General features: G+C 45.3%; 3 protein-coding genes across 4 annotated transcripts; 1 reads left to right on the top strand and 2 right to left on the bottom strand.

Annotated features, from left to right (window-relative positions):
* Positions 1-17526: 17526 nt before the first annotated feature.
* Positions 17527-51157, bottom strand: LOC126048030 (tyrosine 3-monooxygenase-like). The gene is made up of 12 exons (XM_049822424.1): positions 49685-51157; positions 48597-48771; positions 45033-45121; positions 41708-41775; positions 40469-40519; positions 36624-36769; positions 30657-30792; positions 29945-30014; positions 28192-28248; positions 25114-25209; positions 19384-19517; positions 17527-17795 (listed from the first exon to the last, which is right to left on the bottom strand). Exons 1-12 carry the CDS (start codon positions 49880-49882, stop codon positions 17636-17638), a joined length of 1380 nt encoding a protein of 459 aa, XP_049678381.1. The 5' UTR covers positions 49883-51157; the 3' UTR covers positions 17527-17635.
* A 1216-nt stretch (positions 51158-52373) lies between these two features.
* On the bottom strand, positions 52374-93389 carry PAH (phenylalanine hydroxylase). Its single transcript, XM_049822423.1, has 13 exons — positions 93260-93389; positions 89000-89107; positions 78076-78259; positions 69545-69633; positions 67330-67397; positions 64565-64761; positions 64060-64195; positions 62681-62750; positions 61066-61122; positions 59967-60062; positions 59512-59645; positions 56393-56508; positions 52374-55781 (listed from the first exon to the last, which is right to left on the bottom strand). The coding sequence occupies exons 1-13, from the start codon at positions 93299-93301 to the stop codon at positions 55738-55740; spliced, it is 1341 nt and encodes a 446-aa protein (XP_049678380.1). The 5' UTR covers positions 93302-93389; the 3' UTR covers positions 52374-55737.
* Positions 93390-102449: 9060 nt separating this feature from the next.
* ASCL1 (achaete-scute family bHLH transcription factor 1) lies at positions 102450-103594 on the top strand. 2 transcript variants are annotated; one of them, XM_049822429.1, is made up of 2 exons: positions 102450-103239; positions 103423-103594. In XM_049822429.1, exon 1 carries the CDS (start codon positions 102499-102501, stop codon positions 103189-103191), a length of 693 nt encoding a protein of 230 aa, XP_049678386.1. In that variant the 5' UTR covers positions 102450-102498; the 3' UTR covers positions 103192-103239; positions 103423-103594. The 2 variants fall into 2 exon arrangements, with proteins under 2 accessions (XP_049678386.1, XP_049678385.1); XM_049822428.1 differs by having other exon boundaries at positions 102450-103235.
* The last annotated feature ends 40585 nt before the right edge of the window (positions 103595-144179 follow it).

A 144179-nucleotide genomic window follows, 5' to 3' on the forward strand; every position in this document is an offset into this window, starting at 1 on the left:
GTATAGCTATGACGGGCTAAGTGTACAGGCAAAATCAGTTTTGTGGGAAGAGGTGATACGTTTGTTACACCAGCTTATATTGTTGGAAAATCAGACAACCTTCAGGGCACATAAAGCCCTTTTTCCATTTCATACCTAAAGGTTGGCCAGTATTTCTGAAGGCATGCTTAGGGGGGTTTTAAATGGTATTAGTTGGACAGATGAGAGGTACTGTCTTTCTCTCCAAACTTAGATATGGATATTTCTTCAAGATACAACTGTCTGTTGCAGCTCTTTCTCAGGTATCTGTCTAGCACAAGGCAGCCTCTTTTTTTTTCACTCACTCTTCACTGCTGTTAATTTCTGTCCTTTTTCTTCTCTTCTTCCCACTTCTGCCCATTCCCATCCATTATGGTTCCCTTCTTGTAATTATCATATTGAACTCCTATTTAACTTTTTCCCATATTTGGTGGTATGGATGGGCTTGCTCCACAAAAGACAAAGCACTCCACAGTATCTTTATTATTGTGTTTTGACATTTTTTGATTCTCATGTAATTATAGGCTGAATTACTTTGATATGGACCTGATCCAACATCTGAGTATTTTATTGGTTTGCCTAGTGACAGTGTGAAAAATTACTTTTTTCTTTTAAAGTGAGAAACTTCCCTGATTTTTCCCATCTTGTTTTCACTAGCTTTTCTTGACAGTAGGTCAGGTTAGGTGCTTTGCCATCTCTGCTGCTTCTGTCGTCTCCTAATGTCGAAACTGACTTTTACAGAGGCTGTTGTTCTTATCTTTGAGCTTTTAGAGCAATGTTTGTATGTGGGGTAGATTTTTTTTTTCCCTCTCTCTCTGTCTTCTTTGCTGTCTCTGCTTCTTGTCTTTTTGGTTTGTCTTTGGCTTTTGTCTTTCTGTTTTTTTGGCTCGGCTATTCAGTAGCAGAGGCAAAGTTATTGTTAGCTCTGGCTGAGAGAAAATACAAGATGGAGAGATGCTTCTTTCTTCCACAGTTTAATTTGATGCAAGATCTTCCATTATGAGCCTGATTTTGAATCCCACCCTGATTTTCAAGCTGAAATTAATCCACCTGAAATTGCACAGGCAAACTTCTATGTCAGACTACAATTTGTCAGGAAAACTTGACTGATGTTAGGCAAAACATTTGGGAGATAGGAAGATAGTTTTAAAAGTGGGGTGATCTCACTTTTTGGATAATTTCCTAATGTTTACTTTCAAGAAATGTCATGACTCAAAACTATCTTGACCGAGAAACTCCAAACTTGGGTTACTTTGTTGTCCCTGGCAAGGATAGGTGCTTTGGACTCAGTTTGGAAGGTTTGGGGGGGTAGTTATAATTCAGATATTAGTAACAACAATGTCTACATACATTAGAAACACATCAGTTTTCTGAATACCACAGTCTGGCTTGTGCATTGTTTATAAACCACATACCAACAGCCTTTGTGCTTTTTAAGCAGTATGCAGTACTATACAGTCTTTAGGAAGCACATAGCCAAAGGCTACCAGATGCCTGAACAGTTGCTATTATATCCATCAAGCAGGATGTAAGAAGCACTCAGTTTGAAGCATCTTCTGATCTCCACAGGCGTTTCTGCAGAGTCTGTCAACTTCATGGGCATTCTTAGGATTGTGCTGGCTGAGAAGACTCCTCAGTGCCTCTCTGGGCATGCATATCCCAAAAGTGAGGTCTCAATGCACGCTGCTCCTAGCCTACCGCTTGGTTGTGAGTAGTTCCCTCCATTAACTGTGGCTTTCAGGGAAGCACTTACACGTTTCTCTTAAGTCCCAGAATGCTGAAATGTGGAAGTTCCCTAATCTAGAATTAAGGCCAAGGAAAAAGCAGTAGTTATAAAGGGCAGGTGGGGACGTGGAAGTGTTTGTGGATAAAAGGGTAATCCTGAAATAATGTCATTACCTGAACTCCTCGGTTACTGGCAAATAAACATAAGTACAGAATTAGGTTAAACTGCCCCTAAACATCTTGATAGAGAAAAAGACTTTGTTATGCCTAAATCTTAGTACATTCAAAGGCAACTTGGTGTGCCATGTAAGCTCTGCACAGCCTCTAAACATTCTGATCCATTATTCCTGAGTCCCACGTCTGGGTTTTGGGGTGTTCTGCTATTAATCAAAACTGATATAGGTCATACAAGTACTTTATTAACTGCTATTATTATGGCACGTACTAGGACATCTTAAGATTGAGTTTTGAGTGAGCTTTGATTCCACTGAAATGTCAAAGCAGCAGACTTGGCCTCCGGCTGCAGATGAGTGCCAGCAGGGAGAGTCTGGTCATGGGAGCAGGGAATTCAGCAGAGGCTGCAAAACTCTCCCAAGATGGGCAAAGTAGCCCTTACTAAGCTCCTTGCTGGCACAGTGAGACAGCTACCAGTGCTCAAGCAAGGCGGCTTAGGTTAGGTAAGTTTACATTACAAAACCATTCTGTCTGCCATGCGGAGAAGTGCTGAAATGTTTTGGAATTCCTGTAATAGCAGTACCTTTATTCATAATGAGTCTGGGATATTGTACCACCTAGTAAAACCATAGTCCAGACTTCTTCAGAGTTTAAAAACCCACAGTAATTAAATCAAACTAGTGAAACCAAATTCACTTCCAAAAAAGGACATCAACACACCTCCAAGATACCACTTTGAACGCTTCTCTTTTGAACATCCCAGTTGTCCCAGGGAAAGTAGTGAAAATGGATACGAAACGCTGTTTCTGAAATCCCCTCAGAGCAGTGAAATGATGGGGAAGATAAGTCTCCTTATTGTGAAATGCATGTATTTTGCTGTTTTGGACCCAAGACCTCTGTTCCACTCTGGAGGAATGAGAAACAAATTTATTAGAGTAGTGAAATGGGCAATGGGTACCTCTTCAGGAGAGACCTTGTGTACTCCAGTGACTAGATTTGGGATAAATTGTCCAGGCAAAAGGTAAATTAAGCTAATAAATCTGGTCCATCCTTTGAGAAGCACTAACTACCTTTTACCTTTGGGGGGTGTGAATTTTTGGACAGGTTATGATTTTCTAGAACAGAGAATATATCCTTCCTCCAAAATCAGTCTCAACTGTGTTTGCCGACTCTTTCAAGGAACGTCAGAAACACTTTGGGGATAAGGGATCGTTTTATAGAGAATACTTTTTTAAGTCGAGGGGTCTCTAGCCAAACATGACAATAGTCAACATAGTTCCTTGTGTACTTCACAGTTAAGAAATCTTATTGAAAGTTCAAAGAATTGGATTAAATTCCTCTTGGATTTCCTGTGACAATCTCGGTTGGATCATCTGCTCTTACATGTTAGAGCTCAACAATGTCTGACTCTGTTAAGGAAAAATGACATTTATTAGACAAAACTTTCCTTTACAAACCTTCCTTATTTGGCTGGGACAACGTGTGCTATTTAAAGGGCTGTCTTGGAGTAAATGAGAATTTTGTATAGAAAACCAAAAAATAATATCAGACGGGAAGAAGGAACTGCATTAGCCCTTTACCTTAAAAACCCATGGTGATTTTGGACTTGGCTTCTCTCTCTCCATATGTTAGAGTCCATTTAATGTATACTGCAATTTCATTTTTTGTTAGCAAAGATTAAATTCATCCTTCTTTGCATTGCTGCAGGACCTGGTTTGAAAGACTCATACATTATCCAAATTCTTTACCAGCATCATCAATAGTAGTCGCACAGAATGATCATTTTCAGCACCTGCATGCCAGTCTGAAGGTCCAAAAGGAGGTTCATGACAAGTAATTTGGTGAACATTAAGGGTCAGAGTCATTGGACATAGACTTGTATTTCAGGAGAGGCAGTTTGTGGGTATTGAAGGATAGAACATCAATCAAATGGGCTGATACTTCTTTTGGCAGAAGAGTTATTCTTTGCATATGCTCTTCATATCTTTATTAGCATCCCCCATTAGCTATTTTTTAAGGTCATGTATACTTTGGGAAGGATGCTTATACGTTTGTTGTGTTAAAATCTAAGTAGGTAAGTACTAAATGTTCAGCTAATAGAGATCATCCTAGCCCCATTGATACTAAATTTACTCAGCTAAGCATCTGTTCTATGTGAAGTCATTGGAAGTTTTGCTGTTGACATTAGAAGACCAGATTTCATTCACTCTCTTAAATATTTAAACAACTATATTTAGGAATTGTGACCTTGGTGAGTGCTTTGAATACACCTGATAAAGGAAATAAGTTTGTGATGTGTTGTACCATGTGGTGAGAACACATACATTGTTATTTTGTGTGGATTAGTCTATTTTTATAGAGTACTTGAGGAGAAATCATAAGTTTGAGTAGTTTAGTCTACTAGTTAAACAAGAGTAGTGATCTCTTTGGGGCCAGAGCTTCTTGTTTCCTCTATTTCTAATGCAGAAGTTCTCTTGTAAGGATTTACCTATATGACAGAGGCAAGGTTGCTAATTCTGTCTATTAGCAGATGTAGATTTTGCTTGAGCAAGGTTAAGTGACTGATAGTGATCTATGACATGACTCAAACACAAGTACGGAAGAAAGTTTGTGCTGGCTTCCCTGAAAGAATGCCTTTGCTGATTTTTATAGGCTTCATCCAAAACCCAATAAGAGAACTCTTCAGTGCCATTAGAGAGGCAGAAGCATTTCCAAGAAAAAGGAAAATTTGAAAATCTGCATTTTCAGCAGTGACTAGTATTGGTTATTCCTCAGTTTCAAAGTTCACAAGCAGAGAATTCAAAGAAACATTTGGAAGGAAATCCAAATGAAAAGGGGCCCCAGTTTCAGGTTGTTGGTACTTTTTGCTTTTCAGACTCCTCTTTTGAAGCGTCTCCAGTCAGGCAGCTGAATTGCTAGTCATTTCAGAACTCTCAGGCTCATTCTTTTCTTTTTTCCTCATCTTTTTCTCTTTTCCTCTTCTCTTTTCTATTAAGGTCAAATCCTGCTTCTCCTGATGCCAATAACAAAACTCCCATTGATTTCAACATGAGCAGGAAATATGCAGTTTGCTATTTACCACAACCACCACAATGAATCTCTGGGATGAATTCATTTATATTCATTCCAACGATGCCATGAAAAATGGGCTCTTGCTATTTTATCACATCCAAACTGTTGCTCTAACTCTAACATCCTAGCTGTTGCTAACAAGTCAGTGATGATTTGTAAACCAACAATTTATGGTAACCACATTCCATCCCCATTATGATGTGTGGTTTGGAAATGGAAAAGTAATCAAGACCTCCTGTTAAGAGACTTTATTTCAGTTGAATGTTTCTGTAAATAAAAGCATTTTGAAAGGATCATTGCTATACGTTTCTAACTCCAAATTGTTCATTTGATCTAGGCCCCATCTACGCACCAAATTCCTGCCAGGCTCCGTCTGTCAGGAGTGTGAGATCCCCAACGGTGGCATGAGCATACTGGCAAAACTGTTTCCATCAATATAAGTATTTTCACTCAACTGGATAGTTTCACTAGACTGGAACAGCAGTTCCATTTCTTGGAGACAGCTATGTCCATTCCTTGGAATACTTCATAATACTTTATCAGCACACTATAAGGGTACTCTGACATAAATAAAGGCCTCCTGCTACAGTTACAGTAACAGATGAAGAATTATAGTCAGACCCATGGTATGTAGTAATGCCCTTGGGAACTAAGAGCCTGCGTGGTTTGTGCAACACTTTGTCTTGGTTGTAAGGATTGTGGGCAGTCACTATGACACTAAGGAGGACTTTCCAGCACTTTGGTGGGAGACCACCTAGAATTACTGGTAAACAGACTCAAACAAGGGAATTTTGTTCCAGTACTAAGTTCTGGTACCAACTGGGTTGACAATCTTCTTTTGATCTCTTTGACACTAATACACTCTGTCCTTTCAACCCTGTGTAAGAAGCCTAGCAGCCTGGGTTTGAGGTTAGAGCCACTTTGGTAACCTGCTAAAGGACATCTCAAATTAGGCAGTCTAGAGAGTGCCCTGGTTAATCAGCACTAACCATGATGTGATAAGAAGATAGAGACCACACTAATTAGGAGATAAAGCTCTCTTCCTACCCCTTCCTCTCCAGCAAAAATCACTGTTTGATTAATGTACATATCCCAGGATTGAGCACAATTCACTGGGGGTAGGATGTCAGCTCAAAGGGTTTATACGAATACTCCGATTTTCTGTTGAACAAAAGACTGAATACTAAAAATCACTCTCTAACTGACTTTTATTTGGTGATCTAAGAGTATGAAGAGGTTTTGAGCATGTATGAATCCTCATGAGGTGTTCATTAACTTGGCTATATTGTAACAATGGTATAAAAAACAACAAATATTTTGTTGTTATGTAACTTTCTAAGTAGTGATCTCCATAACTTTAATGTGAAATACATATTTTAAAGGACATTTTCCCTCATTTGGTACAACAGACTGAAAACTAAGACACAAATCCTGGCAAGAGGGCTCATTCACCATAGGGAACTACAGCCACAGGTCCATGATAAAAAGAGTTCATGGACTTAAGTCCAGTTTAACATGTTCCTTCCCACTCCTGACCCTCGGCTTCAAGCACAATGCCCTCTCGTTAGTGGCAGCGCAACTGTTCATGAGCCTGTGTTGTGAACTAGACCTCTGACATTTGGTTGAAAAAAAGCAGTATGTCTAGGGGAGAAAATAATAATAATGTTGAAGTATTTTCCTGATCTGTCATAGTCATGCTGCTAGGTGTGGCGGGTGTCAATGAGCAGTGGAAATTGGAAGGAGCTTATAGATGGGACTGTCTGAAGCCAGTAGCAGTGTTGCCAAAGGCTGAACTATAGCCTAAACTAGCTTTAGAAAAGAGCCTAAATATTTCACCGAAGAGATGACCAACATATGGTTCTATGAGCTGCTAGATTTGGGTTCTGGTGGGCCTTGAAAGGACAAGTTCTACCCCAGCGCGCCCTGCAGCCAGAGAGCCACTCAAGTGTGATGTTAGGGGCCGCTGCAGCCCAGCCGCTCTCATCCCCCTGGAGCAGCTTTTGATAATATCTGGCCTCACCAGTTCTGAAAACAAGTCAAAATCTCAAAGCCAGGTTACATGATTTTATCCCTACCACTCATCCTTTCCAAATAGCCCTTTGGGGCATGGAATAGATTTCTGTATCTCGTCTTTATTTTCACAAATATTTACTATGCCGGTGTATACGTCTTTGGCCTAATATATCACGCTGTTCTTTAATTAGAAAGTTAACAAAAGGAAGAAGATTGTCAACATTTGTCCAGTAGTAGGAGACTGGCAGGTAACGGGGCAAAAATAAAGCCAGCCACTATGTTTACATTAATGCTAATGCTGCGCTACCACCTGGTGGACAAAAGGTAAATAGCACCGAGCTCTTCGACACGCAGGTACACGGTCCATGTGAAATAAATAGAGCACTGGTTGGGAAGGTGACTGTGGGCAGTCTAGCTGACAAGGACAGTATAGTCTGAATCCTCCAGACTGAGCCAGTTCAGGATCTGGGCAGCCAACAGAAGCCAAACAGATGGTGAAAATCTGCTGGAGCTCTGAAGCGCGATAGCAGGTGAAGGGTACCCCTCAAAGGGATGTGACACTCTGATTCTCCTCTAGGATGCAGAGAGAAGCAAGTAAGAATGAAATCATGTTCCTGTGATACTAGAGTACCAATGCCTTTATATAGGCACCGCCTCTGATCTGCTTGTTCTCAGCTGCGATCCTCAGAGCCACTTGCAGCTTCCTTCTCCGTCTTCTATCTGCTAGCTCAACTGACAAGTCCCTTGGCAGTGTATTACCTTGGAGTCCCAACTCCTCCGTGGTCGTCTCTCCACATGCTGGGATTACAGCAGCTCTCTTGCATTTCAATACTGTGCTTCAGTAAAGAATAGACTTCAGAATGTTACCTAAAAGTTCGGTTACTGAACACGTTGTTAATAAGAATATTATTGGTAGCTTCTTCATCCCATCAGGATGAAGTGCTCGGTGGCACTTAACAGATTGCAGGAGAAGGCAGCGTACTCCAAACCTTATCTTCCTTTTCCCTAAAACTGAAGGAATCCTCCTGCAGGTCTGAAACTCCGCACAATCAGGAGATGTACTGTCTGATGTGCCTCCTCACACATAAACTACAGAGTGTGTCACTCAGACATCTCAACTACATGCTGAAGATGATTGGCATGGTCTGATTTGGGTCTTATGTGGCTGAAGGCAAAAGCTTTTGGGGGTGTGAGCCCCCTGTTAGTCAATAGGTTAGAGATCCAGATTTATACTGGTGCCAAATTCTCTCCATGGTCTCCGTGACACAAAATCAAACTGAGGCTTTCCACATCCAGAGGACATGTCCAAAAAAACTCAGTTTATTTGATATTACAGAACAAGCCTTCCTTGATTGATTGCTCTTTGCTTAGAGGAGTTCTCTTCATGTGGTAAATTAGGTGTCCACTGGAGCAAGCACATGAATTTAGGTCTCTAACATGACTACAGATTGCCTTAATGGTAGGCAGTAGAATTCTTTCTGCTTTCCTTCCATCACACCTCCCCATCCTCTACATTTTTATAAGGCATTTTGAGCATTTTCTCCAGGATCACGTCTTCCAAGCCAAAGGATGGTCCATCCTAACACACAGGAAGCCAAGGAAAGACGGCAGGAGGATGAAGCAAGAAATTCCAGACAAACATCAAACATAAAAAAGAAACATGCGAGAGGTGGAATTAGTTTCAGATCTCCCATAAGGAATATAGAAACATTATATCATGCAGGGATGAGGTGAGGTTAGGAAACACAAAACCCAGCTGGAGTTGAATCTGGTGAGGGACGTAAAAAGCAACAGGAAGGGCTTCTACAGATATGTCTGCAGCAGAAAACTGGAGGAAATGTAGGAATGCTGCTGAATGGGGTCATGGAAAAGGCTGAGGAATTCACTGACTTCTTGGATGGAGAAATGGAACAACAGGAATCTCGTAAATTCAGCAAAGTGCAAAATCCTGCACCTGAAGACGATTAGCCCCATGCACCGGTGCAGGCTGGGGGGATCCAGCAGCTGAAAAGCAGCTTGGCAGGAGAGGCCTGCTGGCCTGGGGGTACTGGTACTGGTGGACAACAAGTTGGCTATAAGCCAGTAATCTGCCCTTGAGGCAAAGATGGCCAACAGCATCCTGGGCTGCATTAGGAAGACGATTGCAGGCAGATGGAGGAAGGTGATCCTTCCTTTCTGCTCATCACCGGTGCAACCACATCTGGAGTGCTACAGCCAGCGCTGGGCTCCCCAGTACAAGGACATGGACATACTGGGGCAAGTCTAATGAAGGACCATGAAGATGATTTAGGGATTGGAGCACATGACATACGGGGAGATGCTGAGAGAGCTGGGACTGCTCAGCCTGAAAAAGAGAAGGCTCAGAGGGATTTTATCAATGTGTATAAATACCTGATGGGGACAAAAGAGAAGGTAGAGACAGACTCTTCTCAGCAGTATCCTGTGAAAGGACAAGAGGCAGTGGGCACAAATTCAAATACAGGAAATTCCATTGAAATGTAAAAATCTTTTTTTTTTTTACTGTAGGAGTGGTCAAACACTAGAACAGGCTGCCCAGAGAGGCTGTGGAATCTCTGTCCTTGGGGATATTCAAAGCCTGAGTGGACACAATACTGAGCAACCTGCTCTAGTTGATCCTGCTCTGAGTAGGGTGTTGGACTATACAATCTCCAGAGGTCCCTTCCAACCTCAGTGATTCTGTTCAATAACATGTTCATTATTCCAGACACAGTTCTGATAGGAGCAAAGCTCCTGTGTACAACTTCTCGTTCCCTTTTTGGCAGAGAGAGGAAAAACATTTTTTTTCTATCTTTTGATTCTGCTTTCAGGATAACATTCAGCCCACAGGTATTGTGGGACATAAGCAAGTACTTGTGCTCTCTTCAGCATATTTCCCTGCCCTACTTCTGTTGCCCAAAGAAACTTACTGAAGCATCACAGCTCCCTTCCGGCCCCAGCTCCTGTCTTACAAGGAGATGGGAAAGACCAACTTATATATATTATTTTTTGCTGTGGCAGAAGCACAGGATAAGCTTAGGGCATGAGGGGCAGTAAATGCACTTGCAGGTGCTCTTCCACTCCAGCTCTATGGACGAGAAGCCCTTTAATTCAGGATAAGATCCCTCACCCCTTGCTCTGCCTCAAGACAGCAGAATTGCTACGCAGGACTACCACGAATCTAGGACCCTCTCCCATTTATGCTCACTTGCTGGCCATTTGCTCCTCTCTTCCACTGACCAATACTGAGAGACGGCAGAGATGCCATGGAGAAATGGGCTGCGTACCAAAGACCTTAATCTTAAAGATGTGTTAATTTCATCTACCAAGATCTTGCTAGTGAAAGATTTTCATGTCATGCCGAAAATAACAACTACTTTACTGAGGGTGGAAGTCTGGTAATGTGACAAATGCTGAATCTGTTTCTCTGGAGAGAAATTGCTAGCAGAAGACTCTGTGATGGTGTTGTAGGAGGAATTCAGAGGAAAACAGTTCTTGCTGGGTTTTGTTGGTGCCCTCAGCTACAGGACTATGTTCCTCCTCATTTCTGTGAGTTGGGTTCCTTATGTAAAAAAATATGTTTCTTTGCTCCATGTTTCGTAAATGCTATAATTTATCTTACTCTGTCCTCCACACAAATATAAACAAGATTCCATAATCTCAAAATTGATATATTAGAAAGCATAAAACCTGAAATTCCTTTCCTGAATTCTCAGGCAGCATAATGGTCCGTGTATCATAGCCTAAGAGAGCTCTTCTGAAACTGGTGGTGTAATACAATTTTATATCGGCTTAGAATACGGAACTAAGCCATTAGTGGGTGGGAATCATGCTGGGCTCAACAGTTCTCTGTAATAACTTTAGTTTCTTCAGCTGTTAGCACCTAAAGGCTTTAGTAAACTGCTGGAATGTAAAGAGCAATTTGCAGAAATTAATCAGGAAAGTCTTTGTACAGCCCATCTTTGCCATTTAAGTAGTAAAGAGTGATGTGTTCTCTGTTTTCTGCATAATGACATCATTGCTTCTTTGCTTCGTGTTTTCAGTCTGGTTCCTGGACAAATATGTCAAGGCAATACGAAATTCAATTTTCTCCACCCAAATTTGTTTTTTTTTATCTATCTTTAACTCCATTTAATCAAGATAGCAATGCAGAAACTAATGATGTATCACAAATTACTGAGAAAATGTGCTTGAATGGTTTGCCCACAACCCAAACAGGCAGTAGCATCATAAAGCCAATATTGCATTAGTGATGGGGTGGAATTATTATCAAACTGTGTATGCACTTGATAGCACTATTGGATGATACATTTGTAAGAGAAAGCCCATTCTGGTAACCTTTGACTTGTTTCCTGCCCAGGGATAAATACTGGTAATTGGAAGAAAGTTACAACAAGCAACAGCAAGTTTCTTTTATGACATTCCTTCTTTCTCAAGCTCCTTGCAGCTAACACAGTGTTTCATAAAAGGGGCTAAAATTCAGATTTGGTTACAAAGCCTGCCTTTGTAGGACACTAGAGACACAAGAATCAAGTGAAATAATTTTGTTTACTTAGATTTAAACCAAGAAATATGAACTAATGTGAGAGTCAGAACCAAATTGAAAAGTCTGAAGTACAAGACTTAAACACTGTATGAAATTCATGTCATCATCCAACACACATTCCATTTCTAACCCATCAGTTTTGGGATTCATTCAGGAAATACTTAAAAACAGGCTTCTTTTTTTTTTTTTTTTTTTTTTTTTTTTTTTTTTTTTATGGGTTCTGTTGAGAACGTTTCTAATACTCTCGTACAAAACATAATGACGATAATCTGTGTCATCTTGTGAGATGTTCTTGAAAGACAGCACTTGTTAATTAACAAATTAATAGATATTTTCCTTCTATGAGTTCATTTTAATTGTCTATTTATGTCAGAGTATTTAGTGTGTGCCAGTCTACCACTTCAAGGAATATTTCTTTAATACTGATAGTTGGGTTTTTTTTCTCTGTTAGTAAATGTAAGAGGAAAGTACTAAATGCTGCACAGTGATATGACTGTAAATGGATCCTTTCTTTTTACTTCCACATTTTAGCTATAGCCTGCTCAATAGAAATTTTGCTGTTGATTCCGAGTCTGTAAGTGGGATCAAACTGGCTCCACTAAAGTCAACAGCATACCCTGCTTTATTGCACGCCATGCCCAAACGCCACGCTCAAACGCCACAACTTCAGCAACAGCTGAAATAGTCCACATAATTGTAAATGGTATCCAAAATTGTTACAAAGCAGCCAGTTCAGATACTGAACTTCCAAACTGGAGGATTTTTCTAGTCACTGTACTTGACAGGTGTTAAGTGCTATGTTTTATATTTAGTCATTTATGTTTAAAGCTGTCATGGATAGTTTTGTGAAAGACATACTTTGAAGACTTAACACTAGTGGTTGTGGATGGGAGTAGAGAATTGGTTCAGATACATCAAGTGGTAGATGTCACCTCTTTTACCTAAATGTAACCATTTTGCCAGGACTTAATTGCCTTCAGCAAGGGCCAGGTTTAAGTTTAAGAGGGTCCGTTTGTTGTTCAAGTTCCAGCCAAAGCCCTGGGAAAATAATATTGAATTTTCTCATGTTCAGTGAGCTGATTTTCCCCATTTGCAAACACAAGTCAAAAGGATCAATAAATGACATTTTAAATAAAGGGAAAAAAGAAAGCTCTTGACAAAATAGTGAAGCAGGGTAAAAGACAGCACCTAGCATACAGCTACAGCAATAACAATTTCACAGTCTGCTGCTGGAGAGGCAGTGCTCACTTTCCCCTCCGAAGATAGCCCTCGCTCAAAATTTAGGACTCTTGTGTCTGGCAGGGCAGCAAGGCCTGGTCAGCTTCAGCTTTCCCACACACCAGGTAAAAAACTGTTTCCCAGAGACCCCTGTTCCTCTTTCCAACCTTTGTACCCCATGCTGACAGTAAATGCCTTAGATACGGCTAACACTCCTCAGGCACACTTCAAAAGTCTTGACTGAACTCAACTCCTCTACACTCTTACAGGTCCAAACGTTCCTTTTGTATGCTAAAAAGCTCCCTTTCAAACAGAAATGTCTCTCAAATACGATGAAACAGCATATGCAAAACAAACATGGTTTAGGCCTATCTACCAGTCCTTTCCTTCCTCGTCCCTTTGCTCTGCCGGTTGTCAGCCAGACTCCTTTTCTAGTCTGACTTTCTTTCCCCTGAGGAATTCTTGTGGTGGGGGAGAGTGCCAGAGATTTGCTTTCACTTTGGGCCTCAGCCACCAGCATTACCCAAAGTTAATGTATATTTAATACGATACAGCCAGTAACCCTTTCTGCCAACCTCTGATCATGCGCCAGCTGAAGAATGCTGCTAAGTAATGTCGTCTAACTAAATCTCAAAGCCCACGTATAAACTCCTGATTAGTGGTGGGTGAGATTACTAGGGATGTATGTATATACCCATCTGTTTCTTTGCCAGCTGGAATTTCTCCATGCTGTAAGTTATCTACGGAAGCAGGCTCCAGAGAACCTTCTGTTTTTGCAGTACGTACGTAAGGCAATGCTACCGAAGGGTTTTTCCTGGTAGCTTCATTTCCTACCTCAAGCAGTCATGTAACACTTCTGTGCGTGGTTAATTGATGGTCGTGATTTACTGGGTAAGTTACAGCATTTCAGTGATGGGAGTAAGGCGATCTTTGTGTGTATGGCTGTACGTGGAAACATTTCATGGTTTAGGTTTCTTCAGGAATACACTACCATTTCCATGGAAGTTTGTTTTTTTTTTTTTAATTTACTTTTTCCTTCATGGATCAGCAGAGACAAGGAAGACTGAGTGTAATGAAGTTTCCTTTCTTGGAAGGTCCTTTTTTTTCTCCCTACCCGCCCCCACCCCCACCCCCCACCTCCGCGCCTCTGGCATTTCTTTAATTGGTTAAGTAAGGTTTACATTCACCAGGTAGTATAAAGGTTGAAATGTTAAGGGAACCAGACGGAAGAGATCAAGAAGGTCTTTCTGAGGATGACAGCTCTGCCTTGTAATACAATACTATTTCTCATGGGAGTGGGTGGGAGGCCTGCCTGAATTTCCTCTTCCTGTACTGCCAAATTCCCCAAATTGCACAACTGTGTATTCTCCTTACACAGTGGTACCCTTGGCATCCCTAGTAAATCTGCAGGGAAGCAGCGAAGCAGCTGGAGGCTTGAAGGTGGACCAAAATTGGTAGAGGACAGACTTGGTTAGCCAAAAAACAAAACAAACCAAAAGCCACGAACTGAATTTACTAACTCTCCCATGTATAACAGAACAACACAATACAGATTTAATAACATACACTGTTTTGTTCTAAATGCACTCCATCTAGGAAAAATAAGTTTATCGGGATAAGCAAAGGACCCACGGGGAGTTCATCAGTTCAGTTTCAAGTCACAAGATGTGTTTTACTTGTCTTTGGAGCCTTCTTGTGCAAGATTAATGTGAAACTGCTGAAATGCAAACTAACAAAAAAGACATATTTTTACTGGTTGGTGCTTTTTCCTCTGTGCCATTATTTTCATCAGAAGGCCCCATCACTGCCTTCCCCATCACCCCTGCCTTAGGCTGACAGGAGTATGAGGTACTTCTTGGCTTCGGTGAGGAAATGAAAGACTGACTGTTGGAAGAGCAGCATGACCAGTGTACCTCATAAGGATGTAACCCTGAAGGCTTTTGCTTTGTCACTACACTGAATCAGAAAAGAATTTGGACCTCCTTAGAGGGGAGCGTCAAACATGGCCATCCTGGGGTAGGTTTTGCCTGAGTAGGGAGGGAAAGATTTGCCTCCTTTGGAAAAAGATTTCTGCTTCTTAAAAGTTCAAGTAGCCAAATTCATTACTTTCGAAGCTTTGCTAAGCTTCACTGGAGCCTACCCTAGCCGTGTATGCCGGCTGACTGTCCTTAAGACAATAAAAAAGCAAGTATACCCGCAGAGGTTCTGATAATCCTGCTTTTACTGTGTGTGTACAGCACCTTAAATAGGCTCAGTGCTGTCGCTGGGATTGCTCGAGAGATCGGGTACTACTCAGCGTGTGTAAGGGTGGGAGAATCTGGCTCCAAATGGTTTCTTTTTCTCTCCTTGCTACAGGAACTGGAAAAGACAAGGGTGTGTGGGCGGGCCTGGAGTCCCTCCAAGGAAAGTGTGAGGCCTTGGGCAAAACAAATCCATCAGGTCTCTCATTTCTTCCAAATATAGGTCTGTTCTGAGCAATAGCCAAACTCAAGTCTAAACTCCACATTCAACCGTTTCAGAGGGAATACATGAAAAAGACCCTATGGCCTACAGAGTCCACCTATAGAAAATACTGTGATAGCTCTTCCGCTCTGCCATTATCTTCCACTTAAAAAGAAAGAACAAGAAAAAGAAAAAGAAAACACACAAAACTGGAGCACATGGTTCAATTTTCACTGTAAAACAACTGATTGATGAAAATAATACTTCTGAAAACAATCTGTTGCGAGCTATCGAGCATTTTTGCCTATGCACCAATTGGCAGGAAGTGGACAGATAAATTATTACAATATGTAACAAAACAAATTGCTCTGAAGAGAAATGGTATTTGTGTGTGTGAGAGAGAGAGAGAGAGCAGGAGAAGTAGAATTAAATCCATAAAAGTATGCTGAGAGATCATCCTCCATCACGGCAGAAATGTACTGGAAGCAAAGGAACTCCCTTCAGCCCTGTCCCTATCTGAATCTCTAGCAAAACAGGGTTTATGATATGCAAGTGTTTTCCTGGAGTAGAGTAGAAGAATCCTGGACTTAAATGAAAAAAAGGAAGAACTTGGGATGTTCCTGCTGTTGAGAGGAAGGGGTCTCATAGCCATTTTTGTCAAGATACTTCCAAATTTTTCAGACATCACCACATTTTAATAAAACGCAGCAGTTGCAGCATCTCCCCAGATCTTGAATACTCTATTACTGCCCATAGGAAAATTTTCTGAAGTGCTTATAGACATGAAGATTTAAGAGACAAAATCCCATTAACTTTCAGTAAGACAGTTTCTTTAGAGCCTGGCACGTGGACAAATTACAGTGAGATAAGCTCTGTATGAAGTAACAGCATGTGAAGTGCTCTGTTGTGACTTTCGGTACATACTGCTATCCCACGGTGACCGGTTAAGGCAGAGACCGTGACTCCTTTTCCATCGAGAGCCAAACCACCTCACATTTACCTCAGAGTTCAGACCGTGTACACTGGCAGTCAGTGGACAGCAGTGGACAAGCTTGCTGTCTGCCACGTGCTAAATATACTTTTCAAAAAGTAAGTAGACCTTCTAAGCTGCGCAGGATAAATCGACCTTGACATTTGTGGATGTCACACAGCTTGAAGCCGTAAGATCCACGTTGCCTTGCTTATGCCATACCCGTCACCTGCATTGACCCCAGCTGTCTGCAGTGCTGCTAAGAGGAGAGGGAACCCTTCTAGGCATGAGCCTCATCTTCTTTTTCTGAACTAGTCTCTGCTTGTGGGTAGGAGAGGAAGGAACGGGACACGAAGAGCATCAAAGTCTGGAAAAGGCCGTTATGGGGTTGATTCTGGGAAACATGACCTGCAGAGTGCAGAGAAATCTCAGACATGTCTCAGAGAGGGACAAGATGAGGTGAGATGAGTTGGAGCACACATCTGATATTGTTTCCATAGCAAAGCTATAGGGCTGCAAGTGGGTGATCTCAGGCTTTACACTAGATGTTCTGTGGATTTGGCCCTTTGGTTATTACTACAATCATCACGACATCAATAGGAAACAAAGATTTTTAAAGGTCTCCAGGAGTATCTGAATCCCATGAAAAACCAATGGGACTCTATTTCTTACAGGCTTCTTTGAAAATCCTTTCTAACACCCAAATTTCCTTCCCAGAATCCAAATTTCCCTTTCAAATTAAGCATCCTTGTATGTGGCAGAGCCAGAGTATCATAGGCCAGAGTATCATTATTTTCTGCTCTTTTTTAGCCAAGGGAGAAATACTCTGTGATCTCAATATGACAGGAAATTATTTTGCCATATTTGAAGGCTACTGAATGAGATGAGTGTCTAAAAAATAAATAGTGAGCAGAAGTACAGGGTTCCTCTTACAAACTCTTGCATTTGCACATTGTAAGGGAACCATTCATAGTTTGTGAGCACAATAGCTGATAGTAATTGCTAGCAGAAATGAGCTAGCTGCAAGGGCTGCTGACAGTAGGCAGCTAGCCAACCTAAAAGACTGTGATCATGTCATTTAAGCAGCAAGTAAAAGACTGTGTGGCTGAAGAGTTACTGTGCTATTTTGTGACAGATAACTTGAAAAGGTGGCAGGTGAATAAAAAAACCTGTAAGAGTCCAATAATAACAGATAAACACACTCCAAACAGCTGTAGCTCATCTCACCTATCAAAAATTGGAGTAATTTGGTCTTGTTTGTCACTGAAACACACTCGATAGGAACTCATTAATGTGGCTAAGTCAGCAGCCTAAATTACAGTGAAAAGATCAGCTTGACAGACCTTTTTGTGGGTTAAAGATTTTCTCATGCAACTACAACTTCATCACTGAATCTTCTAGTGCTGTCTTGATACCGTCTACAAGTATCTCAGTGCCAGGTGAGATATACTGCTGTAGTTTTAAGAGAGGTTTTCAAGGGCCAAGCAGAGGTTTTTCAGTTCCTCTCTCATTTGACAGAGTGCCCTCTTGACTTTCTGAGGTGTGTTCATAACCTCTACGCTGCTGGTGAAGGGGTCGTAGCGGAGAGAAAAAGGCTTCTTCATCTTCATCACGTAGTTTCTGTGGGGAAGAAGACAGAGCTGCTAGTTCAGAAGCCATTTCCCGAAGTGTAAAAACTGCGGGACCTAATTTTCCAGCATGCAGGTGTGGATTTATCGGGGAGCAGAAGCTACCGTGACACCTCCTCACTGGTACTCTCTAACGTTGACTGGTGCAGTACATCTCCCCACGGCTGAACTACTTGCAGCCCAAAAGATCTGCCGTGCCTGCTTTACAGCGAGGCTGGCTCAGACCCGTCTGTGCTCTCACAGCTCTACGTTAACACAATTCAGAGTTATTACAACCACAAGCTGAGGAATGCAGGAACACAGTCTGCTGCCTTCACTTCCAAGAAATAACCTGGAGTAGCTCTTTCTGTGTAAAAATTCTAAAAACCTGTTGATGCTAGGCATCCTGGGCTATTTTGCTGTCTCTTTTAAAAGAAAAAACATGATTGCTTGCCATTTTTGACAATGTTTCCATTAAGTACATGCTGGTAGGAACCCCCTGTACTGATGTTGCCTTATGTTTTCCGTTCTAACAGATTCTTGTGCCTTCGGTTATTTTGAGCAGCTTTGGCTGTGCAATTATCTTGAAAAAATGTATGAAAAGGCTTCGAGTCTGAGAATGGTGTATTCCTTGTCCTTGTAAGTTCTTTTCGGGTCTGCCTGGGTCAAATGCTCTTGAAAGTCCTCTCTTTTCTGCCAGTGAATTCTCAGCCATGTTTTTACATACATTAATAATTTAAAGTGAACCTTCAGATTTAAGATGAGGGGCCTAATTTGCCATTGCTGTGACCCCAGCAGACTGCTGCTGGGGAAGAGGTGGGGGAGTAGGGAAGAAGTCTGGGCCAGGTTCTCTTCCTCTAATAAATTCCTCATTTCAGCTCCTACATGCTCCCCAGTAGCTCCACAACCAGCCTCCTGCCTCCAGCCAGAACTGGTCATGTTATTCTAACTGTTGGAGATGAAGGCCAGAATTTAAACCGTGCTTACTTTAAAAAAAAAAAAAAAAAAAATCCTTACTGCATAACATAACAAAGAAATGCATTTAGAAACACCTCAAGCTAATTTGAAATAATGTTATTTAGGTTGCAGTCAGCTACTTTGTAGAAATTAGATTGCCTCTGAATGCTGATTCTGCATTCTTGTGCAGATATAATCAGAGGAGAAAGGCAATCTTGTTTTTAAGACCCCTGCTGATCCATGTTAATTCCGCAGTCTGCTATAAAATTTCCCTGTGACCTTGGGTAAATCAGTTCTTCACAACCTCCTATTTGTATGGACTAGCACATAGGCACCCCAACTGTGGGATCGTGCTCTACTCTCACTATTCAGTTACAGAATTTACTTCGGAAGTTGCTAAAATGAGGCATTGCTAAAATGAGGCACGGGACAGGGGCATAACAATATGTAGTTATGATTTTCTGTGAAGCTTTTCTGAGATAAACAATCTCATGTTTACTTTGCTGTAAAAAAGCCGCTGTGCAGATGAAGTGCGCAGGGAGGTAGCCTGGCATGGTGATTGCAGCAGTGGTAGAGGAATTTGAGATTAGGATTCAAGCCGGTGTGCCCCCCTCAATGAAAATACCCACAAACACTTTACTTACTGAAGCTTGGCCTTGGCATCTTCCAAATTTTCTGCTATGAAATAGACAGGCTGGAAGGCTTGATCCTGATAGGGGTGAACTGCAGTCACTTCTGGATCAAAAGGCTTGTACTCTGGCTTGTTTGATAAAGCGTACTTTGTAACGGGAACAACACAGGTTAGCGCAGGTGAATGAACATAGCGAGAATTAGTGCCCACTGGGCTGTGAAATGCTCTTTGTGGAACAATTAAACATAATATCAAGTCCTGTTCTTTCACAGGTGAAAGCTGCTTTTCACAATTAGCAGTTAATAAACGAAATAATAAATAATTTTTAAACAGAAGAAAAAGGAGGGGGAAAAAAGGAAATATATATTTCCTGTATTAGAGTGATGTACAATTGGGTACCATAGCCATGTTCTCAGACAGGGAGGGGAAAGTCTATGCCACACCCCAAAATCTGAATATCTAAAAGAAAAAATAATATCATGCTGCTTTTTTCAGCTAATATCATAGATGATTCAGAGTCCTGTGCAGCACTGTTTCAAAGTCCCCAGCCCATGTCACAAATCTGACATTTCCTGCTGCACTGACGAACAGACAGAATGCTCCTGGTATTTTCTCCACAGCTCCCATGCCAGTTAAGCAGCCTAAAAGCTTCCCTGTGACCCAGGTTACAAATATTCACTATACTCTGTGTGTGCGTGTTCGTGTTTTGGGCCCGTAGAGGTTCTTCTGTATGTTCTTCTCAGGTTCTCCTACGTTGTCTCCTCAGGCAGACAGGAGGATTATGGAAGCCACTTGTGTCCACGCCGCAGTCCATAGGCACATCTATCATTTGTTTACACGTACTGGAGATACCTTTAAACCAGCCAGCAGCAGAACTGGTGACAGTGTGATTGCATGGGTATTGGTGTGGGTTGCTTAGGACTTGCACAGGGTGCTGGGAAGGAGGCGCAGCTCAGGCTTAAAGCGAGTTCCTGCACAGTTTGCCTGCCCCTGCAACCCAAGTGAGATAGTTTAAAGCTAAGTCAGCTCCGGTGACATTTGAACTGCACCGTAGATGTGCCTAAAAGCTGGTTTGGCCTCCGGTTGGCCAGGTTGGTGCGTGGCATAGCCTCTTTGGTGAAGCGTCCTGGGTAGAAACAACAAGGAAAAAGGCAACTCATCCCAGTCAACGTTGAGACCTTTCTTTCCACCTTCAGCCTGGACAGAGGGCCCCATCCACGGAGGGACAGTCTTTTAGTACCCACCTCTTCTTTGAGATCTGCCTGTTTGTCTTTCTCTCCTCTTCCCCAGTCTTCAGAAGGCTCCCTTTGCTATTTTGTGATCCAAATGCCAACTCCCATGGTATTTGTAAATAACGGATAAGAGTGGGTGACACCGCACAAGACTTTCAGCTCAATCTGCTAACTGGAAAAATTCAGACAGTAACCCTTAAGCACTTTTTTAGGTATTTCACTGAACTGAGCCTGAACTCTCCATCACTGGAGGCCTGCCTTAACCAGTAGGCCAATTTGCTGGAGAACTGGTGCAGAAATTAATACAGGGCTTTTTTAAAAAAAGAGAAGAACAAGAATATAAAATGCTAAAAGATGGTGTTTTTCCTGTTCTTCATTTGCAGTGTGTAATTGAAGAATAAACCTTGGAGAGCACTCATACAACCTAAGATGGATGGTATACACAAACATGAGGCTGCTCTTATAATCTTAGAAGCTCTGGGGACTAATGGGAAAAGATTTCAGAAACTCAAAACCTGACAGGGGTCCCGCTATGCTGTCAGTGTTGAAGCAGAACTGAAATCCCATTGATTTCAGTGGAAGTTCAGCTTGAAACCGGATGGCCTTAAAGGCCTCTACAAGTTAAGTACTTGTTGTGCTGCAAGAAAAGCATATGTAGCACTGAGTGCTGCCAGAAGTGTGGTATGAGCCATAAGATTTTACAGTATGTAGGACAGAGTCCAGCTGAGTGTTAACAGGAGAAGCATTTTGGATAATGTAGAACAGCTGACAGAATACAGTGAAATAAACAGTGCAATACCGAGAGCTGTTGGGGAGGAATTCTTACAGTTCAGAGGAGGCAAGGTTGGCCAGCAGTCAGACCCATTACAACTGCTCGGTTTAGACCTGGGTATGGTTATCCTATCCCTTCCGATACCTAGCTGCCGTCACTAAATCATTTGTTAGACAACATGGATTCAAGTGCAAGTCTCACGCAGAGGGTGTCTAGCTCTACCTCTCATCCCCTGCCTTTCGCCCAAGTTACGCCCTGAGTTTGGGCAGGATCAGCTCATCCACAGAAAAGAACTACCTGAAGCTGAGTTCAAACTGGTCAGAGTGGGTGCCGTGGAGAAGAGGAAAACATTTTGAAGATTTCTTAGTCAGGATGTGGTTCCCTGGATTACAGTCACACACTGACAGACAGGCTAGTCCAGGCTGCAGTTCAGGGATGTTCCCAGGCTCCTTGCTGAGGCTAAGTTCTCACATAACATTAGCTGGACGTACCGCTGCTCACCCTCTCCAGCTGGTTAGATGTTATCTTCTTGTAGCCAACCACCTAGCCTTAGTAACTTATGCCTTTATTGCCTCCTCAGTGACCAAATCATCCTGCTATTTCTGGTTCAGAAGCCTTCAGTGATGAGGAAACCTCTCCTCTGCGCAGGTTGCTGCAGCCTGTCTCCTCCACCACGTGAGCTGCAGAGGCTCTGCTTGTGCCAAATATGCCAATCAGCTAAATGATATGGAACTGAGTTTTGGGCCTCTGTGCGGAAGCCCATACTAAGACGACTGGCAGATAATTATCAGGATGGACAATGGCTTTCTCCCAAGCAACAGCAAAACTTACCTAGAGCTTTCCCAAGAGCCAGTCTAAGACTGCAAAGTAAGCTTTGCAAGAAACAGAAGGCTATCATGAGCCTCACTATCTTCTAATCTTCACCTTTAACAAAACTGCCTCGCCATTGCTGTATTTCTAAAAAAATACCCCTTCTACGAAATAAACGCTGCACTACACTTATTTCCTCTCTTCAGCTGTAAAAGAAACAGTCGGTATACGTTTTCAAGTTGCCAGCAGGTGCTTAGGCATAGGACCTCAGCACTTTACTCACACTGCCACTATCTGTACTGAAGTTAGAATCAGATGCTTATGCAGACTAGAATGATCAAATGGAAATATTTCTGTATTTCAGTTTTGTTCCAAATAAATATCTGTGAGATGAATCAGTCAGCCGTAAAAGAAAACTTCAGCACTTAAGGCCATGGATATAATTAATTTGTGTACAAGACGTTTCAGATGCTCAAGGTGAAGAGCACAGAACCCACTAAGCTGTTGTCCCAAAAGCTGCACAGGGATGAACTTGTAGAGCTCACATAGGGATTGTACAGGGCACATAGCAGCCTTGCTGGTGAACTCCTTGCCCGTCTTCAGACTGTCTTAGGTGTTACATGCAAGATGGACACAATTTTGGAAGGGAGGGTAGTCCTTCTTCAGTACCTATTGAATATAAATGCTGTCAGATCTGCATGTAAGTTCAGTAATATGATGGGTGAAGACCTAGGTGGGCCCAGCGGTATCAAAAGTTTATCCAGCAGCATTACCCAACAACTACTGATGATAAAAGTAATGACAAGAATCTGCCATTTATCAACTCCAGGACAGTTACTACTTCCATTGTCAACCTTAGAGGCAGGGAATTTGAGATGCAGTTATCCTTTTGTTACATATAGCATAGTTTTGTGAACAAGCCGTTCTTGCCTACTACTTTAATCAAAAGCAGAAGAGCTTGTTGGTGTCTGGTGAAGAAAAGGGTAGAAAGAAAGGAGAGAGAGCACAAGTCTGGTACACTCAACTCCAGCCACCAAAACGGAGCATTTCTGATAGGACTTTTACCTTCACATCTGTCAAAATTAAACAGAAAAAGGAGGTAACATCCTGCAGATAGATTCTGTGGGGCATATTACTATGAAAGCCGCGTGAGTATTGGAGACATGATTACCTCTGCCCTTTAGTACCCAGTTTAACATGTAAATGCATTTAACTTAAAACTATAAAGTATTCAGGCAGGCAGAGTAGAATAAATATTGCCTCGAACTGTGCTTTGATATTGGACCTTTTTGGTTTTATGAGGTAAATAAAAGCAAGCCTAGGTTTCCTGTTTGCTGGCTGTGCATATAGCAAGTACTGAAGGATTCTCAGAAAAACAGTAGCTTCAGCCTTATTCTAGAACAGATAGACATGTAAACAAAATGCATTGCACCGGAGCCTAATTAGTAGGGGAGCTCATTGATCCGTTGTTTGAAAACGATACGTCTCACTGTTCTACAGATGTGTGCTGTGATAGTGCTAGCCCACTTCTGCTCATGTTCATGAGCAGTCAGACACGGCATCAGGCTGCTATGTAAAAAGGAAGGCACGTTTATTTCTCTAGAGGGCTGATGAGCGTGCAGATCTCTCAGCTTATTAAGAGAGAAAGCTCTGCAAATCATATACCACAGAGTTTGCTCACAGAAGTCTCCAAATTGCAAGTGCTGGGAGAAAACCAGTGCTAAACTCAGCAGGTGGTAAAATGAAGGCTGATGTCTGGGAGGGTTCCCCTTTCTATATTTTAACTCTCACCTGCCCCTCTTTTGGGACGCCTATTATAAATGTCTTGAGTTATGTTATCATGTTGTTTCTTCCTTCTGTCAATTGAATGGGAAGCAGGCTGACCCATATACCACTAGGAGAGTTTTGTAATATGTTTATTGTCATAACAATCCAACTATCTCCAGTTACAGGAGTCCAAGCTGTGCTAGTCTAGCCACGGTTCCATGTGAACGTATCGTGTAGCTGGCTGTTAGGCTGCTGTGTCTATGTGTTAAGCTTAAAATATATCCTCCATGAAAAATTGATTTCTGGTTTATGAAAATGTTTGAAAAGAGTGCTTTTTGATTTCCTTTGGCCCTTACTAATTCCAAAAAAATCATCCAGTATCTGCACAACCTGATGCAGTTGAGACCTACTGATACCAGCTTAGGTCTTCTGCACTTAGAAACTGATCATCTGCTTTAGTGCTCTGCAAAACTGAGGAGAAATTAATATCTCCCCTATCCGCTGTTTCTCCAAAGGAGGGGAAGCCCATAAGCTTTCCATAAAGGTGTACAGTCCCTCTTTCCACAGTTAATCTGTCCAGGCAGTACACAGTATCAAACCTGTGTACGCAGATTTTCATCTACATAAAACTCGAGCTGGGATTAGTTTTGAAATCTACTTAGGAATGTAAAATACTAAAGCATTTTCTTTTTGTCAGTGCCCATGCTATTTACGGTTTCTTTGCACTTTAGTTGGTCCAGTCAGTCGGTGCCTTTCTGATTCATCTGTGCATGAATGGCAATGGCATTGTCAATGGAAGTAGCAGAGCTCATAATAGGCATAATATTGCCCTCTAGTGAGTAATTCAGAAAGGTACAGGAGTTTTATGTTAAAAGTCAACGGTATTACTACTGGCCAGGAGCAGTAAGAAGCAAATCTAGTACTTTATAGGACGGTCGCTTTCGATGCATTTCATCTCTTTAGGTGGAAGACAGGTACAATTCTACAGTAGGTCTTCCCCTACTCAGTAGCTTCTGGGGAGGGAGAATTAATTTCTTTGCAAAAGAAAAATCATTATTTTAAATCATATTCTTCTATGTGAAGAAACAGTATTTTGCGTTTACCAGACAGTTCAGGAAACTGGATTATAGAAATCTTTCAATACCATACATTTGACACATACCATAAGCTCCCCATAAGATGAAAGCAGTCCTGCCCCGTAAGCTTTGATTGATCCGTTTTGCTTGCAGAGACCAAACTCCACAGTGAACCAATAAAGCTGGTAATAAGAACAATTTGTGAAAAACAGTCTCAACAGGCAGCCAGTTTTTAAGCTTCTCATTTTTCCTTTAATTTTCTTTTCTCCTTATTCCTTGATGTCTTTGTACCTTCAAATTTTATAGTTGTGTATTTTAAGAAAATTCTTTTTTCTCTCAACTTATATAACACACATAAATTATAACATATTTTTTCAAAGCTGGCCATTCTTCCTATTCTTACTCACCCAAAAAAAAAAAAAAAAATGCTAATTATAATTACATGGATAAATAAAGTCATAAAGTCCTATCCCCTTCTTTCTTTGGAAGATGTTATAAATTACCCTGCAATCTCTTAGCCCTGAGCTTCATTACAGTCAGTGGAAGCTGACAGATTTCAACCCATGGTCCCCAGAAGGACAGGTAGACCCCCAGAGAGGGTTCAAGACCCTAGGAAAGGTACTTGAAAGGACAGTTTCCCTCCTCCTTTGTCTGTGTGATAGCATTCAGAATTGAAGAATGACTTATCCCTTAGCAGCAATGTACCCTTGCAGATTATGCCAGTTACATCTTTATCATGCTCCCATAGTAAATAAAGATACATCCCTCTGGGCTTTGCTTGCAATAAAGCATCCTTAGGACCATATCTCCTTTACCTGCTGGACAGCAGTGGCAGAAAAGCAACTCTTGTCTCTGCCAACCCGTTCACCCTTCCCTTAGTATAGCATCTAAAAATATGGACAGTGGAGGACCAATTCTGGACACAGCCTGACCCCTGAGCAGCCGGATGGGTGTTGTGCAAAAGAAAAACATGGAAAACACAAGGCATTTCAAGAATATGGCTTTGTGTCACAACTCTTCGAGGTTCCTTTAGGGACACATGGCTCTTTGCTGCCTCGTACACGGGGTTGGACCTTGGCTTCCATTTAGCCATAAGTATTGCATTCTCAGCACCCTTCTCAAAGAACTGCAGGCAGTTTGTAAAATAATGTGAAACTCTATGTTATTCTGTCTATTCTGCCTCTTCCTTTCTTTCTCCTACCCTCTTTCACATGTCTTATAATTTTGATGACTTGGGTTTAGCCTGAAAATTTACCACTAAAGAAACAGCATGCCAGGATCTTTCTTTCTGCAGAATTCTGAGCTGCTTTCTCTACAGTTCAGCTAATAATTCTGCATTCTTATTGTGTTAATAATCTTGATTCTTATTATTTCACAGTGAAAAGTCTTTCGAGTATCTCCTCATTTTGCAGAAGCTCTTTTTGACTGGAGAATGAGACATGGGAGGAGGAGGAGGAATTGTTTTTAGTGTTTTCCTGTATTTGGCTTTTAGTTAGTGAGGTTCTTTTGGCTCTCACTGTTTGAACAGGGTACAAGACACGGTACTAGTGGCACTCTGTGGACAACGTGAACACTGGCAACTTCCCATCCCTTGTGCGTGGATCCACCTGCTTAGAGAAGTCCAGGGACCGAATGAAATAATGGCATCTCAAAGTTTGTCTTACAAATGTTACAGACCATAGCAACAAGCAAAGTTGACGTTCTTTAAATAATCTTTTAGGTAGCTTAAATGTTGTCATATCATCTCAGCTGGTTACCTACATTCTCTTTGTAAAGAACAGAGAACGACAGGGACTTCCAGAGGGGAAGTCAGGATAACGAATACCTTACAGGTTCTTCTCTATCTTCACTTTGTAGTGAAGGAACCTAAACAATAAGCTTAGATTAGATGTCTAACTTTTAAATAATTAAAGTTTGAGATGTTAATCCAGAGTATGTTTGCTGGTCAGAATACATGAATGGCACTTACAAAATTGTATTCTCACAGATCCTGAACTGCAGGTAGCCCTTTCAAAAAGGTGCCCTTATTCTACCTCCCCAAACCCTAGATGATGCTATGACAATTTCAGGTATGAGACCCATCATTCTTCTAACCTTAACCCTATCTCTAATCTAGTCCTAGCCAAGGAGGGGTGCTAAGTCAGTCACTGGCCTTCACCCAGTCTCACCAAGACCAGGGTAACGATGCAAAATGGCTCTCCAGCACTCATAATTCTTTTAACCCTAGCAAAGGCATGGATCTTGATCTTACTCTAGCCTCTCTAGACCCAGAGAGGGGAAATTACAGAGGAAGTATGGACATGTCACTGCCTCTTCCTTCTGCTCTCCGAACTCTAGAAATACTGTTAGTCTTACCTAGTCCTGACCCACGGACTGATACGTGCAGATAGAATTTAGGTGAGCCAGAATCTCCTTTACACAGTGCCTCGTTCCACTTCACCACGAGCGGGGCTGTGGGCTGGGTGAGGAATTTCAGGAGTGACAGTGTCCTCCCATCCACCCCCTTTCCTGAATGAACCTTTCCCAGCTGGGTGAGGCTAAGGCTCCTCTGAAAAAAAATCATCGAGAGGGGATGTGGATGTCATTATCAGAAAAAAAAATTGTCTGGTCTCCAGCCCACTTTCAGAACAAGTTAAGATGGCAGCAAGGGGCTGCATGAGTTGTTTTGGCAGACGTATACAGCCTAGTGACTCAGAACTGAATGACAGTACCTGCTCTCAAATTGCTTTTAAGTGCTCACCTATTTTGTGACATTAATGAACACAGGGTGAATCAAATTCTGATGGTTCCCTGCACCTTGTGTAGAAGAAAATGCAGGAATCACATTGGGTATCCAGTCTATTAGGTGAATCTGGAAAGTGAGTTGGGACTCTCCTGTGGCTGAAACTGTAGAAGCTCAGCTTCAGCAATATATTGTTATAGAAGTAAAAAGTGTAAGCATTTCCTCAGGTGGAATCACATGCTTCTGGGCTCCCCCAGAGGGACTCCAGCCCCTGCTCCAGCACCTCCCTAACCCGTGGGTGAGGAGAAGAGACAATCCTGCTGATGCTCCCATTTTTGTAGCTAGTCTGAGACACTGGAGGAGAGCCTGCCCTGCACAGTAAGGGATATGCAGCGAATCGTTTGGGTTTTGCCTCCGATATTAAACTGCCATCTGTACTTACTGTGGCCAGTTTCTCAATCTCCGCTTCAGATGATCCAAGAGAAGCCAGTCCAATATCCTAAAGCAAGTAAGCAAGCAGGCAGTGTTACATTAGTGTGATTATTCAGCCCAAGGGAGAGAAAGAGGGGAAGGGGGAGGACCACATCATTTCTAGCATGAATAGCATGAACTATTCATTGTTTTTGTCACCCAAAATGACCTTCCATGGCTTCCAGGATGCCTACCTCTCCCTGGCCCCCAGCTACATACCACTGGGAGCCACATTAGATGAGTGTTTAATCCTCAGCATTCTCTGTATAAAGTTAACCATCTCTTGGCTTAATGCTGGACTATCCCTGGCAGAGATTTATAGAGAGGCATGAGAAGGAAGGAGAGAAAAGTGGGTTTTATCTTTGCCATTACCTTTCTGTCTCTCACACTCCTTCTGACAGCCCTTATGAGTGGGTCAGATCCGTGCAGGGAGGATTCTGTTTACTCTTGTCTGTGCTCCCTGTTAATTGTTATTCTCACAATAGGAATCTGTAGATGTCTCTTCTTAGCTATCCAGGGAGCCATATCATGCAGCAAACAAACAAAATTAGGGCATTTTCGCCATTCATCGTCTCATGTTGAATGGAACAAAAAAGAAATTTCGTGGGGTGAATTTCAGCTGCGAAAATACTTCTTGAAAAAAAAAAGGGAAATGTGAAAATTCATTTAATCTGATCCCATGTTGTATAGTCTGTGTTATAGATGGGAAAAGAAGAAAGCTGAAAGTCTTGAAATTGCTATAATCTCTTATGTCTAATGTGTCTTCAGTTCTAGTATTGAACTGAACTGAAGAGGTTTCTTCCAGAATAAATTATAGACCACTGGAATATTTTAAGTACTACTCATCTGAATCTGGTAATAACCAATATTTATGACCAAAATGGAAACTGGCATGTATCCAAGTCGATACAACTGGAAAACACACTATATGAGGTGAACTGGCTTTCTTTTTACAATATTCTGACAGGGACCTACATTATGTAACCCCTCTGCTCTTATTGCCAATTTCCACACTGGCCGCTGACTGATAAGCCTAGAATACGAGTTATCTTCTTCCCTCTGCTATGGTTTTGAGGCACATTCATAGTTCTGAAGTCTTTAATTATACGAGGTCATCGAGTTCACTTGGGTCTGACACTGACTGCTCGTACTAAATAGCCCCTTATTGTACAAAGAAGCCCTGTTTGCTTTTTGGAGTCTCCTCGCCAGTGTGAGCAACGCTGTGAGAATCTGGTGAGTCGTAAAAGGAAAAACAACTCTGATGAATGACATGGTGATGGACACAATTAAAGTATCATGTGAGATAAAAATGTACATCCAGAGACAGAACCAGCCTGGGGGCTTGATGGCTGCTGCTGGTTAGGTTCATGTGGTGCAGGACCCGAAGCCAGGGGAACGGCGTAGTCGGTACAACCCAAACACGCGGCACCGCAGAGGCTGCACTGGCATCCTTCTGCAGACCAACACGGCCCTCCCACGGAGCAGTCCCACAAGCGCTGCGGGCCCTTCCCTTTACACCACGTCCGCAGGGAGCAGTGCTACCGCTCCCTCGGAGGAGATGGCTCCCCGGGGCACTGCTAGCCCACCACCCCTGGAGGTTGTGACTCGGGCACAAGCGAGTCTTAAAATAGCATTTCAAGCAGGGTGAGCTGCGCGCCTCTGAGGCACGTCTGGCCTGCTACCCAGAGCAGTTGGTTAAAGAGCCAGCAGAACAAGCTTCTTACCTGGGAGAACTGGGCAAACTCCTTGTCAGCTAGCATGGGAACATGACCCAACAGCTCATGGCAGCAGTCTCTGGAAAACAAGTGACCTTCCTGTTTAATAAAGGTCTCTTTTCCTGTCCTACATGAGCTTCCCGTGAAGGACTTGAGCCGACAGACCCCCACAGGGAGCTAGTGTGAGGGCTGCTCCACGGTAGCTGTCTCCATACCTGGCCTGGCTCTGCAGGGAGCAGGACGGAGCATTCCCTTCTGCCATGGGGAGCCGGCTGCCCCCCACCACCTTGGCTATTGTCTCACTTGGGATGGCACGGGCACTAGTCTCCTATGTCACAACATCTTTGAAAGGCCCCTGTTTTGTCCCAGCCTACAACAAAAGCGTCTGTGCGAACTTGTAATTTCTCATGAAATGTAATTGTTGTTGTCTGGCCAGCGCTTACTGGGAGAGTTTCACGGCAGGGAATCAAACCCCAGCAGATGGTAACTGAAGGCAGGATGAAAAGATTAAACCAGATATTCTCCAGTCTTTTCCTTCCCCAGACAACTTTGCAAGAGAGACAGAGACCCACACCCTCTCATGCATGACTTCCCCTTCTAACTCTCCAGCTACCAGTTTCTCAAATTGTTTCATTCTGTGGACTACTGGATAGAGCTCCAGAGCCGTTCCCAAGAGAATCACATTCAGAAGGATGGGATTGTGCCAGGGCGTCAAACTTACGGTTCTGGGGAATGCATAGGAGACGAGAAATGCCGTATATACTGTGTGCTCTGGAAGACACGAAATGCCAGGCTGGCAAGGAAGTCACGAGCAGACAGCAGTCCTGCAGCTGGTCTCAGCTGGAAACCTGTTCTCTCTGCAAAGGGAAGTTAGACTGAATTTAGGCATATCTACGGTTAACTACGTGGCACACTTACTTCAGGTAAGCAGTTTCAGAGGAGCTTTGTGCTCTGTTGCAGCAGCTCCCTCTACCTAAGCACAGCAGGAACGTCTTGGCTTATCATTATCGATGTGCCCCTGTAGTGCCATGGGTCCAACTACTGCAACATCAAATCACCCAGCATCCATCCTACACGTACTCACACAGCAACGATATGAGGTATGGGAGTACTGCCTACTGCGGTTTACATTTTTAGCACATTTACATCACATCTCAGTGATGTGTCTGAGGTCACATACGATCCTTATGATGAAGCAGGGGACAGAAGCTGCATTTTTGGTCCTGGCTAGTCTAGTAATTCTTGGATTATCTCTGTCATTTCCTGTACAGCATATATAAAAAAACCAAACAGGAGTTAGATAAGGGACACGTCCCACCCCTACCCTTGTCTGAGAGCACCTGGCTCTCCCCTGATGCTAGGTTACTGTTTAGCCCCTCCTGCAGACTTTCTTATTCTGTGCACTGAAACCCCTGGTACCTTGCAGTGTTGAGTCACAAGTAGGGGGACCATGGGTCTGCTCCAGCCTGGGCAATTCCTCTGTTCCTCAATGGGCCTAGTTCAACATATCCCAGAGGCAGAATTGCAGCATGCCATTCAGCTTCATTTGCCTTTGTCAGTGCATGCTCCACATGTGTAAACTAGCTCAGCACTGGCAAAACTTGCTATCAATTTTATTTTTCTGCCTGGACTCCGTTAGAATAGGAACACATAGGAGAAAGAGCAAACAGGTCCAGAGATAAAGGTGCTGGAATTTGGCCCTTAACCATTTAACATCAGAGTTTCCATCAGTGCTCTCACCTATTTTTCCCCTCTGGTTTTTTTTCCACCATTATGTGTGTCCAGAACTAACTACACAGCCTCCCAGTGATGTGATCATATGTGTTTTGCTTTGCATGTGTCCGTAGGACAGGACAGAAGAATGCAATACTTTTGCACCGTGATTTCAGCTGGTGCTACCAGTGTTACCCCAGGACACCCTGCGTTACTACAGAAGGTCTGTGAGAGATGACTAACAAAATAACCAGTCCTACGGTCAGCAGAATACAAAATCTACATTTCCATGGGAAACATGTTGGTGGTCTGCAAAGCTAAGAAAATTGAAAATCGCTGCTTTAAAAGAGAGCCAATGATAATCTTTTTGAAGTCCTATATTCAAAATCTGTGTTGCATTCTCAGCTCCCATAAATGACATTTCATCTTCCTTAAAGCATAAAACTACATTTTACAAAAATTCAGAAATGGCTTTATTCTTCCTTCTCTATCCATATTCTATTGTGTCATGAAGCCTGGAACCTAATTTATTTTATGTAAACAAACAAAAAAAATCCCACCCAGAAACCAAGCCATTTACAAGATTTGTTTTGTTTTGGTTTTTAATGTTTCTTCCAACATTTCTTGTCTTGCTCTGTCTGGCTATTAGCACTTCTCTCATTAGAAGAAAAAAAAAAAAAAGAGAGAAAGAGAAGAAAAGGAAAAAAAAAAGGCTTCACTGGAAGAATTAGCAATGACAAAACATCTGAAGCTATACAGGACAAAAAAAGAGTGGACAGCAAGGCATGCTTCTACCTGACAATGTGAGGGACGAGGCAGTTAGCATCCGCCATGGTTATCTTCTATTGCTCCACTGAATTCAAAGGTAATGGGTACAGAACTGCCTCAAAGTTGAACAACAGCAAAAAAAACCTATGGAGATTGTGTCTTTATCTTTGTCTATAAGCTGAGCAAAGGCATCAGAGTTAACCAGGGAATCAGAAGTGGTTGTAAAGCAGCTTACTATTCTCCCCCTTCCCCCGTTAAGCAAGCAGGGTGTTTGGGGGAATAGAGAGACCATCAGCTCTGTCTCCTCAGGCACTGGCCAGGAGCTGGCACAAGAAGGGTACTCCCTTGCTGCTGATGCCATACTAAGCTAATCCAGAGGAATGTGAAAATCTCAGAATCTGGTCGTCTTTGGGCTAAATTCTGACTCTGAGTGAAGTGAAATCTGCACCAGCTGAAAAATCTATCAGACAAAAAACAAGCCCTAAGTAACTCAGTTTTGGAAGGACTGTGAAAGAGTCTAGGGAAATTTATATTGCTTTAGCATCCATGTTGGAGGAGCAGAAGGGAAAATGAAAATTACAGCTTATGTTCCTTGAGATGCCCTTTTAAATATAGGCCAGTGAATCAGACAGTCTGCTGATGGAACAGACTTGGCCAGTTGCCTTGAAAAGCCATAGGAAAAAGTTATCTGCCGAAGGTAATATCTGCAACATCTGAACTTCTATTTCATTACTGCACAATAAAACCAGCAATCAGTAGAGAATTGGGGGTGTGGCTGATTGGACCTGCTGCACAAAGCTCTCTGAAATCAAAATGAGTTGAAGAGAAGGTCTTGAGCCGTTGACCTAAAGTGATCTGTAAGGCTTAATTCTTGGCCTAAAACCCTCATGTATACAGGCCTGTGCATCGTAGTGTGAGCTTGCTTGAGTTCACTGGCTGTAATTTCTTCCAGCTGTGGAGGACAATGAATGCCTAAATCCAAACATCTTTCCTAGAAAGAAAGATGTGCCTAGGTTCAACTAGTTAACCCTTCAGAAAAACACTTGCTATGTTAAACGGTCACATGGTTAACTATTTGATTCCCTTGAAGAAATTATGAAATACTCACAATGTAGAGTTTATTTCTGCTCAAACCAGCCTCACTAGCAGGCCAGCTAACACTAGACAGATCTTGTAGTTCAACTTGTATCGTTAAAAGCAATTGCTTGCTTGAGTTCACAGATACTGCTGAGTAGAAGAGAAGATGGAAGTTTATCTGGCTGTGTGGGCTGGTTATCACATGACCACTTTGTCTCCAGGATATCCCTCTCTCTCTTTCTGCATCCCTGTAGTTTATTATATTCAAAGCTGTGTCAGGGAGTTTTTTCAAAGCTGTGCCACTGAACTTTCAGACTGGACATTAGGAAGCATTTCTGTACCGAGAGGGTGGTCAAACACTGGAACAGGCTTCCTAGAGAGGTGGTCGATGCCCTAAGCCTGTCAGTGTCTAGGAGGCATTTGGACAATGCCCTTAACAACAGGCTTTAACTTTTGGTCAGCCCTGAAGTGGTCAGGCAGTTGGACTAGATGATCACTGTAGGTCTCTTCCAACTGAAATAGTCTTCTTCTCTTCTCTTCTCTTCTCTTCTCTTCTCTTCTCTTCTCTTCTCTTCTCTTCTCTTCTCTTCTCTATAAAGTCTTATCATCACCTATGCTAAAGAATAGTCCAGTCCTTAGAGGCAATATTTAGCAATACTGCTAAATACATGCTGGGCTTTATGTCTTAAATGGGAGATTGGGACAGTTCAGGGCTCACCCAGAGCTAACCAGTGACAAGAAGAACTGCACTATGCATTTCCACGTAGGTTGTAGTTGAAATACATCCACTGTATGCCAAGGGATTTTGGGACACACGTCACAGTGCATAGGTGAGTTAAGGCTTGGTTGGTCGAGCTCTGCACAGCCGTAACACAGGAAAATGCCTAAGCACACAGTTGATTGATGAGTTGTAAGGAGCAAAAATTCTGCCTTTGCTGACACTGGTGGTAAAAGCCACCCAAATTAGTAATAAATCAGAAGAACTCCTTATAAATCATACCTCTCACCCAATGGCTGCTTGGCATGAGGCTGTCTTTAACACAGATTTTGCAGACCTTGCAGATGCTTCTGACTCAGACTGTTTGTTACAAAGGGACCTTGCAATAATGTCAATCTTCATACTCTTCTAGAAAGTATCCTGCATAGTGAAATCACCTTATTAGAGGGAATTATTGAAGATAAGTAGGATATCAGTTCAAAACCCCATATAATGGGACTAAAATATCTTACTCTTAATCGTATCTAGCTGTAAAGACAGTTCTTTTGAACAAACTTTGTACCACCTATGCATAATCTTTTACAAAGCCTGTAGGCTAAGCTAACTCAAGTTTTATCTACAGTTTAAGGAGGGTAGGACCAGCAATCCCAAGAGCCGTTCTTTCCATTTTCCTTAGACACCCATTCCAGGATGGAATAAAATGCCTCTGAAGTGCCTGATTCTCATTCCCAGTCAGCATAGTTCAGACAATTAGCTTACACTAGACACCCTGTGTTTATAGTAGAGGAGTTGAAACTCACCGTGAATATCTTTCCAACCGTTATTAGTAGAATTTTCAGAATTTTATTTTTACTGCATTTTTTTTTTTGCTTAGGACAATTTGTATGGCATAGAGAAAATTTAGAACCAGATCCTACAAAAGAAATGAGCAGGCCCAGACTCCAGGCAATCAAATCCTGTCAACCAACATAAGCAATACAAATAGTATCTGGCAGGATATTCTTACATTATCTAAATTCTCCCCTTTTGAAATCACCTGATTCACTTAAAGAATATGAATATCTGTGGTAATCAAACCAGCATCACATGATTTCTGGAGCTCCCTGCTGTCAGCTACTGTGTAACTGAGAAAAGATGATATCAATTACTTCATGAGAAAAAATATTTATCAGCCCAGTTACTATAGGATGGAAGTAAGATGGATAGTTGACTAGAAGGGAAAATAAGTGAGAAAATACATAACACATACACAGGAAAATTCCTACAGCTGGATGTGATGGTGCTCATGAGAGATGCTTTTGATATGCCAACCCTCCATTCCCTTACACTGAATGTGCAATAAAAACTTTGTCAGCCAACAGCTTAATCTTCCCTAAAAACGGCAATGTCTTAGAAAACTCTTCAGCAACACAAAACTTATACAAGCTTACTAGGATCACCTACTGATACATGGAGCAGGTCACTTAATTTCCCAAATACTGTATTTAAATTTAATTTATTTAAAGTTAGGCCATACTTTTTCTTATTTATTTCATCACAGTGATCAGCTGTCCTCCTCTCTCTCACACATCTAGTCACTGAGAAGGAGCAAGGAGACTTTAAAGACCACCTTTCTTTAGCCACTCTTGATAACGGAAGGAAATCAGCTGGTTGACACAAAACACCTGGCCTTGGGAATGCCTGCAGCCTCATAAAAAAAAATGCAGGCTTCTTTCCTCTCCTGCCCATTGCTAGTCAGCCCAGGCATTTTTATGTGGCCTTTCATCTAAGGGCACATCTTCATGCATTTATAGGCTGGCACCTGAGCCTTTGTGCTCTCCTGTCAGAGAGTTTAGTGTGGGGCCACAGAGAATTAAAAAAGGAGTGTTGTTCCAAGGTAGCTGCTGACTGACTAGCTCGACCTCCTGGAAGTCATTTCTCTAGCACACGTTGCCATCCCGTCTCGTGCATCAGAAAAACATGGATTGGAGAGGTATGTACCTGTACTTGTGTTTAGGTTTTACTAGCAACATAGCTACAGAAGCACAAAATACCGTCAAACCCATAGAAAAACTGCGTGTGGAGGTCATGCTGAGCAGCGTGCTGCTGCTAGCACTGGAATTAGCTGGTTAGTGCTACACTGAGACAAGGAGAGTCAAAAGAATCTCAGTAGACATAATAAAGGGGGGTGAAAGATGATGTCTCAACACCAACTGCAGCCGCTCGCGGAGCAAACACAAACTCGCTTACAGCTTGGTCCCTAGATATGCCTGGTATTAATGCGCTGTGCTACAGCTCGTTTTGCAGGAGGAAACTCTGCAGCTAATCAGCTCTGCTCAGCAGCTTGGGTCCTACGAGATGGTTTGTGTGTGTACGTGGTATACAAACATATCCAGGAAACCCTAGAATAAACCATGGTTCGTAATGACTGACCTTTTAAAAATCTGGAGACGTCCTGAAGTTGAGGTATGTTATCCTCTCGGTAGCCGCAGTATTTCTCCAGCTGCTGGAAAGCATCCAGGTACTGCGTACAGGCATGAGTAGGGTAAAGGCTGCTCAGCTTCCTGTAAACCTCTCTCCTGAAAAGCAAAAGCCATATACCGTCACCCGCCTCAATAAAGCAGTACTTATCTGCCCTATCTATAGATCCGCAGAGAAGTACAAACCCCCAGCGTGGTCTAAAAGTCTGAACTCGGGACAGCTGGTGCTCAGAAGCTGATGCCTGGGTGGACGTAGCAAAGCATAAGGGGGTTTTGTTTCACTTTTCCTTCAGGAGGTGGGTTTTGTTCAGCAAATCTGTTTTATCCCTTCCTATGCCCTCCTTTAATGTAACAGGATTCTAATCCTGATTCAGAAGTGTTTCTTGCTCTGGTATAAGGGTGTTGGAGGTCCCAGGGAAATCCCAGGGAGAAAGCTGAGGCTGTGGCCAGCTGTGTTGCGCAGTTTAGGGATGGAATGGGTCAGGCATTCCTTCCCTCTCCACATTGGGGAACAACTTGAAATGCCGGTCCCTCCATCTTCATGCTGAAGCCTAGCTGATACTTGACTCTTGCAAACCTCCTTCTAAAAAAGCAGCACATTTTCTGATACTGAAGAGTAACATCTGGAGAGGCAAAGTGGTTCATACTTTTGCAGTTCAAAATGCCTGGCATGGGCTATGTATTTGAAAGACATGCCAACTTCTTGAAGCGTGTTTACCCATTATACAAAAAGCGATCAGCTGAAGAAAAATATATATAACCAGATTTGGGCACAGGCTTCAAGCTTCTCCCAAACTTGATGGTGCTTGGATTTAGAGCTGTGGTTTGGAATATATTTAGCTGTTGCAAAGTAAACAAGTAGTAATAGGATGGCAAAGAACCTTATAGAAATGGTTATTTTTGTTCAGACATGGCCCTGGGGTGTTAACAATTTTATAAACATTGTTTTATGAAAATTGAGATCATTCTTGGAAATGCTGGCTACGGAAAATGACCTTTTGTTGTTTTTGTATTGTATTTTTTTTATGACGCTATTGTTGCTATGGAGGTGATAGCCAGTCCCTGGTAATGGCTCTCTTCATTTGTACGAATGTCTTACACAGTGTGGGAGTAACGAGCCAGCATGAAGGGGGGGGAGAAAAACCTTAGGAGGAAAAAAAAAAAATTAAAAGAACAGAGGGAAACAGTGGCTGCTGTCACTATTGCAAAAGCCGCAGGAGACTGGGCCATTTCCATAGAAGAATTAGGAAAAAATGAGGAGGACTAGAGTTCAAGTGTTGCCCTGGCTTATTTCCCCATAGAGTACTACTGACTTCAGTGGGATTGCACAGCATCTGAACCAGTACACAGTTCACCCCCAGACTGGAGTCTAGAGAGAGGAGGCTTATTTACACTTCTGCACATATGGCCTCTTTTATCAAAGTATCGTTCTGCTGTGTGTCTAAACACTGACTACCACAGGAACACAAGCACTTTCAGAGACTAGTGGTGAATTATCCAAACCCAAGTGTCCCTCCTCTCTAAGTACCTTGAAGGCTGTCATCTAAATTTCCTCCAAAGTCAATAGAGTAGCAGATATTTCCAAACAACAAGTTCGTTTGCCCTAACGTAGCGTCTCAAATAGGTGTAATGCCTCGCCGTATGGAGGTGCTATCACTCAAAGGAGCATTAAGCTGCTACCTCGTGGCGCTTCAGTCTGGACATGGAAAGAGAAACTGCTGAAAGCGTGGTCTATGAAATACTCCAGAAAAGAGCCTCATAACGAAGGATGGAGCCAGCCACTTGAAAGACTTTTGAGGGAATAACCTTATTTTACATAAATGTCCATATTCTTTTAGAAGAAAGTGTCAGTACTCAGCTTTATTATGAAGATGTGACAGGTGCATCCCCATAATTTTTTTCCTAGATTCTCCTTTTTTCTTGTAGAGCTTTTACCCAGAAGGTATCTTTCGTGACTATTTAGTTTCAGGGCCTTCCAAGAAGCCTGCCTGAAAACAGAAACTCAGATCATCTGTACCCTCTGTTTTCTGAATGTCATATTTCTTCACTTGATTAGTTTTCATTTTTATAACCATGTTGCTACAAACTGAAGGCATCCAACAACTCTTCAGAGTGAACACCAAGGGAATTTAATCTGTGCTAAAAATTTCCCGTTCAATTGCACAGTGCTCAATTAAGTTGTTCTGTAATGCAGCTGACCTCAGGGCACAACCCCAGGGGGCCGTGATAACCATTGGGAGGTCTAATTTTGGAAACAGCTTTACATAACAAGACAACCTGGGTTGCTGGGGCTGGCTGTTTGGGGAAATGGGCAGATACTTCTTTAAAGGTCTATTCTGTTACCACAGTGGGACTAATTCTAGGTGGAGAAGGGCTGGAATGACGGGGGTTGGCAACAAAAGAGAAAAACAGGAAAGAACACAAAATTAAATTTTCTTAAATATGACATTCCCACACACCATCCCATGCCAAGATTGTTGGCTGGTGGTAGCAATCATGAGCGTGACACCGACCATCAATCTTTGACAATTGAAAGATGCTGTAAAAACCTATTTGAGCTTAATAAAACTGTGACCGCCTGGATGAGTTGGATGCAAGGTTTCTATGTGATTATGGGTAACACCCTTCAAGCTTTCTGTGGCACAGCAGATTTTATTTAAAATAAAATAATCACTGAAAAAGATGGGATGGCCCTGTGGTTGAGGTTCTGGCATGAGACATCTAGTGTATGGATTTAATTCCTGGCATTGACATAAACTTTGTGTATAATTTTGGGCAAATCCCTTAAGCTCTAGCTTTTTCAGTTCCACAGTTATAAAATGTGGTCACCATTCTTCCTTTTTCCCACCTTTAGGCTCTTTCCATTTAAATTACAAACTTTTCTGGACAAAGACTCTCTCTTATTATGTGCACATGTGGCACCTTGCACAATCCTGAGGCTCTGCTCTTAGTTGGGACATTTGGGCATATTTATGTTTGTATTATCATACAAATGTGTACTTGTTGGTGCTTACTGAGATTTGTTAAAGTTAGTGGAAGAAAGCAGAAACAGAGGTATATGAAATAAGAATTCTGCTTTCTTTCACACCTGCCGTATACTTCACATAGAGTCTGCAAACATACTTTGAATTGAATTAATTTTGGTTGGTTAGTTGGGGTTTTTTTTGAGTGGCAAATCTTCAGGAGAAACAAAGCCCCAGTGAAGAAATGCTGCACCCGTGTAAAAGTAACTTGCTATCATTTCATATGACATCAAAGGCCTTTATGCAGTGTAAATAACGTATCACGGAAGGGCACTCCAAAATTTCCTTTACCCTCAGTTTCAGAGAAGGAAACCTATTCGTGTTAACAGCAATGAACACTTGGAGGAGGACAAGCGAGGCTGGTCTGTCCTATGAACGTTGAATTAGCCGCATCCTGCAAGTGGGCATCTTCTCCTGGTAACAGATCTGGAGAGGTAATATTTCTGTCACCACCATAGCTGTGGTTAACTAGAGGTCAGTTAGAAGAAGTTCTACTATAGGCTCCGGGTGTTTTCTGGCTTCTGCTATCTTGACGAGATTGGCAGGCAGGAAGGTGGTCAGGAAAATGCATTTTACTCTAGAAAGTGAATAGGTAAGACCAGCCCTGAGAATGGCTTTCTGCAAAACAAATGACCAAAAGGTGACTCTTAACCAAGGAGTAAAATTTGAGATGGATAAATGTGATTGTAAAAACTTGTAACTGTCTCACATTGCCAGTCTTTCCTGGGACTGCAGTGGAACGGCCCAGGAGTCAGAGTGGAAGTAACAAACTCACCAAGTCGCCGTCTCCTGCGCTGTGTACTCGACGCAAGGCAGAGGGTCTCCTCTGTAACGAAAAGAGGAAATAATGCATGCGTCTAAAGCGGGTTTCAGGTTCAGTTTCCAGGTATTATTTTGTTTGCCTGCACCGTCAATATTTGCTGTAATGAAGACAGAAACAGCAAAGCAGTGCATAATTAACAACTTCTTTGTCTTGGTAGGCTCTATAGTGTGCATTTTCTCCTCTGTGCCAGTATGGGGAGAAAAGAGAGGGATACGGTAAGAAAGGAAGCCGTGTTCTGCTTTACAGAAATAAAAATTAGCCTTGAGGCCTATCCTTATCTCAGCTGAAGGCAATCTAGCAAGGAAAACGCAGCGTGTGTGCAGGGTCCCTCCCTGGAGGCTGTGACGGGCACAGTACCGTCGCAGAGAAGTATTCACAAACCCATCAGCAGGGACCTGCCCTGGCACACACTGCGTGGTTCTTGCTAACTTCTCTGACGGGCGGTCATCTCCCCTCTTCCTCACTGTGGCTTCTTCAGTAGCTCCGAGTGAGTTCAGTGCGTGCTTTTGTGCTGTTTGGGGCTGCACTAGCTGTGATATATGGTGGCGGTGAGAGAACTGTACCCAAACAGATGTCTCTAAAGACGTGGGAGATTTCACCAGTTCTTGAACACCATAAGGCTGATAAGCCACAAGCAGTTCTACCTATACATCTGATTGACTCTGTCAGACAGCTGCGTGACTCTGTAAAGTTTTACACATAAAGGCAGAAACATTTTTCCATCACCCACACAAGAGCCGAGAGGTTTTTAGGTTTTTACGTAGCTAATGGACACGGCTAGAGAGATTTCGTCAAACAAATAACAAAACCAGTGTGTTCCTAAACATTATTCCTTATAGTTCCTTGTAAGAGATTAGCCTCAGCTCAGGAGCTAGTCCTAAAAAGAACTGCAAAATTGAAATGAAAGAGTCATATTGAGAAACCACCTCCGTTAAGACAAAATACAGCACTGAAGGAGATGTGAATGCAACTCGAAGATTTTTTTTTTTTTATCCTAAGGTATATTTGCTGTGTTGTGGGAAAAGTCTATTCCATCTGGAGTGAAAGTTTCTGTGGCTGAATTCTGTTTTCTAAAAGATAGCCCCTTTGATACAATGACAAAAGATTAAGTCTCTGGTATTTCTTGCACATGAAGATGTCTGAAAGCACATGTGGACCACTGAAGTCTCTCTTCAGCAGCCTTGTACTTACGCTCTGTAATTAAAGGCAAGGTCAGCAAAGAATGCCCTCCGTTTCTTATACTCCAGGTCGGTGTGTCCCTGAGTTAGAAAACAATTTGAAAAAAGTTTTACATTAAGAGATTTGTGGGCCTAAGTAAATTTGCTAACAGAAGCATCCAGAAAACCTTGGCCTCAAATATTTTCTTTTTTCTCTGAGGCAATGAATCTTAAGGCTTATGAACAGTGTAAGCCGAAGTCTGCAGTCAGTTACATCCCTGACGTTTTGATGGAAATTTGGGGCCTGTGACCAGAGAGGAAAGTAACATGGCTTGGTGGGAAGGTTTTGGAGTTGTTCGTAAACACTACAGCACAAACCGTTACACTTACAGGCAAATTTAAATGCAAATCGCATAAAAAATGGAATTCAAATAGGGGTGTCACTTCTGCTGGGGAAGAGCTGAATCTCTCAATCATTTCTTTCCTGCTCTAAACATGAAGGTTGCAATATAGGGCTGTGACGGACATGATGATACCAAGCCTAGCACCACCTCGCCAGAAAAAGTACACTGCGCCTGCACCATACCCTGCGAAAAAATTTGGGTCAAAAAAGGGTCCTTACTGGCTAGATATCATTAAAGCTGCTGCTGGATCTGTAGAAAGTGCAGGCTTTCAACTCACCCCCCCTCGCCCACTTATTACCATATTATGCTAAAGACACATTCAGTGGTATATGTTTAAAGGGGCAGTTTACTTATTAAATACCAGAGTTTTCTTTTTGCCCCCTTGGTGTTTACTAGAAGTTGAGCTTCAGGCAGGGTTCTCCAGCTATTTAGTATGAATAGAGATGTGGAATCAAATTCCTTTGAATTTTACATCATTCATAATAGGAATAAAATCTGAAGTCTGGCACTGTTACTAATACAACTCATAAAGCAGCGTTGATCAGCATCACTGTACAAATATTTATTATTCTAAAATATTCAGAATTTACTGGAACCACTTTGCCTACTACAAGCCAAATTTCTCCCTTAGGTTTATTCACATAATTTTCAAGTGTAGCAATAATACCAGTAATACTGCTGTTAATGAGCATTGTGTGCATGAATCTGAGGAAAGAACTGGATCCCGAGAGCATGTTTATTTTTGTCATGTGTTACGGATAATATGTTCATTCAGATGCCACCCTTGTTTGTCAGTAGCTATAACAAGTCCGTGCAAAACACATGGAAAAGCCATCAGGCCAGACCAGCGTTGACGTTGGGACCCCTCAGCTTTGTCCCTGCTGCTCCCAGGGCTCCGCACCCACCCCCTGCGCAGCAGGACCCTCCCTGGGGGAGCGCTACAGCCAGCGCCTGGGTGCCCCAGAGACGGGTGTCACACTGTCACCAGTTTGCTTTTCTGGCCATTAAAGAGACGGTAAGGAATAAAGCGAAGCTGTTGAGGTGGCCAGCCCAAATTGCCTACTTGGCAGTAAATGTATATGCAAAATCTCTGCTGGTACTTTCCTCCAAGTTGTCCGTTCTTGAGCCGTGCTTAGCGGCACAGTGAATGAGCCCACGTTGTGCTTCCTCCTGCCACAGACAAATGATTTTCAGTGCCTGAGCTGACTTGTTTCAAGCTACTTTAGGTATTTCTACGTCGCACTGCATTCTGCAGTGTAGGTTTTCCCCACTCAAAACTTCGGTAACTCTGCACCATTGGCTCTTTCTCTCATCCTCTTTTCGGTGCTCATATCTCCTATTTGGCAAAGTAGGAGGGGAACTTAGTCCAGTTCGAAGAATTCCCAACGTTCGTTCATTTATCTCACGAGAAACAGCCTCAGAGTGACGTGGTTTAGTCCATCAAGAAAATGATAAATAACTTGGATTGCTTCTATCAGAAAGATGTGAGGAAGATTGAAAGATGTCCTGGTTAAGGAGAATATGAAGCTCTCCTAGAGCACTATCGTTTAATAAGTGATTCTCAAAAATAGAAGAATGACTTGGAAAGTTTTTTTGTACCACAGAACTGTACATAGCTAACAACATTAACATCGTGTAGGTTAATAAAAGGGTCTAAATAGAATTCAGACATTTAGAAAAGGGAATGACAAAATCTTGTAGATTCTGTTGACATCCATCTAAACCTTCCTTGCATTTTTCAGTGCAGTCTGTAGGGTTTTTTTGTGCATCACTTCTCTGTGATGTTTGGCAGAACACCCCACACCAATCCTGCGACCTACCTTGCCAATCAGCAAGTGGCCCTTTGGAGTCCCTTATTTGTCTGTACCTAACTCGTATCTCATCTGTACTAAAGCTGGAAAACTTTGATGAGAAACGAGTGTTTGTTTGTTTGTTTGTTCCCAGTACTTTGCCTTACTATTATCATTACTAGAGCAGGACTCTACAGTGCATTTTTCCTCTTCCTTCTCTTAGAGTTTCTGCTTATGGCAAGGCTAAGAGTACACATACAAAACTCTTATGAGTAAAGCCCTTTTTGTGGCCCACTTGTAACCAAAACCTACTGCCTGAATCTAAGGGAAAGCCCGTCACAAACATTCTAACAATATTTTGCAGAGTAGTATCAATAAATACTGCCTAAATCCTGGCTCCAAAGACCTTGTGTGACGTTAGATGTAAATTAGGACTATAATCTTTCCAACACGCTTTCTATTTAAACTTTAAACAACTGAAATCACTAGACCTTTTGAGGTTCTCCAGTCACATTTAAATCTCAGTTCAGGTATTATATCCATTAATCAGTGCTGTCATGTGTTTATCTTATTTTCTGTCTAGACGATTTTTGCAAGTTTAAGCATAATACTCCCCTCTGTGGGATCTGAGGATCTGGTATTTATTAGTGACTAGCTCTTTGCCGCTTGTCCTCGTTACCAACCTCTCTACATCTGCACTTGAATGAGATTCCTGGCATATGCAAAATTAAAAATGCAGTATGGAGTATCTCAAAGGTCAAAACATAGAGAACACCAAAGGCTGGGGAGCCTGACTGTTATGTGGACTGGCTAGTACAAAATGGACATACTTCAAATATATCGGGGTGAAATAATGAACAGGAGGGTTTTTTAAACTAAACAATGAAATGTAAACTCATGCTAAAGAATATGTCGAATAGAAATTACTTCAGCATGTGTCTGATGTTAATCACATGTACCTTGATGAATCAGGACCCATAAGCTTTTCTCATTATGAAGTTATTCATTCTATAGTCCCTAATTCCACTGAAGATCAGCCTTTATCTGATCCTTCCTTTTTTCTGTCCTTTCACGAGTATTTCTTTACTCCTGAAATTTTCCTTCAAAAATTCCCGTACAGAAAGTTTCTTTTTTAAAAATGAAATAACAGTGATATCAAACTTACAGGGTGAGCATGGTCCAAACTGGGATCACTCTTAGTGATCAGATGGTGACACTTGTCCAGATCTTGGATTTTTCTGGGGAACCAGGGCACTGGAGAGAAAGCAGCAAGAGTTAACTGAGAAAGGATCAAATAATTTTTAAGAGACACAGAAAATATAAGTTGTGCTGAAGATTACAAGCTTTCCTTTCATCAATATTTAAGCATATTCATATCTACGTGTCACCATATGTCAGTAGCTGAATTTGTTTGCCAACCAAACTGGCAGACTGGATGAAAAATGATCTGAAACTAACTTGCAATGATAATATCTCAGTTTTAATTAGTAGAAACAATTTTTAAAGGTAAAATAATTTCCTTTTAGGGCAAAGGAGATGTTCTGTCTGACACAGCACAACAAAATTTTTTTGTACATTTTGGATTTAAGAAAGTATCTTGATCATGTCTAAAAAGTAGTCTTAAATTTTCACACCTGTAAAAGTGAAAACATTTTAAAAGGAAAACTTGTCATTTCTAGAAACAAAACAGGCCAAGAAGTATCTTGACTTCAAGTCCTTCCTTCTGGCTCTTTTTTTTTTTTTTTTTTTTTTTTTTTTTCAGCATAATTATTCTAGCATTAGCAGAATTTCCAAACAGTTTCCTTCCCCTGAAGAGGGGATCTTTTCTGGTAACTAAAATAAAAATAAAGTGTGCTCATTGTAATTTAAGTGCCAGCATTTATAACCAATGAATTAAAAAACTACTGAAAAAAGACAAAGTTGATGCTGCTTCCTGAGGTCAGACTGGTGCTGTGATCAGACTTACTGTGTTACAGGTCAGAAGAGGTCTGTTTGGGGTCACCTTAATCTCATGCTTGACAAGAGACGAGGCATCTCTGTACTGCGTGGCAAATTTAGATTTAGCCCAATTATATTATATCCAGGCACAGCCAGTTCACAAAGGTACAAGGCTTGTATTGTACAAATACACACTGATTTGGGGAAATTCCAGTTCTTTCATGCACTTATGGCCAATTCTGCTATAAGAAGGAAGAAATATTAGTCTGACAGATGTTTTACATCACCCCAGAATTTTTTTTGCTGAGCCTTTGTCTTTGGCTGTACCAATGATTCTGCATGCAAGATGCCCGTCCTGCCATCTGTGGCCGTACCACCTCAAAACCTGTACCTGACCATAAGTCCACCAATGTGTGTCCCCATACACGTCTTGCCTATCCCTTGGTGAGTCCTGGGAGAGGGTAGGCAGGCTAAAGGAGAGGGGAGGAAGGACCACGGCAGAACTCTTAGCCTCGTCACAGAAATGGATGCAGCCAATAAAACAGGATAGTGCTGACAGATGCTGGTTTAGCTGCATGAAGCAGAGATAACCACTGCTTTTCTCAACTGAGTTCCAAATTAATTTGGGTTAAAGCCACTATGGGCAGGGCATTGTGTCATCGCTGTCCTTCAGCAGACTGCCTGGCAAGGCTTGTCTGGCTCACCAAAAAACTCTGAAGAAAAGAATAAAAGTCCATGTGGGAAAAAAATAGATTAATCCAGGAGCTGGAGCCTCAGGTGATGGGGATAGCCAGAACGTACATATTTGCATCTTCCCGGTAAAATAATTGCTGACCAGTAAGTATGTTTATACAACTTAGATAACTCCTAGTTATCAATATGATTTCACAGGCATCTGCAAACCCCACGAGTGCGTGAAGCTCCAGCTAGCCTCTTTCAATAAGATGCACCACCACTTTCAATAAGATATACCAGTAAAATGGACCACTAGCCAATCTTAGACCTAGTGGCTAGCTGAGCTGAAAGTCCTCTGACACTTTAGCACTCCTGAATTCACCTCAACAGGACCAAAACATGAAGAGCTTTAAGGCCAAAACCTTCAAATCCCCAGTTCTTGCTGGTGCCCACACCTAGGGCATCTCTGTGGGCCACAAATGCCAACTCTCTGAGCCTTTCATCTTGCAATCAAATGAGCTTAGACCACTACTGAATTCTGGGGTCTGAAACACCCAGAAAAGACTCTTTACAAACTAAGGAGTGCTGTGTGTAAGTCTGAAGTAACTTAGAAGCAGAAAGACTCTGGTCATTTGCATGCCAAGTATATTAATTCTAGCTACATTACATGCAAAATAAGGCTGATGATTTTTATGATTGCTGTTCAAAACCATAAGGAAAAGGAAAACGTGGAGAAAATTATATTCCTAATATTCCTCTGGTTTAACCATAAACACACCCTCTTTTAACAGTCCCTTGTTTTTATTGTAGATCCCAGTCCCAGCACACATGAAGCTAACTGCTACTTCTGAGCACAAACCTCTCGACTCCCAAGGAAATCCTAAAGAAAATGAAGTTCCAAAATCCTCTTTGGCTCTCCAGTTTCCCTGATGACAACGATACCCTTTTGATATCCCCACAGTCCCTGAGAACAGCTTGGCATGGACTGGCTGTCATCACTAGCCTGAAGGTGAATTTCAAGCAACACTCAAAGGTGTCCAAACAGGACTGTATTAGCTAAAAGGGCCCTGGGGATTTCTGCCTGGCCTTGTCAAGGGTGGGAAACCTCATGGCAATTCTTTATTCGGAGAACTCAGCCTATGAGCTGGACCCTCAGCCTTCTCATTTACCAGGGGCACCTCTGGCATCCTCAGGATTGTATTAAAGGTCTCTAACAGCTTGTTGTATTCACTGATCCCCTACCTGCCTGTAAGCAGGAAAAAATACCGGTCTACCTCTGGCAAACTCACTTTCCATCCTGCTGACTGGTAGGGATGGTGACTCAAATACAGCACAGGCAGTGGAGCAGCCACTTGCAGCACTTTGCCAGGTGAAATACTGTTCCTAAAGTGCAACCTTTGAAGCTGCACAACCTCCAAACAAGCTTTTCAAGTGCCTGGGAAAATGCCTGATGCTCTGTTACTCCGGATTTGGCAGTGAGTCTGTTCTCTACAAAAAGCTTATGGCCTGGTTCTCCCTGCCTGCCTTGCAAGCTTTCTGCTGCCCCTCTCTCCCTCTTGCACTCTGGAAGCTTCTTCAAGGTGGTTGCATTTAGCTCTTTTCAGTGAAAGAGCAATCTTCCTACAGACAGTACTACTGGATCCAGATGGCAGTGGGCACCATAAACAGACAGCTACTGCTTCTTTTAACAAGACCTACACAACACACTCTAAGCAAATGAAACATTCAGACCCTCTGCCGTATCACGGTGTTCCCATCAAGTGCCTGTGTTTGCCTCGGAGTGGTGAGTTCTCTGCACAGCTCTCAGCCCACAGTCTTCCTGTTAGTGAGGAGTTTCCAGTTTCTCCTCAGCTTCTTGTTTTTCTGCTTTAGCCTTCTCATCTCCCTTTTTGCTGGAATGCTTTTCTCACCTCAGTTCCACTGGCTATGATGAAGTCCTTCCCTTTCCACACCAATGGGAATGGTCCCAAATCAGGGCAAACAGCCACGCAGTGAAGAAAAATGAATGCATGCTCACCTGCTTTCCGGATAATTAAATTACTATTATGAGGCTAATGCTAAAAAAGTTACTCCAAAAAGAAACAAAACAGCACTAACAGATGCATATGTTTCTTACCTTTGTCTTCTCTGCTAGTTTTCACATCCTCTGCTACTCTCTTTAAGGAGGTGACAAGAATACTAACATCAGCACTGTGAACTTCACATTCAACAAAAATGTCAAGATGATCAGCAGAGTTCTTGGGCTTTTTGGCTTGTCTGGTTTCAAAGTGATGGATCTGAGTTTCAAACACCTGCAAGAGCCAGATGTTCATATGATGAAGCTTCTCCAAAGACTGAAAATCCAGGTAAGTCTAGATACACTTCTATGATGTCTTTTAAAGGTTACTAAAAGAGGTCTTAACAAGAAATGCATATTAAGCAATGAAGTCTAATAATGCCCTGTTTAGAAGGAACTAAAATACAGGCAGAGCTAAAGATTAAACACTGTAGAATTAGGTAGAGATAGATGAAGATGAAAGACGAGATACTGTTGACTGTAGCATTTCATCTGTGCAAAAACAACAAATGAGTGGCTGGGTAACTCTTAAGACCCTGACAAAATGAAAGCAGATCTATTGATGTATAATAACACCATAATCATTAAATAATTGCAAATGATTAAAAATAAGTAACTAATATAATATTTTCTTTTGAGTTATTCATTTTCACAGATGAGAGTGAGCACCTGGTGGGGATACTTCAAGTGCCCAGAATATATAATGCCTGTATGGTTTACAGCTCTTATATTCTCTATATCTCCTGCCAAATATACAGAGAAAATTCATTAGCTTCTAACACCCCCACAATCTGAGTGCTTGAAATGCTGGCCTGTTGTTTAGTCGTGGCTGGCCACCACGATTGCTAGAAAGAAATAATAGATTGGTATCTGCTCTAAACAGCCCTTACATAAAATGATGATTCTTCTGTGTCCAGCTGCTCCCTCCCTCTAGAGCACTCTCCTTCTTCACCTGGAGAGGCCAGCCAACCTCTCTGAGCAGCTGGAGCAAAACAGGGATAATGAGAAAAGGGGAAGGCAGGTTGAGGCATAAGTCAGGCAGGGAACAGCAGAAAAGTGAGAGAGGGGGAGATGCAGAGTGGGAGAGGTGAAGGCAATAGGAACAGAAGAGAGGGCTCAATGGAGGAAGGGAATGGTGAGGTCTGTACCTCAAAGACTTTGGCTGCCTTAGAGAGCTCCATCTTCCTCACATTGAAGAGGGTGAGGGTCAGGATGACAGTGGCTCTGCCATCCTCCCTGTTGGAGTCCAGGCTGCCTCGCCTGTTCAGTGACTCTATGCCACACATCTCCTTCTCCTTGCTGGCCTCTTCCTTTTGGCCTGAGATCCCCACCAAGTCAGTCTTCATTGGGAGACAGGGGAGTCGACTGCAATTGCCAGATGTTGAGTGGAAACTGCCTGAGATGTGAGTACTTCTCCCAGAGCAATGGCCAGGGAATGTGGTGGGACTGGAGATGAAGTGCGTCTATGTGAGTGGTGAGATCGGAGCTGCCAGATATCAGTGAAGCAAGCTGGTTGCCACTGTCTTAGGTGTAGGGACATTTATATTGACCATGCCGGACACATCAAGGGAAACCGCCTGCGTAGGATATGCGCAAGAGCCCAAGGTAACCCTCCTCCTCTGGGTAACTTCAAAGCACGGCTCTCCTGCTCTGTTTGAAGGTGTCTGCAAGCCATTCAACCCTGGAGATGGGCTCCTTTGTGGAGAGGCAATTAGCCTGAGACCCACTTACATGTCCCAGTCTGGACTGCCCTGCACAATGTCTGAGACTTCCATTCCTCTTCAACTTCCCTCGCCTCACTGGGGCCCTCTCTGCATTGACCATGCCCCCAGGGAACCAAAGGGGCTCTTGCCCCAAACCCTAGCCCAATCCAGGTGGTGTCCCCTCTGCACAGACCCAATTGTGGTAGTGCCAGAGAGACCTGAGCCAGAGTCAACATATATTGCCTACTTCTGAGCTTTTCCTGCCTACAGGATCTGACCTGTTCTACCCTTGCCCTACAAGAGTTGAGTGCTGCCTCCAGGCGAAGTTCCTCTGTTGGAATTTGTTTCTGTCGTGATTTTATCTCCAGTGAAGTAGACTCTCAAAAAGCCCAGGGTCACATCTTTCTCACAGCTGGCAGGGCAAGCTCACGGGGGATTCAGCTCTGCTCCTGCCAGGGCACGGCGTCCCCTGACATCCACAAACGTGTTTCTGGGTATGACCACCCGTATCTTCATACCCCATGTTACAGTGTGCTGGATTCCCCATGAAAGTCATCTTGCAGGCTGACAGAGAAGACCACCTCTCTGTCCTCCCTTTGCAGACGGAGCCATTTCTGATATGCCCCTTAGCTGACCCTGGCTGGGTCACACACCCCAGTGCTACATTGCTCTTTCTTCCTCCCAGGCCACTGGAGATAAAGACAGTGCGACCAAATTTTGTTCTCCGGAGACCACGACAGCGCAGCGTTTCCCCTCGGCCCAAGACAGAGCACTGGGAAGGTCTCGATTCCCCCATCTATCGCCTGCCTGAGACACACAAACCCGAGGTGAACTTTGGCTCACCGTGCCCAGGAGGCAGGTCTCAGCACCCTGTGGAACACAGTCCTATCCAGACCTGGGACATCGCAGGCTTTGCAGGGGTTGGTGAGTGCCAGCCGGGAAAGGGCTGCCCCCCCCCGACGCCCCGGCCCTGCCCAGCCCGGGCCCGGCGCCGCCCGCGGGCAGGGCAGGGCAAGCCGCTGTCCGCGGTGCTGATCCCGGCCCGGCTCCGGGCTGCGGCACCCTCCGCTCCGCGGGGTGCCCCGGGTCCCCCCCTCACCCCCGGCCCGGCTCATGTCTTAGGGGTCTCCGGGAGGGCAAGGGGGCAATTGAGGGGTGGGTTAATTGCGGCAGCAAAGTGAACGGGAGAAGAAGTGGGTTTTAAGGGGGGAAAAGGCTCTTCGCGCTCCCACGCTTCCCCAGCGGTGTTGGCAAGGCTGGGTACAGGAGAACGAGCTGAGCTGAGTCTGACTATCTGAGTCCAAACTGGGCCTTTCCATGAAGGGTGGGTGCATGCATCCCCACTTCCAGGCCACAGGCATGGCACAAACAACGAATGGCACAAGGTCTCCTACTCCAGCTGCATGTGGACACGTAGGTGAAAACCCTGGGGCTCAAGATGCATGTTTAAGGCACTGGTTGCAAATACTGGCAGAGCAGGGACATCAGCCTCCTATGGCTGTCTTTATGCTCTAGTGTCAGAGTCCCATCTCTATATGTTTGTACAGCACTACTCAAGTTCTCTGTATGAATTGAGCTTTCTCTACAGAGCCAGACTGGACTTATCAGCCAGTGTAATAGTTGAAGCAGCATAGGCAGAGCTTACGGCACAGTTTTGCAGCCCTCTGCAGAAGCAGCATAGAGAGCCCTGGCCCTCCAGGTGGTGAAATGTCCTTGCCTAGCCAGTGGACACTCCAATACCACCTTGAATCCATGCTTGGGACAGGCCCAGGAAGGCCTCACACATGATGAAAGTCTAGCCTGCTGAGACATCCCAGTGTCCTGCTTTCAGCACTTTCAGGGACCTCTAGGAGTGCAGGAGGAGAGGTCTCAGGCTGGGTGCTGCAGTTTAAAGGGCTATGCAATGACTGGAGCACAGTGTGTCATCCTTTCCCATGGGGACAGGCAGATTCTCCCTGCAGAAGGTGGGGCTCTCGCACCCCAAAAGTAGGCTCACCCCCTCTCGTGCAGTCCCTGGAGTGGGTGCTTTAAAAGTCTATGGCTGATCACCACAAACAACCTGCCCATTTTTTATGTTACCGTTGTGGATATCTCCACTCTGTATGAGCACAGTGCTATTCATTTGAAATGGATATGGCATTAATATTTCTGTTTATTTAGGTTAATTTAAATGGTTACATTTGAACATCAAAAAAGTCTTCTCTGCCAACTGCCAGCATGGTTTGAAACAGCAAAGAGACAGGCTTTAAAAGAATGCACTCCTGTGGAGTGCTCCTGTGCTTAATCCCTTTTTCAATAATTTCTGCATCCTTTGGGGAATAAAGTGTCCCTTCTCCAAGGCAGCTGTCAGATCTAGGCATCTGAGGACACCCAGAGGAGACCACGTCCCGTGCAACCTGTACTGACAAGCCCTCCCTCCCTCCCCATCACTGACCTTGGCCAAGGTCACCGAAAAGGAAAAGGGCCTCATGAAAGGGCTTCTTTGATCACCTGAAACAGCTGGAGATGGGGACATCAAGAAATGTGATCATAGTGGGATAGAAGAGAGGAAGGTTACTTAAAAGATTAGCTTGGGATAGGTTGGTCAGAGTAGAATACAAAGATGTACAGAGTACACAAATGTAGAGCAAACAAGGTTTTGCTGTACATTTCTAGGTAATTACACGCATCGAGAGATTTTTTATTTTTTTTTTTAATATCGGGTTTCTGATCTTGTCTGGATGAGTGATAGCCAGTGCAAGAGAGCCTTTTCTGACTTGGAAACCACCTCGGATGCGCATTCCTCCCACCTGGTTATTTAATTCTGATCACCCTGTGTGGTTACCTTACAAAGAGGAGTTAGACTGGCCAGATAATGCAAAAAGCATTTTGCTACACAACTTCTATTTTCTTTAAGCATGGAAATAAGAAGTCACCCATTAAGAAGTCCTATTTAAACGCAACTTATGTGTACTATTTAAAGCACATATGCACAAGCTAATTTGTTCTGCAAGAAAATCTACTTTCAGTATATTTCCTCTGCTTTTAAAACTGAACCTTTAACTTTTTCTCATCCCTCAGTCTTGCTGAACAGCTATGTTAGGCTGCTTTGGCTGCAGTTATTGCTCATTTAAACCTGCATTAAGGGACACAGAATCAGACATGTGGCAACAATAATCTTTAACCACTCCACTTGCACATAAAAGACAACCATGAATCCTGGGTTCTCAGTATCACTATGGATTTACTGCTGCTGTCACTCATAACAGCCAGAAGCAGAGGAGCTTGGAAAGCTGTCTGAGGATTAGTTTGAAAGACTTCACCCTTGGGATGAAATTCTCTCTTTGTGGTACGCAGTTACCTTATGGGTCCTATTATATTAAGAGAGAAAAATATGGGCTACTTTCACACTGAAAATACATGCCAAGCAGGATTGAAAGATCTACACAGACATTGTCATGAGAAAAAAAAGGAAGAAAAAAGATACAGAGATAAAAAAGCTTACTTCAAAGCACCAAAATGATACCATTTTGCATAAGTATATGTCTATTGAAAAGGGTTCCAGCTGGTATCCTTAGATTAATGTTATTACCCACCATAAATATAATGGAAACAGCTGTACTTTCTATCGTCCTAAAGGATGATGCTTACATTAAAGTTCCATTGATTTTCAAACCATAAATACAAGAGTAGTACAATAGTAGGTATGAGACTCACGGACTTTCAAATCCCTCTCCATCTTTCGATCTTCTAACAGAAATGTGGCTTCTGAATCATGTTAGTATCATGATGCAGAACTGTTTCAAGCTGGAAATAGTGTTCTGCTTTGCTCCATTCTGTTCCAATGCACAAGTGTTGATCTCCCTCCTTCAACTAGGGAGCTACAGGGAGGCATTATACAATGTGGACCAGTCCAAGAGGGCAATTCTCTGCTTTGAGTGAAAGTTATTGGATAAACTACAGAAATAGCCTCCTGAGCAGCAAAGCTCTTCTCTCTCCATATCTTAGCCATTGGGTTAAGCTGGAATCACTCTTGCTTCCATTTGCTGCCTCAGTCGAGCTATACTCCAGGAAGAATAAAACTGCTTTCACCAAAAAAGGGAGATTAAAGCTCAAGTGGGAGAAGGAAGGAGACTCCGAAAAGTATCATGACTTAGAAACTGTCTTGAAAGATATCAAGTTTGGGTTTGAACGCGCTCAGACTGGGACACAGCTAACCCAGGTCTTCCATAGCTTTGGTGGGGACTCTAGCCACAGATGCAGTGAGTTAGGAGCTGGAAAGCTCTGATGTCTTCACTGCATTGTAAGAACCACTTCTCCTCCATTTGCAAGGTGTTGGTATCCACCTTCTGGGTTAGGAGACACCTCAGAGCAGTGCTGAACAAAGTGCTCTCAGAGAAGGACACACACAACACAAGGCAGCCTTCACACATCAGCTTTCCACAGTGAGTAGCTGAGTATGTCTATTAAGAGAGGTCTCCCCTTTCTGTAAGCTGACTGGTACTAAATCAGCTCTGAATCCGTGACATTACACAACATTACAGCCAGCACAGGTCTGAGACTGGACTAATAAGGCCTTGATGCCCTGTTAAAACATCTGCATGGTTTCTTGCTTGCACAAAGTATTGACAAATTGACCTCACATCCAACTGCAAAAAGCCACATAGTCTTGCCTTTAGGTAACTCTCATCTGAAGGGACTTTTCTGTGGGTACTGTATTAAGGCACAGACTCCACGCACTGGATAACCAGTCTCGGTGCCTTGCTTAGGCACTCTGCTCTGCAGATCAATGACACATCACAGCATACAGTGTTCTCGACTTACACAAACCTTTTGGGGATTGGTGTTTGTGCAAATACATGATATTTACACACGGTGATAAATCTTTGTTAATGAGGCTGCAGCATACTTGCTGCCTTTTCCACTAGCATCTGTGCTTTGGATCAATTACAACATCACCCTTTTAGGAAAAAATAAGTATTTCAGGACAGAGGTGCTTGGGTGTAAAAGTAGAGGTACAGAGGGCCAAGCAGTATATGTATCCCCCGGAAAGGTGTAGAGTTTGGAACTCCATGGGAACCTTGCACAAATGTGAGGGACTGAGGGGAGAATGACTGTGAGAGAAAGCAAGGTGGATTAGTCAGTCGCTGCTATCCTGGCTCTGGGCCCAGGGTGGCAAAGCAACCTCGCAGCTGCAGCAGACTATAGCTCTGCATGGTGGAGATCTCCTCCTTCTGCTAACCTTTGGCACAAGAGATATGGAGGCTTTCCCCAGATTCCCAGAACTAAGGTTATTTCTATGCATTAGTGAGAAAAAATGGATTAGTGTCTGAAGGCCAAAAGAGTCAAGGGTCACCTGCAGATGTCCATTTCTCTGCTAATCTATAGTAATTAAGGAATATTACATAAGCATTCATGCAGTATGCAGGAAGAGAATAGACTGAGGCTAGATGAAGACTGGCATTTGCACATGGCAGCTTCTAGTCAGTAGCCAGTGATTAACAAGTTACAGAAAATCTTCATTTTATCTTCTGGAGGGCATTGCAAAGGATCCCCATCTCACCTGCAAAGGAAATAATCAGAGCAGTTAATTCTACAGCTAGCCCATTTCTGACACTCCTGCATATATTTACCCTCTATATCCATTCCCTGAAAGAACAAGGTGAGCAAAGAAGTACTGGATTGGACACATTTATTAGGGTCTTACTGGAGTAAGGTCTGCAGAGCCAGCCCTTTGCCTCCGTGAGGCATACAAGAATGGCTCACAGGACCAGGGGTGCTGGCCCTCAGCAGGCTAGCCAATGTTAGGGGGAAAAGTATCAGGAAAAAGGTTAGAATGGCAAAAGAAAATGTGATTAAAGCCAAGCTTTTCCTTTTCTTCCTTACTGAGAACAGCTAGAGCCACACATCAGAATCTACCACAAGGCCTTCTGGCCTTTCCTAGCACCTCCACTAAAACTGGATATTTCGGATGTAACACACTACAGGCAAGTGGAAATGCTATTTTGAAGCTTGGCTAGAATTAGGAAGCAATTGTTGCACCAGAAAGAAGTGTGCTGCTTTATCCTGGTCAGGCTCAGAGCATTAAATGCAACCAGCTGAAATCTGCTTTGCTGTTGCTACTTCTGATCCAGATTTTGATGACTTCAAGGTAACAAATCTGTAGTTCCTTACTATTGATAGTGTCGGCTAAGTTCTTCAGCTGCTTTGCATTGTCCAAGACTTCAATCCTCTGGGTGTAGGGATTGTACCGAACAGAGAAAGGACGAGGGATCGTTTGAGCAAATTTCCTGAGGCGAGAATACAAAAACACATACAAACTTGAAAAAGCTCCTTTTTTCAGTAACTCACTCTTTTCTTGGTGTGTGTATTTGTTGATGAGGGGAATAAGAAAATCTGCGAGAGAAATAACTGAAATTCCTGCTGAGTGATCTGAGACCTACAGCATTCTGTAACACACTTGAATCTGCATTGTCCTTACCACCTTTGGTTTTTTTCCCCGAACAGGATTAATTATGCTATCGGCATGGCAACACTGCTCCTGCTATAGGCCAACTATGTAGCTGCTGGGATTTGCCAGATTTGAAAACCTCATTTTCCTTTCAGTAGTGCAAAATATAGGAATTCTGATCCACATCTGCAATTTCTGGGAGAACAAGGTCAAGTACCTATGCCATCCTGGCATACCAAGGAGCAAGCAGAGAGCTAACTTTTGACATGGTTGGTAGTGGCTTCCAGGTCATTGCAAAGATAGGAGATAGTCAATGGAGTGAAGCAGCACTCTTGCCACCCTTTACTTGCAGCCTTCCCTGCTGCAAAATAGTTAATTCCATGGCAGAAGCACTAAGATTTTGGTATCTTGGGAAAACATTAATCTGCATAACCACAGAACTGTGGAAAGCAGGACTCTGAATGGGATGAGATGGCCAGAGCTATTGTTCCAGGCTCCTTGTAGACCGCAGCAGGATACTGGCTTATATATCTGCTTCGGATTACTGAAGTTATTGCTGAAAGAGGAAGGAAAGCACGCAGGAGTTGCTTATGGAGCCCCACTATACAGACTGTGACTCAGCATGGTAAATCCCATATGCCCAGAACAGTGGAATATGCTGGATGCCACCTCCACATTGCTGCTTCAGTTTAGTCCTAATTATTATCAGCTAAGGCCATTGTCTCAAATAGAGTTCAGTGTGAGCAGGCCACAAGGTGTGACAGTGGGAAAAAAATACTGTTGGTTATGATGAAAGTGATTAGTGGCATCAGTCCAGTTTTCCTAAGGGGAGAGATCAAAGTTAGAAGACAGTCTTCCTAAGTGTCAGCTGAAGGTAGGATCCTAATTAGAAGATGAATGCCTTAAGCTGAAATATTTTAGGTCAGCCTCAGAATAATATTTCAGGGATGTTTCTACACAAAGACACGTGTCCAGGTGCAAGCCACGAACACAGGCACTGGACCAACCCCTAGACCTCTGTTTCAATTTAACCACTTTTCCAATTTGGTCATTGAAAAACTTAAAGAAGCTCCAAGATAGTTTGTATAGAATAAGGCAGCATCTTCCACTTTCTCAAGGAACCTGCTACTCAGAGAAGTACACAGAGAAGATAGAAACTGTGTGGGGGATATTAACGGCACAAACTAGAAGAGAAGGCAATCTTTCTCACGTATTACCCCAGAGAAAAGGGCAGAAGGAGATGCTGCAGGCTTATGATGACTGAGGAAGCAGCAGGGGAGGTAGCTAGGAAGACCTTGGAGCTGGGGAGCCTGGGGCAGCAGAACGTCTTGGGTCTCAGTATGTGTTTATCTGTGAATGGGGGAGAGAGAGAGAGAAGAGCCTGCAGGTCTGGGACAAGTCCCTGTATGGCATGTCCAAGCGAAAAATTTGTTGAGTGTGAACCAAGGCTAACCCCCAGTGGCTTGGCTAACATCCAGAAATACGGCAGTGGGTTTTTTAAACAGAAATAGAAGTATTGTTGTGAGGTGGAACCCAGGCTGAACCCCAAACACAGTCTGAGCCATTCCTGTCTGAAGAACCAGAACTGAACCTGGACCATTATTTCAAAGTCTTGTTGAACTGGAACTGAATCGGAATTTGAGTCACAGATGACTGAAAGATTTACTGTGTAGCCCTGTAGTCTTGTAAACACGCTGCTGGTAACAAGCTGGAGGCTCTGTATTAAGCTAACCACACAGGCCTCAGGACTGGGGTTATTAGCCTTGCTTGGAGTTTTGTTTAGCTGTAATAACAATTGTCTAATGACCATGTAGCTATTACCTAATTTGTTTTAGTTTTGCTTAATTCTGAATAATTGTGTGCTATAATGCCTACCATTAATAATTTGTATACAGGCAGGAACAGCAAGTAGTCACACTGTACACAGTGAACTAGGTCTGACCCTAAAGCAATGATGCAGCATGAAGGAGTACCAGCATGGGCTGGTAACAGAGGCCTTAAAGGCACGAGCATAGGATGATGCTGGTGGTTGCTGGGCTATCAACAACTTCCCACTGGTCAGTTATTCACGGTAAAGCAAACTTAGGAGCTGAGAAAAAAAACCAGTTTTAGAGAAAACAAAAGGGACAAAGAAAAAAATATTGAACATAAATAGTAAAGTCAGAAGCAACACAGATTGATGTAGAAAGAGCAAGATGTAAAGCATGTCAGAAAACATAAAAATGACCCTGAGGAAACTTTGGGCTGAGCTGGAAGAAAGGAAGCACCGACACCACCCACCTCCTCACAAACGAGAGGAAGAAACTCCGTTCATTAACATCACAGCCCTGCTCTGAAGACTTCAAGATGCTGATTACTTGACAACTTCACACCACCCCCCCACCAGACTGAAACTGTTGACTTAAGACACAAAAGAAAGTGCAAGGGTAAGCATAACTTCAGAGGAAAAGGAGTAGATACTAGGAGACTTTTTTGCACAAGAAATTTTAACTATAGTATTGTTAGAGACTTGGTTTTGCATTAGTTAGCTAGCTTTGACCCTAAGTGTTAGTATCACTGCAACTGGACTAATAATAATTTTTTGTTGCATTTTGGTTATACAGATGAAACTCTCAACCTAACCACTAACCACAAATTCCTGGCTTCATGCATAAGGTATGTTCCCCTTACTGCCCATAACAAGGTTTTGAGTGTAACAACTGCTTAGTCTCTCTAAACATTGCACAACTTTTTCTAATGCCTCTCAAAATATTACTGTCAACCCCAGACCTGTTATGGCAACGGGATCCACTGTATTGGCAACGGACAAGAAATTGGGTCTTCTGTGGACTGAGTGGATTACCTTAGCTTTTCTTTTGCATCTTTAAAACTTTCAGCAACATAGTAGACAGGCTGGAACTCAGTAACAGGGTACTTCTGCACAGCAGTCTTCTCCAAGACAAGAGGCTGAATCTCAGGCTCACTTGATAAACAATACTATAAGCAAAAAGGTAAGACATTTATTTCAGTTTAAAAGTGCTTGAATTTGCTGTGAAAGGAATACAGAGCTGCTGAATGCCACTCAGTTTCAGACATGAAGGAGTTGCTCCTGTGGAATACAATGACAATGTCAGGAGGAAAGAAGCAGGTATGAGTCCCCTGTGTATGTGCACACTGGCACGGTTATTAGAGCTCTTCAGTGAAGTATGGCACTTCATGCTACTTCTATGCACAAAGTATGAAGCATAATAAGGATCTGAAGACATGCAGAAATTTGAGCTATTATAAACATCTTTGAAATAGTTTTACAGAACATACCTGCAGCTCCCCGAACGAAGACAGCAGCCCTGCACCGTATGCCTTGAGTGAATCGCCTTCCTTACATAGTCCAAACTCCACCGTAAACCAATAAACCTAGCAAAGAAAATTCGACAGAAACGTATGATTCCTTGATCAAAAAGAGTAGGTGCACATCATTGATTTGAACACATTTGGAGTTTGCATTTCTATTGAAAATGTTTCCATGTGTCAAATACCAACTACATGAATACAATAAACGTCCCCACAGACCGGAATCCTTCTCCTGGAAGGCGCACTGTGCTACACTCAATGTGCCTGACAAACACAGTTGTGTTTCACTGTGCTTACATTTGTCAGCGGAGCAGAGACAAGGAAACTACAGCGATAAAATTTCATTTCGGGTGGCCAACCCGGGTGAAGTTTGAACCTTAGCTGATACAAGTTTGTGTCCCGTTTCACACAGAGGGCGTCCGGCTGCAGCAGCAAGAGAGGGAATGGGCTGTTAGTGCAATACTGAAGGAAGGTGGTGTGTGGCCCAGCTGGACTTCTTGGTCTTCAGTTTGAAGGGATACCTGCTCTGGCTCAGAATTACTACCTCATCTGTCAGAAGCAGCAAAGATGGTGCAAGGCTTTGCCCAGGAGAGTTGGTGCTGGGGACACTAATCTCATAGGCATATCCTTGTTTTGACTCCAAGTTTGCAACTCTGGGTCTCAGTAGTCTCAGCGTAGGATTCAGGTGAGCCACGCTGAGTGCACAGGACATTATCTGCGTGGCAGGGTGGAAGAGAAGAGACACTTGCAGGTAGAACAGCTACTGAAGCTGCCTCCTGAAATTCCCTGTGGGGATGTAGTAACATGTAATCTCTTCTTGCCCAATATGTTTGTGCTGCAGGAAATCTCGTCGGGGCTTCTGTGTTTAATCACAACTGTCACTTTGAATAAGAGGTGCCAAAGCTATTTTCCTTTAATGCAACCGTTTCAGGGTGGGGTTTTCCAATCATGGACTTCACTCTGTTCCCATTCAACTCTATGGGAGTTCTATCAGTGACTTCAGTGGCAGCAAAATCAAGACAACACAGGGTGCTTTGGAAAATTGAGCCCTCATTTATTAAATTACCGTAGCGAGTTTCTCGATGAAATCATCCGGAGCTCCCAGAGATGCCAGTCCAATTTCCTGTAACAATAAACCATTATTCTTCAAGCTGTTTATTGCAAACATTCTTCCTGTCTCGTCTTATGTAATTTCTCACATTTTAAATGTTACCATCGCTTACTACCACACACAAATGTTTACAGAACATGTTCCTATCGTGCAACATCAATTTTAAACCAGAAATCTTTCCAGAAATGAACAAAGGGTCTCGTCCAAATGTCATTTACAAGGCATGATCCTTTGTGCCTTGTACAAAGCCCATTGAGGTCAAATAAAATTTTCCTTTTGCTTTGACAGGCTTTTGATCAAGGCTACAATGTACGTCTGGAAGAATGATATGGTCAAAAGGAGGTAAATCAATCACACCCACACACCTTAAATATTTCTCTTTGTTTTGATGGGCCCTGATTACAGGAGTTTTCCTGGAGCTTTGAAGGAGTTATTTTTTCTGAATGACAGGGCACGATTTGAAAGAGCTTATTCATACCTTGGGAGCTAATGGAGACCTTTCTGGGAGGCATGCAATAGCTGGATTCAGAAGACAGCCACAAAAGACTGTATAAAAGCAGGTTCCTTTCTCGGTTTGCTCCAATGAGGACTGCACAGTGCAAAAATCAGAGCACCCCCCCACACACACCCCAAGAGGATGGGAGCAGCCATCACCATGTCAAATCTGAATAAGCCAAGGTGCAGTGGGGCTTATCTTGAAGGAAACCCCAGTTCTGGGAAAGGGCAGAGCCTGAGGGCAATACTGAGTGCTTACTAACTACAGCAAGTTGACTTTTATCTTTTGAGCAGGATGTTACATTAAGTCCATTTTGCCTTCCTTCCTTCCTTTGTCCTTCCATCCTTCCACCCTTCTGTCCTCCTTCCTTCTTTCTTTGTCTCTCTCTTTTTCTTTCTCTTAATGTCTCTAATTTTTCTTTTTTCCTTGTTCCTTTCTTTCTTTCCTTCCTTCCTTCCTTCCTTCCTTCCTTCTTTCCTTCCTTCCTTCCTTCTTTCTGTCTTTATGACTTTCTCTCTTTGTGTCTTTTCATTTTTTCTGGTAAGATGCAGCCAAAAGTTTACTCCTTCACCGAGGTTTGGCTTCTTTTCCAGAGACATTAACACTACCAGAGAGAAAGCTCCTCTCCAGCCTTCTCCCATGCTTGCAGCTGGGACAGTTCCTCACTTTACTCAGCCTCCTCTGTGGCTTCAATAGAAAAGAAAAAAAAAATCTCCACTTTCCCTAACATTTGGACTGCATGGTGGGGCAATAATTCATCTGACTCATGAGCCATTTAACTTTGCTCGGAAGGATCAACATCTACAAAAAGGTTTTTAGATGATGGCTTCGCAAAGGGTTTGCCTGTAAAAAAACAACTCATACAAGAGAGACGTTTGGAGTTTGAGCGTATGAGTTCACCTAAGTGATTTGTGTCAAGATTTCAAGCAATAAATAAATCAGCTTCAGCCACTCTTAAACAATATGCTTAAAGGTGAATCTACCCCACCCCTCAGAGCTCTTGGTTCATCCTCTGAATTACCTAGTCTCTGGTGTGTTCAATTATGTAAATAGTATAACCACTGAGTAACTTACCTGGGAAAACTGAGCAAAACTGGGATCAGCAAAAAGAGGCACATGTCCTAGCAGCTCATGGCAAATATCACTGCAGGAAAACATGACATCTGAATAACTTTAATTTAGGAAAAGTCCAGCAATGCTGGATGAATGCCCTAGAGTCAGCGCATAGCCAAGAGTGCAGTGCGTTTGCTCCTACCAGCAAATAATGCTCAAGACTCACGGGAAAACCTTTTGCTCTAAAATTATTCTTGTGATGGAAATGCTTGCACGGTCCAAGGTTTTCATTGCTTTTATGATCATACATTCCTCAGAGGAAGGATAATACATTATTTGTTTTTTCTTATGGAAGAAAACTATCCATTCAACTGCCTGCCCAGCTTGGGAAAGCCCAGAAAGAAATCACCCCACGAAAGAGAACATGGACTTTTCAGTCTCAAGGACAAGAAACCTCTTTAGATGAAGCTCAGGCTACTGAGACAATTCACCGTGGTGTCAACATGTACCTCAAGAGCTCAACTCTAGTCCCTTTTCAGGCCCACAGCCTCCCACGGAGAGGTGGAAGCTCGCCCTTCCTCTGGCAGGACTATTTTCATCACAAGTTGAAGTTGGCAGCTGGACAAGCCTGTCTGGGGAAGAACTCACCTAGGGACTGCTAGATTTTTCAAAGACAGAGAAGTGATTTGGTGAGATGGAAAGGGGAGCGGGATAAGATGCTCCCAGGAGGGCCAGGTCTGAGGAAGACATTTCAGCCTGGCTTTGTGCAGGATGAGAATGGGGTGAGCAGAAGCAGGGAGGAAAATCAGAAAAACGAGGGATAGAAAAATGGAGGGGGAAAGGAGGTCGCGGGAAGAAGTAGGAAGCAAAGAAACGGTAAGGGAGGGCCGGAAAAATTGCAACAATATGAAGCAGATGAAGAAAACTGTTTTGAAAACAACAAGTGGAAAAGGATGATGGACAGGGACAGTGAGAAACACTACAGCATAAAACTGAAAAAGAGAAGGGATCAATGATCTTGGCTTCCTCTGACTTGCTGTCAGAAGCTCGCTTGCAACATGTTGAGTCATTCCTGCACTGGATTTCACACCACTGTTCGGGTGCTAATAGCTAAGCTAAATGCCTTTGTACACTTTGTAGGCATCCCAGCCACCACACAAGCATGCCTTCAGTAGCAAAACTGTCTCATCGGTCCCATAAGAACTTGCAGAAGAGGATGCAGCTTGTTAAAAGACTCGAAATCTTCTGAAAATGTTTTCAGAAGAGAACAGTCGCCTGGCTGGTCTCCATCAGCTCTGTTCCCAGGGGTGCTCCAGAGTCCCCCATAGTTATTACCAGTTGGGCTGACTCTGCCATTCATCTGCTGCAACTTTACACACTTTCTGTGCCAAAGTACTTACGGCTCTGGTGTGTACATGGGTTTGGACGCATGGCGAATATACTGCGTAGAGTGGAATACTCGGAACGCCAGCCCAGCCAAGAAATCCCGAGAGGAGAGCAAGCCTGCAACAGGACGCAGGCGAAAGCCGGTGCAGGCTGAAGGGACAAAAAAATGGCATCTTAAAAACAGCTAATGTGTTTGATTTATCCTTATGCTGACTCCTCACAGTGGAAGAAGTTTGTTAATTGTTTTCTTTGCTCTCCTTAGGTTAAACAGAGTTTAACTGCGAAAGAGCAGGGAATTTTCTACCCATGTATACCACCACCACAGTATCTGAGCATCCGTACCATTGTAACCCCAGAAGTTTTAGAGAGGGACCTGGGACACACGCTAAGTGGTGTGCCCGAGCACCGTGGGGAGCTTGTGATAAAGCAGGGACTGCTTTTCCATCTCTGGAAGCACCACCTCCACTGACAGCTGAGGCCTTTTGTTTGATTTGGTTCTTTTATATGGTTCAAACTTACTCTGCAAGAATTTTGAAATATCTTCAAGCTGGGGAATGTTGTCCTCCCGGTAGCCACAATACTTCTCCAGCAGTGGGAACACGTGGTTGTGTTCATAACAAGCGTGAGTTGGATAGAGACTCTTCAGCTCCCTGAAGACAGTGCCCCATGTTTTCTTTTCTTCTTCCGTGTAGGTGACTCGAGGAATAGGTTGGCCACTGGAAAGAAAATGGATACCCACTGTAGGAATGACAGAGAAGATATCCTATGCCACCAGCATCATACTCAGGAGCTTTACGTGGGCTGGCCAGGAGCTGCTGGGGCAGGAGAGGAGATGTCTCTGGTTTGACACGCAGGTGAAAAAGGAGCCTCGCTTGTCCTTGGACACAGGCTGGGAAGGACTCTACTGACCTCAGCTGAAATACTGACCTTTAGACAACTCCTTGCATTATTGTGGTGAAAGTAAATGAGTGCTTATTTGTCTTATCAAGATGTTCTTCTAAAAATATTTGCTGGGTGTTGGCTTCAATTTATTTGCATTTCTAGATACGGAGCAGCTGTTATATTTCTTGCTCTAATACACATTGCATTAATTGTTTTGGTTACAACAGGGAAACCGTCAGCTCCAGAAAACTCTGTTTCTTGGAAGGGCAGAGAAATTCTGATCTGTGCTTTATGCTGTAACAGATGCAGACTGCAGCCAGTTTGACTTTTTATAATTGTAATGAGTAATTTTGAGTCAAATCCCACCCTCAGGCCTCCATGTGCTTAGCTCATGTTGAAGTTAGCAGGAATTAGATAATCACAAGCAATGTAGTTTGGCCTCCTGTGAATAGTCAATTCCTTAGCAATAATGATAGGGCCATAGGTGAATCCAGCAGCTTTGAAAAATCAAAGGGTTTTAAGTAACTTAATAGGGTTAACATCACTGCTGGAATAATGCTGGAGCTTTCCAAGCCCCAGAGACCCATTGTTAAACTCTTGATGACACCCCACCATCTCCCACTCCTTCATTTTTTCCTTGAGCCTCAGGGCAGCTCCTCTGGAGCGTCATCATTTTCTGTCTCTCTGTATCAGCCCTCCTTGATCTGTGGAGCTTTAAACATCATGTTGAATTATGAGGATTGCTGGGGGATTTTTGTTCCTATAGCACTCCTAAGTAATCCTCAGCCACCTTCCAGGGCTACAGGGGGAAGCTATGGCTTAAAAACCTTTCAAATTTCAATTTAAAAATTTCAGGGATGAACAGGGCCAGAAGCAAAGGAAGGCGGAGGGAAGAGGCAAGCTAAAAGCAAAAAAAAAACCAAAACAAAACAAAAGAGAACTCAGGGAAATTAAGCATTCAACAAAAACAATGGGTAAATGTATCGGGAGAGAAGGCAAAAGAGCAAAGGCAGAGTAGAGAAGCAAACAGCAGGAGGAAAGAGGACAAAATAAGTGCAAAAGAAAGGACACAGAAGAGGATGAAATTGATGGTGGGAAGAAGAGTACAAGACAAGCAACCACAGACCCACCCCACTTTGTAGCCCTGACGTGGGCTTGCACACCCTACTTGCTGCTCTGTTACTGAAAGACCTAACTGGAATGTCCAAGAACTTCACACAAAAGGTGCTTTTGGGACATAGGTCCAAATCTGTATAGGCTCTGTTTCCAATGCGACTGAGGATCGGGATAACAGACTAAATATTAATTAGTTACATCTTGGAATATGATGGTTTCATCTTCCTAAAATGGTTTCGGTTTGAATCTTGCAGGGAGGGGGTGGTTAACATGTTTTTTGGTTTATTTCTGGGTAGGATTGGGTGAAAGCCTGCAAACTAGAGAGCAAAATTTGTCATCCATTAAGCAGAAAAGGTAAATCTTCTGTGAGATACCTAAAAACGGGCATTAGATCCATCCACATCTGGCCACAAAGTCTTATCCAAATTTCCTAGCTATAAACTGGGCTTCTGACTTTTTTCACCCAACTTTTTTCACCTTCCATCAGTCAGTCCAATTTTGTCTCTCATTTTGTGATTAGATTACTAGCTCTTTGGCTCAGGGACTATCTTTTCATCGCAGTCCCATTCAAAGTGGAGCCGTAAATGTACAACATATGTTACTTTATCCTTTGCAATCACAATTTTTACCAGTCTCAGCAAGAATCAGGCCCAGTAGTACTGATATAAATGTGTGAGTGGCTCTGGGAACAGAATTTTATCTCCTCCAGATCTGATCACTGAAAGCAATCAAGCAAGCCTGTTCTAACTGAATTTATCATCTCTATTCATTTATTTTTCTTGGGAAATGAGAGCCCAAATTGCTGATTGCAGCTGGGTCAGACATGATAAAAGTAGAGTATCAGGCGCTGGATTAGCATCAGAACCATAAGTTATTCATTATTTTAATAGTGTATGCAGCTCCTGCTTTAATGTAAATGATAGGCACTCCTCCCCCAACCCTGGTTTAATGGGGAGAACACCAGAAGCGGCTTTATTCAATGCTCAGGTCTTTGTAGTAGCAACGGAGTCTGCTGCTCAATTAGACAACAAAGCCGGGGAAGAGGGGTGTTGTGGGGAAAGAAAGGAGGCAACGTTCTCTTCTGAACGTGTGCCTGGAACAATTTACTTTTGTTTTACAGCGATTTCGGGATAAATGCATGAACAGGAAGATTTAAACACATGGCAGAGAAAAGCCAAAAGCAGGAAGACACTTGTGGAAAAAAACAGGGATTGCCAGCAGGGTGAGAGCCCTAGGAGAGGGCAGGAGATGTGGGCTTGTTTTCCGTCCACGCGCTGAGCACTCACTGTCTGTAGTTGTAGGCGATATCCGCAAACTCCTTCCTCCGGGCCCGGTACACAGGATCTTTGAACCCCTAGAGAGAACCAGGGATGGTAAGTCCAAGTATAAATGCAGATGGCGAACAGCCTTCCTCTCACCGAGCGCCCTCCGGCACGGCTGGCACGGTCCGACAAGCCGACTTCGTCCTGCCCAGCTCCGCTCACACGGGGCACCCACCGCTCCTTCCCCGTCTGCCGCAGCCTCCCAGCACCTCTTGCCCCCCAGGTCTTTTCATTTTCTCATTTTCACTTGCTATAAAAAAGGGGAACGGGCTCCTTTACAACGCCGACTAGGTGCTCCTTCCTGGAAGAGCACCACACTGAATTAACGGCACTCGGACAACCATGTTCTTCTGGTTTCTCATGAACCTTGTTGAAGTTCCTGGCACCGCTGGGCTGATCTAGAGGAGCAGAGTTAAAACACTAGAAACACACTCATCAACTCAGTCAGACATTTTAGGTGGATTTTCAGCATCAACCATGCTTAAAGGTGGCATTTTCAGACTGTTAGAAGAACAGTAGGCACTTAGCAGGCCAAAGAGCCCTATTTGCGCTGCAAATTCAGCCATTTGAAGGGATTTAATTACTACAGAGAATGTCTAATAGACCTTGTGGTTGGGAGCTTGACCTTTGCAGCTAATTACCAATAAAACCAGGGATAAGAAATCTAATCTCTAAATCTTCGTCTAGGATAACCATTCTCCTAACCCAGTGTGTCTGCTATTTAGACTGAAAGTTCCTCGGGGCTAGGAGTGTCTTCACCACCTAAAGTGAAGAAACGTCCTTCCAAGCTAGGACACACTTCTGCAGGGCAAATAGTACCAACTCACTGGGCACTGCAGCAGTTCGCGAATGCATCTCTTTTAGTGGTGCACAACACAACCGGACTGAGGGGCCACAAAACGCAACCAAGTACAGGAGACGGCTGAAGACGTGAAGATCTAAGAGTGTGAGTCAAAAAGAGGCAGCTAATGGCCTAAAAAATGCTCTGCCCAAGATTAACCTGGCCTGGAGGTATTTGTGATTAAATATCATGTAACTTAACTACTAAAACCACAGGCTCCTTTAATTTCTTTTTCTGCACTCTATGTACTGTCACACCTACTTACGCCAGCAGCTGGGTTTCCTTTTTAAAGCATAAACTGCTCACTAACTAATTCTAGGAACTGGAGCAGAGATGCTTCATTCCTTTTAATTTTTTTTGGTTTTGTTTTTTGGGGTTTTTTTTTTGGTTTTTTTTTGTTTCTTTTTTCAAATACAATCTTGGTCTATTCCCGCCTGACACACAAGGGGGCCATTGACTCAGTGTATCTCCTTTCATTCTGCCTTTCATATGACCACGTTGAACATCATGAATCATTGTACATGATACATAACACATCTCGAATTAAGCAATAGGTAGTGAATGACTAATCACCCCATCTCAATTAAACTAATGGCAGCAATTTTTGTTGCGCTGCATGTAATTTATTTATAATCACCCTATCTCAATTAAACTAATAGCAGCAATTTCTGTTGCACTGCGTGGAACTCAGTGTGTTTTGACAAATGAAAATAAGTTGTTGTTTGCTTGGAGAGGGAATAGAGGCAGAAAGTATTCTTGTATCTGGAAGAGCAGAAAAACCGCTGAATAAATTTTTTTATTAGCTAAGCCAATGAAAAAACCTTTCTGACCCTACCATTTAAACCACAAACTTTTTGAAACAAGGACCTTTTCTTTTGTTGTGTCTTGCCATACAAGAATCATGTCAGATTTAACAACCACGTAACGAGACACTAAGCTCAATCGTGTGTATGTAATCAAGGATGAAAAAACCAGTCTTCCTATCTCTGGGCTATGATATGTTGCTTCTGAAGTCTTTGTTGCTAGTGATTCAAAAAATGAGTTTGAAGCCACCTGGGAAAACTAGAGGTGGCCTTGTGGTGGCCTTGTGCTCTGATGACCGCTGTGACTTTTAAGGTCTCCTGGTATTTGCTCAAATTAAAGCAACCTTTGGTCTGATTTACTTCACAAGCAGGGATTGGGCTGATTCTAACCCTAGAAATGGGGTAGCCTTCTTGTCCTATCCCACGTGAAACTTAGTCTGCTAGATCTGTCTTAAAGCAGAGCAAATGTAAACGAGAGAACCATCCGTCCCCATAACAAGAAACATGTTAAAAAAAATAAAGCTTTCTTTCTTACAGGATGATCAGCATCCAGTTCTGCTCCATAGCTTAGGATCTGATTGGCAAACCTGTCCAGCTCCTGGATACTTCTTGGGAACCACGGCACTGCAAAACAGAAAAGAAATAGAGACTGGTGTGTTTCTTCATGACTTGGTTTGGGGCCTTCTTCTGGTCTTTCCATCTTTTCATCATAAATACAAAGAAACATATGCAAGGGGCTAAATTCTTTGGGCAGCAATGGCCTTTCCCTGTAACAGGAGGCAAGAGCAAACCCTGCCTGTTGGCGTGAATTGTGGCTGGTTTGCACCGTTGGAAGAATACAGAGCATCAGGAATGTCTAGCCCTTGGTGCAGAGCTGGCTTGCAATGTTTATGATTTTCTCTTTATTATTTTGGTCTCTTGGCTTACCAAAACACAGGAATTTTTCCAGAGTATCCTTCCTTTCACAGTGGCTAGAATCAGCCATTTCAAAGGAACAGCAAGAAACCCCACAACAAGAAGGATACAGGATTATTTGACGTTCTCAAAATCTCTTTCTAAGACCTACTTGGTGGCCTTACTTAGGCTAGGATGCAGAAATAAAATGATAAATGGCTGCCTAATACCTCAGACTAGCACTGCATTACTGCAGTCATTATACAATAATGCATTCATTTAATTAACATCCTGGGCCTGGTTCTCACATCCTGGGCCTTGTAGCTCGCATACTATACAACTGGTTATGGCACAGCCAGGACATGAAATGGGACCACACTGATTACACAGCATGTAATGCCCACACGGCCCTCCGTTTCCAGAAGGACGTGAGGTGGAGGGCAAGGAAGAACCACAGGGCTTTCCAGATGCGACGTGTTCGGATCGGGGAAAGCAGAAGGCAAGTGTCTTCATGGCAATTGTGCTATGAGGAGAGGCTCTTTGCGGCTCGTGAGGTACATGGAGGAGTCATCCCAGGTCAGACCTCCTTCCTTGAGCCACAAGTATATTCACCGTGTGATCCAAGCAGTCCCCTGGCACGTGTCCCCTCGACAGCAAGAGTCCTGGTACACACATGCAGTGGCTGTACCAGGCTGCAGCCCCCTTTTCCATCTGCTCCAGTAGGATCCAGTTGCATAGCAAGCCAGAGACCCCCTCGTCAGTCACCACCGGGCCTGGCCACCCCAGCCCTCTGCAATGAGACAGGGAATCTCGATGGAGGGACCCTGGGCTCTTTCCCCATCATCGCTTCGGGAAGCGCATCAGTAGGTAACACCACCGGGTACCACTGGCAGCTGGGCACGTCTTGGGAGCCGCCAGTGCTGCTGGGTTCAGCTTGCTTGGGTTTCCCTTCTGCTGTCCCATTCTTACATTTTTGGCCCTTTGACCATAGCTGCCCGCCTCTTTTCTTTTTTCCCTTCCCTTCTGCCTGAGTCAGAGGCTACAGCCGTGCCTGAATTTAATAGCCTGTGATGAACTTCTCAGAAATAAAACTAACTGCTCTTTGAGCCCATGTACACATCTGTCTGCAGGAAACTACGCAGCACTGAGCTCTATCATTTCTTTACATGTGACATGAAAAATTACTCCCTTTTCCTTTAAATTGGATTATTTCATTTGGCGTTAATTGGTTCCTGCATACAAACATCACTTGTTGTTATCCACCTTCTCCAGGCTACCTAGGATTTTATAGCTCCCTGTCAGATCCTCCACCTACCATCCATCTTCCTCGCTGAGACTTTGCCTGGGTATTTCAGGTACAGAAACCGTGGGCTATCTTTGAGCGCTCTTACCGCTTCTCTCTGCACCGGTTCCAGTTCTACTATACTTTTTCTAAGGAAAAAGCACAAGACCTCCACCTAAGGACGTACCCCATGCTCAGGCCACGCAGTCACGTCCCATATGCTCCGCACGCTGAGTACAAGTCAGCAACACGGACTTCGAGGCTAATATCACCCAAAGGTCTGCTGGTCCAAGCCCAGGCGCTCTCAGCAGACTCCCCATCAATAAATATCTCTCTATCAATAAAATGTTTGCGGTTCATTTAGTGACTTTCTTGCACAAACGGGTGCCACTTGCTCAGTCGGTGCTTGGAAAACAGCTCATTGCCCCGTGTGGTTCCCTGCTCAGCCAGGAGCACTGCCACCCAGCCGTACCTCCCCGGCCGATTTTGGGGTTTGTGCCAAATGAACCTGACCCCGCAGCTGCTGCCTGAGCTCCCCGCAGCGCCTTGCTGATGGGCTTCACCCCAGACCTGACGGACCACCTATGGGATAAGAGGAGCCCTCTGTCTCCAGGACTATTCAGCCTTGCTGAGCCTAACACCCCAGAGGGCACTGGCAGAGGGTGGCTGCCAGCTGGGGTGGGGGTGGGGGGGGGGGTCCGGGCTGCTACAATGGCTTTTGGTGTGTGTCCCCCTCCCTTTCCGAGCTGCACAGCCTTCTGCTTTGACCTGAACAAGTCACTAGATGGCAGAAGCAGTCCCGGGAAGATCTTCCCCAAATGACTTTTCTTTGCTGGGTGTACTGCTAGTTCTCTAGGTTCTCCAGAAATACTCTCAGTTTGCTGTTAGTAACCTGCCTGCACCTCCAGCCCCTTGAGTTAAACTGGTCAGAGGGGGTGAGTAGAAAAAAAGTGTGTTTGAGTCCTAAAGAGGAGTCACTATTCACTCACACCACCTGAAGGGTGAGCACACCCAGCACTCCCATCCCTATTTTCTAGACGGGCAACCGGGTACCATCTTCGTGTGATGGGGGGGAATCGCTTCACTCTTTTGTGCTCCAGACTCCCCACTCTCAGCTTGGGGTGAGGCCCACTGATAAATGGTTTTTGGATTAAGCACTGGGGAAAAAAAGCTCTCTGGCAGCTCCACAACCCAGGATTTGTCAGTGTTAGAGTGAATAACCGCTATTCTCATGGACACGCTGTGATCTGAAGGGTCCGAGCTGTGCAGCCAAATTGGTGGGGGCTAAAGTCTGCGGTGGATTTCAGCGGTGTTGTCTGTGGGGTTTTCCTGCCCTGAATAAGAGAGGTCTAGGTGAGCAGGGTTTGAATTGTTGCAACTTCAAGAAGGGGTAAAATGGATATATAATAGTGACTTCCTTCCATTAAATACATTTTATTCTCAAGAACCCCAAAGTATTTGGCACAGAGCTCGTGAAAAACTCTGGGACAGACTGATCCCCAGGCTGATGCGGTGTCAGTCCTGGCTGTGGAAATGGGTGGCTCGGTTTTGCCCTACACAAGAGCAGCACCTTATCTTCCAGGCCTGCAGCCCCTCTAGGTGCCTGACCTATTTTCAGCAGATCTCTGCCCTCCTCCCAGGTCCCCCCCGCAACCGGCGGTGCCTAAGAGAGAGCGGCTCTGAGCTCGCAGAGCTGGATGGAAGGAGCAGGCTGTGAAAGGGAAATCCTGAGGCTGCTTAGCGCTCTTTGCACCAGCATAGCTGATGCGAAGTTGGGTCCTGGAGAGTCCTGAGCCTTCTCAGCTCTCGTGGAAACAAGAACGGAAGGTCCTGAGCGCAGCCCCAGGGCAGGCACCGCACCAAGTCCGTCGAGCCCTCGCATCGGGGACCAGGGTGCAAAATGCCTCCTGGGTCTTCTGCCTAGCTGTGCTGTGCCAGGAGGCTGTCCCCAGCCCTCCCAGCAACTATTTAAAAGGGAAAATCCAATTACCCCCTGGCTGAATCTTTCCCATATTTTGTTTGCGACGTCCTCCTCCAGCCCCTTCGCCAGACTCGCTGTCTGTCTGCCCGGCCGTTAATGAATTGCCAGGGCAAGCTGGTGCAACACTGGGCCTCTGTGAAGGTCTGAGGAGCAACCGTGGGCTGATCAGTAATAAATATTGATTTGTCTGTAAGTGAAACAGCAGCATTTATGGGATCGCGCTGGACACCCAAGTGGTGACCAAATTACCGTGGGGTCAAACGCTTAGCAGAATGCTAATAAGCCATTTATATGAGCGGCAGCGAAGCAGGGGCAGTGAGGACTTCTGCAGAACTCCTCCATTCGGACCATTGTGAGGAGGGTCAAAGACAGGTCTATGCAATTTATAGCAGTTCAAGGCCCAGGTTTAGCCCTTTTTTAAACAGTCCCGAATGCTTTGGCCAGCCTCAGGGTTTAGCAAACAAGGCCCCTACAGAACCTCAGCTCCCAGCCTGTCTCAGAAATGCAATAAATTGTCTGCATTTCCCTAATGCTGCAACAGAATAATATTTAATTCTTTTTATTCATGGGCTCCAAGTGGACTGAAGATACGCTGCTTGTTTCCAAAAAGAGACATGAAGAGATGCACTGTGTTTTCACAACAAATCTTTCCATCCCTACAAAGGGTTCTTGGCCCAGTGACTGCTAGCCCATCTCATCTGAAGCTTTAAAAATACCTTTGGATTTAGAGCATTTTGCTGGCCTGCTCTCAGGTAAAATTATGCTGTTGAGCCAAATCTGGTATTTGTAACTATTTGGGGGTGTCAAAGGGAAACCAAAATTACATTTTGCATTTAAATGAGAAAAGACTCTAAAAGCAGTTAAAGTGACCAGGAAAAAAACAGAAAAAAAAAAAAGAAAAAGCCATTCATTTATCCCTTACCCAATAAAGCACATACACAACGTGTTTAACACTGAACTATACAGAAGGGGCAGAATACAGAAATTTCCTCTGACCGTCTGCAAAGCAGTGCCCCACAAATGGCACTGTGTGCTTCCTACAGGAAACTGAGCAAAATTGGGTTTTCTTCTCAAATCATGAGCATGAGCAAAATGAATCCTTAGCAAGGAAGGGCTGAGAGCATCTGTAGGCAGCAGTGAAAGCATCGGTCCCATGGGAGCCCGGACTGCCTCCCGAAGAAAACCTTCCCAGCCCTTACCTGCCCACTGAGAAAAGTGTGACAGTATCCTCATAAACCATATTGCTGAGATTTTGCTCCCTGGAGGCATATTGCTGTCGTTCTGTTTTAAGAATAAAATTTCACACAGGTGCATCTGTGGATTATGACCAGATTTGCTGGGAGGCTGAGTCTGAAAGGCAAGCTGACCTAAAAGGCACCACAAGACCTCTTACTTGTTAATGCTGACAAAGGACAGCATCTTACCACACTTCTACAGCTCGGGCTGCTCCCGTCTCACTCTGCCCTTGGAGCTGCCTCAGCCCAGAATTTGCCACCCACAGTTCATCCCCTAAGCAGGGCTTTTTGACCTTTCAAAATATGGGTCTCTGGGGATTTCAGTTTGACTGGACCCTTAGTACCCATGAGAGAAGTTGAAATTGGGGCGGCGGGGGAGAAAAGAAAAGAAAAAGGGAAAGGGCAAAAAGAAATATCAATCTTCCTCTCTTTCCTTGGCAATAAATTGCTCCCACTTTATACTATTTCTGACACTAACAAACAAACACAAGTTATCCTCTCAGACAGAAGGGGATCAAATCCCTTTCTGCGGCACTGACAGGATAATCTAGCTCAAAAAAACCTTTGATCAGCACAGTAACATGCAGTGAAATCCTAATCCTAGAGCTGACCACAGGAGTTTTGACTTCTGTGAGGTCAGGATTTCACTTACAAGCCTTTCTTGGCCGATATTTAGAGCTGTATCTCTATATGACTCTGGCTTATGCTTATACACAACTTTACTATTTAATAAAGTTTATTATTAACTTCTTAATAATAATTAGAAAAACAAAAGTAATGGCAAGCCCAGCTAGGCCCTGTAGCTTTCTTCTGGAAATAAAAAAGCCCCCAAAAGAGAACCTCTTTGATTTGACATGATCATAAATTACCTAATCAACCTTTTGTCCCTTCATCTCATGAATGGAGAGAACTGACTCCAAAGAGTATCTGCCTCCTTCTTTTTCATCTTCAAATGTAATGTCATGGGTAGGACACAAAGGAAACGGTAAAAGGATTACCAGCACTGATCTCAAGAAGGTATTAATGTCCTTTCATGTTGTTCCTAGGAAGGAAGAGGAAGATCCAGCCCTAAAGTACTTAAAGTCTGAAATCCTATTAAAATCACATCTGCTATCTGAAGAGGCATTTAAGTATGTCTCAGACTGGATGCTGGGCAGCCACCACTGTACCAAGCAGCCTCCACTCCAGCAAATTTCTGAGAATTAGGAGCATGGGCAACTCACAAAATCTTTCCTTATTTCCCTCTGAAGGCAGAATTACAACTGACCTCCCTGGGATTTCTTACAGAAATGGAGAGTTATTCCTGCTCCCACCAAAGTGGGTGGCAGACCCTCCCAAGTTTCAATAGCAGGACTGAGGGGCATCCATAAGCCCAAAAAGCGGGGAGGCAGATGGATGGTGTCGGACTCACACGTACCTGGGTGAGGGACAGCGGGGAACGGGGGGACAGTCGCCCCGTGGGACTTTTCGTCCCCTCCTCTCATTCAGCCCAGAGGTCCAAGGGTCCCACAAGGAAGGGGCTGCAGCAGCCAGGGTCCACGAAACCAAAATCAGAAAGTAAATCCAGGGGTTCAAAGGGGCATTCCAGCCCCGGGGAGTGCAGGAGGGCGATCCCTCCCTCTGCCCCATGAGGATGCCACCGCTCACTCCACACCAGGCCTTGTACAGGACTGGGCTCTTGTCTCTGCTACACCACGAGGTTTGCGTCAGAGCGATTTGTGAGGTCCCACAGATATTTGGCAAGGGGAAAGGCAGTGTGACAGCACTTCACTGTCACGGTTTGTTTTGTTGCGCTGCTCTTTACCATCAGTTCCTACCTGAATAAGGGGAATCTGGAAAGCAGCTGGACTTTGTGTGAGGGATCCATCGGATAAACAGCAAATGAGCAACAACTGGTTTATTAAATAGTTAATTAATTGCTCACCAGAGCAATAGAGTCCTTATAGCCCATAGTTGCATCTAGGTTTTATCTAATCTAGTGGAGACACTCCAGGGAAGAGCATCAAGACCGGCCAGGAGACTAAAAACCGGGCGCCCCGAAAAGGGAAGGCTGAGGTTGGGCAGGATACTGTCACTAGAGACCAAAAAAGCTGGTCTAAGGAGGAAGAGTATCTTCTGTTCCCAGTGTCCAAGGCAGGCAGGGGGAGAAGCCGTCAGCTCTCAGGGCAGCAAGCGAGACTGGTCGGAGCAGGGAGCCCCGCGGTGCAGAGCCGTACAGCCCGGCAGATCTCCACTGCTCACGGCAGATGGTGGTTTAGCTGGTCCTGCCTTTCACCAGGGGACAGACCACACAACCCCTTGCAGGACTTTCCTCCCTGTCTTCTAATTTTAAATTTTGCAGCTATTTTTAAGATGTCCTATCACAATTGTAATGTGCTCACCTGCCAGGGCTGGCTCTATATGGACTGACTCTGAATGGACTCGCTGTACAAGATGATCAAGTCTGATTGGGTTCACAGGGTCTGTGTATCGCTTTTAGTAGTTAAAATACAGCTTCTTTTCACCTGAGTGCTCTCTGGGAGAAGTGTTCAAGGGAGGGCAGTCCCCCAGCTGGGACACACAATGCAAAACGTTGTAAATGTCTCCAGGACACCCTCTTGGTGACCTGCCTGGGGACTCCGGAGAGCCATCCTTCCTTAGGAAGGTGAAAGGCAGGCTTCAACAGGTGACTTTTTTCTGCAGAGTGGCACTTCAGAGGCTTGAGTCTGCTGGGTACTGAACAGACAGATTTATTATGGGGACGGGGTGGGAGGGAAAAGGAGGAAGATCAAGGCCTGGATTTCTCAGGGGAATCGATCCACCAAGCCAAGCCCATGCACGCAGCTACAGATTTTGCTGCAACTGTTTGCCCTTTTAAATTGTGATCAAGTTTATGTGGGTTTTTTGAATCAGGGCAGACAGTAACTAGACAGACGTAGCACATCCCACATGGAGACCCTTGTTGTCTCGCTTCTTCTAAGTTCTCGTGTGAGCAGAGAACATAGGAAAACTCTAAAAGTGTACATGTCCTGCAGTGGCTTTCAGTGCTCAGTGATCCAAAGGCTGTGGGATGGTAGTCAGAGATTCAGGGGACATGTCATTGGGCTTGATAAGCTAACCTGTCTGCATTAAACATGGTGGTATGGGTCCCGCCTGCACCCCTGTTATTCCTTCACATTGCAGGTGTGTATCGAGAACAAAAGTTGCCACCCTGCACCACTTGCCAAAAGCTGTGTATATAAATGCTGCTTATTTTAAAATAGGGCAGGGTCTGGGAGCAGAAAATGGATGTACCTACAAATTCCTGCACCATTGCTTCGGGATTTAGAGCCTGTAACTGCAATCATCCTTTGATCCCTGTTAACTTCTGCAGGTAGGGTAACAAGCTACTGCAGCAAGGCTGTCTTTAAGAGTCTGTGAGTGCTGCCAACCAAGCAGACAGATGACAACATAACACCATAACACCAGTTCCCAGGAGACCTAGTCAGAAGCATGACAAAAGATGGAGATGGCAGTTTACACTAAGAGAAAATCTCTGAAAGAAAAAGCTTACAACATAGGCAAAACAAGCAGAGAGAGGAAAATGCAGCCATACAGATCCAAGGAGGAACTCCTCTGCTACAGGAAAAAGAAGTCATTTAAGTACGTGAAGTAAATATTCCTTGTCAATGTTATCCTTGTCAGTGTGTCCTTACCAGTGTCCTTCTTCTTTGTTCGTGAAAGCTCGTGGACTGTTGCTCCGATATCATTTCTCAAGGACTTGATGATCTTGTCCAGCGCTGGGACATTCTTGCCTTCCAAGTTAATGAAGAATTCATACTCATCTTTGTTGAGACGGGAAGGTCGGGACTCAATGTGGGTCAGGTTTATACCTTTTTCCTATGAGAAAGAGAGATTTTGGTCCCACAGGGTTTAGGGGGAAGAACTATGACATAAAGACTAGCTAAAATTCATGTGTGAGTCAACAGTTCATACTATACAATCCAAATAACTCCAAAGTAGAGACTTGCCCCTGGTGGCCACTGGACTAAGGACTTTCACAACAGGGAGAGAGACAAAAAGGAAAAATGAGAAGGATGCGGGATTCACCCTTGTGCAGAGCACCAACAGAAAGACTATGCATTACATAAACCTTTGGAAAAAGTTGGAAGCAGGATACAAGTTGTAAACAGACTTTTTATTGTAGAGTACCAGTACCGCAAGTACATAATGGGAGCTTGTCTGTGTGGACAAGAACATTTCCCCAGGATCAACATGGGAAGCAGGCATTCCATCTGTAGAGAACCCTCTCATGAGAAGGTGAGTGCTGTGTTTATGAGCATCCCAAAAGGAGGTCGGAAAAGCAAGCTGCTGGGCACCTTGTGAGATAAGCTTCTGCCAAGCCACTGCACGGTCACCTGCAAAGGCACCTGCACAGTTTCCATGGCTGTGAGCAGGTGCTGGGCAGAGATCCAATGGGAAACATGGCTCTGCACCAAAAAAGGAAGCCCAGGTTTGTGCAAGTAAAAACATGGGTGTTTTAAATCACAGAATCGCAGAGTTGCTGAGGTTGGACAAGGCCTCTGGAGATCATCTCGTCCAACAGTCTGCTCAGGAAGGGTCTGCTGGAGCAGATTACTCGGGACTGTGTCCAGTCGAGTCTTCGGTATCTCCACAGATGGAGACTCCACAGCCTCTTTGGACAACTGCTCCAGAGCGTGATCGTTCTCACAGCAAAGGAGTTTTTTCTTTAGCATGGAAACGCAAATTCCGTCTCACCAAATCTCTTCGCCGACTAGCAGCAGTGCCTCCTAGCTCTGAAGAAAAGGATGGCTGGCAATTATAGTCTTTATGACTATGGCCAGTGCGTACCTGACCTCAGATGTGCTACCACGTCAATGTGTAAAGCAACAAGCAGCTAAAACACCTATTTTTCCAGTCACTTAAATGCAAGTCCAGGAAAATCTACCTCAGTTTAGCTGAACTCAAATGTTTTCCTGAGCACCGTAATTTGAACATGAAAATATGAATTTTTTTTTTTATTTTTTTTTTGAGAAAAACCTTTAAACAGATTTCAGTTGGTGCTGACTTTACCACCTGACATTCCTGTCAGGCTCACGCTGGAGCCGTGGCCACAGCACGCCGCGGCCAGGTCTGGGCTTCGGTCCCCTGGGAGGAATAGACAAACCCCTGGAGGAAATTTGGGCCTGAAGATCAATTGCAGAAGAGTCAGAGGAGCTGACACACGGTGTTCAGGAGCTCTGGAGAAGCTTTTGGTTTGCTGCTTTCAGGCTTAAGAAAACCCCAAACTACAATGGGGTGAAATGATGGCCCGGCTGGTGTCAGTGCCAAACCCCCTGCTGCAGCGGGGTCAGGATTTCATCCATGCAGAAACACTGTGAAGATCTACTTGTGACCTACGGAGAAGAAAAAGGGAAGCTTTTTTTCTGTACCTCCCTCTAGTTTGAGCTCTCGAGCCCTTTAAGGTTTTCTTTGCTCCTCTCAGTGCTTGCACAGTGCAGGGGGGCATCTGGCCATCAGCAGCAAAGCCCTCATTCACTCCGCCACAAAAGCCAGTTTATTACTTGGTAGGAAACAGCATGCATGTCATTCCTCTGTTTCCTGAGTGTCGCACACTACAGATGAACTTAAATTGTTTGGCTAGATACCAATACAATAAGTTGAAAAGGTCAAAAGCGCATTCGCCAACTGCTGCTCTCGAGAGGTGCCGTCCTCGCGGGGCCGTCTGGGGCAACAGAACGGTCACCACTGTCCTGGGCCCCACGGACAATTTGTTTTAGGCCTCCAAAGCCCTGTTTTGCAAACAGATCGCACATTGTACCCTCCGCTTGGTGAGGTGCTGGGAGGTGGGACAGCCTGGAGCTGGGAGTTTGGATGACTCGGGGCTGGAAAGCTTTTGGCTTTTGGGGGCTGCCGTGCCGTGGAAAGCAGTGCGGGAACGTGGGGCTGGCACCCGGAGCCTGGGGTTATTCAGCTGCTCTACGTAGCCGCTCACAAAAGTGGAGAGTGGGTGTAAAACCTCCCCCTGGCAAAGGCTCAGCCCAGGCGCACTGAGGTGCTGCTGTGCTTTCACCTTGCACTGATGTGTTGGGGTGTTGTATTTTTGTCTCTGCGTAGGTTCACGGGGGAATGGGGTCCTGGGCCCCGACTGGGATTTCTACGTCTTGCAGAGGCTGTGATAACATGGACCACTCTTGGGTGGCTGTTATCCCCTTCTTCCCTTCCCCACCCACAAATGTTCGTCCCTGCATCGGCATCCCTCCCCTGGAGACAGCAGAGCTGTTTGAGAGATCACACAGGTATCTCAACTACATCCCTTTTTTTTTGGCCAGGTGACTTTTCCACCGTACCAGCTCTCCAACCTGGCTCAGCGAGCAACCGCACAAACAGCAGTGCCCACAAAACGAAGGGAACGATGAGACAAGCTGCAGGGTGGGCACAAGGCATGCTTAAGGCAGCAGGAGCATCGATGCCTCCTGAAGTACCCCCACAACCTAAGAGAGTGGGAAAAAGGAAAAAAAAAAAAAGATGACAGGGAAGCCGGAGCTCTTGGAGACAGTCACCTCCTTTCTTGCACTTGAGATAAGCAGAACAGCTTCCCGCAGAGTGTGAAGCTGGTTTGCTGTTTATTTGAGGGGTGCCTGCAGCTCAGCAATGAGCAGAGCCAACCTGTTACCCCTTTGTGTCGAGGCTTCAGGACCTCACAGCAGAACAACTGAAGGCAGAACCCTTCTGGTGACTGTTTTCAAAGCAAGAATTCAGCAGCATACATCCAACTCCCTGAACTGGCACTCCTGGAGAAACATGTTCTCATACGCTGTGCCTTGCTACTAAGCCCCTGATTCCAAAATATTTACTGTGGCTCTGTTACTAGAGTTGCTTTACAAATCTCAGTTTCATTCTAGTCCAACTACTCCATCTAGTGTTTAATCTTCATAGTTCCACATTGTTCTAAAATTTTTTGTATCTTCAGTATTGCTAAATCTTGCAATTGCATCAGGTTGCTCACAGTGGTTGATGCTTTATTTAAAGCTCCAACTTCTGGAAACAAATAGTTACCTGAGAAAGGAGAATGGGGGCATTTTTGGTTTAGTTGTTTATTTTGAGCAGTTTCCAATCTCCCTGTGTTTTTTAGTAGAGCTTGAAATCTTGACAGTGTATACCTTCTAAAGACAGCTAATAAAAAAAATCTGTATTTATTTTATGGAACTTCATGAGTTCTGAGCTATTTTTTGCTGATGGAATGTAACTCCTAACCTATCTGGTTTTGGAAGATCTGGGCTGTCACATATTTGAGGCTGCATTCACACCTGAACTATTAACATGAGTCTCTTCTGCCTTTCCTATTTCAGAGCTGGTAGGAATCAGATGACACCAGGGCTTGAGATTAGATGTGCCTTTGCTGACTTCACCCCATCACACATTGCAGCTGCAAAGAACTTGCAGCAGGTTGGTGCTTCCCTACTTCTCCTCGGGTTTATGACCAGCGTGAAGGTTGAGTCTCTCCTACATGGACACATCCTATCATACAACCACATATCTGCTGGAGTGCTTCTGTGTTAGTAGAGGAGGGGTAGCTCTTCACCTTGCATTTATTTCAAAGCAGCATACTAGGCCATTTCTAATATACTTTTTAACAAGTATTAACAATTCAGAACGGATTTTGCCTTGAGGTCTGAGGCTAGCATTAGGTGTAACACCTAATGGAGATCACAGGGGTACAGTACTGCCAGGTCCCTTGATGTTAGCTGATGTCACTAAAAATGTCTTGCTTTTTTTCTTAAAACCTTCACTCCTGGGGGTGAAAGATCTCAGCTTTCATTATTTGAATATCCAAGTTAACTGTATCTCTATCACTCCCCATTAGAGAAAGAAGTCTGAAGACACGTTCTCAGAGCTCAAAAATCAAGTTAGAACTAGTAAGTCATGATTTTTGAACGGCAAGGTTAGCGATACAGATACCAATTTACAGCAGAGGCAAAGGTGGCCACAGGAGGAGATTGCCAATCTCCCTGCCTGCCTTACCCCACAGTGCCAGATCTCAGCCTTGGCTCCCTCTCAGAGGCCGGGAAGCAGCTCCAGCCCCTTCCCCAGATTGTTCCAGTCGTGCCATCCTGATGGAGCATCTCCCACGCTGCAGCTGCCCCACACTGGTGGGATCAAACCAGCGTCTTGCAGAGGTCACTGCCGAGAGAAATTAGTCCCACCCTCAGAGAGTTTAATGACCTGATCATTGGAAAAGAAAAGTTGTATTTTCATAGCTACATAGGGAAGTTTTCAGTGGGGATGGATACTTTCTGGGAATGTCATGGGCTACTGCTTCCCACGGCATTTGTATGTCCTTCTGCTGACTAAATGCTCCTGTATAGGTTGCTAAAACTAAGTACAGATGTGAAATTCATGTGCAGCTTGTTTTTATGACTGTTGTCATTAAGTAAGTTTGGCTTCATCAGGAGGCCCCACGTTGTTACCAGGTGAAGAACCATCAACAGTGCTACGGTGCCACTAATCAACATTCAGTGAGAACTGGGGTGAAATCTCCCAAAACAAGGATTTACTTGCACCTTCCTGATATAAAAAAAAAAAAAGTGACATATTCTTTTAACCCTTGTCACGGGCTAGTTCAAGGCTTCCTGAGGGAGGACACTTTCAGAAGCACAAGTAGAAACTCAGTGCCTCATTTCCACAGGAGAGCAGAGGGTTGTTCGGAAGTTACGGCGATGCCTTCAGCTGTGGTTTCCCAAGGTGAAGGCAAAGGGAACCGTCTGGTTCAGCTTTACCATCCAAGGGCCTTCTCAGCTGAAGACAGTGCTTCTCCATCTTCTCCTTCATATCTGCTAGGGTCTTCCTCCCTTGACAAGCCCACAGAGGTAAAGGGACCCAGAGCTGGCCCCTGCCAGTAAAGACCCCCAAAGGGCAGCCGGCCCCGGAGCAGCCCCTGGTGTCCCTCACTCTGCCCTTCTGCTCCAAACCCAAAGTTCGGCATGAGGCATTTGGCACGATCTAGCCACAAAACACGTGCGGCCGGACAAATCAAAAACGTGTGTGACAGCACGGGGCAGTGCGCAAGCTCCTAGCACGAGGGCACTCCTCTCTTTAAACTCGTGCTGGTTAACTAGATCAAGGAGTCCTGCTTTCCTGGCCCTGGGAAAAGGAGAGCTCAGGCTGAGGACATGGGTTTGGAGCAGTGAGTTCAGGTGTAATGAAATAATTGTAGCTGTGCGTATGCATACCATGACAAAAAAACAAGGCTCTTGCTAGGGGCATGCCTGGCTTGTTCACCTATCGCTGCAGACACCTCCAACACACCCCCTGACCAAAGGGACTGCTCGCTCCTCCTGATCTGGAAACAACCCAAACCACTGCAGAGCCAATACCTTCCCGAGGGACGAAAAGGTAACAGTCACTTTGGACTTTCTGTTGAATGAAATAAGCTCCCAAAGAGAAAAAGAGCACAGTCATCTTTGCTGGCTCTGAAAGTGCAGGGTCTCATTTAACCCAGCCCGTTACTCCCATCCAGTCGTCCCACGGAGCAGTAACTTACTCTGGGAGCAAGGAGTACTACTCAGTGCAAATAGATGGGGCTGCTTCTGAGCTAGAGCCCTAACCACTGAGAGTAACACCACGGACAGCTGGACCTTGTACTAAAGTCCTGCTCTGTATTTAGGAAGGTCACGTTAGCGAAGAGAAGATGGAAGACCTCTCTCTGAGCATGGGTTGAGCAAATCTGTAATACATTCCAACCCAATGTTTGCCTCGTACTACAGCTGACATCTTCTACTACTTGTAAATCCATCAGGAAAAGAACTTTAGAGGAGATAAACGTATTCACAAATTCATGTGGAAAAATTTCAATTAAAACTGAGGGCAATCCTTTTTACATATTGAAATGTTTAGTTCTGATATTCTTAATGATGAATTTAACTTTGGAAATGCCAGTCTTTCTTGGGGGGGGGTGGGGGGAGGAGGCAGATTATTTTTTTTCTCTACTTCTTTTCTTTCAGCGTGGACTTTGTTGTTTAAAAAAGTGATCTCGATTTCAATAGTTTTTTATCACTACAGAGAAAAATAAACATTCCCATCAAGTGTAACACTTGGATTAACCCAAAATGCTCTGCTTTGCTTTTCCAGTTTTGATAAGAAACCTGGAAGATTTCTGTCTTTTTCTGATCTGGACTTATACTCTGAGTCCAGCGAATCTAAAGAGGAATATAATTCCACAATGACTATGCTGTCTTCCTGATTTTAAGCATAATGTTTTACTTAGGTGTGATGTTCTGCTTCAGACTAAGGTATTTATTTGAGTTTTGGCTTCTAAGCCATCATCTTCTGTAATAGCATGAGACAAATAAACAGCGTATGGCTGCACCAAGCAGTGCTTTAGTGTACAGCAGGTCCTATTAAAATGAAGTTGGTGTAAAGACTCTGCTGGTGGGTTTATACTGTCTCTGTGGCCACCCTCAAGCCTGCAGTAAGGTCAGAGGTATTGCCCAAGCAGAACCCACAAGGAAGCCGTATGCACACTCGGACAAGATAAAGATTATGGACAAATAGGCTTTTCAAGTGCAAAATAATTGGGTTTGATAAGCAGAAAGTGAGTCTTTACCACATCCCAATATACACACAGAGCAGCTAGCGTGGAAGCAAAGTGGATTCAGTTTTAGCAATCTGCTTATTGGTGGGCATGATTGAGCTGCTCTGACATTACAGCACACGTCAGAGCGCGAGTCTGGAGAAGGGGCTGCAGGGACTGCGCTGTCAGCAGTGGCACAGGGCACCCTGGGTACGGAGCAGTCCGCAAGCAGCAGATTCACGCAGCAGGGCAAGGATTTGCAAAACAGCCAGGGGACAAGAGCCAGGGGTCAGAAGAGCTTAGGAGCCTGCTGAGGTCTGGTGTTTGAGAGGGGTCTTCCTGAGCGCTGCTCGTTTGGGTGTGTGAGACTGGGAAAGGATTCTCCTCCCACCCAAAGCGGTTGTTGAACCCTTCCATGGGCATGGTCTGGGTTTGCTTTTAGAGACCGAAATGCTTTCAGCTTAAAAAAACATATAGTCTTTCTTTAAATATGTGCCTGCCCTTTTGAGGGTCCAGTGCTTCTTCCATACAGGCTGCTTGCTCTTTTTGGACATTATGCATTGGCCCAACACTGAAACGTATTACAGAGAATATGAATCAAGAGTAAACATACCAAAAAAAGTGGCAGAATTGGGTACATTTTGGACATAAAGCCAGCAGACGTAAGGAGCTGAGTACATAGAGGACATTCCTCAGGAAAAAAAAGCCTTCAAGCTACATAGGAAGAACAACAGTTGTCACTGTAGCCACATATTTTTGTGCAACTGGGACCTGAAGAGAAAACAAGAGTTTGGGTCTTTGAGAAAAAAAACCAAACATGAGAGCATGCAGCACTCACTCTGTCAACTGCATAAGCAACCCTGAGGGATGTTTGAGTAGGTCAAACATTAATGTTTCCCCAAAACACACTGAAATTCTCTTAAACTTGGCGTCTCGGTTACAGGACATAATTCTGTGCCGTGAGCGCTCTCTCTGTAGCCACTGGCCTTGTGCTTTCACCTACCTGGATATGGGGGTCCCCTACTTTCGGTCCATCCCGGCCCTCGCTGGAAGCTTACCCAGTTCATCTGGGCTGTGTTTGGACACTACGTCCTTCCCTGGGTGAGTACAGATGACATCTAGACTGGGGAATGGCCATGGTGCTTGATGAACCAGCAGTTTGGGCTCTTGCTCCCCATGGAGATCAGGCTGTGGCGGGGGCTAATGCCTGGCCAAGTTTCATCCCAGCGCAGAAGTAGGACATGTGCAAGATGGGAACCTGGGAGTGAGGAGCTGCTCCTGCCTCCCAGATGGGGACACAAGAGTGACTCAACAGCCCTCCCAGAGTAACAGAAATTTTTTCTCCAGCTCTTATACCAACAAGAGGATGAACCTTCCCAGGTCCACACAGACAACTCCTTTACAGAAAGGCAGCCTGGCTGCTGATGGCACCACGAGGTCTCTCCTTTCTTTAGGTATCCCCTCAATTCCCTGTGTCTCAGTCTGGATCTTGCTTCCATGCTTTCTTCCCTGTCTTGAGAGAGGATTTCTTTTTAAGTCTTTCATAAATTACAGCTCACTTAACCCTCCTCCTCCCTGCTTCGTGTCCCAGAGTAGTTTTATAGATTGGCTAGTGAAGAGGCAAAATCCTCAAAGCCAGTGCCGGAGGCACTGTCCCTTAATCACTCCCAAGCACAAGCTGGGAGGAGAAGATGGTTGGGCCGTGCTCTCTGCCCGCATTCCCACACACCAGTGCCCAGAGAGACCCCGGCAGCCTGGGCAGCCCCCAGCCTCAGCAAGGATCAGAGGTGCTCCAGATGCACCACGCGTGGCCGTCAGCACCAGCGGCCACACAAGGTCTGACCCTCTGTGGCCGTCGACGGCTGCAGTGCCGCGTCTGCTCCGGGGAACGCTCCGATCATATTTTGTGGCTTTTGTGTTTTCCTTTTTCCTACTTCATGTGGTCGCGTGAGGCAATGACAGCCAGAGCAGCTGCCCCCACGTCTCCTCCTTGTGCCATCGCCCCGAGACAAACCCACTGCGTCTCCCCGGGCCAGCGCCAAGGCAGCGACAGAAACCCTGGAACAAGGCGAGGGGTCTCCCTGCCCAGAGGACACCACCAACAGAGAGTCTGAACTAACTCCTGTAGCTAATCTGCACCTCACTGTTGATATTATTAAGCAGGGAAGGGGTACAAGAGGAAAAAAAATCCTCTCGAGGTCTTCCCCCTTGTTGCCCCACTTCACCTGCCTATCACCACCTTCCCCATCTCTGCTGCGGATGTCACTGAGCACAAAGTCTGCGTCTCTGAGGCACCATGGTTATGGCCCAGGTGGGGAAGGGTGGAGGTTATCTCAGCCGTGCATGCACAGGAGTCTTACACCACTGTATACAGGGCGAGACCGTTTGCATTGAGTTAGAACAGCCCAAGGGCTGCTCTCGTTTACACACTCCAACGTTTATGAATTCACTAATAGCAGCCCTGAGGAGCTGAAGCTGCAGGTCAGGCTTGTACCATTAAATCCCTTTCCTCCAGCCACCCGTCCGTTTCCCTACTACATTGCTAGCAAGATGCAAAACTGATATCAGAGCACCTATGCCAGGTCTCTTGGCAAGCCTCGGTGCTGGGGGAGACCGCAAGTTTGCACAGAAAGAATTGGCTTCGCTGGGATGGGAAACCACTCAGGCAGCAGCGCAGACTTCTTCAGCTGATGGTCTTTCCCTCAGTTGCCATCAGGGTCACTGGGGAAAATCGTGACTCAGCCAGGCTAGTTTAGGTACCTGCTTTGGGGCAAGAAGAGCTACATCCAAGAAGCTGCTACTTCTTTCTTCCCTATACTAGCTCCCCTGCAGATTTTCCTTCAGGGCTGACAGCAATTTGGTTAGTAGACAGCAATGCATTTAACCAGAGAATATCAATAACCTCCTTAATTCACTTACAGACGTGCACGCCACTGACGTACGGACATTTTGCAGGACTGTATTACAGTCATCAGTTCACAGATTTAGACTAGCTCTGCTGCCGTTGGTATGAATTTCCCTTGATCTTAATGAATCAAATATGTCCTATAACTCAGAATTATTTTTCATTTGTACTAATACCACACAAACCTTTCATTTCCTAGTCAATTCAGTTTATGAATGGAAAGTATGCAGGCCACAACTTTTTACAGTGCTCTATAGAAAGAGCTGCTTTCAGGCACAATTATTACATGATGATGTTCTGAAAAACAAGGTCACAAAACCAATATAACACTGTATTTGCTTGGGAGGACAGAGTACAGAGCTGTGTGTGTTGCAACACAACCATCCCGAATTGCAAGGATTTCGTGCTTTTTAAACAGCATCCATGACATCTGGGAAATATTTCTGCAAGAATAAATAGGCACACAATGTCCTGAAAGGTAAATGGCTCCTTGTTTCCCCAAAAGCTTTCCAAATCAATCAGTGCAAGTTGCTGACTCCCTTTGGTGTAAACAAAGTGCTGTCATTTTGATGCTGTTTTGTAGATATTCTCTACCCACTCTGTAGAAGTACCACTGGTGGGAAGATGGTGAGCTTATTTATATCAGATTTACTGAGGTGGACAAGGGCTAAGGGGACGGTAGCTGCCCCCAGCAGAAATACTTCATGCAACATGTGCACTATGAGTCACATGGCTCACATGCAGGTTATATTTGCCTTTCTATACATATACACATATACGTACACATACATACTCATATGTCAATCTCAGGTTATAGCCCAATTCTCTTCTGTCTCTTACTCAAGCACTTACAGTGGAATATTTCCTTCTTAAATGGAGAAAATGCGGGGTTTTTCCACCCTCATATCAGTTCAAAATAGAGCTTTTAATTTAAAAGTTTGAAATGAAATTTTAACTTAAAAGGGCTACTTCTGTTCCAAGACTTTAAGGGATTTTAACCCCAGAAAAGAAATGCATGCTGCTTTCCCCCATTATGGCAATGAAATGGAATCACAAACATGACCACAAACACCCTGAGCAAATGCTGCTGCAATGCAAAAATGTAAAGACTTGGTCAGGTCTCCCGAAGGAAAATATTTACCTCAAATGTGCGCAGAACTTTAGCCAATGCCCCAACTTCTTCTTTCAGAGAGAAAATCAAAGAAATCACGCCACTTTTGTTTGAGGACTCTTCAATGTACATAGATTCCTGAAAGAAAAGAAAAGAAACAAACAAAACATTTACATTCACCCTAGGAGTCAGTTTTTCTTTACTCCATTTCCCTTTTGCACGACATCAGCAATGTAAAGAGGGTAGGAAGTTACTTGAAGTGGGAACCAAGGCAACCGTTGCTGCCAGAAGTAGAGCAGCTCTGGGGCTGCTCTGATTTATGATGGTAGAGACACAAAGCCCTTCTTTCAAACTAGGGCCCATGTAGGACCGAGGTAGTCAAAAAGGACATGAAAATAGTCTAATATAATCTCTGCCTTGCTTTACCTCTCAAGTGTACCAAGCTCACGGATGACTGGAAACATTTCTGCACTTTGGTTTCAGCTACAGTGCAAAGACCTTCCCTCAGGCTTTCTTTTCATTAACACTCAGGATTAAGCAGAGCAATGTAGGTGAGCTCTGTGCAGAAACGCTGGCCACAATCTACGTTTCCCTTCAGTTCTGCTTGTACCTTCCAGATAGCCGCAGGAAAGGTGGTATTCACAAGAGGGATATGGAAGGTGGTTAAAAAAAAATAACAACAACAACAAAAAGGAAGAATGTTGGAGCAAATATTTGGATCTTCCCTAAATCCCACAGTCAGTAAAGACTCAGTTAGGGCAGGACGTGTTTTCATTTATGTTTGTTCCCTTTCTCTTATTGGTTTTCTGCTCTGCAAATTCCAAAAGGCAAATTCCAGTATTCCCAGGCAAGGAGAATGTTTATTTTAATTGTTTTCATGGTTCTCATTACCAGAATGCCTTGGTATGTCTCAGTGTTAAGAACAGAACCCGTGTTAAGTAGGGAAGAGCTATTTCACCATTTCAGAAACAGGAAACTGAGTCCTAGAGTGGGGCCAGATTTTCAAAATTATCTGGGTACCGGACATGGCAGGTAAGTGCCCGCTGACATTTCCAGAATCACTTGATTTTTCTGATGTCACAGTAAATCGGGTGCACAACCTTCACAAACTTTTGGAAGTCACATTAATGCCTTATCGGTTGGGGTTTCTTTAACAACTACTGGCCTTGGGCAAATTGCCCCTGGTTGGTATTTCAAAGATCACACCAGAGGGCTGCAACACAGACGTACTGATGTAAAAAGTCCTGGGCCAAAACTTGATTCAAGGTATCCATTCAATTTTTGTATCTGTATTTTCAGTCACACCCTGTCCTCATTATAACTATTGCTTAATTTAACATATAAATCAGAGTATAAGGAATCTCAGTTCCCAAATATTGTCCTCAGCAAAGACAGTCTTTGTAGCTGACAAATTAATAATCAAATCCAGCTGTCCTGAAGCCATAAAGTTCTTGGTGGGGCTACATTTTCTGAGGCAGTGTCATAAGGAACGGCCTTCCCTTGTAATGTAAATAATTGTTGATTCTTCAAGCCATCTGAGGCTGCTGCTAAGCCGAGAATTCATTGTCAGAGACTGGCAACAGGTTTTTCCATCTGGCTTTATTTCCAGTGATTGCAAAGGTTATCCAAAAGTTTTCCACCTTTATGGGAAACCTCTAGCGGGAACTGTAGTGGAAATACTAGTTTTATGCACCAGAAGGAAGACTGTCAACCTGTTCAACTGTGATACTTCCCGCAGCATCCCTGTGTCTCCTGGGTTCTCACCCAGCCAGGGAGCCAGCCCAGCTCTTACACGATAGCGTCCAAGAGGAAAAGCAATCAGGAGTAATGTGGCAACTGGCTAATGAAACCCATTAACACCTCAAGCAACCACAAGGGAAAACAATGAGAGGAGTCTGTCAAAAAGCAAACCAAACATCAGTAGTCCTGAAATTTTATGATAGTGTAACCAAAACTGTCATCTGAAATTCTGTCCATGCATTGCTTTGCCCTTCTGCTTTCCCCCATCACAACCAAAAGTGATCTTAAGGACAGAACTGTGCTATGCCAGTGTCTGCCCGATGGACAGAGAATTTGGTTTTCATAGTCTGCACTGAACTGTTTTAAAGGCCATGCAGTTATGTTTTCAAAATACCATTGCCAAGGCATGCTGCGCGGACAAATTTCTATGGCAGGTTGGCTTGAATCCACCTGACAAAGGAAGACTGCGTGGTTTGGACACCTTCAGGGAATATAATGCAAGGTTCAAGTCCTGCAAGGTAATTCTGATGTTAATTGATCCCTTTATACCATGCAAACACCCCAAAATGCCTTAAAAACCTTCTTTCCAGCCCAGACAGATTGTCATCGGTCACTAGCCTTGATGTGTTGAGATCAGTCACTTTCAATCTGTCCTCACTCATTTTCCCGCTCTAGTAAATTGATTTATGTTGATGCTTAAAAGACATGTTGCAGTAGGGAGTAGGCACTAAGCCTGCAACAGAGTGATACTTGCTTAACTCCTTGCACATCTGCATATGCGCTTAGTTCACTGGAAGATCTTTGTACAAACGTTAGTTCGTGCCTGAGTCTGTCCGTAGAGATGACAGCTTTCATTGCTGTCAATGGGGAAAGAAGAGTAAAATGACTGCTTTCCTGGTACCCGGTTCTTATCAATATATATGGAGACAATATATGTCAATACACGCTGGAGATAATATACATCAACATATACACAGGCACTCACATCTATTGCTGAGCTTTTTGCAGTACCTATGCATAGTTTTAACTGTTCATCCCAGTTTATCCATTCTCAATTCTAATGTCTTGCTTTTTAACATATAGAGAGGAATTGCAACTTTGGGGTAGTTCTGTTCTATTACTACTGTGATTATATTAAGAGTTGAACAAATTGTTTCACTGTCATTGAAATATTGCCTATATGACATGTATACATGATTTATAAATGTAACGTGGAATAAATTAAAGCTCTAATTTTCTTCCAGCTCCTTTATTTTTTTTCAGGAAGTAAAATAAGTACCAGTTGATGAACATGAACATCCATTCCTGGACCTAGTACAGTCTCAATGATAGGTGACATATAGATACAAGGATGGGTTTACCTGAGCGCAGTGCAAAGCTGCATTTTTAGTCAACCACTTTGCACACAGATTAATATTGCCTTTCTGACACATGTGGCAGCATTGGAGGTCAATAAAACAGACCTGTCAGCCTTCTAATCTGTTTCTGATCTGGTTAGATAAAGCCCTTCAGAATGAATTCCGACATTGTTAAAGCCAGAGGAAGCTTTGCTTGCAGTTTCAGTGAGAGAAAAAATTCACCTCTGTGTCATAAATTCTAGACTTACTAGATATACAAAATAGTAGGGCAAAAAAATGGGAAAAATATTTCAAAGGAAGTAAGATTCCCAAGTTACTTCTGAAATTGGAGCTAGTTTCCAAGTCAGACTTCTTAAGGCATGTAGATGCTCGGCTCCCATAGATGCCATTGAGACCAAGCAATTATAGAACGTGGAAAAGCAGCAAGGTGAGACCCTAGAGAATTGTTGTGGGAGTTCAGACTCAGCACCCAAAGCAGTAGGAAACCAGGCTGCTTTAGCTGCTCCGCTCTTTAAAAGGCATGTAGAAACTGAAGCCCTTTTTTGCACACCTGCAGCTTGTCTCTGGGTTCAGCAGCATTGCATAGGACACGTACATGCAGAGTTTGGTCCTAATAATTAACCAGGCTGACCTCAGGTTATGTCGCTTGCCCATGCAGTAACTATAGTGCCTGTAATGGAAAGGCATGGGCTTCAGAACGTTCCTGTATTTCCCAAAGCAAAGGGTTCAAAGTAAGTCAGTAAACATTAAAAAAGGGGACATCAGAGTCCCAAAGTTTGACAAAGAGCTCCCAGAAGAGCACATAACTTCATCTGCTTTCCTTTAACAGAAGAAGCCAGCTTGCTTTCATCACACAGGCTCAAGACCTCTAATTAGCTGCTGGTCTTTGCTGCTGCTGCTTCTCTCTGCCATATATGCAAGGATACTATTGCAATGTTCATTTTCGTTCTCATCGCGCTTTTGCGAGCACAATTAACGACAGACAAGCGTGCTGGCTGCCAAAAGGGAGAACGGTGGCAACCAGGCAAAGCATCGAGACGGGCGCGTTGTTTCCTCCCGTCCCGGGACACGCTGCCTCTCGGAGAGCGGGGAACAAGATTTGCAAGCCCAGGGGGGCAGGAGGGAGGCAGCCACAGCTCCCCCCCCTTCCCCCCCCCCCGCAAAGAGCAGGCACACAGACCCCATCGCTTACCTGGAAAGGGTCACCATTCATTTTGCAGTGCTGCGCATCCATGTTGCAGAAGCAGCGATGCCCACGCAGGGAGGTCCCTCGGTTGCTGCAGGTGAAGCCTTCTGCCCTTGCTGCAGCTGCCAGAGCTCTGAGCAAAGGTATTTAAAGTGGAGCGAGCAAGGCAAAGCCATCCCCTTCCCCCCAGTTCCCCAGTTCCCTCCCCTGGACACTGTGCCAAAGGGGCGTTCTCCCTACACCCCACCACCCACCCACCCCTGGCACACGGACAAGCCCCTCCACGCCGGCCGGCCCCTGCAAGTCCCACCCCGGCACGTAGCTGCTTTCCAGCATATTGTTTCTATCTGTGCCCAACGTGGACGAGCGGCATGCTTTGAATTAACAGCCTTCCTCCTCCCGATCGACATCAGCCGCCGTTTCCATTTTTGCACGTCAACGCGCCGTCTGTGGTTCAGCCAACCCCCCCGTCCCTTCCCACCGCCGCGTGCGTGTCCAGCCTCAGGTGGGTTTCCCATCGGGGCTCGCTTCCACGTGACCAGAGATCAGATGTTCTCTAGAATCCGCTCTTCAGATGCTGGACACAAGCCAGGGAGGGCTGGGACACAGCTCAGCACCTGAGGGATTTGCCCTTTAGTAGGACCTTTTGGACCGTATCCAAGAGGTCAGAGAGCAGGAGACATCGCTCCACACACCAGACTTCGGAGAGAGAGACCCGGCATAAAGGAAACGTGAGACATGAGTTATCTGCATGGACCTCACATTGGGATACGAGTCTGATCATGGAGAAAGGGAAGAAGGTCAAGGAAGAAAAGAAGCAGGGAAAAGACGGCCAGAGCTGGAGGGCGGGAGGATGCAGAAGAACTGCAGAAGGTGTATGTGGGCTTCTGTAGAGCGTCAGCCACGGGGAGCTACATGGGGAGGGCGGGGCATGAATGATTTCAGAAAAGGTTGGTAACAGTCTGATATAAAAAAGCCCAGCTTTGGTTTAGAAAGAGTCACCAAAGGGGTTGAGGGAATAATGGAAAGTTGTAGCCCAATACCAGAGGGCAAGTGAAAAAAACCCCACAACTGGTCGAGTATCTGTCTTGGCATCTATCTGTACCGAGACAAACTATGTCAAGGCAGGTAATCTTGCTATATTTTTGTGACAAAGATAAATTCTATAGAATAGAGAAATCATCTGTTTACAGTTATTTTAGCCTTGAGGGAAGCCTACTGCATGCACCAATGCAAACTCAGATGGATGAATACTAACAAAGACTTATCATGAATTATTGGTACTTAAAAATCCAATAGCTGCTAAATCCGATCAGCCTTATAGTAGGGAAACTGAGTGGAGCCACCTTCAGGGCTCTCAGTCCGAACCCACGTTGAACCCCATGACTGCGGAGTCAGAATCCAGCCCACCAAAATTATCAACTGTATAATGTGCATCTGAAGTAACTAACTCAGTGCTTTGGGCGCAAATGCACACCTTTTTCAGAAGAACTGCTTGTTTGGGCATCCTGCGGCTGCACGCAGGGGTAGAAAGTTATTTTCTGAAGTGATCAGCAAGCCTGTGGTACGGGCTGGCAGGTCAAGGTAGGCAGCCAAATACAATGCACACAAAATACACCGGGTCCTGCTGACACCGTGCCAGTGGGTTGGGGCAAGGAGAGATGGAGCAGTAGGGGAAAGGGAGGTTAACCTTCATAATCGCCAGCAGTATAAAAACTATTGGTTTTGAACAGCTCGGCCAATAAGTTCACTACGGAAGGCAGTATTTTGTGTCCTGTGTTTGTGCAACACCAGGCACAAGTCCTATCTATGAGAGGGACATTGAAGACCACCTTGCAAAAAAAAAAAAAAAAAAAAAAAAGCAGTGAGGTGAGGATGGTGACAATGCTGATTAGAGCGGTCCCTGTGCAGGGCAGGACAGCATCCAGCAACCGGTCTTGTTTATTTTCCCCACACACCATGCCTCACTACCTGGTGTATTTTTCAACTAGATTTTAAAAAACTGAAATGGATATCCTAAGGCTGGCCAAAATAACTATGTCATCCAAAGTCACAAATTATTTTGTCTGTCATTTTTTTGTGCCTTCCTTCTTCTTTCTTTTTTCCTTCTCTTTTCACTAGCCTTTGATCAATCTTTTTTTCCTTCTCTGTGTTTTTTACAGGCATTTGGTCTTTTTTCCTTTCTTCCACCCCTTTTCTTAACTACTACACCCTGTGTTCACTCTACCCTGACAGTAATAGCAAGGCAAAGTGAAATATAGGGTATGCAAAATACTGCTTATGCCAAATCCTCATAATTATCTATTTTGCCTCCTCCTACCCCCTGCTTTTTCTATTTATGTTGCAACCTTATCTCTTGCTCTTATTGCTACATAATCATAATACTATCACCAGTGTATTGCCACCAGCTGACTGCTTAATCAGCCTGGACTGAGGTTGCCTGGTAGCAAAAGGCACTGGCTGGGGGAAGCAAAGCTCCTTCTTGCCAGGAAGAATTCCTAAATTCTCTTGTTCTGGAGTAAAGTTGTGTGTGTGTGTGTGTCTGTGTCCCAGTGCCATTACAGTATGAACACACAATTGCATCAGTACTGGTTACCTTGGACCATTTCAGAGTCCAAATCGCCTGAGCTTCCCCGTCCTCTTTGAAGTACTAGTTCAGCATAGCGAGAACAGGTTCATCCCCCTGCAGTGACATTGCTAACTGGGATTTCCCACTTGGATTTCCAGTTGCCCCATGTGTCTGGTTCCCCAAGCCCTGGGTGAGCACCTGAGCTTTGGGTCTACTAGACCTGCTCTGGGCTTTTGCTGCAGCACCGTGCAAGCCCACCCCTTCCAACCATGTGCAGATAGGCACTGATGTCCCACATCGTTGCTTTCATCTAAAAAACACCTTTTCTCCTTCGGAAACACATGCTTTCTTGGGGCACACCCACACGTGCATCCAGCCCTGGCTGCGCTGCTCAGCCACAACTACGAGGGCTCTTTACACCGAAAATTGGCAGGTTCCCCCTGGCCGGCATGATGCAAGTTCAAAGGGCCACGGACTTTGGCTGCTTCTCAGACTGCTCTTTCCCTCCTCTGCCTTTAGCCAGTATTTGCGGTGGCTTCCCCAGAGCTGTGTGTTTTCTGGTTTGGGCAGGGATGTCCCCAGAGCTGTGCGTTTTCTGGTTTGGGCAGGGATGCCCCTTTCCATGGCAAGGAGGTTGGGACAACCAACCCTTGGGCTGCAGCTCCCTGCCTGCCCTGGATGTCCCAGTTGGTTTGAGGGAGCAATGGAGAGAAGCTTTTCTAGTAAAACCTGAAAAATTCCCAGTTGAGGATTCAGTGAGTAGCTCAGGGGGGATGTGTGCTGGCAGGGAGCGGGGTGAGCCCCTTCTTACCGATACCACATATTCATTTACCGGAGGTCTTCAGGTGCTGCCGGTCTCCATTAGGTGCCAGCCAGGCTGCGTTTCCTCCCACCCGGCTCTACACCGTGGTTCCAACACCCAGCCACATTCCCCCCCCCCAAAAAAAAATTCCATGCAGAGCCGGGTTCCCCGACCTCTCCTACAGCCCGCTGCTAAATACTTTTTGGCTGCAGCCCATCCCCTCCCCCGAGGATTTATTCCCACCCCCCCGCCCCGGTCTTCTTCCCTCCGGAGCGCGGTGCGGCCGGGAGGTGGCACTGTGTCCTCACGGCAGAGACCTCCGAAGGTTTTTGGGGGGGACACCCGGGGTGACACTGCCTGTGTCCCCCCACCCCCGTGGGGGGGAGCCTCCCCGCTTCCCAGTCTGCGCCAGTTATCACCCACCCCCACCCCTCCAACCCCCTGCCAGGGGATTGCCGCCGGGGAAAAAAAAAAAAAACATCCATCCCCCAGCCTCCAAAATTTAGCTCTCTATCAAAAAAAAAAAAAAAAGTGGCCGGGGGGGGGGGGTGTTGCAGCCCGGTGTGATTTATCCCCCGGGGCTGTGATGGACGCGGGACGCGTGGCCGCTCAATGGGGCCACCCGGCGGGCGGAGGGTCCCGCTCCGCGGGCGCGGAGGGGCCGCGGGGGGGGGGGGGGGGCGCGTACCCCGGTGCTGGGGGGCGGCAGCAGCCGGGGGGAACCGCGGGAGCGGAGGAGGGGAGAGCCGGCCGGGGCCGAGGGGGGGCTGCCGCGGCTGCTGCTGCTTTTTTTTCTTCTTGCTTCTTTTTTTTATCTCCCCCCCCCTCCTTTTTTTCTCTCCCCCCCCCCCTTTTTTTTTCAGCCCTATATGCAAACTGTCACTTCAGGTTAGCACAAGACCTGATGTAGCTCATTAGCATGAGCTGTATCTAATATGCTTAAAACCTCTAATTATTTATTATGCCCTAATTGGCAGCCCAAGAAATGTCTGCAAAGTGATGAGTGTTCATCCCAAGACGCCTTTCGAGAAGAATTCAGCAGTGTCCCTGGTCAAACGTCATTTTTAATTCTTCGTTTGGGGCGCAGGCTTTATTCCTCTTGTAGAGGATGCAGCGCTAAGAGAACTCGTACACCTCACTATCCCGAGGACTAGCCTCTCTCCACCCTGGGCAGGATGGGCAACAATTACTCACGAACACGGTTTAATGCTTAAAGTCCTTCTTTCTGTAAACGGACGCTCAGGAAGAGACGTTAAAGTTTATCAAGTATGCAAAAGTGTAGGCAGATGCTCCTTGAAAAATGACTTACCCGAAGAAACAGCCGTCAGGGAAAAATCGCTTTCCTGCCTTCTGAAAGTAGCAAAGTTTTGAAAATTATATTCACACAGAAACTGTTTCAAAATAAGCTTACCTCTCGGGGGTCGCTCCCCCTCTCTCCTAATTGCCTCCCCCCCCCCCCCCCCCCCCCCCAAGTCTGCATTATGTTTCTTCGGGTTGTGCCAACTATTTATTTATCTTTATTCTTTCTCTCTTTTCATTCATTATTCTCTCTCCCTCTTCCCCCCCCCCCCCCCCTTTCCTTGTGTGTGTGGCTTCTCGGTCTGATCTGTAGCTTGTTACCACCCACTGCACGCTCTCTCCTGCAGCCGAGGTGTTTCTATACAAACTTCAGCGTCCAGTTGTCATATTAATTATTACACTGAGTAATGACTGAAATAGTCAAAATAAGGGGAGACTCAAGAGAGCTTTTTCTTGCTGCTCAAAGATTCAGCAAAGAAGCCTTGCAACAAAGCACTAATTGGTCCCCAGAAATACTCTGACAAGGCATGGAAGATAGGTTTCATAAAGCCCAGCAATTGTGAAGGGGGAAAAGATCCTTGAATAGACCCCACGCTTCTTTTCTAAACTCTCTTGCTGAGCAAAAAATGGACTGCTTCTTGAATACTGGACTGATCTTGAATGCTATACCCAGCAGAGAAAAAAATGCACCATTTATTGTAAGTTTTTTTTCCAGCTATTCATGTGTTCTATGTGGAGAATAAGCTGGTTTTGTTTACCATGAAAGACCTTTTACTTTATTTTCACTCTTGGGGGGGAAGCTGGAAAGGGGAGGGGGAGGGCGAGGGGAGGGAGAGAAACACATGTGCCCAAATCCAGACGAGCTGCCTACTGTAACAAAATGGAGTGTAACAAATCCTACAGAAGTCCCGAATGTATCGATTCTTTGAAGATCTATATAGATTAACGACTTTCGTTCTGCTTTTCCAAGACGGCATTTAATCATAACGTAAATGGCCTTTAAAAAAGAAAAGGGGTGAAAAAAAAAAAAAAAAAGGCATCCCAAAGTTTAAAAAAAAAAAAAAAAAAAAAAAAAAGCAAGGACTTCAAAAGACCTCATGAGTGTGGCTACAATTTAGGCACACAAAAAAGCCACTATAAAATAATGACAGTTCCAGTTTATAAAAAAAAAAAAAAAAAAAAATGGAAAAAAAGAAAAAAAAAAAGCCTAATGGAAAGGGTGAGGGCTATTTATCACTATGTTAGAATTAAGAATTTCAAAGTGCAGGTGCAGGACTGTGCCTACGAGTGGGTGGAGGCGGGGGACCCTGAAACAATATTTATTATCTATAAATCTGGCAGCCCCTGAGCCCTTGCTCTGCACGGTGAGCAGACAGGGGAGCTGGCAAGATTGGCATTGCCTCGGACAAGGCGAGGAGCAAGTTCCTTCCCCGGCGGCAGCGGAATGGCGAGGGATGTGCTGGGCAAAGGGAGGGAAAGGCTCTGCCCTCCCCCTTACCCCCCCCCGGGCCCCGGGGACAGAGCCACGGAGGGAAAATTACACGGGAGTTACACTCGGTGACCTCTGTCTTTTGCCTTTTTAAGAGCCCTCTGAGACTCAAGAAGGAGGGACCCAGAAACTTTTGGCGAAAAAAGGCAGGAATTTCCCTACGTGGTGTTTCCACGCCAGTTCTGGTAGCGGGCTGCTCCAGAAGAATTACTCTTTTTAAATATGTATATAGTTTACAGGGCTGCAATCATTTGGTATTTCTGTTGCCACTTCCCAAAGCACCGGGATGTGAATCGCAAGGCTGGTTCCTTACTGTGCTCTTGCTCCAGTGATGTCCCAACGTGGAGCTGATGATGCAATGACTATTTCCAGTGCCGAGAATTCTGATGTCAGACAAGGGATGTTGAACAGACGGGCCAGAAGGCTTGGAACTGAAGAGGGAGAGCTCCCTGTACAGAAAATAAAACAGAACGTGGTATCCTGCTTAGGTCTGGCCATCCCGCCCAAGAGAGAATAAAATCATTTAATAAGTTTCACATGCGATGAGACAGCAGGCTAAAAATCAGGAAGAAACTCAGTGACCAGCGAAGAGGGCCCTGAAATAAATATGACAGAGGTTAGACCAGACAGAACTACTTCACCTTTTTCATCATACAGGTGCATGAAAAGCTGCCACGTGAAAAATTACCGAAAGACTAGTTAGCAGGTGCACATTAAGGTTCTGCCATACGACGTTGCTGCTTATCACCGTTTAAAGTCACATACACAGCCAGGGTGGGGGATCCGGTGGCAGATGAGAAGAAGTTATCTTTACAGCTCCAGGCTGCTGTGATTGAGGCCAGAAGCAGAGCAGGGCTGATTTTTGCACTCATTTCCACTGAAATCTGAACACGGACCGTGCAGGTCCCCTCCTTCCGTGCTTTAGGGCTGGTGTGAGCCGCAGGGATGAAAACCACTCGCCAGGGACTTTCTAGAGGCGTCATCATCTCACCCACGGCAAGACTGTCATACCACGGCTCTGCTTTTTGTCGGGGGTCAGAGAGCATACGCGCATCTGAGTTTGCAGAGTGGAGGGGTGCAGGGAGAGGTGGAGATGAGACAGCGCTCAAAAAGACAAAAAATGCGTTAAAGCTCGCGTGGATACGTGAAAGGCAGGAGGGCAGGGAAAGGCCACGCTGGGCTCCTCACTGCCGCTCACGCCAAGAGCGGGGCCACCAGCACGTCCCGGTGCGAAGCCTGGCCGCGTCTCCCGGGCTGTGCACACCCCTGCAGCCCCAAGGGCCGGGGTGGGCACCAAGCCGCACCAGCCTTAAGCTCTCAGCACCGCTTTTCCACAGTCGGTCCCGAGCCACAAGCGATACTTCACCTGGCAGCAGGGATCGTTTCCCCGGCAGAGGCCAGGTCCATCCCATCTTCCCAGTTACAAGCAAATGCCATCGCCCGCTGGGAAAGGTGGTGACCTGCTCCCACGTTGCAGGGTGCCATGGAAGGCGTAAGGGCCTCGGTGAATCCCCCGGGACCAGCGAGCGGACTGCGTGACCTGGGACATGGGCTCCAGCAGCGAAGGGAGAGCTGACTCCACATCCACTCGCTCTGCTTAGCACACGCGGGGCTTCTCGCTGCCCTCCGAGACAAAATTCCTCCCCCCCGGCACCCGTGGCAGTACCGTGGCACCCAGACCTTCCCGGTACTGTCCCCTTTGGACGATCCCGAGAGGGGTTTATTCTTTCTCTGCAGACACGCTCGCCCCTCGGCACTCAAAGTGTTTCAGGGGGGTAACTCAAGGTGACTTGGTCCTCCCGAGCCTCCGCACCCACTGCTCTGAGAGGCGCTCCTCCCAAAACCCACGTCACTTCACCCGCCGCGGCCGCGAGCTAACAGAGCCGTCAGGCCACCCGTGGGGGGTGTGTGGCTCCCGTCGCTGCGAGGGCAGCGGTCCCCGGGGCGGCGGGTCACGGCCACTCACGAAACTCGGTCTCGCGGCGAAGGAAACGGTACCGGCCATCCCGATAAAACCAAACCCGCTCTTCGCGCCGCACTCGGGGAAGTTTCCCTTCCCCGCCGCCTGCCCACATCCACACGCCTCCTCCCGGCACCGGCCAGGACGTTTCTCCCGTGGGCACGCACCGTCCCCGCCTGCCCACAGCCACGGGTTATTCCTCCGTGCCGGCACTCCCCGCACGACGGCGGCTCATCCCCTCAGAACCGCGGGCAGGTGCAGAGGATCCCCCGCGTGTCGTGTGTGTTCCCCCCCCCCCCGCCCTTTTTTCCTCGCGGCGACCCACGCGCGCCTGCACCCGCCCCGGCGGCCCGCGCACCGCCGCCTCTCCCCCCCTCCCCTCCCTTTCCCCTCCCCTCCCCGCCCCGCCCCTCCCCGCGCGGCGCCCCGGCGCGGGTGTTTGCTCAGGGCCGGGAGCGCGGCACGCGCCGGGCGCACGCACTTGCAACAACAAACCCGCGAGGGGTTGAGGCGGGAGGGGAAAGAAAAAAAAAAGAAAAAAAAAAAAAAAAAAAAAGGGGGGGGGGGGAAAGGAGGGCGGGGGCGGGGCGGAGCGGCGGCCAGCGCGTGTGCGCCGGGGGCTGCGGGGGTGTGTGTGTGTGTGTGTGTGTGTGTGTGAGAGGGGGGGGGGGGGGTTCGTGTGTGTGTGTGTGTGTGTGTGTGTGTGTGAGGGGGGGGCGAGCCCCGTCCGCCCCCTTATAAGAGAGACAATCCCCGGCCGCTTTTTTGCAAAAGGGGCTTTGCTAAAGCAAGGCTGCGCACACGCGAGCGCCACGAGCCTCCCCGCGGCCGCCGCACGGAGGGGCGAGAGGGAGGGAGGGGGGGGGGGCGGCGGGCAGAGCCGCCAGCCCCGGCCGCCCGCCCGGCTCCGCCGCCCGCTCCCTCAGGTCGCCGCTGCCCCTTTCCCTCCGCTTTTTGTGTCTTGCTTTTCAAGCCAACGCCGCGAATCCCTTCTTTTTGCTTTCACCTCTTTTTATTTTTTTTTTTTTTATTTTTTTTTTCTTTTGGGAGGGGGCGGTGGGACGGGGGACGGGGACCGGCCACCGCTCGGTCGCCCCCCGCGCCTCACAGGACGCCCCCCGCGGCCATGGCTAGCGGTAGCCCCGCCAGGATGGCCGGAGGCACCGGGCAGCCTCCCTTCCTGCAGCCGGCGTGCTTCTTCGCCGCCGCGGTGGCCGCCGCCGCCGCCGCCGCCCCCCCACCGGGGCCGCCCCCGGGGCCGCCGCCGCCGCCGCCTCCTCCTCCTCCTCCTCCTCCTCCGGCTCAGCTGAGCCCGGCGAGCGGTCAAGCCTCCCCGGGAGGCAAGACCTCGGGTCCGCGGGCCGCCAAACGGCAGCGCTCGGCTTCTCCGGAGCTGATGCGCTGCAAGAGGCGGCTCAACTTCAGCGGTTTCGGCTACAGCCTGCCCCAGCAGCAACCGGCGGCCGTGGCGCGGCGCAACGAACGGGAGCGCAACCGGGTGAAGTTGGTCAACCTGGGCTTCGCCACCCTGCGGGAGCACGTCCCCAACGGGGCCGCCAACAAGAAGATGAGCAAAGTGGAGACCCTGCGCTCCGCCGTCGAGTACATCCGCGCCCTGCAGCAGCTCCTCGACGAGCACGACGCCGTCAGCGCCGCCTTCCAGGCCGGCGTCCTCTCGCCCACCATCTCGCCCAGTTACTCCCACGACATGAACTCCATGGCGGGTTCCCCCGTCTCCTCCTACTCCTCCGACGAGGGCTCCTACGACCCGCTCAGCCCCGAGGAGCAGGAGCTGCTCGACTTCACCAGCTGGTTCTGAGAGCCGGCGGTGGCCCCCCCCTCACACACACACCACCCCCCGCGGTAGGTGGGTGCGCGCCCGCGGAGGGCCGGGGGGGAGCGGGGAGGACGAGGGGGGGGTGAAGCCGCCGGGGTGGGGGGGTCGTAGGACGGCGCGGGGGGGGGGGGGGGAACGACGACGACGGGACTTACGAGCGGCTCCGGCAGGTCCCGGCTCGGCTCTGATCTCCTCTCTCTTTTGTTGTTACAGGACAGTTGCAAAAGAGGGGAAAAAAAAACAAACAAACAAACAACAAAAAAAAAAGCCCCACCAAAATATATCACACCCAGAAAGACAGGCAAAAAATCCAGCCGGAAAAAAAAAAAAAAAAAAAAAAGAACCTGTTGCATTTCCCGCTCCCCCGCCGTCGGAGGGCGGTGCGGGCACGTCTCTCGGCGGGCGGGCGCAGCGCTGCGCGCCGCGGGGGCGGGCGGAGCGGCCGACCCCCCCCCCCACCACCACCCCCCCCCACCCCAGCCCCGGAACCCGGCCGGCTTTTGCACTCCGTCGTACCGCCACGGACCGAGCCCCCCGGAGGAGTGGGTGTCCCGCGGGGTGAACCGCGGAGATCCCGGCCGGGTCGCCCCCTCCGCGGGGAAGGGGGCTGCGCTCCTCGGCCTCCCCAGCAAAAAGCGTCGTGTGTCGTCCCCCCCCCCTCCCCTCCATCTCCGCCGCCGCGACCCTTCAGAGACTGGCGTTCATCACTCTGTGGACAAAGTTAGTTCCCCGATGTTTGTGGAGTTGTTGAAATTAAGCTATGCTGTACGCAAAGAAGCCCCCGGAGCCCCTTCTGCTCTCCCCCCCCCCCCCCCCCCGCGCCTCTCCCTCCGAGCCTTTCCTCTCGTTTCCATCATAGAATGCTTCCAATCTTTTTTGTGAATTTTTTTATTATAAGAAAATCTATTTGTATCTATCCTAACCAGGTTGGGGATATATTAAGCTATTTTTGTACATAAGAGAGAGAGAGAGATTTATAGAGGTTTTGTACAAATGGTTTAAAATGTGTATATCTTGATACTTTTTTTAATATGTAATGCTTATTACCTCTTCATGTTTAGACTTGTAGTCAACGTTACCTTACAACTGCCATTTTTGTATGTGGTTTTGTAAAGGACTTGGATTTCCTCCAGATGTACTTTAGCACCGACGTGTCTTACTTTATAGAAACTTTGTTAATGTATTAATAATGTTATTAAACAATGTTCAAAGTGAACAAAGTTTATGCAGCTATTGTCCAAACGCAAAATGGTAGCCATTTGTTTTTATATGCTGCCTTTTGGAAAAAAAAAAAAAAAAAAAAAAAAGAAAAAAAAGAAAAATACACAAGCAAGCAAGCAAACAAACAAGAACCCCCTATGCCACTGCCTTTTCTTACTGTTTTATTACAAACTGACAAAGGTCCTGTATAACCCTGTTTTATACAAACTAGTTTCGTAATAAAACTTTTTTTAATTAAAATGACCGGCTGCCTACTGCATGCAATTTTTTTTTTTCTTTCTGCCATTGACAACGATGAATGTAAGGACAAAATGTTAGATGATGTTATGCCGGAGCTAAGTTGCGTATGAAGTGTTTGTACCTGATGGATGTAACACATATATATATATATCTCTTTATCTATATAAATATGCAAAGATGTAGCGGTATCACCATTGTTTTCTTGCCCTTCTGTGTTGCAAACGTGTCTCCAAATCAAAAGGCGAGGGGATGATTAATGATTGCATTGTCCTTCCCGAAATCACTGCACGTTCAAGAATTCCCCCCAAAAGCCCAAGTAAGTCCTAAAAAAAGAGGGCGCTCCATCCCGTGGTTCGGCGGCGTGACCCTGTCCGCCGCGGCTCTGACCCAACGGGGCAGAAAAACACGGGGGAAGAAGGCACGGCCACCGCAAACACCGGCTGCCGTGTTGCCCTCTGCAAAGACAGTGCCTGGAGAAATAAAACCGTCGGGGGAAGACAGGAAGCGAGAGGCGAAGGGAGATAAAATTAAATAAATAAATAAAGTAGTAGAAATGGGTGGCAGCTCAGAGACACTGGTCTTTCTAAGCTTGGTATTCTACCCCAATAGCGTGATCTGCCTGTAAAAGTACCCAATTACCAAGACTCAAAAAGAAATTGGACTCTCCCCCTCCCTGCTTTTTTTTTTTTTGCCTTTTTTTTTTTTTTTTTTGGCTAGCCTGCTTGTTGTCAGTTAGCAAGGACGTGACCAGAATTCGCCTTCTCCTTTTCGCCTGGCTCCTGCATCACTTGCAAATTCAGTTTGCGTGCACCAAGCCAAGCGGAAAGCAAAGCGCAAAATGCATCTTACAAAAAACCCCAACAAAGACCGGGGAGAGCCAGTGTGTCGTACGGAGGTAAAAAAAAAAAAAAAATCTAGCCCGCTCCGCTACAAATGTGCCGTTGAGTTGCGAGGGATGCGCTATTTTTAAAAAAGAGGTGGGAAAAACTTTGGTGGAGCACCCTGGAATTTTCTCTGTGTGTGTATGTAGGTGTAACTATATATGCATACATGGACATATATATATATATATATATATATATACTGGTGCATATCAATGTATAGTCCTTTCTGCATTGCTTTAAACGTATACACGCATTTGCCCCTTTGCCTCCTCCCCCCAGGCCCTGAAATGATCAATATGTGATTTAATCGGGGACGGGGGACGGGGGACGGAACGGGACACGCTGGGGTCACGAAATCCCTCATTACTTCAGCACAAACGCTCATTGTTTTAACCGCTCGTGGAACTAATGTTTAGTTATGAAAATAATAACCGTTATATGCCTCCATCCGCTCTCCCTTTACAGCATCTCCTTTTTTATTTACCCACTTTTGCAAGTGTACAGATAAGGTATGCAAAGAAAGTGTAGCGAGTAATTTATAGCTATGAATATAACATTAGGATAATGTTTCATTCTCTTACAAAGGCGAAATTTCTCTTCCTTGTGTAGACAGGTGTTCTTTTTTGCTCACTTCTGAATAGTAAATATCCAGACTCATTAAACTAAAGGCAAAGTTACGCTGTTATTCGCTACAATGTATAAGGCAGGCTCAGAAATTCACCACCTCCTCCCTCCTTTTGCCCCTCAGCCCCCTCCCGAAAGAAAGAAAGAAAGAAAGAAAGAAAGAAAAGAAAGAAAGAAAACACACACACACAATTTTACTGAAGATAGGGAAAGGGCAAAGCAGGATTGGGGTAAATCTCATTACATCTGCTCTAATCGCTTAGCAACACAAAGCCTTTTCTTGTATTAGCGCGGAGAGCCTTTCAGCGCTGCCTGACAGACAGTATTCAGTTAGCATTAGTAAACTCCATAAATCAGGGACTTCTTTGGGCGCAGGATAAGTTTTAGAGCTACTCAGGGCTGGGGGGGGGGGGACGACAAGCGGAGGCGGGGGGGTGCAGATGGAGGTTGCTGGGCCACGGATTTATTAATTTATTTACCTCCTTATTTATTTATCGTAACGCTAGGAAAATGTCCCGTTAACAAACACCTCTCCCCAAAGTCCGTGTGTCCCCCCACCACCCGCCCCCAAATCGAGACATTTGGGCAGCGACGGGGAAACACGGTGAGACCCCCACGACAGCCACGTTGCCCCCCCCCAACCCCTGGCGGAGCCGGGGTAACCCCCACCCCCGCAGCGTGTTTTTTCCCCTCGCGCCCCAAACTTTTTTTTTTTTCCACGCGTGGGACCAGCGCAGAACATCCATATCCCCCCCCGGCCCTCCTGGGGAAAGGGACACGGGCACCCCAGAGAGCCTCCCACACCCCCCCCCCGGAGAAAACCACCGACCCACACCCAACCCCGCAAATTTTGGGGAGCGTGGGGTGCTCTCCCCCTTTTCCAAAACTTTTTTCCTCTCTTTTTCCTTTTTTATTTTTTTCATTTTCCCTCCCTTTTTCCTCCCCCCCCCCCTTTTTCCCCCCCCCCTTTTTTTTTTTCTCTCCCCCCCCTCTCTCCCCACGGCACAGGTCCTGCCTTTTGTGTGCGGGCTCCCAGGGGCACAAAGCGGGGAGTGGGAGTGGGGGGGTGCGTGGGGGGGCCCGGGCAGGCAGCGCTGCCCCCGCGCGTGTCACGCCTCGGCCTTTATTCCGGCAGCGGGGGCTTGGGGGGGGGGGAATTCTGCTCACCGTAATGCAGCGCCTATTACTCAGTGCATTCAAGGATTAGTTCGCTTTGGAAGTGTGGGGGGGGATTCTGTGTCTCCTCCCCCCGCTCCTCGCCTTTTGGAAAGGGGAGCGGGCAGAAGCGACCACCCCCCCCCCAAAAGCACCCCCCCACCTTCCCAGTCCGGCCCAGCGCAAAGCAACTTCTTGCTCCCAAGCGAGCTCGCTTTTAGCGTGTCAGCCCGCACAATGCGGGGCTAATTCCTGCTGCAAAAGGCAAGTGGTGAGGAATCAATCGCAGGCTTTACGCGATCAAAAGGGATGATGGGTTTGGGGTTGGGATTTTTTTTTTTTTTTTTTTTTTTTGAAAGTTCCCTACCCCAGACTGAATTTCTCCTGCTCCTTACCCCCGTCCTATTAATAATCCCACGCAGGCGATTGCAGACCGAGGTAAAGCTATCATTTGTATGCGCCTGAAGATTAATTTCCCCCATGTACCAACTCAACGGCATAGTTATCTCTTTAACAGGGAAAACAGTTTGGCTCCATTGTCGGGTTGCCAAGACCGCCTTTTGAGAAAGGGAGCCCGGCTAGCCTCTGATCAAACTCAAAGGTTAGTTAAAAGACAAAAACAGCTGAAAATCTTCATGAATAATGCTGTTTCCCCGAGCCCAGTGTAGTGCAAGCGCACATTTCAATGCCAGAGCATTTTGTTATGCTGCTCGCCTAAGTCAGAATTTCACAGAAAAGGCAGAGAAGAAAAGCTCCAACAATTAGAGGGGGCCTGTCAGAAAACATTAACGCCTTCCTCGCCCAGCCTGTCAAGCGTGCTGGAAATAAAAAACTGGCATAGCGAATCGCACCTCCACCCTCCGGAGCTGCGGGAGGGGAGAGGGAGCGGGGGTTAGGGACCGAGAAGTGAAGAGAGAGACAAATGGACAGGCCCAGGCAGTTAACAGTCCCCCTCAGCTTTGCAGTTCACCCCAAAGCTGAAGAAAAGAAGGGGAAAGGACCTGCAGCTGGATGTTCCCTCTTGATAATTCATCCCTCCGTTTCGTGCTCCAGAATTATCTTTTCTCTCAGGATCATCGCACGCACTCACGCCGTCGCTCCGCACCTTCGACCCGCAAAACGCGCACGAGGCGCCCGCTGAAACAGCAGCGTGGCAGAGCTGTCACCACCTTTTGCTTTCTGCTCCCTCCAAAGTCCCGATGCGAAGTCTCCGTGGCTGGGGCCGTGCAGATGTCCAGCGTGGCTGACCCGCAGCTGGGCTGAAGCACCTCACGACAGAGGAGCCGCGCTCACGTATAGCACCGGAGCTATCTCGCTCTTGAGATTGTTTTAGGAAAATGTATTTCAAATGTACAGCTTTACCCAGATCCACTACCGACATGCTCGAGATCCTCTCCCCTAGTGAAATACCTATTGACGAGGATATCAAAATATTTAAAGCCTCCCTTGCACTGCCTGTAAGTGAACAGCTAGGCTTTGACTTTCCTGGCCGAAGCATGGATTTTTTCCCAAGCATTTAAATTACAAGAGAGCTCTGTTCCTTCTCTTACTGTAAGCAAAACCTCAGCCCATCACCTAAAACCCCTTTCTTTTTTGCCCTTGTTGCCTTTGTTGTCCCACGCAAATACACGTATATGTTACTATCTGATAAGGACCAGATCAGTACTGCGCAGCTCCTACAGCCAGCCTTTTGCTGGAGGGCGGCAAGAGCAGGGGAGAGTGCTGCTGTGTATTGTAGTATTCGCATGGAGGTTGAAAAAAAAAACCAATTCCAGCAAAATACGAAGTGACTGAAGAAGAGGTGGATCTCCAAACCTCATCTGAGGTGTTCTAGGTGGTTATGTCAGTAAAGGGACAGAGCAATACAGCTCAGACAACATGTGAAAGAAAGACAAGTCAGACTTCGCCCATGGCTAGAGAGCCGTGCGATTCCTACATATCCTATGGGGAAGGAGCTCTGACCTCGGGGCTGGGAGCCCCAGCCCTCCAGCCCACGCACACTGTGGAGAGGCACAGAGCATCCAGGCAATCTGGTCCTCGCCGCCCCCTTCAGAGAAGGCAGGCGTTTCTTGGGGCCGCGGAGCCAGGCGCGTTCCCCAGAAGGATGTCAGCAAAGGAAGAGCCCCACCGAGCGCCGGTACTTTCGTTGGCTCTGACACTTTTGTCCTGGGCAAACACAAGCCATGAGGAGGAGATGGGAGAAGTTTCACGAGGTCCCTTTTCTCCCCGTCTCTGGCTATCTGGTACTTACTATATTAATTGCAGAGGGAGAGGTTGGGCAAAAATTTCAGGGAAAGACAACCAAGGGAAACAAGACATTTTGGAACAAGGCATTGATCTCGGACCGAAGCTGTCTAGATTCATTGCTGGCTGTGATTTGGTCCTGTCTCAATCTTTTTGCCTGAGATCCACAAATGCTAAGCAGAGACCATGAGTAGTTCCTCACAGGTGCCTGGGGATATGCAGCGTTGGGAGAACGTGAGAAAGCTGGCAGGGCAGAGGGGGTCGCTGATCCAGATTCTGCTCTCGTGCAAGGTGCTGTGGGAAGAGCCAGTGCAAATTAATAGTCTGCCTTATTTTTCTGGGGGACAGATAATCCATGTTTCCTTTCCTCCCACTGATAACGGGATTCGATCCTGTTTGTGCTCTTCACCTACCACCCCAGAAAGGGGCAGTTACTTATTTTTCCCAGAAGAGCTTCACTTCCCCTAAAACATCAGAGCAAACATCTGCCTGTTGTCCTAAACGTTACCTGGAAGCTACTTGGGAGCAGAATTCCTTTGAAAATGTCACCCGTGTGTTTCAACTCTTTCTTAGACCCTGTAAACAACTGCAGCAGTAAAGTCTCCCAGGTTTTCTGCTGGTTACTCCTACTTTGCAGCAACACTTTTTTTTCTTGCTTTCTGCTTTTATAAACTCCCCATAGCACTGGGGAAGGAAAAGTAAAAATGACAAAGAAAGACCCCTATAACCAGTTAGCCCCGGTGGCACAGCCCAGGCCTTTGCGGTAGGGGTGGGGATTGTCTTCTGAAATGGAGCCCAAACTCATTTGGTCCAATTTCACAGACGCAGATCACAGAAAGAGCACGCGTTCCCCTTTCGGGATGGGGTCCTCCCCCCCCCCCCCCCTCCAGCCGCACCGCTCGCTTGCTCTCCCCTCCTGCTGCTGGTTGGAGCTGCGAGCTATTTTAATTTGCACTTGCTGCACCGGCCAGGCTATATTACTCTGGAACAGGAAAGGAAAAGCCCCATATTAGTAAAGTGTGAAATGTAGTTTTGACTGAAAAGGGAAGCCATTTCGACAGGATTATACCGTGACAGTGCAGATTAAACTCCTGCCATATGGCCTAAGATAGGCTTGCTTTTACTTTCAGGTAACAACGCGTTGCTAATTAAGTGGTGATGACATTTCTGAATGAAAAAGAAGAAAAAGAAAAAAGACAAAAAAGCCACCTGTATGTGAAATAGAGACAATCAAGTGAAGGGAAGACATTAACCGGCGCCAATAATACTGGAAATGAGCCCTCTCTTATCATTGCAGTTTGTTTTGAATAGGAGAGGGGATTTGTTTGATTTGTTATTGAGTAAACAATAATTCACGTGTGCACTCGGTAAAGCGAACGCAGTGAAAGGCGCCCGGACTGACAGCGCGGGAGAGCAAAGTCCTGCATCCCATCCAGGACAAACAGGGCCCGGGAGTATCACGGAGCGGTTCCCCGCGCTGCTTTGCCAAGGACCTGCAAGGAGGTGGTGGAGGGTTTCCCTGAGCACGGCAGGAGGCCAGCCTGCCTGCTTAAGCACCGGTTACTTTTAAGAATGTGCTGAAATGCCTCGCTGTACCGGAGATCCTTGATTTTGCATCTCGGAGGGTACACCAGCGAACGATGGGTATAGCCAGTCGTATAACAAAACCTAAAGTTCTTCCTACATCCACTACTGTGTCGCTCTGGGAGAGCAATAGCTTTAAGACGATAAGAGGGATAATGTCAGACTGTTGGTCTACAAGCAAAGGGTCACTGGTAATTAATAACCAACCCCTTGAGCCTTTCAGATGAAGGACGTTCTTCAAAGACCTGACACTTCTACTTCAAGTTTCTAAGCAATGTCTGTGTATATTCCTCCAAGCCACACAAAGTGCACTTGGAGCTGCTGACCCAAAAGGCTGGAGAATAGGCGGTGGGACACGCTTTGCTTCATCCTCTTTTAACTTTCATAGCAAAACACATCTTAGCTTACTGTAATGCGCATCGTGTTGGTCTGCCCAGCTATGACCCCTGACCTAGCAAGAACACTTACAGTGTCATATACTGTCAAACTTGAGGTACTGCCAAAAAAAAAAAGCAGCACAACTGTATCTCTTCCGTCTCTCACTGTCTGTCACCGTTCAGATGAACTCCAATGTTTCATGTGGTCCTCGCAGATTTTGCATGCTCAATGATTTGAAGTTCGAATTGAGAACCCAGGTAAGGTTCTAGACAGATGTATGTCCATAGATGAGCCTGGCAGCACTTTACACTTTCTGCTCGCAGATTTTTCCTTCCTTCTCCTCACCTCTTTGCCCTCCCGCTTCTCACATCTGGGCCAGCAGCAGCTCGAGAGTTACTCCTTGACTAACTTCCAGGGTAAGTACCCATTTGCATACATCTTTGTGCAGGCACCCACATCCCTCACCAGCACAGTATATCGAGAACAAGCGTGGGGTGGAAGAAGACCAGCAAACCAAGGAGAAAGCACAGATGTAACTTTCAGAAGCATCCCGTTGCAAATACCACCCACCTGAATCCCAAATTTCCCTCGGCTTCATCAAAGGATTGGATTCTGCCTCTTAGGGACCTGCTGGTGAGGATGGTGGCCAACTTCTGCCTCTGAGGCCAGCGAGCCTGTAGGAGATGGGTAAAAATGCTGGCAATTGCCCCCACCTGTGCAGAAAGGGGGACGGCACGGGCCCGCAGCATCACAGGATGCAGTACAAGAAGCTATGGCAGAAAGTCACAGTAATCCCGAAGGGGAGAGAGGCTCCCTACCAAACAGCCGTGCCACGTACTCCCGGGAGGACATCAGCACAGAGCAGGGTTGCTGACGAGCAAAATGGGAGCATACAGAAAAAGCAATGTTAGGCAGACACCCCGAAGACCCAGGCAGTGCCGGCCCCGGGAGACGATCCCCCAGCAGCAAGCAGCTCACAGGGGCTCCCACGGCTCCCTCTCCTTGTGTTCACGCGTATGTCGGAAGAGAGGTGTGCTCGTGCAAGCGGCTTGTAGAAGAGGCTGGCGGGAGTGTGACACAAACGCGGGAGTATGACGGCTTTATCTTCCATTCGCCTACCTGAACCCAGATATATTTTCGCCTTCTACAACACCCCGTGGCAATCACCGTGAAGGGATTATGAGGTACAGACAAACAGAAATAAAATAGCTGCTGGCAGAAGCAGTGAGTAAACCTCCTGCCTTCCTCCCCGGCTCCAAAGTTTGCTGTCAGAAGACCACCGCGGCCGCAGGGGCAGGTGATGAGGACAATGACAGGTCTACAAGGGGCACTCTGCTCAGACTGGGTTGTCTCTTGGCTTCTCCGCATGGCCAAATCCTGTCTTCTTGGCACATCACTTCGAGTTACCACTACTCCTTCTCGCTCTCTGTGTGGGGAACTGCTACTGACCAATGGAGCATTTATAAATAGAACAATGTTTAATTAACACAACAGTAGGACAGACTTGTTGAAATACTTCCCAGACAGCAGGCAAGAGTCCTGACAAGGAGACTATTATGGGAATTTTAATGAATCTTTCCAGAGTGGGACGGCTTCCATACACCTACATTACAATGACTAATTTTGTTTGTGAAAATTGTATTGGTAAATGATGCAGAGTGACAATAACATTGGGGACCAGCGAATTGAATAAAGTCACTGGGTGACTATGTGAAATGCTGCCTACAGGACAGAGCAGAGTGCTTACTAAATGCAGTGCAGTCAGGGGTCCGAGTGCCCAAAAGCCCACGTCAGACCCGGCTACAAATGTAGTTTGCATAAGGCAGGCAAAGAAGCAATTAAATAACCCAAACAAGGATCTAGCTGTGCCAGATGCCACCACAGCATGAAAAGAAGCAAGGGCTGCACAACTACTTCTGTGAGACACGACCAGGAGCATGTGCCTTATTAACACCGCCGTTAAATGCACGCCTGCTAGCTGCTACTGCTGTAATTGAGACAACGCACACATATCCTCGCCATCTCCCTATCTAAGAAACCAGGAAATTAAAATTGGCTTCCTCAGTGATGGGCTTGCGTAAGGTCCCACCTACCCTACAACAGCTTTCTTCTAACAGGGATGTGTGAAATGTGAATCAAGGGGCACTGAAAAGACGAGGTTTACAATGTCAGTGCATTCCCTTAAGGCCACCTCCTCCTAGCTCTGTAAACTCTTCTTTATCCTCTAGCAGAGACATTGTACACCATCGATAACCCAGTGGGCATAACCAGTAAGTACTAATGAGCTCAGAAGTTCAGAAACAGCCTCTTATCCTTCAAGATCTTAAGCAACGAAGCTCCCAGCCAGACAGTCTGCGATGACAAATGAGTTATTCTTGAATTTGTCAGTTCAGCTGTCCACTGCTGCACTGTATGGACGGTAGCCAGCAAGGGACTCTCTACAGACCCTGTTCTTCTGACTTCATCACCATTACACATCTGAGGGCTTTTTCCCCAAAAGATCTAGGTATTAGCGGACACGTTCAAGATCTGTGTTATCTAGCCAGGGAGCCTGAGCACGGCCAGTTTTCTTCTCTAGCTTTGCCATTTTCTCTCCCCTATGGTTTTTTCCGGAGTACAGCGAATTAGGTGAACGCACATTGAAATATGTTGCTCTGCACTCCAAACAAAATGGTGTTGCAAGGTTAGCTTTGCATGGAAGTGTGTGCTAGAATACTAATAAGCATAGTCAAATACAGGTTTTGGTGCATTACTTCATACATTCAGGAGCAAAATCATCTTTGATTTTTTGGGGCTAGACAATGACATACACATTCCTGAACAAGAAAGCCAGCAAAATTATTGCTGGAAATTTTGGTAACACATAAGGATTTCACCGAGCTGGAGTGAAACTTTGCAAACTGCTTGCCATAAGCCTTTGTTCGCTGAGGAAAAGAGATGAAGAAGGAGAGGGTATGTCCCTTACACTGCTACAGATGCTGCTGCACCCAGAGATGCAGGTTGTGAAAAACATTGATTATTTTTACCCACATGCACCGGTTTCCTGCTGAATTCTTCCTTTTGCGTAATATGGAGTCTTGCCTGTCAGCTTAACGCGGTGCTTCGCCCCCAAATAAAAGTGCTGGCCTCCAACAAATCCATCTACAGCACACCTAGCTCCATCGGTGGGCGTATTATAAAAGGTAATGAGCTTGACACTCCCCTTAGCTCCAGCTGCTGTAGCAGCGTGTAATGAGCCCTGCTCTATGGACTCCGGCTCTCACACTAAAACGCCATTGAGAAGTGAGACAGCATGCCACTGAATTTAATTTACTGCTTAGCATCAGCTGGCCCCAGATGATGGAAGGTCATCTGGATGGAGGGTCAAGTGGTATAAACAGCTCCAAATCTCCCTTCTGCCCAAGGGCTCGGAGCCGGTAAAGCCCCATGGCGAGCAGGCGCAGACCCGATGGGGCACATCGGCCGAGCAGGCTCCACAGGCAGATTCCTTCGGAGCATCTGCTCTCCCAGACGAGGAACCCCTCCCATCGACTGTATCCCATCAGCATTTTCACAGCAATTTAGAGAAAATCCAACGCAATAGGCCAGGTTCCTTGGAGGAGTTAGTCTGCCATTGTAGGTACTTCTCTTCTGGTGCAGTAACTTTCATACCTCTGTAACAACCCATCACGCCGTATTTTGCTTGTAAGTTATCGAGGATTTTTAGATACCAAAGTACCATCATTCCTTTTGAAGAAAGAGAAGCTGGAGGGAGGGCTTGCATAGTCCAGAAAGGGCCAATGCCAAACGTTGAAGGTAAAAATATAAGAAAACGGGAGCACGTGGTGATTCCACCTTCAGTGTCGTACAGCTTAAGGACACGCAGAGCCAAAGGCAGTGACGTTGTGTTTAATTCTTCCCAGAGATCATTTTCTGCCGTGGACTTGTATTACATTGTAAGTGGCACTAAACTTTGGGTGCATTTAAAACTAAGCCCGATCAATGAGAAATCTTAAAAGATTCATTTGTTATGTTCAACCTAAGGGTCAGACCTGCCTCTGCTGACAGAGACTAACTAGTCATTCCGTGTTCCAGAGGATTATGATCCTGGGAGAGCTTGACTGGGGCACGCTAGCTTGGCAGGGGAAGGATGCTCTTTCCCATTGGGCAGGTGGGTAATGCTGTTTAAGGATGTCCCGGCCTTAAACCCCGAGATGTGACTGTCCAGTTAAGAAACAGCACGGCCAGATCCAGGCCACTGAAAACTGGAAAGCTGCTAGTGGGGATGGGGGCCTGGGGCACGATGTGCTCCAGGCCATTTATGCAGCTGCTCCTCAAAGACGCAATCATTGAATCCAGTAAGACCACCTGAGGAGTAGGAAACCTTCCCGAGACAGTAACACGGGCAGAATCAGGCCCCCCAGGGAGTGAAATATGGGTCTTTGAAAATTCACCTCACTGTGCGGTTGCAGGTTTCTAGCTGTTCTGTGTGCCTGGATGCCTGCTCGCGCGTCTCTACAGCACAACGCGTGTGCTTGGCTTGGCACAGCCCATACGTCCGCATGTTCCTTCCCCCTTTACAGCCCACCGGGAGCTTGGTACAGGCCACGGACACACGCGTGGGGTTGCGGGGGTCCAAAGACAGCTCTGCACAGCTACGTCCACGTGGGCAGGCTGTACAGCACAAAACCAGGTACCATCGCTTTTTTCTGCATACTGGTACTGCGCGCATTTATGCCCCGAATGTTTCTCTTTCTTTAGATATTGCCACCTCTTCCAGCGTGGACAAAGACCTGTTTGTGAGACTGCGCTCCCTTTCTGCGGGGATGGCAGGTGGGAACGGAGTTCTGATATAAATATACCCTGATTTGGAGCGGGCTGTGAGCAGGATCGAGCCTAATTTTCCACCCTGAACGAACAATTTTACTTTGCGCACAACTTTCTCTAAGGAGAATGAGCTCAATTAAGAAAACCACAACAACACAACTTTTAAAAAATACCGTCGTTATTGTCCGTGTGGGTTTTGGGTGGGCTGTGGAAATTGATTTACGAGTCAACCACTTTTCTCTTTTCTTGCCATCTCTCGCTTGAGTGGTTTGTAGGCCTTGGCTCTTTCTTTCACTCAAGGAGAATAAGGTTGTCTATGGAAGAGGTCAGCATTTCAAATTGGTGGAGTTCAACTGCACAAATGACATAGAACTGACAAGAAAAGACAGGGGGTTTGGAGGTCATAGACTGCATATGTCCTGGTTAGGGTTTTCGCTTTGTGATGGGACCTGGCACCAAAATGAATTAAATAACAGGCTTAAGGACTATTGAGGGAGGGCTGAATGCAAATCAAAGATAAGTAGAAGTTTTCTTTCCTAAAAGGGGAATAATTTTTTTCCTTACCTCCCCCTTTCCATATCTGCACAGGCAAGGTCTGCATGTTAAACATGATTTAGCAGGCATTATTCTGGAGCCTTTTCATCAGGTTTCTGCAGTGATTGCCTATCTTGGCCTATGATTAATGATCTGCTGTGCAATTTGGAGGCTATAATGACTCAACAATCCACACACAAACTATATAGTCGCATTCCTTTTGCAGATTTGCCAAGCTGTTACCAAGGGGCCCACAACCAAGCAGGATTGTTAGAGAGATAGCTAAACATTTCTGCAAATGCCATTCTGCCCTTATCTTGCCGAGAAGTGCGTTGGGCAGCAGGCTCATTTACAAAATTCAAAGCCTCGATTTCAGCGGTTCCTTTAAAAAAAAAAAATTCTGGACTGAAATAATCATTAAAAAGACTGGTAAGAAAAGATCCTGGTATATGGCCTCTCAGTGATTATACGGACAAAATACTGTCTTTGTTTCCAAATTTTGAATCTGATTAATTGAGGCCTAATGCTATTAATGCAGTTTGAAAGAGAAAAGTTAATCTTTGGAAACCCATGCCATGAACGAAGTCTGAAAATCGAAGCAGATTTTGAAGTGAAAGCTTTGTCTTCATTTCAGTTTCTACAGAGGAATAAGTTATGAGGATTTATTTATAGACTTCAACTGGATCTGCATCCAGTTAAAAACTGTCTGTAGGATACCTGCTTTAGAAACTTTTCTCATTCAAAACACGGGCCCTGACGAGAGTCATCTTGGAAAATCCATAGTTGCTGTTTGTGACATTGTTTTCAATCAAAGTAAATGCAAACAGGAAAAGCGAGGACAGAGCTACAGATGGAGCCCGTCTTTCAGAATGATGTCAGTTATCTTATGAAAAATAATTACAGAATAATCTATATATGTTCCTGTTTCCATTAGTAATTGTTAGACACAGCCCAAATAATTCAGTCACAACCGAAAGAGTTCTGGTGTTAGTTCACTGCAGTCACATTCACTTTAATCATTCATTCAGTATTAGTTTTCTCTTTGTCTGGCTTGAGGGGACGGGAACTGGAAGGGCATATAGCAGATCCACCCTGTACATCGTATTATTATTGTTATCGTCATTATTATCACGGAAGTGCCTGGAAGCTTTAAACAAGGAGGGAGCCCCACTGCGCTCATATTGAACCCTCATAATAACATTGTACCCCCATGATGAAAGGTACCTCTTAGTCCGTGCATAATAACCTGAAACCCTGATTTTGGAAAGCCTTCATGGTGCCAGATATAAGTACAAGTGTAAGTGCTTCTCTGCATCCAGACTTAAGCAAACACAACATACTTTAGTCTATGTCCGGAGTGAAGACCCAGATGTCTCCAAGCCATTTGGGCAGACCCTTCTCTGATCCTACTGTAGGCAACAGCAACCTCCCCCAGCTCTGGCTTCAGAGCCCAACAAGTCAGAGAGCACCTGTTTAAAGAAACATTTTTAATACTAAATACAAATAGGAAATGTACAATATGTAACTCGAAGGCTCAGAGCTGTCACAGTTTCCTGCTGGTGGGGAGGAAGGAGTAAGAAACCTCTGGCTATGAACACGTTCAAGCAAAGCAGCATTCACCCTCGCCTCTCGGTATAGGGGCTTTCACCCTTATGCTAAGAGCCAACCCGCAGCGATGTGCTGTGGAGGTCCTACTATTTTGTAGGTTTTTAACTAATCTTTGCCTCAAATATATACATAAATAAAATCAGCTGTGAGCACACTGCTGTACAGCCATGATAGTGCTGCTGTGCATTTAAGTCTATTAATCTGTGAACGGTTGTGCAGCTGACACTGCCTTCAGGGCAAAGGGATGGACTAGATCGGGGTCGACAACCTTTCCATGGTGCTCTGCTAGCCTGTGGTTATCAGCCCCGAAGCAGAGGTTACACAGGACAGCCAGAGCTTGTCAGTAGCTGGAAGATACTGCCGCTCAAACAGGCAAAAACCTGCTGCTGCAATGGAATCATTGCCCTGTGTGAAACAACCACTCCTCCTGACTCGGGGAGGGAAGCAAAGGCAGCAGCGGGGAGCCCTTAAACCTCTCAGATTCCACTCTCAGGACGCCATGGCTTCCAGCTCCCAGCCTTGCCTGTTCCTCTGAAAATCAGTACCTATCCCCTCAGGTGGATGGTGTCTCCAAATCGGTTTGGGACTCCTTTGACTTCACAAAAGTCAGGAAACACCAAAAGTATACACTTTCCACACCACAAAAAAGGGACAAGAGGAAATATTCAGAGGAAATATTTTGTCTGAGAGCCCACAGGTGATTCTGAAAAGGGTGAGAAAGTCACCCAACAATGAATGCTAATTTAAAAGCATCTTTAGTTGCTTTCTGTGTGAGTGGAGCTTGCTCTGCACCTCCACATCCACCTGGATAGTAACTTGGATGGGAGCAAGACAAGGATCCCCACTAGCATCAGACCTCCACCACCTTCTGCGGAAAACTTAGCACCGAGAAGAACACGCAGTCTCCACAACACCCATGTCCTTGGCTTTTCTACTGGAACCAGCTACTTCAAATGTGGGCCGTGTTTTCTGTAAGACAGCCAACCGCCTGCTAGGCGGTGCGATGAGGTCAACCTTATTTCACACTGGTCATCACCTCTCAGTTTCTTGTGTTTAGTGACCTTAGTTTGAACTGTTGCTTAAAGGTGAACTCGACCGAGATTTTCAGAGGTCACGAGTGAGTCTGAAGACCACGGTGTCTGGATATGCAAGAGGGAACTTTTCAGGAGTTTCATTTTCTTGAAGGCTATTTTCAATGCTTTCCTCAAACCAAGCTCTTTCAAGGTATCTCTCCCTGAACACTCAGAATTACTAGTCAGTTTTTGAAAAGCTCTTTTGCAAATTTTGTCATATTCTCAGTTATCTGAGTGATTCAGCTTCACACTCGACATGAACTGTGTAGGCCTACAAATTGAACTGGATTGTGGATGAGAAGATGAGTTGTCCATCAAGTTTCTTAGCACAGAACCTTGGATCCAGTCAGATAGGAAACTTGCTACAACAAGATCTTCTGCAGTATTTTGGCATTTTCCTTTCCGACTCAGAAAAAAGAGCACAAATAGGATCATGTGGCAGAGAAGAGGAAGTCATTTAAACCGTTTCAATCTTCAGAAAAGGTTCAGCTGAGGTGTGGCTCAAATATTACCATTGGTTATTGACAGGGACAGGGCAGGCCTTCTTTCCACTGATTTCTCATCTCAAAGCGTTTCATACACTCTAAGTTCCCAGGTGATGCTAGTGTACCTATGTTTGTGCCTACTGCTCAGTGTGTAACAACCATAAGGATAGACAACAAAGTAAATACGGAGAAAATTAATCATTCTCTTTGAAACTGGGTGACTTGGTGGTATAAAAGAGACAGAAGCTATATGGACATGTCATACAGAGGTCACCATCAGTTTGCACGCATATTAAATCTAACTGGTAGACACAGTTTACTTTCCAAGAATGACTTGCGTATGAACACAGGAGGAATAAGAACGACTCCAACTTCAATCTTGGCAACTTTTTGTAGTCCAGGTGTTCCAGGAGGAAAGACTCTGGTCTCGAGTGACGGCTCAGCACTCCTGGAGGGCTGGAGTTCAAGTGCTGGGATCCAAGTTTTAAGGAAGTTAGAAACTTTTACACATGACTGCAAGGCACGTGCTAATGGGTTTTGGAATCTGAGAATGACTTAAGCCAGACCTCTCCTTTGATGGGAGAGAAAGTGAATTTAAGTAAAAGTATTGTAGCTCCAAGAATGTGGATACGCGTGTGATTTTCCACAAGGCAGTGAGAAAAGAAAACTATGGATTTCATCAGAAGCTGAAAAAATCTGCCCCATAATCACCCAGAATTACTTCAAGCACTGGCATATATATGGATGACTATTTGCCAAACTTACACACGGTGACTATCTGAGCTAGTAGATCATTTCTTTGAAATGAGTTTAACAAACAATCGTGCTGGCTGTTGGCAAACAGTGGCTGACAGTCGCAAACACCATTTTCATGGGTTATTTTGGAAGTCACAAGTATACAAATTGAGACATGCAAACAGGGGAGATCGCAGTTACTTCTAAGGAAGGCTGTCCACAGAAGAACAGCTTGCCCAGAGTAGTATGTCTCTCTTCACTTGGGAACCATTATTTTTGCCCAGCTTACAGAATCACCTTTAGAATGCATGCCAGCCAGTTGCAAAGACAAGAGCTAGAAGTCAACCCTTGTAAATAAATAGAAAGTATTGAGTGATCAGTCTCTCTATAGGGAATCCTTTGTTCCATGCCTGTTTTTAAGTTATTTGAGCACCTTTATATGCCAAAGATAGGTACAATACATAGGGCTAAAATAGCTAACCTGAGAGACACTTTGCAAGTGATAGGGATGCCCTTTTTCTACACTGCCCGTGGTCGTGCACAAGCACAACGGTGTATGTTCCAGAAATTAAAATCTTGGCCGTCTAATACATTTTATTCTGCTTGCTAACTAAATGCAGGGCAAACCAGGCATCTCTATCAGGTTTTGTATGCTCTATCAGTTTTAATAGGAGCTATGGGGCTGACTTCCCACAGATGAAGCTGCTAGTTCTTGCTGTATTTGCTTTAAGCCGAGCACTGTAATCCAGAGATTCATAGAATAAATAGCAAGGGCTAAGACAAAGTATTTTTCAAAGCTAAGAACACTTGTGTTAGGAGGGCTGGATCAGAAATCTGAGCTTCAGATTACCTAGTTAAGGGATCAGAATCACATAAAGGGTTAATATCTGCTCCTCCAGATGTGAACTTCATTAATTTAATCTAAACCATCTTGAGAGATAATAATACACATATTTTCAATTACAACAATTATTTAAACAGCCCTAATCTTGCACTTCATGAAACCATTTACATTCACTCTAATGTCAAGCTCCGCAGGGGAATATGTTAACACAGGAAATGTAGCATCTTCTAATTACAGTACTTCTATAAAACAGAAACAAAACTGAGTTTTGAAGGCTGAGCTGAGAGCAGGGACTGTTCCATGGCAGATGGGAATGCAGAATCACCAGGGCTGGTTGCAGACAGATAGGTATGCTATCTTTTAGTGGAGACACCAGCACACATGCCTCGGAAAAGCTGTATTATTACAAAACATGCATGTCATTTTGGAGTAAGAACACACTCTCATTGACTGAGTAGCTTCCATAGTCATAGCTTATAAAAGAGAATTACTGTGTTGTTATATGCTTTAACCTTCCTACAAGCTTGACACAGCTCACCAGAGCGTCACAGCCCAAAATCACACGCAGAATGAATAGCGCCCATGCAATATTTTCAGTTTCTCGGTCAGAACAAGAGAGGCAACTCTGATCTCTGCTGCCTACTGTGGAAAGAGAGAAGCAAACGGCAGCACAGTAGTTCCCTGTCAGTTAGACCTGACTCTATCCGAAAGCACCAGTCCCATTTCTCTCCTGGGGCTTTTCTTCAGCTCTGAAGTCCTCCGTGGTGCTCACACCGTGGGCAGCTGCCTCAGGTTGGCCTCCTGCAGGGCTCCGTGCAGCTCAGCTCTCGGGGCCGCTGCAGCAGCTTGGAGGTTGCAGCTACGAAACGAGTCCCCGGGCCAGGATGTCACGTCAAGTTTTAAAGGACGCGTCAGGAAAACCGGTATGAATTTGCAGATAGGAAAACTTCAGATTATCACTCCAGACATGGTGCTGATGCTGTATCAGTGTGTTGTCCTCCACAGCTGTGGAAATGAACCCGCTGCTAGCATGGATACATGGGTGGGCAGCTCAGAGATGTCCACACCCCATTGAAAGTCAGTGTGAGTTGTGTACCACACCGCTTCAGCTGTCTCTCTAAATCCTGACCTTACTTTACATTTTTCTGTTATCTGATAAGATTTTCCCAACAGTGACAATGACTTTACTGCTTTCTAGCAGTAGCAATCAGCAAGTAATATGATGCTAGTAGGCAAAGACACCAGTTTACATTAGAACCCTTTGTATGACATGCCACACAAAGAGCAAAGACTATCAAGGGAGACTTGCTATAAAGAGCTTTTTTGTCACATCATTATATTCAGTCATCAAAATGCGTATGCACCTCTTTGGAGATGCAGCAGTTTATTCCCTCTTTGAATTTGACTGGACCACTGGCTGTCTAGAGTTGACAAACTGACTGCAGAAACACAAGCATGGAAATACATCCTTCCCAGAATAAATACACACGTGTGCGTGCGTGTGTGTGTTTATTCAAACCCAGCATCCACCACAAGTGATTACCTCAACTGTTTGGTGATGTAACAGCGGTGCTATGTCTATGCTGTACAGGTATATAACCGTCCACCTCTCCAGCCCTACACCCCTCTTGGCAATAGGCCATTTTCAGGCAGACAACTCGAGAAGTATGGGGGTTCTTGCAAGGGCTCTGGCACACACAAAGAATTCAAAATCTGTCTTATAATAATGAAGCGATCTTTTGTGCAAAGAGTTTCCAAGTGTAGCAAAGGCTGATCCATCTAATAAATGCCCCCAACCCACCCACCAGTAGAAAAGCTTGGTAGTGCAGGGAACAAGGGGGCTGGGAGAGGGTGATGGGGAGGGATTTTTATTTTTTTTTCCAAATTGCAATTGTTTGGGTTGCTGATCCAAGGTAAATGACAAGAAATCGAAAAACACCCCCAACACACATATTTCAACTAAAGCAAGTGCTTGGGATTATTTTTTTCCCCCTCTGTGTCTGTTTGAAGGTATTCTCCTAAGTTGACAAGCACGTGTTTTGGAGACCATTGAAAAGTTTCTGCCATAAATAGAGGAGGCAGCTTGGCTTAAGTGTTGCTAGGGAATACCTGGCAACAGGCAACAATAGTCCTTTTAGAGAGCCCAGGGCAAACAGTGACCGTGGTAATGGGGTGGGCTTAAGGGAGGCTCCTTGCCCAAAGCCCCTCCACTCACACTGCGCCTCCAGCCCTGGGCTGTGTTCCGGAAATTCCCGGCACAAAGCCCCCCATTCAATGGGAGGCGGACCCGTGCGTGTGCTTTTCTGGCAGGGAGGGGGGGGCTGCAGAGGGAGGGGGTCTTCTCCCCCCCCCCCCCCCCAAAAAATCAAACTTTTTTTTTTTTTTTTTTTTTTTTTGCAAAGGCTAAGAGAATCACAGAAAGTGCTAAGTTTGTAAAAGAAGATGAAAAGGTTCAGAAAGGAGCATAATGGGGCCAGGGAATGCCCTGTGAATTTTGAACAGAGAGCAGAAAAGAGACTCTAAAAAGCAATTAGTGATGCTGCTTGTCGTTGAAGAGGGAGCTTGAAGGAGGTGGGAAGGCGCAAAAGGAAGAGGGCAACTCCAATCACTTAGTAAAGTACGAGGGAAAGGGGGAGGCAGGCGCAGGGAGAGGGTCTGGTGCCTTCGGGAATTGTTATAGTAAAAGTAGACGGAGGCACACGGCAAGGGCAGTGTCTGAGGAGCGCCTGGAGCCGAAGGCACATGCCAAGCTGGGTCTTGGCTTCGCCTCCCCTGCTCGTTTCTGCAAAACCAGGGAAGCAGCAGGGCCAGGCTGCTGCCTCTCAGCTAGCCCAACGTGCCGCGGACTCAGCCCCAAATCCATCCCCACGAGGAGGGCTCCTCGGCCAAGTGGCTCTACGTGACGGATGAAGGCGAGGGGAACATTTCTGTAAGACCTCTGGTCTCTTTTCCTCTCCTTCCCGCACCTCATTCCATTTCCAGAGCCAAGCACAGATGCCTGTTTAGCCATACATTCCCTGTGCAAAATAAAAATAACGCTGTCTGCTCATTAGCTGGGAGTTGTTAAGGGGGGAAAAAAGAAGAAAAAAAGGGCTGTCTGAACAGGGCTGAATAGCTATAACCTTAATGGGTTGTCAGAAGTCTGCTGGCAGCAGGGTGAGGGCAGCCAATCCCCCTCTAGTCTTTTGTCCTAGACATTGTTTAGGATCAGTGGTAGCTCATTAGGTCGGGACAGTAATATTCCTAAGGATCCTGCGGGGCTGAGGCTTCAGACTGTGTCTTCAGCTGTTTTCCTGATGTCAGTCGGATTCACAGAGAGGTATTTATCTCGACAGAGATACTTTGGTGGAAAGCGTTATTTACCTTTCATATCCTGATTACTAACCTTTGACAAAAGTTGCAGCTGGAAGGGGAAAAGGGGAAGCCGAGAGTCCTGCCTGCATGAACCGAGGTGTGTTACAGTGAACCGCAAGCTGGAAAAGCCAAGTAGATGGGGCCTTGGCCTACAATTTGGCCCAACGGTTTGCCTCCTTGTATTTCAGATTCCATCTGTAAAGTAGGGATAATCACCCATTTTTGCTTTCTAGGGGTGATGGTGAAGAAAATAGTAGAGTCTTAGGCTTCCAGGCAATGGGCCAGATAAGGAGCTAAAATTAGTACCTTTCCTGCATTCAGGGCTCCTAGAAGGGCTGGGTTTTTTTTGTTGTTGTTTTGTTTTTCTGGTTTCTAACAAAAAAAATATTTCTGAATTAAACTGTAAATCAAAATGGGTTTTTTGTATGATTCCCCTTACATCCTATACTTATTTTCAGCCTAGCAACGTGAATCTGCTGAGGAAGGGAGCAAAGTTAAACCCCCACCTTCCCTCAGGCACCTCCACTTCTGAGACACTGGGTGCAGGCATGGGACTGAGCAGATCCTATTCACCGAGACAGGCCAAATCCCCAGCCTTGTTCATGTGTGCTCCCCGACAGTGTCACAAATCCACAATGACATATTAGTAAAGTGACGAAACTAAAGGATAATTGATCATATGGTAGATTTCCTTGTAATTAGGCAACACATTATACATCCACTTGCCAGTCTTGCCAATCACAGAGAGCAAAGTACATCGTCATTCTCTGCCCTCTCCAAGATTTTGCTTTAGTATTTAAGGCCTGAGGTTTTCTAAGGAAACTCTGAGAGCCCCGTGCAGCTGCCCTCCATCCCTATTAAAAACCAGCCAAACTAACAAATAATGATGAAATGATTTCCTTATTTATTTTGTGTTAGAAAACAGAGTGGACAATGAACTGCTCTCTGAAACAAAGGGGCAAGAACTACTCGTCCCTTTCACTCCAGTAAGAGGATGGTAAGTATGCAAAGGTCAGCATACAGACACTGAAAGGTTCAAACCAAGAGCACGAGGCAATGGGAACAACATCCCCAGATCCTCAGTGAGCGCAAAGCCCACCAGCAGCTGCCTCTGTGGTGCTCCAGATCTGGCCAGAGCTGGAGCAGCTGCTGTGGGCATCCTGCGGACCAAAATAGCTCCCCGGTGGCTCTGTCACATTCCCTATGCTAAGATCCTGGGAAAGGATTTGGTGCCCCACAGGACTCCATCAGAACACATGGACAGACACACAGAAAAAAGCTTACGGCTTCTCCACTGCGGCTTAGCTGTCATCGCGTTTAGGTAACTCCGCTACCTGGGGCGAGTTGTAAATGAATATTGTGAATTATGAGTTCTCCATGAAGAACCCTCCCACCGGAAAGGGGGGATGGAATTTCAGACCCGAATTAATATATTCTTACAGTGGGGGGCATATTCTGCTACTAGTGAAATGCCTGCTAGGCTAAAGGTTATTTTTCACAGGTGACCTAATTATAAGGGAGCATGGGCATCCAGAGGTGCCTGCCACCAGCAGCACGCAACAGAGTGAGCAGTTCATGTCTCTGCCAAATAGGTCCAGGCATGGATTTCTAGCTGATGGGCAGCAGAAGAAAAGCTGCCCAGAGATGAGATGATGGGACACATCTCAGCAGCTGTGAGATGGGGTTTGCTGAATACTTTTGCCAGGCCTCCTTTGCTGGCTGGTTTCTCCGGTACCCCAGAAACAGTTTAAATCTTCAATACCGCACCCGGGCTGCAACTGACACGGGTGTCTGTGCCTGTATTCACAGGAATGAATCAAGCTTGGCAGGATATAGCAAAAATGGTGGGTTTTCTCAGCAAGTTGTTAAATAACCAGCAGCATTTCTATTATATGACTGAAATACTATAACAACTAATGGGACAAGTTCTGCTCTCTACTTGCATCAAGCAGAGAAAGAATGATCACCAGAATCATTCAAAGATTTCTGAAATAGGTCAGCCTATTTTAAAACAGTCTCTGTGTGGTACTTCTAACAGGGGATGTAGAGGGATATGAAGGGAATAGTAACTCATACTGCTTCCTCTGGCTCATACTGACTTCTCTATCTTGTACAGGGTTTGAAAACTGCAGGCCTGCAAGGAACTTCTGAGAGTTGCACTGAGAGTCTGACTCTGTGTGTAATGATGAGACATAAAAATGATAAAACTTTTAAATATTAGTAGTAGAGTTGAATGTTTTGGCTTCTACAGAGAGCTACCATTGTGATAAACACAGATGATGACTTTTTTTGGCGCTGTTTGCAATTTTAACAACAGACTATTTTGTCACTTCAGTATATGCTTCTGAGTGTGACAAAGATGTTAATCCACTGCTAACGAATTATGCATTTTAAGTCCTACTAAAATGCCTACCCACTGGAAAAGTCTTCTACTACTTAACCAACCTTCTTGCTCTGGTGAGCAAGCACATGTTTGTGAGTAGATGGGAGCCCATATACTCACAAGCATGCACACCTGCACATATCTCTGTCCTCAGATGCGTACAGTCAAGCCCACCCAAATACATACGAGCGCACCTACATTCAGACACACAGGCTCATATAAACATGCACACACGCAGACAACCCCTCACCTACAGGCACACTTGTACGCAAGCCTGCACGTATGCACATACATGCATGCCCACGCACACCTAGACACACCCACACATATGCACGCATCCCTGCACACACGGATGACCAAACATACCTGCACACGTATAAACAAGTACACCTCGGAACACGCACCCACCCGCACCTCTGTGGGCGCTCGTGCCCTCGCACGCACACATACACACTTAAACACACACGCATACAGATGCGCCCATATGTGCGTGCACACACCCACCAAAGCACCCACTCACACTCAAGCACACCCCCCGATGTGCGCAGACACGCGCAAACGCCCGCTCGCACGCACGTCTGCACCCCCCCACACACACTTCCATATATAGGCACACATGCCGACCCGCACCCCCCCCCCCACGCACGACCGCATCCACGCACCCCCTGCCCACCCCCTCACACTCACACGTGTCCACGCACACGCACACCCAGTCGTCCCCGTCCCCCCCCCGCCGCCGGACCAGCACCACGGACAGCGCCCGCCGCCAGCGCCCCCCCCCGCCGCTGCTGAGGCCGGAGTGCCCCCGCCTCCGTGTGCTTGCAAAGCGTGGAGATCCCTCTGGGAGCGAAAGGCAAAGTCACGCTGGAAATCCTTCCACTGCCCACTAAACCCCACCAGCCAAAACCCCTGCCAAGTGCCTTTTTTTTCAAAGAGATTTTTTTTTTTTCTGGAGTCACCTGGCTTAAACACTTAGGAAACGCATCTGCCTGGAAACGGTTCTTCAGGCTAAGCACACCAGGAAGAGATTTATTTCCACAGGACAGAAAAGGCATGGGTATTTTCCCTGGAACAGTAACGCTTTCTCACGTACATTTGTAATAACTTGTACGCAGCGCAGCAATACAGGCCATAACAACAGTGCATCCCCTCGTGCCCCGGCACGAAGCCACAAACCAGCTTCTTCCTTACCCAGTGAACACTTCAGAAGCGATGGCCTGGTTGAGATGATACTGCTAGCTTTCAGGTGAATGTGGCTGTGATTCTTACTGAACACGTCACGGTGGAAGAACATTTTGTGGTATCTGGACAACAACGGCTGAAGTTTACCAAGTCTCAACGCTCACTACTTGGCCACAAAAGAGGCTGTTCCAGCAGCAAGATTCAGTAGGCTGAGCCTTCTGGTGATGGTTAAAAAAGCAGATTCATATGTGTTAGAAGGATGACACAGAGCCTATTTATAGAAATTAGCTCCATGACTGGCAAGCAGGTCCGAGAGACATCAGCAGATTGAGAGTGACTGGCCCTATGCTATGCTAATGCTGCATCAGTCTGGATGTAGTGCAAGGTTCACAGATTTCAGGTGCAAAGTTTAATCTAACATCTTCAACATCAAGGACTCAGTCAATATGTTTATTGATCAACTACACAGACACTCATTTCTATGCCAGCACAACCTTTCCTGCTACCAGAAACAACAGATTTTGGATGCTACGCAGCAGCATTCACCTGTTCAACCCTCAGCCTTGTAGGACAATGGCTGTGGGACTAAATACACTGTTAAACTGTGATTCTCAGATATTGCATCTGGTCATTCCTCTGGGATTTTTAAAATATGTCTAAGAGAAAGGGTGTTCTGGGTCTCTGTGAATGTACCGTGCAGAGCATGGATTTTGTCCAACGGCCATGAGACCCTTCATAGTGCTCTATGGTGTTCCACGATCCATAAACACCTCCAGAAATTCTTGAATTAGCAATGCTTATGGAAATAAAGGTGTATATGTGCCAGATACAACCCCATCACAGCTGTAATAGATCTGACAGTTTGAACAGGCTCAAGGTGGGAGAAAGGAAGCTTTGCAACCGCCCTTTTATACCGAGCAAACTGCCTGTTCCCCGAAGCAGTCTGAAATAGGGGCAGAACCCAGGGGAGCACAGTGGCCGTGGGGGCCGTACCTCTGCGGGGGAGAGCACGCTGCCATGCAAACACACTTGCAGCAGGATCAGCAGCTTTATCAGCCTGACACACGCACACAGGCTTTTCCTCTCGGCCAGGAGCATTCTCTTGGGCTCGGCACCCCGTCAGCACATGCACAGCCTCGGACTGGCGAGTTCAGAGCCAACAGGGTGTCTTTTCACCGAACTCCCTCACAATACAGCCATGATCTCTCTCACCCTGTCTGAGGCTCAGCCAAGCATGCAGAGTATAAGACCCTCCACTGTCCCTCCCCCTTCTTGCTTTCTGGTTGTTTTTTGAGGTACAGTTTGAAACAGGAAAAGACACTTTGTATTTGCTCCTATCATTTATTGCCAGTCCTCACTTTTTAAGATTTCTTTGCAATAGTCCTCCATGACAAACACAGTACCAGACAGGCACTGACTTTATTACTGCATCTTTATTTTCAGACTGACTGGTGGCTATCACCTAGCATTTGGGTCTAATTCATGGCATCCCCAAGGGGCTGTATGCAGGCAGTACAGAGCTGGGCAGCAAGGGATGTAGTATATGCTTGGAAAACCCAAGCTGGCCTTTGCCCAGAGAGGAAGCAAGTTTGCAGTAGCCCAATCCCTTAAGCAGCTTATCTCCTCCTCTCTGCTGCAGCACAGAGGGTATGGTGCAGTCAGGACTCCAGCCCCCGCCTGCTGATGCAGAGCCACCTTGGGCTAGTACAGGGTTAGGATGTTCGGCAGAAATGCAAGAAACTGGAGAGGCAGATCGCTGCTCTGTGTTATTGGGAAGGAGAATTGAACACACAACTCCTACAGGCAAAGGAATAGATGCACAAAAACTTGGAGACCAGCATCTCTCTGCTCTGGTGAATAGCTGGTTCATGATAGAGGGTGTGACATGTCCAACAAATGGGTAGGGATCCTAGGCAGCTGGTGAGCTGGGCACTCAGTTACAGTTTGAACCTCCTGGCTGGGACTGAATATCCTGAATACTACAGCCTGACTAGTGGAAAAAGCCTTAAGTGATTCAAGCCAATCTACTCCTACTTAGATAAATCACTGGCACTTAAAACACCATAATCACAAAAAACAAAGTCATATTCTTAATTGGTGCTAACAGTGGGCTACAGTATAGGTACTGTATACAAGGGAAAACTCAACCCCACGTTAGAATAGGCTAAAGCCCATAGTTGGTCATCACTTCATAAATGTACTCCTGTTTTGAAGAAGTTACGTAATTCCTGAATACAGATCCTGCAGTGAACTCCAGAGGAGGCCTTAACCCTTTCCTCTTAAAGGTGGATGGGCAGTTGTGATTTGTAGAGCTCACTGAAAGGAAAATACTGAGACTAAGAAGTATGAAGGCCTTAAAAGACAAATTATCATCCGCCAGCCCAAATCATTAGTCAAGAAACTGGCCACAAAAGAAAAAAATCATAGAAAAGCATATTCAAAACAATCACAAAAGAAGATGAATCCTTTTAGGATCAAAGTCCAGTAAAGAAGTAGGAATATTGTCCCCCAGGGTAAGATAGCAAGAGACTATGTGAAAGAGAGGAATGTAATTTTAGGTAGAGCCATCTGAAATGAATCTGAAAAAAGGACCAGATCAAATTGCTGTTTATATCGTATGGAAAAGCGTTTGCCACACTAGCTGCGATGGAGGTGCGTGCCGCCTGCTCACCTCCTCTCCACGTAAACACGTGGTGGTTGCACGGAGCCAAGCACAGTTGGAAGTGCTGATGCCAGCTCACATATGGCCCAGACCTATCCCACATCTGTCCACGCATGTGGTCTGGCAGGACTTGAGAAGGTCCACGTGGAGACCCTCAACAAGCAGCGTGGACCTAACCTTGTGTTCGCCACACCACGTTCAATAGCTTCCCACCACACCCTGGCCATCGCAAGGCCATGCCCTGAAACACGTCAGCAACTAAAACACAGCGTCTCCTCACTGGAGAGTGGCCGCTCTGTATCACGGGACACTATGGCAACACACTGGTGAAGAAAAGGATGATCTTGTCCTTGAGTTTAAGTAGCCACAAGGATATAGACCACAGCAGCAGCCAACTAATAATCTGTGTCAGTTAGGAAAAAAGCTGTCTTTGCCCAGGTAGAAGCGTCAGCGTACCTTTTTTCTTTCAACTGTTAGATGAATAAATCCTTTCAGATTAGGACAGTTAGACTCTGAAATAACTAATTCTTGGAGAGAGAAGCAGAGGGACAGATTTTCTCTTTCTCTTTGCTAAGTGCTGCAAAGTTGGACCTTTTATTGCAGGCTCACCACTTATTAAGAAATTATGTCCTTTCCCTTTGATGCTGGGAGCTGAAGCTGAGTCCCTGTCCCCCCCGCCCCCCCTTAACTCTTCAGCTAAAAAATGATCTTAAAATTTTCATAAGCTGTTTTCAGCACTGTTATCAAGTTCTGGGAATTTTTCCTTGCCAGAAATGCAATCTCCTTATTATACATATATATATATGTTAATTTTCATAGCTTTTTCACTAAAGACCATTAGTGATTCAAAACCACGCATGATAATCAAGGATGCTGTCCATCTCCTCTGAGCAAAAATTGTGTCTTCACTGTGATGCTCCCCCTCCAGGCTGACTTTACCACACGGAACCCATTCTTTGTTGGGGTTTCTCTTGGCTTATGTCAGTCTCCAAGAAGAAGACCCTGACTGCCCACGCCTTGTAGTGCCGGCTATTTCCTGTGTGAGATCATTTTGAGTGACTCATTTCTAAAAAGCCTGTCCCCGTATTTGCACTGTAAATACACACACCGCGTCAGAAATCTCCTTTCAGTACATTCTGCTAAGCTTAAACAAAACTCTTGATTTTAGAAACACTAGACAGGACATTGTAAATCACCACCTTTGAAGGCATACGGCAATGCCTTCCTTTTACTAAGTACACTTGTAAAGCTGCACACAGACATTTCCAGAACTTTGAACAATTCAGTCTCCTGGTAAGACATAAAATGGTTTGCTTAAACACCTGTATGGAAAGTGATATCTAATCTTTTATGTTCGCTATTGGAGAGTGCTCAGGTCAATCAACAGTCAATAGAAGGTAGTGGTAACTCTTATTTTCTATTTTATTTTACAGTCAAGGTTGAGTATTTGTTTTTGAAAGATTGGAGGAGTTGGCTGGCAGTGCCAGGGAACCGGACTCTTTTTATCTGCGTGCCTGTTATGAGGAGGAGGCAGGTGCAAAGCAAGCTTTCTAACACCGTCGGCAGCAATAATCCCCACCTGAGCATTGACTGGCCACCTGCTCTTCAGGCACAGAGATAATTCAGGCTCTAAGTTAGCATAGTTCTAAGTCTCTGCTAAGTAAAGACTCATAAATGACTCAAATTACAGTAACATCAGTGGGTATGTCAATATATCATTTGATCACTGACAGTGATTCCTTCTGGATTCACCCCAAGGCATGCAGTCCAACCTGAAATGGCCTAACCTGATTTAGTGCACCTGTGGTTTATGGAGGGCCTTTTCCAAGCGCTGCTGAAGGTGGCATGTAACTTCTCGATAACCATCGTGCCACCAGCTACCCAGCTTGTTCTTAGAGCCCAGGCATCCTGAAAGCTGATGAACATTGTGCTTATATTTCACTCAGTAGTCAGAAGCCTTTCATGCAGAGCTTGGGCCTCCATTTACAGTGGGATTTATCATTTTTCTGAGAAATTGCTTTCCCATGCTTAATGACACATCCGTCCTAAAATATGCAGTGTGAGGCAACTGCTGAGAGGCACAACAGACAGGAAAACACGGAGGAGTGCAGAAGCAAGATTGTTAGGAGGCAGTGTGGCTACTTTTATGCAGGGAGGGGGGGAATAAAAGAGACAGATGAGGCTTGGCCTCGTTCTTCTGTTATCTAAATTGATTCATTTATTCCCTGTAAATTACAACTGTCTACAAGGCAAACAGTCCCATGAGCCAGGACCACAACATTCCTTGCTCCCCAGTCCTGATACAATGCCATTCCTCCCCACCGATTGAAATACCAGGTTTTACTCTCCTGAGACACTTTAAAGCTGTACATTACAGAGATGCCACAAAACACACCGAGGAAACCATCTGTAGCAGGGAAGCCCTGCAGAAACAGAGCTCCACACTCAACCTACTGGTTCGTTATCTTTCAGAGGAATATGGTACGTACCATTGAAAGATGTGCCAGCTAAACCCCCGTTTACATCACTCCCACTTACCTGCAGGGCAGCCATCCCTGGGCTAAGGGCAGGTGGGAATAGGTGAGCAGTGCCGGGGGGCCTCAGATCAGCTGAGAGGGTTGGAGAAACATCTGTGAAGGAAGAAATACTCGATAAACACCTCATTAGCTCACAATTAAGAAGCAGGGAAAGTTATTTGAGGCTAATTTTGCAACTATGCCAGGTGGAAATGAAATAAAGGCATTGGCTCCCCTAAGTCTGCAAAGGTCAAACTTGTCCATCATGTGATGGATATGCTAAAAATGAGAGTGTAACTGAACTGGTCATTGCTGGCTCCTAACTCAGATGCACTCGACAAGCCCTACCAAAATCTCAGTAAAAAATCTAGCCCAAACCATCAAATGGCAAAAACCAGCTTTTGCTTTTTTTATTTCCCCCCATAGGAAACATTGCTAAGATTCACAATCTACTCTAGGAATTACAGGTGGAGCAGGGACCTACCAATACCATCTTTCACCAGTGTTGTTGGCTTTTTCTTTGGCCCAGGTGGATCCTGATACAATCTGGGATGGGCTGTCACCGCAGTGCACGTAGATAGGGAACGGAGGGGTTAGATGAAATGGGGAAAAAAACCAGAGGGGAGAAATCGAAGCCATCTGGTGGAAATTAATGAGAGGAATGTACTGCTGGTAAAAGATGGACTCACACAAAATTGTGAAGTTTTTTCATACTCTTTCAATCCAGATTATGCAAAAAGATTCTTATCTTTTATGTGTATTTTTAATTTTTTTAAAAAATTATCAAAACGTTATTTATACTACATGGCCATTTCAAGCAAGGGGAAAAAAATAAACTAAATAAACAAAAAAATCAGTGACTCTTCTGGTGACAGGGCTATAAGACCTTTTGATGCTACTATCCTCATTACCTGTAACTCTTCCAAACCTCACAGAAGTATTAAAAATATCATAACAAGCCCATTTGAAATGCTCCACCAAGAAAATGAAGCCAGGGTCTCACTTTTTCTCGGAGCTCTAGAAACTGGTATTTATTAAGTCTGTAAACGTTATTGGTCAACACACCACATGTCTCCGTGCACCTCTCCAGGTTACTGACATTGTGTTCCTTTCGCCAAGGCTTGTCTTTCATTTTGTACGTAGGTGTTACCTCTCTAAAACAAGAGCTGCCGGTGGATGATTGAGGATATGCAGGCAATAAAAGTACAGGAGACTGCAGCCATGCTGTAACTTACATCTTTCCTTAATCAGGAATGAGGCCAAGAATATTTTAGCATACTCAGGAAGAAAAAGAAAAAAGGAAAACAGCACGCAGAGAACAACTCTATGCTCTAAATGAAGCGGGTACGGTTACTTCATGCTGGATTTATTTCAGCACAACATAACAGCTTTCCACAAAGTGGTTTAGATGGAATTCCCAGGTGACTTGTTGTATTTAAATACTGCCTGCCTAGGATTTAAATAAACAGCTTTTATATTAATTAGAAGCAAATCCACTCAATTGGAAGGTATTAACTGTTTCTAAATTGCACACATAACAGTTACTCAGAATTTGATTCAGTTACATGCTTTTAAACTTGTCAGCCATTCATAGTCTAATATGCTAAAACTACAGTTTACAACAGTACAATAAAATATTGATTCAACTGTTTTGACCTTTCATTGATTGGCATGACATGTAATTAAGTCAGTGTACACCTTTCCTCAGAGCAAGCAAGTAGCTCATTGCTAGCACACCAGCCTAGGTACATATTTATAGCCTAAGCCTAGGAGAATTGCTTTATGCGTGTTTTGTGGTAATACATATGCCAATTATCTCTTTGCTGGCTTCTGATTATAGTTTAATCAAAGACACTCAATACTATGCAAGTAGGACCTGAATATAGATTGCCAGTCTCTTCATTGGCCAAGTACATTGATTTCACCCGCTGAGAACCTGACTCAGATGCTTCATATTACACCGATGGTAAAGTCCTCGTAAAAGGACCTGTCGCTGCCACAAGGCACGGGATGTGGTGTTGGATGCACCTGACACCGGCAGTGCAAAACTCCCACGGAAAGCAGAGTAAAGCTTCCTTCTTAAATCCACAGGGATATTTAGTAGCTCTAAAGTTGTTAGACCCCCAGTATCAGCATTCTCCATAAGATAACAGCCTTGCCTGGCTCCTGGGAACAACACTCTGCTTTTCTTAGCTTTGACCCCATTAGGTAAATCCACGTTTCTTTTGTGGCTGACTAGCTGAAACAAGATGTTGCTTCTCTCGGTTTACCTCACACTATTCAAAAAGGCTAAACAGATTCTCAAAATGTTTGTGATCAGACTGAATAGGCCAAATTAATCCTTTGTGCTTTCAGCCTGTTTTTCATTAATTAGTGGAAACCCAACCTGACAATACTCAATATCACAGTCACCAGACTAAGAGTGCATTGCTGAGATAAATGGAGAAGAAGGAAGATGTCAGTTCCTGGCATTACCGTCCTCCTGTATAATAGCTTTTTGTTTGTTTGTTTGAATATATATGATAGTAGCAGATAATACTTTTCTTTTTTTTTCCAGAGCCTAGGATATTTCCATGAGGCCATGTAAATAAAATCTACAGACCAAGAACAATTGTGATCATTCAGGTTTTTTGGAAATCTCTGTAGTCTTGTACAAAATTCCTCCTTTCTTGGTGCCTTCACAGACATGTTTAATTCCTGGGTGTATTTTCAGAAGTACGAGTGCACAGTACCCTTTTTCTAGGGACACCTTTTCTCTCTTCAAATGTACATTCACACGGAGTCAGCGTTATCCCAGATCTCGGCCTCTCTCGGATGAGCTCCTACAGGCTCCCACAACAAGAGCTGCCGATTGCCTTTGGTTCCTCACAACCTCTGTGCTACCACCGTAGTGGCTCAGAAGACCTTAAGAAGTTCTGGTTTCCCCCCTACTCGCACTGGATTAGTTTGCCACATTGTCCTAAAATCCCCCAGCGGGTTGGCAGTGGGTCCAAAGGACGAGGGGCAGGCAGGTTAGGAAATTTGGGACACCAAGCTGCCAGATGTGTCGTAGTGCCCTTCTCACAGCTCCCTCGTGTCCTTCACTTCTCCCTCCTGCACTCAGCTCCCTCAAAACTGCTCCAGTGCTGTGTGAACGGGAGTCAACATTGCATGGACATGATTGCTAGAAAACAAGGGGATTATTATTCTTATTTAGCACTTTCTGCTCAGCTTTGGCTGGTTCTAAACTTGCCATTTCCATTAATCTCATCAGGTTTTTGTGAGGTCGTCTTGGTGCGAGTCACAGCTCATGCCCAGCGTGGCAGAGGGTGGCGGGGCCGTTTGCATCCCTTTAGTGCAGAGGGCAGCCAAGGGTGAGATGATCCCTGTGCACCAGACGGAGCAGCCCCAGGGCTGCTGTGATTTATTCTTTGGTGATGCGAACTGCCCACACCAGGATGTGGTGGGATAAAAGCTCTGTATCCGCATGCAGTGAAAACTCAACATCCTGCTCCCACTGAAGGGTACACAACTTTCACTATGCAAATTTGAAGTTACATCAAAAAACAACTTTATGTCTCTCTGGGCATACAGAGGAGTGCGTGTGGTGGGGGAGGAAGACAGCATTTTTTCATATTCTGCAGAGGTGCTAGTATAAAATTGTGTGGAACATAAGGCAAAGTTACAGGAAGGTGGCAGGAGAGAAAGGAATGATATGAGCAGGAACCGTGGACTGTCCTTGCATCTACAGGTGGGAAAGGTGAAGGGAAGGGGGCTACAGTACTTCTAGCAGATATTTTGACCACCAATTCTATACCAGTTCACACAGGAGGATAAGGGCATACTAGCAAGGTTTTAGGAAGGATAAGCAAGCCTTTCACCTACAAACTACATTCCTTCTGGGAAGCAGTGGAGGGTTTCCCCATCCTCCTGTCTCTGTGTGACACAGAAGGTCCTACATCTTCTCTTGTCCCTAGTGTGCAGTGCAGCAAAATGTGACAGCTTATGCCAGAGTCCCATACTCTGACAGTAATTAAAAGCCCTCTAGATAAAGTCCACTCTGCCATTGCCCACCATGTAAAGAGAGCTTTAAAGATGCCTGCTGAGGCCACAAGAATATTCAAAGTCTGGTAGGCTGAAGGCAGTAGAAGGCGGCAGCTAAGGAGGAAGGTCTTTTTTTCCTACATAGTTCCATGGCTGGAGCTAGTTTGAGAATATCTTTGCTATACTGCAGCATGCAGGTCTATGCTTAGGAAGCATTGGAAATTGCGACAGCATCTGAACAGTAAGTTACAAGCAGAGGGTTAAAGAATTGCTAAGGTGCCAGCCTTTCAAAGGGACTTCAGTCCAGCTGCTAAATTCCCCCCCTGCAAACACGCAGGGTGCGTGTGTGTGTGTGCACCAGTCTTCACCTTTGAAAATGAACAATATATTTGTTCAAGAAAACTTACTTGCCCTGTATCCCAGCTACTTAATTTATGAGCACTGATTTCTGGCTGCCAGTTTCAGAGGATGTCACCTCTGAACTTAAGGTCCAGTGGCTGCCTTCGTGTTCTCCTCGCCCTGCGCTCAGCCTGGGAAAAATCAAGGAGCATGTTGCCAACAGCTTTTACGTACTTTTTAACATCACCTTCGGAACAGAAAAAAACACCGTATATCATACTTCCTTACTCACTGTCTGTCCTTGCTGCCAAGCCGATTGACCTGTACAAAACCAAAGAAGGAAGCTGAGCTTGCTCTGAGAGGTGGCTAAGCAAGGGGAGCTAACGCATGGGTACGCACTGCAACATCCCCCTGCTTCCCTACCGGCTCCAGCCTTGTGTGCCAGTGGGGGACTGAAACCGATGAGACCATTAAGCTCAAAAAGAGCATGGGATCTCATAGCTAAGTGGGGACACGCTTAGGCAATACTTGAGCTGACCTCTCCCCCATGCAGAGTTCAGTCCCTCCAAATTAAGGCTGAGGGTCACTGATGAGGCTGGTTGAGGAAGCTGACACTGCAGGTGCAGTGTGCTCTTTGGGATGGATGAAAGAAAAAGAAGAAAAAAGAGAGGTAACTGCATGGCAATTGTCATTTCTGACGTACAGTATCTCCTGCTGCAAATTTGTAAGAATACATAAACGGGGTGTGGGTGAGTGTAATAAACAGGGATAGTCTGGAGTGCTTTTATCTATGTCAAAAAACTTATTCTGGAAAGTAAATATAACTTGGCAGTGAGAGTATGAATACCTTGCTAGGCCAGGGGGTGATGCTGAACTCCCAGAGCACATTCCCTCAACAAGCCCATCACCCTTTGATTTATGGCTTTGGAGCCTGGTATGGGGGAATACAGTGTTTCAGACCACTTTAAGAGAAAGACTTCCCCATTGAGCCACTACTGTAACCCCATGGACCCCTCATCTCCTCTATCCCACTGCTTTCAGGGCCCTCAGCCACCCCACTGAGCTTTCATTGCTCCCTTCACAGCGCAGAGGACTACATTTGTTTTGACATTATTATTATTTTCAGGGGTGTGTCTACCAGTTGCAAACTTCAGGCCACGATGCCCGTGGTCAGAGGGCTACAGCTGCTGAGCACCCTGCGGCACAGCCGGGCCCACACGTTACCTGTGTAATCAGCGCTGGGTATCACAGTCCCACAAACAGACAAGAACAAAATTGCTAGTGCCTTGGGCCCATGGTTCTGACACCATCACAGCTGATCATGTGCAGGTGGAATAAGCTCTCATCTGGCTCATCCCCCTAAGTCTTGAGCAGAGATTTCAGCTCCAGGCAGCTGTTCAAGGTAAAGAGGACCACAATGAGAATATTGCTTTTTCTAGATTTTGTCCCTTTAAAAATAAACACACGGGCAACAAATCTCAGAATTCTTTCAAATGGCTCCAGAAAAAAACCTTTCAAGTGAGGAATCATTATTAAAAAAAATCCAACCCAACAATCCAACAAACAAACCAACCCAACAAAACAAAGCTAAAACCAGCCTGTCTCCTTTGTAACCCTTCCCCCTTGCTACAGAAGGGTCAAAACTTTGCTTGACTCAGAGGTTTGAAAACCAAACCCCTTCGGGTTTGCAGGGAACTGCCCGCACACAGGGAACAAAGAGCAGGCTGCGGTTCCAAGCAGACCACAGAAACAATAATCGGAGCCGTCGGTCTTTCAGCGTCAGGTAAGTCACAGCTCTGCGGCTCCCCTTCGCCAAGGTGTAACGATACCTCCATCGCGCTTCCCAGCAGCCAGGACGCCTTACTTCTTGTGCCACGCAAGCTAACTTGACAGTCAGCACTTTTCTTGTTCTGTTTACTCCCTTGTACCTCAAAAATAAACAACTGTTTCTCCTTTCCAAGGATCTGTTTCTCTGCTAGCCGTGTTTTCCTGGGCTCTCACATTACTTCTGGACAGATTTCTGCTTACTAATGTGACAAACGCTGTGCTCTACTCACCATACTTACAGTGCTTCTATAAAGCACAATTTACCTGATTTCTTTCACATGCTGTGTAAGGGCAGGTTTCAGCTCACTTGACCAAGTGATCTTCATTTATTTAGGAGAAATTCTCCATGCTCCAAATGGGTCATTATGTGGTCAATGTGTCTGAGCCTCAATTACAAACTAAGTGTTTAACAGCTCAGGGGGGTTCGCCTCTGAAAAAAGTCTCTACAGAGTTTTTCCTAGCTTATTTGTTCAGTCCTATGAACACACTAATCCAAAATCTAGGCAAGTTCTGTGGGCCAGACCCATTGCTGATGGAAAACTGAGGTCATCCATGCAGAACCACTGATTTGTGTCCCCTGCCGATCTGGCTTACACAAAATCAGATAAAATGGGTTTTTTTTAAAGATGTTGCAGAAAAGACTGGGAATGACCTTCTCAGCCTGACAACAAACTCCATTTTGCTGTCATTCTTCTCAGTGAAACATCCCCCTAAGACATGATGCCCCACAGGAGGTCAAAGGAAGGAGGTGCTGTCCCAGCAGACCTTCTGGAGACCTGCAACTGCATCTCCCTCACCCCGTGTAGATCCTCAGTTGTTAGCAGTACAGCTCAGGGCAGGTTTCAGACTTTCTTCCCATAAGAAACATTCAGCTGGCTGCTTCTCTTCTATCCAGAAGCCAAGTTAAAAAAATTAGAGGGAGCTGGTATGGAGAGACCTAGAGCCAGCTTACCCATGCATCACTTTGTAGGGAACGGGGCTAAAAAGGAGGAATACAGAAGAACCTCACCATATCTATATCCATGCATCGAACTTCAGGCAAACCAGCAAGGCAGAAATGCCTCATGTGGTGAGCTCTGCTGTTATTATTATTATTACAAATAATAGTAAAAAAAAAAAAAAAAAAAGTTTGTTTTGATAATACAAAACCATTTTGTTTTAGTAAAGTTCCAAACCATAAAGAAGTGCTATTTATTCCCATGTATCCATCAAAATTATAAAGTTACTTACAGGAAATTAATTTCTGGTTTCTGAGTTTCTCTAAACCAAGATCTGACCTCAGATGTCCCCTCTTGGCTATGTTATGACACAGACAAAACAAGACAAGAATGGCCAGTTACTGTCAGCAAGTCAACACCACCACTTTAAATTCAGGTAGAAACCAAATCTGATTCACCATAAAGTCTACTGTGTGTTATCTCAGGGCTCTTTCTGGGACAGAAAAGTGTCAATCCTTCACAACCCTGGCTGGAGGACTCAGAGCATGTTAGCTGAAGAAGTAGGAACAAAACAACAATCAGGAGGGTGACGGGTCTTGCTGGGATGACAGGCAGGGCGTGCATGTGGAGTAAGCACATACATGTGTACTCTGTTGCCCCTAAACTCCCCGCTGTCCCCTTTCTTGTGAGCCAGCAGGGCACCGAGCCCACTGAGAGGACTGACTTGTGCAATTTCAATGCCCTTTAGTGATGCACAAGAACAGAGCCGACAGGAGAGCAGAGGGGACGGGGCATGGCAAGGCTGCTGTTTATTTGCATAGCTGTGAAGCCCATGATTTGCTCGCACCACGTGATTCAGGGAGCAGCAATTTCGGATTTTATACTGACAAATCTTTATAGCAAGGCTTCTCAGGAGGTCTTTCAGGGACCACCAGGCTCTGATTAAAAAGCAAAGCCATAGGTGCCTTCAAGGTCTTGCTTAGAATCATAGAAATCCCTCTATAGGGCATTAGTCAGGGGAAACATCAAAATGTCATCCCAGACCTGTCCCACCCCCATTACCCACTCGTACAGAGCTTCTGCGACTTTTCCTGGCATTGTGGGGAGCAAGATGGTAGTGACAAGTCTATAGTTACCTGGAGGCTTCCCTCAAATGCAGGGTAATCAATAAGCAAAAATGCACCCCCGTTCTCGGTGAGAGCCAACAAACGGAGGTAACGCAGAAATCTGCGAGATGGGACACTTTCCCCAGTGACCCAAATCCCTGAAGTCCTGCTTCCTCCCACCACAAAATGTTCCCAAGGCTACCATGCAAGAGAGAGCTTCCCATGAGGAAGACCCAAATGCCCCCTTCTGTCCCTCCCCAACCCCCCCAGATGTCCACATCCAAATCCTTAACCCTTTACAACTACATTTGTGGTAGTTTACCGTAAATACTGAAACACACCTTTTGATATGCAGTGTTTCGTATTCAAAAGTGGCACCAACAACCTTCTCCTGGTTTAATCTTGCAAAGGAACTGTGTGAAAGTACATTATTATTTTCTGAGATGAAGTTATTAGGAAATGTCCACATAGCTGTAATGTAGGCAAATAAATCAACACACAAAGACAGATTTAAAAGGCAACACCAAAAAAGAATAACAAGGATCATGTGCTTATGTTGGCTGTTTTGCTTGTAAAGACATTTTTAACTTCATTTAGAAATGCTTCCCTCTCTCTTTCTGAATACACACGTGTGGGACACTCAAAAAGTCCTGGTTAGCAGGATCCAGTTTGCAAAGGGAGCTATTGGTAAGCAGATTTCAGAGACCATGTTATTCTTATGAATCACTTTGTCCTCTGCAAAATTATTCCAATGAAAAGATCTTTTTTTTTTCTTTTTTTTTTTTTTTGAGGTGAAGCACAATTAAGGTTGACCTCCTTTGCTTAAATTAAAACGGGAGTGAAATGAAGAATCTGACTCATTCCTCTAATTTTACAGGCTCAATAGTAATCTAGCCATGCTATTCATTTAGAGAAACCATTAATTTTGCTATGTGGCTGAAACTAGAAGGCCTCAGCTTTCTTTCTCTCACTTTTCCCCCCTCTTTTTGCTCTTTGTCTGTGCACCTGTTTTGCACCACTTTACCATCCCATTTGAAAAACTTTGGGTAATCCTCTGGCACTAACCCTGGTGTGATAATACTTCTGTTATTCAGCAGTGTAATTACAAAGGACAACACAGATAAAACATGTCTTTTACTTCTGCTGTGAATATGCCAGTTTTGCCAATCTTCAAGGTGAATGATTTCTAAAACCTTCTGTATTTAATGTTAATCTAAATTCTTCACACAATGAAACTTCCAGCACCTTAGGGGAAAATGGTTACTTTTGACACATCAGAGTGAACACTAACAGTTGAAACTTTTACAGCAGCTCTCTTAGCAGCGGCACCTTCTCCAAAACACTTTCTGAACCGTGATGAACAGACCTGCTCAGAGACAGCTTAGTATTAGGTCTTGCTTTCACAAGGGGAAGCAACGGCAGAGGGAGGTTTAAACGCTGGGACCTGGTAGCGAACCAGTGGCATAGGCAGAAACAAAATCTTTAACTGCTGCATCATGATCCTTTGGGCCTGGATAACATTACTAGAATTTACCAGTCGGATGCTGTTTGCTTTCTTTTAATATTTTTTGGAGAACTAATCTTCCATCTGCAAGAAAGCTGCTACCACTAAATGTGTGGAAAGATCAGCAAGACAGCATTAAATATTACCTAATTGCCTCATTAGGGAAAGGGAAGGTCAACATCTTCACAGCCCTTTCCCCCTCCCCCTTTGACCCTCAACAGGGAAGGCCAAGCTTTGCTCCGTTTCATGTCATAGCAGGTTTGAGTTCATTGGGGCTGGTATCAAGGGGGAAGAGTCCTGGTGGCTTGGGTCTCTCCTCATGAACTCCAGCCTGGCAGCCACTCTTGTTAAACCCACAGGAGCATTTGCGTGGATGTCTTCTGTGGGTGCAATGGCTGAAATATGACCCGGGAAAAGTGCAATGGCTGAAAGATGACCCAAGAAGAAGCCTCATTCAAACAGGTAGGCAATAGGGAGCTCATAGAGGGCTATAAAACAAGATAAATTACCCCACGCTTTCTTTTCAATAGCCTAAACAAATCATCTAAGTTTAGAACCAGTTTTTCTCCACCACATTCTTATTACTACAGGATAGGCAAATGTTGTTCCCTTATGTTCCTCTGGCTTGTTGTTTTATTTTTCTCAAGACTGCTGAGCTATTTGGGGCAGGACAGCTGTTCTAGACCCATGCTTAGCTCTGGGGCCAGGGATAGACACGGTG

The sequence above is a fragment of the Accipiter gentilis genome, chromosome 18 (assembly GCF_929443795.1).
Source record: "Accipiter gentilis chromosome 18, bAccGen1.1, whole genome shotgun sequence".
In the NCBI taxonomy this organism is placed as follows: domain Eukaryota; kingdom Metazoa; phylum Chordata; class Aves; order Accipitriformes; family Accipitridae; genus Astur; species Astur gentilis.

Bases quoted from the DNA above. Each gene is read 5' to 3' on its own strand.
- ASCL1 (XM_049822429.1), top strand. From the start codon at position 102,499: ATGGCTAGCGGTAGCCCCGCCAGGATGGCCGGAGGCACCGGGCAGCCT.
- PAH (XM_049822423.1), bottom strand. From the start codon at position 93,301: ATGGATGCGCAGCACTGCAAAATGAATGGTGACCCTTTCCAG. The intron at 64,196-64,564 runs GTAAGTTTGAAC...TTGTCCCTTCAG, and splicing joins TATTTCAAAATTCTTGCAGA to CCTGCACCGGCTTTCGCCTG. The intron at 59,646-59,966 runs GTATGTTCTGTA...TTTTGCTTATAG, and splicing joins CTTCGTTCGGGGAGCTGCAG to TATTGTTTATCAAGTGAGCC.
- LOC126048030 (XM_049822424.1), bottom strand. From the start codon at position 49,882: ATGAAGACTGACTTGGTGGGGATCTCAGGCCAAAAGGAAGAGGCCAGC. The intron at 41,776-45,032 runs GTAAGTTTGATA...TTTCTAACTCAG, and splicing joins GTTTGGACCATGCTCACCCT to GGACACACCGACCTGGAGTA. The intron at 25,210-28,191 runs GTAAGTACAGAT...TCTTATTACCAG, and splicing joins AGATTGAGAAACTGGCCACA to CTTTATTGGTTCACTGTGGA.